Below are 143,273 nucleotides of genomic sequence, written 5' to 3' on the forward strand. Positions count from 1 at the left end.
TTTAGATATTTTTCTGAAAAAAATAGCTGATTATCACATCTTTTACATAAGTTTTATTAATAACATTTTTCATAATAAGTATGAGGCTGGTAGTTATTGAGAGTATTATTTTAAACTTTCTATCAAATTATTCAGAAAACCAGACGATAATGTGATGCCGTGATTGAAGTTAAGTTGCATTTAGCTGATAAAAGCAATACTTTTCAATGTTAGTTTGCAGAGCACTTGAGCCGTGGGGAAGTTCCTAATTTTAATCAGGTGAATACAAAAAAAAAGGTTTTTATTATAAATAAACATAGTTATTGTACAAATACTGTTAATTTACCATTTTTGTTCCTAATAAATCATATGACACCAGGAGCCTCTGATTACACTAAAAAATTACATACTTAATAATATGTAAGAAAAGAAACACTGAACCATAGTGTTTTCTGTAGTTTTAGTCAATTGGCTTATTACCATTGTTTTTCTTGTATCTTTATTAGATTATTATTCTTTATTAGATTATTATTACTATTATTCTTTATTATATTATTATTTTTGTATCTTTATTAGATTATTATTAGATTATTATTAGAATGATATGCCACTCCTGAGAAGAACACTTGAGGAGCAATTGCTGCAAACTGTTCTGTGATGGGTTTCATAACAGACAAGCAATTTAAACTATTTACTGTTGGAAATGAACTTGAAATAAACCCAAACAATTTCCAATCTTCAGCATTATGTAGTGCAAATACAAAAAAATTTAAATACAGTATTTCACCCTTTCACTCCCAAGATCTGAAAGTTAATTCTCCGAACCAGAACCATACATTTGTGCTGATTGGTCCTGAGAAATTTGGAGTTATATCAAGCCCACCATATTGATAATTTTCCTTATTCTTGTTACCCGTCTGCCTTCGAAATTGTAAGGCTAATTTACATACTGATCACTCCCAGGACTCAAAAATCTAAAGATTTGTCTCCAATTTATATGATGCATTGTCTGTAAACATAATATTGTTACTAACGCTTTTCCCTACGATGAAAAGTTTGAATGATAACTTTAGGATAAGTATCAGCCCCCCGCCCCCGCCGCCCCCCCTCATGGAATGTCATCATGTATCGCGTTTTCCAAATTTTTTTTATGATAAAACACGCAGTGAAGAACGTCTTATGCTAGGGCTTGACAAAGAAACGGAACTAACTACAGCCAACGTTTAGCTCAGGTCGGCAACGGTTACTTGACACTAAAAAATAACAAACACCGATTGCGGTATCTTACCTCCTTTACTTAGATGTTAATTCCCAGCGTGTCCTCCGTTCGGTAGGTGTTACAATAATACTTTCATGGATACAACGCCGAACACAATAAATATGCGATTACTTTTTCCGAAATCGCACGATTAATGAAATTTACCCTTGTAAATGAGTAAGTTGGACCCCATCGGATTACACAAAGTACGTGAATATAATCCAGACCGTGTAAGAACGAAATTGTTTTGCCAAATGTATTCCTCAACTTCCGTTACAATCTCCCCGTACAGGAGACGTCTTCGTAGATGTGACCTCCTGTTGGTCGATGTTACTTTGACGCGACTGAGCTGAATACCTGGCGTGACCTACAATCGGCTGTTCTTTTTGCGTGACCTGCAATTGACCGTTCTTTTTGCGTGACCTACGATCTGCTGTTCTTTTTGCGTGACCTGCAACTGGCTGTTCTTTTTACAGGGAGCACCTAACTTTGCAGTACGGAGCAAACCAGTTGGACTAAACCAGCCTGCTTTTTCTATTACCCTGTTTAGTGCACCACCAAAAATAACAACCTTATGTTCGCAGCCTTGATAGCTTATAACAAAGAAATAACAAGCGTTTACTTTTCAAGAATGAGTATGTACTGCAAGGTGGTTGCAGCCTACATCTTGTATGACCTCAACTGATGGCGAGTTACACAAGGAATTGGGTTCCCGTGCCGTTTCGCAACCGCCGTGGCCAGATTTCCGGCAAAAGGAAATCGTCTCCAAGGCCGAGTAAAAACACGAAGTCCTAAAAAAGAGGAAAGAGAAGCGCGAAGGAGTGCCGACAGAACCTATCTTCTTGAACAGCGCTCTAAAACAAAGATTACCGTCAAGTAATCATTCGAGGTAGCCAGTAGTTTTATGACGAGATATTTTTTTAATTGGTTTACGAAAAATGTGGTTACACTGATCGGGCTTTCTTTGAGAGAGGATCGCCTGGAGAGAATACGAAGCATCTTAAGACCTTCGGTTAGGACGATGTTGATGAGCGCTATTTTTTAAATAAAATATTAATGAAAATTAGATCATGAGTTCGGGATTTCTGGCTCAGGATAGTTGATGAGTAAGAAATCTAAGTCAACTATCGTGCGTAGAATTCGAAAGAGAATCATCTAAACGTTTTAGTATCGATCTGCCAATAATAAAAAAAAAAAAAAAGAAAAAAAAGACAGGCTCATTTTTTTTCATTTTATTTTCTATAGGCCACAAAATTATGGGCTGCTCACTTAACTCTATCTATTAATGAATAGACAGCGAAGACCGCAGCCAATCAGATTGCGGTATATGTGATAGAACGCTAGTAAATCAGTTTTAATACTGAGTACGAAACTGACTTTCTATAGGAAACTGACCATATAATAAGCGAACCGAACGACACATTCAGTTCGTAAGGAATCATTCTGTAGCCTCACTATTGAAATGAAGAGGATCGCTGGTATTATTGCGAGGCGATTTATCTTTACTCGGTTCTCCAACATACTGTCTACAGTGTTTTCTGCTTTCCATCTCTTTAACCCTTTACACCCTAACATCAGTATGTATATTCTCTATACTGTTCTCTATACATTTCCTAAGGTGCTGACAAGGAGAATTTATTTAACAATCAAGAGCTCCATGATCATTTCCTTTATTCTCGTGACCTTAATGTTTGATTAAGGGGTTGATATTGTAGGGAGAAATTAGATGCTAATCAGTCTTGGGGGTTTTAAAGGGTTAAAGAAACAGCAAACTACATTAAGCGTGACCAACCTGAGCATTATCCGTAGCAAGTGACAATTTTCGTGTTCACGAGGCAAGTTGTTAAGTTACGCTGCAAACGTTCCCCCTTCGAGTCACGAAGAGAGTCGAGGGACTCCATTGAAAACAAAGAAAAAAAACTGTGTTCTTAGCCTTTTTGAATCTTAAATAACTAACACATACATGTTTCTCTTCTAACCAACTGAGCCCAAATGTAGAACAAAATCCACAGAAAACCAAGAAATCTCAGAGTATGAACATGTATGTTCCTAAGCTGGGTCCCAACGGGATTTCTTGACGGCCGGTTTTTGTGGTTTTGACGATTGTGGCCTGTCAGGGGGTTTAGCCGTACTGTGATGACTTGTAGCGTCCCATGTGTTAGACGCAGAGGAAGATGCAGCGCAAAAGTGAGACTTGTACTGGGCCTAAGGACCAAAACGTGAAAGACTTGAATATATCAACACCGAATAAGTCTCCAAGAGAATGATTCGTTCGGTTGGAGCAACATAACAAAAGTAACATCAAGTCAAAAAGAACTAAGCTGTCCACAGGAAGCAGGTGGGATATTTTATCCGCTGAAGAAAGGGGAACGAAAGGAAAGAATGGGTTAAGATTGTAACAACGTACGCTCCAAAGTGACAACGTTTTCGTGAGTAGATAATTGTGTGACTGGATATTACAAATTTCGAGACGGACATATTTAAAAAAAAAAGTGATCGGTAAAAGAAGAAAAAATTCATAACAAAAACCTGAAAAGCAGCCTTGAGAGCCGAGGTCCGATCATTTCTTGCCGAAGAGCCGAACACTCCTCCCGAGGCCGAAGATGACGACGGACGAAAAGATGTTTTTGAGGACGTCGACGATACGAAAGACGATTGTGGATACGACGATTCTGCATACGAATACTGCGCTCCTCTGCCATCACCGGCTTGGTTTCCCTGTGAAAAGATAAGACAGATTACCTTTTGTGAATATCAACTAAGCCGCAAGTTTAAACTGAAAACTGAATTTGTTAAAAATTTGTGGTATCGGGGCACAAAACATTTCTGGAGTACAAAAATAAAGACATTTTCTTCCAGATATTTTGCGAGTCATTTGGGTCCACAAATCTGGCAAGAGCAAACTTAAGTTTCCCGACGATGTTCCCTTAACCCTTTAACTCCCATGAGTGACCAAGACAGAATTTCTCCTTACAATATTAACACAATATCAACCAGATAAGTGATGAGAATAAAGAAAAATATCAATCAGAGGTAAATAAGTTGATCCAATACCAAATTCTCCAAACTAACATAATGAGAATAGTTTGGCAGACAGTAAGGAGAATTACTAATGAGATCTTGGGAATTAAAGGATTAAACCTGAAAAAATCTCAGTTCTCCTTACTAAGACATTTTGGTTGAGGAAATTTGCGAAAAAAGAGGATCTCTCCCAAGATTAAAGCTAAAAAAACATTTCACTCCTTCTCATATTTCAAAGGTGTATCACCATTTATCTTCAACTCTGTACTCTAATTTTGAACATTAGAGAAATTGCCTTTTTGGTCAATCCAGGGAGAGAGAGGGTTGAGGTTTTGACAATCATGAGGCATCCTACATGAAGAATTAAAGGCACATTGCCATGACAAACATAACAAAAGAATGAGGAAATGCTTATTGCAGTCAAGGCGATAGTTTGTAAAGTGCGAATTTTTTAAATTTTATGCTAGTTTTAATCGTGCTCGTCTCAGTAAAGTACCTTTCGTTCCCAAAAATGTAAATTGGTCGAAAAGGCAACATCAGCAAAAAACTGTGAAGTACAACAATAGCCAGATAAATGAATACTAATCTGTTATCTGGTTACATAGCGTTATTTACCGACGATCCCTGCATTCCTAATCCAGGTCTCTCACGCATGCGCGGTCTTCCTTCCCTTCCACTGGCTTTTCCCTTGCCTTGTCGAAAACGAGACTTCCTAAACCAAGCATTCTATGGACCCAAGCGAGAAAAATTTACTTACAGAGGAAAGCAAGGCAAACATCAAAAGAACGTCAAAACTAAATCGTGTTTGCATCGATTTTACTTAATCTCGCGCTGTGATTGGTCCACACAACTATAGCTACCCTCTAAACCAATCAGATGCAGACTAAAAACCTGACGTGACTTCGTTACTGTGTTTTTCGTCTTGGGTAGTTCCGTAGCAGGCTCCTTCTTACTCTTATATCTTAGTCCAAGTACATAGAGCTAGAGCCAATGAGAACTTAAAGTAAAAAAATAAGCAGACTGCCTAAAGCGCGTGAAAACGCGAGCGACAAAGTCGTGATTGGTGTATTAGAGGTAGTTTTGCATCTGATTGGTTGAGAAAGTGGTGCGAATTTTTGGGCCAATTACAACGCAAACTGAAACAAAACCAATGAAAATCACGATAATTTTTGAAACTCAAATGAACATTGTTCCATACTGAAATCGCGATTGAAAACTCGAGTAACCGTCACTCCTAATCCTTTGCGATTTTCTTGATAAATGTCTGTATCAAGTCGTCTACCCTTAGAGTTTTTGCCGCTGGCAAGTTTTTCCAACAGAAGTCTGCCTGTTTAGAACCTGAAATAACAGGTAATGGACAAGGTGATCTGTCGCCAAAAACTTGTTATAACTGGCAATCTACACCACCAAGGAAACTATATAAGGGGATAACACAGAATATAAATGGGTCTACAACTTGCAAACGTTATGTTTTCACGAGTCAAGAAGGAAGTAGTAAGTTTAAAAATTAAAAAAAAAGGAAGGAAAAGAATGGAAGACCAATGCATAAACTTAGATCTCATATTCTTCCTTGTTTATTAGTTTATTGTAGTTTATTTTTGTTAGAGAATTAACTGGGCGTCGCCATCGCCGGTATGTGTCACTGTGCAATGTTAAAAGAAAATAGTACTTTTTGTATGTAATGGCATAATTAGTAGACTGTGTTGTTAATAGGGCTGGATACTGTAAGTAGTGTAATTATTAGTGACTGTAAGTAGTGTAAGTATTAGTGACTGTAAGTAGAGTAATGTAAATAAGCATTGTAATTAGTGTAAGTGGTGTTTCATATTGTATTGTAAGCATTGTTTGTAATTTAAAAATTAAAATTAAAATTTAAAAAAAAAAAAAAAAGTTTAAAAATTAAGAACCTTTAGTGCCATCTCCATCAGAGCCTCAGGAACCACTTGATTAGCTCCTTCCTAATAAAAACAAGAATTATGCGTTAGAGTAAGTGAAAATTTATATTTATTTGTAGTAAACCACTAGATCAGCTCCGCCCTGACATAAACAAGTATTATGCACTAAAGCAAAAGGATATTTATATAAGTCTGAAAATTGCATAGAAGTGATATTTTGACCAAAAGAATTGGTACTCGTTTTCCAAGTCTCCTTTACTTTCTAAAGTCTACCAAAGATACACTACCAGGGAAAATTTTGGTCAACCCTTGGATGGGTTAGAACGTTGACAGGTTTAAACGAAAGCTTAACCCTACATCCAATTCATTATCAAATAAGTTAACGTCCTCCATGGGCAAGGTCTGCTGAAATGCAGTTCTTTTTCCTTTTTTTTTCCTTTTAATATTGAGCTTTCCAGCTTGTTAAATAAGACATGCTTTGGAATTATCTGAACTGAAGCGGGTTCCTCGAAATAAATAATGAAAGTAGCAGAAACTCACCAAATTTCGTACAAGATCCCCTGAAAAATTTTGATCTGCAGACGTAAGAAGGGTGTAAGCCACACCCTTTTCCCCTGTACCAAAAAATAAAAAATTGAATCAACATATACAACCTAGGCCTTATTAGAAAAATGACCATGGCAACAGAACTCCCACCACACCAAACGTTTGTAAACATATTTTGCTCCACTCAAATGATTCTCAACTCTCCTTTTTAAGTGTTCAACATTTCCCTGTATATTGGTTACTATAACTTGGAGCTAGATCAAGATAACACCATCCAGCTAGCGAGTCTTTCATATCTCTATCACTCTTTTTTGGTTGGATAATGCCTCGATATAGCAAGAAGAACTCCTCCAGTTCATTACTTTCGGGGGTTACTCACTTCCTGTAGCCCGCAAAAGGGACTCAGAAAGGCGTTACTTTGAATTCCGGCTATATCTTTTGGAGTGAACGACAGAGAAAGTACTTACTCGTATTTGCTAGAATTAGGACCTGTAACAAACTTACCTGCTCTGCCAGTCCGACCAATCCGGTGTGTGTGCGTGTGGATGTCACGTGCCACATCGTAATTAATTACAGTTTTAATTGACGGAATGTCCAAACCACGGGCTAAAATGAAAACCAATTCATCAACGCCAATACACCGATCAATTCGAAGCTGCAACACCCCCGCCCGGGCAACCCACCGGCATTTGACTGTCGTCCGTGCCGGGGGGGTTGGGGAATTTGAACAGTCGGAGTCAAGTATTTTAAAAGAAATACACGTTTTATCTTTCAATGTGGAGGTGTTTTAAAGGTCCAGAGTTCACTTCCGCGAGCGAATGGCTACGTCTTCAAGGTCTAGGATTAAACCTGCTTGGTAGACCCATCAGCTTCCTCTCAGCCAAACGGCAAAAGCGTGAGCCGAGCTGGAGTCGCACATGCCTTCAATTCCTCCAAAATTGCGTAAAGAAGCGTCAAACGTTCGCAGCAATCTCTTTTCTCTCTGTGTGCGCAGCTTGCGCGCTGAGTGAAATTTGTACATAAATATTAAACTTTGCTTCATACCTGCTACGTCAGTCGCTACTAGAATAGGAATCTCTTGTTTCTTGAATGAGTTGATGACTTTGTCTCTCTCGAATTGATCCATATCTCCGTGCAATAACACCACTGAGAAAAGAGAGGCCAAAATCAATATAAACTATATCAGTTATTTGTAATTAGTGACACGGATCAAGGTAACAAAATATTTTCGATTATTTAAATGCAGAAAGAAGAAAATTCGTTTCCCCCCCCCCCACCCCCCCGTCAAGAAGGGCAACCTTTTTCAAGAGATATTCTCCAGGCTGGTCTTAAAAGAGAAAAAACAAGTGCAAAAATAGCTTCTTCCCTAAGAAGACACGGTGGCCTGGTGACGGGGGCGCTGAACTCAGATCGAGAGGCAATAGGCACTATTCCCTCACAGGTTGATTCAGTGATAATTTGTTAGGTGCTGTAACGATTCGCTGTTGCTCATCGTTGGACAGCAATCTAGGTTGCATTTGAAAGATCGCCTTCCCACGAATTTGAAAGACAGGCAAATAACCGTGGGCATTAAAACCGACGGCATTAAAACCGACATGTACACAACAATCTAAGACCTACCTTCAAAATCTTTGGTTTTCAGTTTTGATGCAAGTTCTTCACTGTTGGCCTTTTTGGTCACAAAGATGAGTACACTTCCAGCTTAGAAAGCAAAATACATGAAAGTGAGAGAAATACAAACTAATGTCACTTACGACAAATTCCTGTGGAACAAAAATTAAAATCACGTCGAATCCTCTTCAAGAAACCAAACCTTCCTTAAAATGAAAAACAAAATGCGTAAATTGAGAATTAGAATTATTGGGATCATTTCATTCGTACAGCAAATAACGAAATTATATGGGTCCAAGTATTTTCCTAGGGGAGCAATAAAGAACACGTAATACTTAAACTCGTAGGGTGCTTTTCCCAATTTTTCGTTGTATTACCTGATGTGAAAGAGACTAAATGTCTTGTTAGCCATGTCCATTTATCACTGATACTTGGTAAGATCTCCACGATCTGTGTTACATCTTCATTTGCCTGGATTAAGAGAAAAAAATTAGGAAATTAAAGACGGAACAAGTAAAATTCTTTTGTTTCCCGGTATATTTTCCATTGCGTGAGTGAAAATTATAATGTTTCCTCAAACTTTCAGCCCTATATTGGACATGAAAGTGAGCTTCCTTTCTCTTTTTGACAAACTGTTTTTTTTTTTAACTTTTACGAGAGCAAATTTTGCGCCTCGAGTTGACTGAAATTTCCTATGTATTGTTGGAATTCAAAATAACCAACAAAACGAGTAATACTTAATGATTTCGGAATATAGTGCATCTTTCAGCCACTGTTCAATTCAATTATGGTAAAATAATTTTTTTAAATTATTGTTACGCAGTGCATTATGTACTACAAGGGCTACAACTCCGAACCGAACCATTTGCCTGCTCCCACAATGACCAGACAGGTTTCCATTTATAAGTTTGTTTACACCATCTGATAAGAGATTACGTCTTGTTTTCATCAATAACTGATAACTGGTTAAAAACATCTTCTAAGTACAGCATATATGTCTTTCCTTCCTCAAACGATTATTTCTTACCTCACCAAGTTCACCCACTACAACTCTAATAGGATCTGTCAAGATATCCCGACACAGCATCTCGACTTTTTTCTTAAATGTTGCACTGAAGAGCAAGGCTAGACACAATGAAACAAAATAAACAAACGAACAAACAATTTAAAACAATGATGATATTTTCAACTCAGATAACTGGATTAGAGATGAAAATTGCATAAACGAAGAAAGCGCAAATTGCAACTAACCGCCAATTAATTGTGGTCTGTAAGGTTACATATCAGAGCAAGAATCATCTATTTATTTATTGAGAAAAAAATAGCGAGGTGAAATAAAGAGGTAATACTCACTCTGCCTATCGGGACGAACGTTATTTGCGATCGACCTCACTTGCGGCTCTAGAGAAAAACATTCATTAACATTAACCCTTCTACTCCCATGAGCTACCGAGATAGAATTTCTCCTCTCAATATCAATACAATATCAAAAAGACAAGTGATGAGAATAAAGAAAAATATCAGTTGGGAGATTATAAGTTGATCCAGTACCAAATTCTCCTCACTAACATTGCAAGAACTGTATGTCAGACAATAAGGAGAATTACTAATGAGGTCTTGGGAGTTAAAGGGTTAAAAGATAAGTATCAGGTTTTAATTCCCACAACAGAAATAGGCAAGACGTCCTTATGTATTCATTTACACCCCATTAAAACACTTGGAATCCCTGAAGCACTCTTAAGAAATAGGAAGAACTAAGCAACACTATTCTTTCGTAAATTAAAGATATTGTAAACCTCATAGTTGTTGTTGTCGGTGCGCTTTTGCGACTGAGTGACGTAAAGCCAAAACAAAAGTAATCTTAACAGCCAATCAGAACAAAGGCTAAAATCACCAGGAGCCAATGAGAACTCAAAGTAAAAACAAGAAAAAGGCTTGAGGCGCGGGAAACGCAGGCGACCGAGGAGCGATTGGTTTCAGGCTTAAATTTGATTGGTTGAGAAAGAGGCGCGAATTTAATGGGCCAATCACAGAGCAAAGTGAAGCAAAACTAACGAAATCCCGGATTACTTCGACACACAATTGAAAATTGCGCTATTCGAGCGATGCCTGCTCACGATGCTTTTAGCCGTGTAGTTTACATACCAAATCCCATGTCAAACATCCTGTCAGCTTCATCAAAGACCAGATATGTTACTCTTTTTAGGTTTGTGCCCTTTGCCTTCACATGGTCAATCAGACGACCCTAGAGTTGGATGACAATAAAGTTATAAAACTAATAAAGAGAAGCGCTAATGTTGTACATGAGATTTGTTTGACCACTTGAGACTGCAGTCATTTAAGGTACCGGTAGTTGTAAAGAATGGTTAACAACGTATGTCCCTATTTAAGTTGGAGTCTCAGAAGTAACCTGTTACCAGGAAAGAAAATGAGCAATTTGGTGTCTCTATGGTCTACCCATGACCTTCCGATTACTACTTCAAACGTTCTACCACTGCGCTTTAGGAGACTTGTGACAGGCTAGGTCGTTTAACTGGGTCCATGCTGACAAACATCCTGCTAACTGCTAGGATAGGAATATCGAATGAAATGCTTTTGCACAGTGATGATGTAAATAAAGATGGTCAATTTGAAGCGTGGTTATTTAGGTGAAAGATGATGTAAACTTCCACATCTACACCATACAAAGTTTCCTTACTGGAGTAGCAACAACAATTTCTGCTCCTTCCTGAAGAGCTTTTGACTGCTCATATTTGTTGCCTCCACCAAACACAGCCACAGCATGGATGTTGTAAACTTTTCCAAACCGTCGAGCTTCAGCAAAGATCTGCTGGCAAAGTTCTCTGGTAGGTGCACATATGAGGGCAACGGGTCCATCACCAGGCTCCAACTCAGGTTGGTCCATGATATGAACCAGTGCTGGCCACAGGAAGGCAGCAGTCTTACCAGAACCTGTTTTAGCAATGCCTATGATGTCTCGGCCACTAAGTGCCACAGGGATTGCCTGAAAAAAAAAAAAAAAAAAAAAAAAGGCACAGAGGAACCATTTATGAATCTCAATTCATTCAGGCTTCATTGAAAATAACCCTTGTCAGTCACAGTAGTATAGAAGAAATAGCTTTTTCCATCAAACATTCCTTCCTTGTCCCTTTCCCACTTTGCTAACTGCCCTGAAAGTCACAGTTCAAAGCAGAACCAAGGAGAAACACTGAATTCACATTTTTTTTTCTCTCTCCTGTGTTTATTGCAATTGAAGAACTGATGAATGACAGTTTAGTCACAGTGATACCATACTAACATAATGCTACACAGATGTTCACCAGAACTGATATTCTGACTTTTAAATTTAGAACAAAGTGCAAAAAGATATCTTGGAGAAAATAATACACTTGTGAGAAATTATTTTTAAGGAGTAAGCCAAAACCTCTATTTAAGTCCACCTAAGATCAAGCTCATTAATTTTTATTAATTTAACATTTTTTGGGAGTTGCCATCAGTTGGTTTAAGGTGACCTTCTCTCAATCTTTCTACCCAAGGAGTGGTAAGCTTAGGGTAGCAGCCAGCAACCAGAAGCTATGCCAGCTTGCAACCCACATACAATGTACCATGGGTTTCCATTGGGTGAGCAGGGATGAGTTATACAACTGCATGTGATGTTAAAGGGGGTAAGTTTTTAGCGAAACTTTGGTGCTGCATCATGGGTGAGTATATGAGAGTAATTTAGTATTATCAACTGAGTTCAATTGATAATGTAGAGTGGCCACTGTAAAGAGTTTTAAAACTGACGTTTCAAGCACTAGCCCTTCATTAGAGCAACTCAGTTGACAATATTAAATTACCCTGCATGTGATGTCAGTTCTTGATTTCCATCATACCTGGCACTGGATCGGTGTTGGCTGTGTGTATTCAGACTTCCTGATTGCACCCATGAGCTGTTCATCAAAGCTAAAATGTGCAAAACTGATGGATGGCTTTGTAGGCTGAGCACCTGACACCTGCCAATCAATGACAATGATGAAATGCATATCCTGAACTTGATAGGAATTAATGGCTAAAACAAGTTTGTTTTAATTTAATGCCCAATCTCTTCAGTTGAGGATTTTTGGCAATAATGAGTATCAATCCATATAAAGGCATCAAAACTGCCAATCAATGACCATGATAAATGGTACATTCTGAAATAACACAAATTTCTGCCTAAAAATTTGAATTGCAGTTTCTTTTCTGGTGGATTTTGGCAATATCTGAATCAAACATTGTGCAAAGCTGAGGAAAAAATGTTCAGAACAAGATAAAGCTACCTTAGGGTCTTTTTACCTTCAGGAGCAGTTTAACTCCCAAGATCACAAGAGTAATTCTCCTCACTGTCTCCTATACAATTCTTTAATGTTAGTTTGGAGAATTTGGTATTGGATCAATTGATAATCCACAAATTGATATTTTTTAATTCTTATCACTTGTGTGCTTGATATTGTATGAATATTGTGAGGAGAAATTCTCTCTTGGTCACTCATGGGAGTTAAAGGGTTAATTCCTGTTTTCTATAGTTTTTTCATAAACAAAAAAACACATGAACACTGGTAGAAGGTGCCATAAAAGGAAACTCAAGGCTTAGAATAAGCTATAAATTCTGATCGTTGATAGTTTTCATTCTTTTCCTAACCAGCCCACCCCCCCCCCCCCTCTCACAAAAACAAAATTTAAAAGTGCTTCACACACATTCAATCTAAAGAATTTTCTAAAATATTGTTTAATAACCCACCTTCATTCCTAACTTTCTCCTTAAATCCTGAACATCTTGGTTGGTTAGTTTAGCAATTTCCGTATGCTCAATGTAGAAGTTCTTTTCGAAAGGTGGGTAGTCAATCTACAACAAGACAAAAGAATGCCAAAAAAATGGTGAGGAATGCACCAAAGAAGGAAGTCACCCCAAAATAATTGAAGATATAATAAAAATAAGACCAGTGTTCTCCAGAGATTATTTAGAAGCCAGCCATGAAGAAGGAGTAGTGTGTAGCATGTGCATATTATCCCTAAGTAAAATGCAGGCAGTGCAGCCTAGTGTTCAGGGCACTGAACTTGAAATCTGGTGGTTCCAAGTTCAAGCCCACTACCAAGCTACCCACTGGTTTTGTTCTCAGTTGCCCTGAGTTCAACTTTTTGGCTACACTTTGTATACAGCCAACTAATTTGCCATCTGCCAGTTGGGATTTTTAAACTCAATGGGTTGGTCAAGTCTACAAGGTCTAACCCAAACCATGGTTTTGTGCAAGCAATAGGCCTTAGGGATTCTCTCTTAAAGGGTTGGTTTAATGAAATTTCCTTCCACTGCTAACTTTTGGCCTACTTGACATTGTTCACAAAAATAAACACTCAGATAAAAGATTCAGCTAAATTTACGATAGTTTAGAATGCAGTTTTGTTGAACATTGGCTAAACTTTGGTTAAATTTTAACCAGTTTTATTTTTTACTTAACAATGTTTATTTACAGTTTGTTTCAGTGACCAAGAAGAGCCACCATGTGGAATGTCTACAGCTAAATCCAATTATTTTTATATTAATCCCCATTATTTAGTATCTACTACCCCTGCAGTTAACTACTATAGGTTTCTTTCCAGTATAATGAAAAAAAGGCTAAGGTTGAAATTTATTTCAGATCAAAACAGGTATTTCTCAGGTTTGTCTTATAAAAGAAGCTGCCCCTTCAGTAACAAGAAGCCATTCAGCATGCGGACCACGGGTGCTTCTGGGCCAGGTTGTTCAAAGCTGGGTCAAGATAACCCAGGATTAGTGTGAAATTTGATTTCAGATGTAAATGCTTTAACCCTTTACACCCTATCATCAGTATATGCATATTCTCCATACTGTTCTCTATACATTTCCCAAGGAGCTGACAAGGAGAATTTGTTTACTAAGGGCTTCATTGGTCGGTGATTATTTTCCCTCTTCTTGTGACCTGAATGTGTGAATTGGGGGTGATATTGTAAGGAGAAATTAGATGCTTGTCCCTCTTAGGGTTCACAGGGTTACAAGAGAATCCAGCATAATTTTCTTTGTCCATGATGCTGTGATTGGATGCTCAAAAGAGAAAAGAGAAAATCATCCCAAACAGGCCTTAAACCCTTTATATCCTAACATCAGAATGTACATTCTCCAAACTAGTCTCTTTAAATTTCCTAACGTGCTTGCAAGGAGAATTCATTTAACAATCAAGAGGTTCTTCAGTTAATTATCATTTCCTTTATTCTCATGACCTTGATGTTTGATTCATGGGTGATATTGAAAGGAGAAATTAGAAGCTGGTCACTCTCAACAATTAAAGGGTTAACAAAGAAATCAAAGAGGCCCAGATTAAAATTTAACCTTGCATTTTGGGTTAGCACTAATCAGCCTTCAAACAACTGGGCTCTGTAGAACAATGGTAAAAGAAAGAAATAAGAACAATAAATTCATAAATAAATGGTATCAAGGCTACCTCAAAGTGGTCCACAGCTGGAAGTGGTACAATAATCTGCAAAACACAACAAAACAGAAAGAAATAGCAAATTAATTGATATGTCACAATGGGGATCAGTAAGTCTCTTTAACAGACAAACCACTGATAAATCAGAATTACCTTGGACTTCTCTGGAGCAATAGGATTTCCATCACTATCGTACTCTATTTCTTCCTCATCATCAGGATACGCAATAACAGGAGCGTTCTTGATGTAATTGAAGTATGACTCCTGATCATCTTCCTCCTCAATGTCATCTCTTCTGATCCTGGTTACATCAAAAGTTTTCATAAGTAATTAGTATTGCTTGTATCATGACAACAATGCAAGCTAAAATTGTCAAATGCTAAATGAAATTTATAAGCTGTGTTTAGGGGCCATGCAGCAACCTGTAAAGTTCTAATTGATCAGAGCTCTCTTCAAAAGACAAATGGTATAGGCAGCTGTACCGTAATATCATGAAATAGAGCACCATTTCCACTTTCCCATTTGGTTTCCGGCAATTAAAAAATTACTTCTGGGGACCATTTTAGGATTTTAGCAGGGATTTCAAATCAAGCTGGTGACAACTAGAGGTCCACTGACTACTTGATGACATGTTGCCAGTTGCTTGCGTCAAAATAATTACCTTTTTACCTTTAACCCTTTAACTCCCAGATCAAATTTTTAATTCTCCTTACTGTCAACCATACAATTCTTACAGTATTAGTTCAGAGTATTTAATATTGGATAAACTAATCATCCCAAACTGGTATTTTTCTTTAATCTCATCATGAATCTGGTTGATATTGTATTGATATTGTAAGGAGAAATTCTGTCTTGGTCACCAGTAGGACTTAAAGGGTGGGACTTAATGAACTTTTCACAGTCACCTACTTTTGCCAAGTCTGATGCCAACTTCAAAACATTTTGAAATCCTTGTTTTAGGTCACAAAATGGTGACTTTTACAAAAAAACTTGTACCTGAAACTACTTTTATCAACAGCAAAAATACAAGAAGCTATATTTCACAGAAATGTCTCAATTGACTCCTAACCAGCTATAGCAGGCCATGCTGTAGCCATCCCTTGCTTGAAAAATGCTTTGCTTTCACAAAAACTTCAACATTTCTGTCTTGCTTGTAACAAATTGTGTTTGAGTAGGAAAGAATGTCTGTGTGATCCTTGCCTGAACCTTGTCGTAAGAACAAACCAGAATGAAACTAAAACATACTTTTTCTTGTCTTTGTCGCTCTTTTCCTTTGCAGACAAGTTTGCTTCCTTCTGCACTTCATTCTGACCGGATATCAAACACAAAGAATGTTAATCTCTCTACTAGAATGTTAATCCTCCCTACTCTTCTCTATAAATTTCTTAACTCTTTAACTCCCAAGATTTCATAAGTAATTCTCCTTACTGTCTGCCATACAATTTACGTGATGTCAGTTTTGAGAATTTATAATTGGATCAACCAATAATCCCCTAATTAATATTTTTCTTTATTCTTGCTACTTGTCTACTTGATATCGTACTGACAATGCAAGGAGAGATTCTGTCTAAGTCTAGGTCTGTCTGGTGGGACTTAAATGGATAAGGTCCTGACAAGGAAAATTTGGCTTCTTTGGCTGACCACCATTTCCTTTAATCTTCAAGTGTTATTGCAGGGTTTTATTAAAGGTAGAAATTAAATACTGGTCACTTTTAACCCTTTAACTCCTAAGATCTGATTATCAATTCTCCCATCTAGCTGTTACACATTTCTTTGTAACTTGGTTATAAGAATTTGGTGTTATATCACAACAACAACCTCTAACTGATAAGTTTGAGTAATCTCATTAACTGTTTGTGGGATGGTGTATGGATATTGTAGGGAGAAGTTACATGTAAATCACTTCTGGGAGTTAAAAGGTTAAGGGTCACTGTGTACACAAGAATATGGCAATGACATGATTGGGCACTTAGAACTAGCGTAGTTTTTTACTAACTAAATATATCCGTGTGAAGCATGATACAACCTCAACAGACCAGCTAGAGTTCATAGTTTTTTGAAGGTAGCTGTGCTAACTAAACAAGATATCTTACCTGTATTCCCGCCATGAATTTGTCCAACTCATCCTCCTCCTCGTCATCATCATCATCCAATTTGCGACTGGATGGTATGTCTTCACTTTCATCATCATCATCAACAAATTTTGTCTCATCATCCTCATTATCACTATCGACAAAGATTCTAAAAGTAAAATAATAAGTATAAATCTACTAGCATCTATCAAAAATGCTAAAGTCCAATTGGCTATGTGACTTCTTATCTATTCCATAATAGTGGGTACATTGAGCAGGATGACAGAGTGCAGTTGTTATTAAACTAAGCTGAAAACATGAACATGTCTCAATGTTAAATTTTAAACAAGAAGATTTGAACTGAAACAATTTGATTACTCACTCTTAATTTCTATGCCTGAAAGCTAATGGGGCAAATACTATCACCCGATAGAAACTTCACGAGCATGAAATGTTAAATAGTTTTGTTTAATTAATTGGGAAGTTTTCCAGCAGGGATAATCTTGTTGGTTTGCATTGATCAGTTCACAAGGACAGCAAAATATTGTAAGGAAACAAATACTCCCTTCAACCAAGGATGGCCATTTTGTCATTTGGGCAAAAAAATAATTTAAAAAAATTACCACTGACATTGACAAACACAGATGTGCTGTTCTGCTGAATGATAACTATAATCCTAATCAGAATTGTTGAAACATTGCATTGTTCCCCCTCGTCAATGTTGGTAACAAGAAATTTTAAAAAACCAAGAGAGAAATAGAGTGTCTCACCATAAAAGAGTTATTCAATATTATCAACTGAGTTGATATTGTAAATTGGCCACTGTAGAGAGTTTTAAAGCTGACATTTCAAGCATTAGCCCTTCATCAGAGCGATTGACAAAGAGCTAATGCTTGAAACGTTGGCTTTTAAACACTTTACGGTGGCCAATTTACATTATCATATCACTTGATAATACTTAATTACCCTGTTATACCCTCCCACCCATGCAGCACCACAGTTTCTTTAAAAACTAACCCCCTCTAATATGTTTTACAAAAACTTGACTAGTGTGGTACATATAAAAGAGGAATTTGGTGAGCTGGCCAGCATGGAATATTAGAGTACTTAGACAAAGAAACATCGGATTTCACCAAAAAGATATTGAGCGACCAAAATCTCGAATGTTTTATTACCAAGCCTTAGCTATGACTCGAAGTAACTAAAGCGGTAAACTTCCTCCAGTGTACATAGAACTTAAGACGAAGCAAAATTTCACTGTTGACTTAATTTTGATGACGATCTTATTCTAATACAATCTTTTATCAAAATAATGTAAAAAATAGTGGATCATTAAGCATAAATACTCACGGTTTCCTGGCTCCTGGCAAAGGAAACGATGAAGTACCGTGGAATCCCTGGCCATGGGATGAATGATTTTTCTTTGCACTTCCACCTGATCTACTGACGGGCATACCGCTCCCTATATTAGCTGGGAGGGGATCTTCTTTCTTTGTTGCTAGAGAAAATCCTCCAAAACCAAAACCTCTTTGTTTTCCAGGTCCTCCCTTGTGAAACATCTCGATACAAAGAAGTGGTAGCTATGAATGTTCTTGATCGAAGCAAACGATAGTAGAAAACCGAAAAAATTTGCGTGTATAAAATCTTCGCTTAGTTCATGTTCAGTAGTGAAAATTCCTTTAATCCAAAGCCCACAAAATTGTCTACAGATCTCTGGATGAGTAGGAAACTTATGTGTTTATTTTCTCGCTAGCAATTAGACAGGGAGTCCTCCATTACCACTTATTGCGCAGATGAATTCAGAACTAATAAATCTGGCGCACGAATCGCAAAAGATACCGCTGATAAAGACATGTTGATCAAGAGAAAATTGGACTGCAATGTGTTTGAACGATGATTTTACTACGAAAGAAACCCAATGACAGATCGAGCCATGAGCTTGAATCCTGCTCCTGAACTATCCCGTGATTACGATCGGAAATGGCTTTTATTTCTCTTTCAGTTTTATTTGTTTACCACTGAATGAGTAGACATAAACGGACATAAGTCTTAACGTGTAATTTAGTGTTAACAACTGAATAAAAAACGTAAATTAGCCACCGTAAGACATAAGTCTTAGTCCGAGTAAAATTGCTTTTCCAAGGGTCAAACCTACAAATTCACAACAGCCATATCAGAATAAGGGTTCGCGTCAGGAGGAACCAATCAGAACTTGACGAGTATGCACATGTGCTGTAACCATGTGGTGATCGGTTTCAGTTTCGCCTATGATGCTTTGCGAACACAAAGGTCAATATTCTGTGCATGAGCAAACATTGTAATGGATAGGAGGCTTGTTATCATACTTTTACAACCAAGTTTTCCCACAGGAGTATAAATAAACAACCACATGACCCAGGAAATCACAGTGCTTCAAAGACAACTTATTTTCTCTAGATCTCAAACGAAATGACGAATCTACAGGATACATTTAGTTTATAGTTTAAGCGTTATTTTCGAAAAGTCTTGCAATTTCTTTTTCCCTACTTCGAAATTTTGCACGAGAAATTGGCTTGCGACTAGCAAAGTTTTACTACTTGCGCATGCCTGACGTTAAAGCGCTATGTCTGAGTCGTAGTTAAGAGGGTGGTCCAAATTTGTGAGGGAAATGTTAAGGCGAAGTGAAGCAAAACCTGTGTAGCCCTAGATTCCTCTCAACAATTAATTGAACATTGCTCTAATCTATCAACCTATTAAAGAGCGAAGTAAACCAGATAAGTGGAGTTTCGAATAATTTTCAACTTTTAACATCGTAGAATACTAGCGTAGCCTTTTCCTATTCCCAAGTTTACAGATAGCCCCAGTTGGTTGCTCCACGATCCAATTTGACGGCACCAAGATCGAAAACAAAAAATAGATTATTGCCGGACAAATAGATAAATACATGAGTCAGGAAAAGGAATCCCTTGCAGTCCACATGCATAGCTTAGATAGTATAGTTTGTTTAACATCCTATAAACAGTATATTCAACATGTTAATTAAGTAAATGGATTGATTTGTATAACGATAATAACGCGTGGTCAGTCAACTAAAGATACTTAGTTCACCGAGAGTCCAATCTTTCCTAATTGCATCTTGCTTTACATTGAAAGTTAAGAGTAGGTGAAATTGTTTGTCAAACTTGTATGCAGATCTTTAATCATTTCCTTCCTCTTTTAAAATAGCAATGGAGGAAGGAAATTGCAATGTTACATCCGATGGAATTAGGCAGCCTTTCCTGCGCTCATTTATCCCCTTTCTTTTTTGAAGAAATTAAAGGATGTTTGACATCCTCTGCAGCATGGGCTTTACTGCCGAATGCTCCGGGAAGGAAGTTTTAGATATTTTAACCCTGAGTGCTTTCATCAAAAAGTTTTGACGTAAGTGAGATATATACTTCGCGGTTTCTGATTGCTCAAAATCCGTTGTTTATTGTATCCGCAAATTCATACAAACATCTTTATAACGAATACAACATATTGCAGACTCTTCCGGTTGAGAGAAAATAATATATAGAGCATTGGGGGTGTTGGGATGGAACGAGTTAAGCTTGTGAATCATGAGATCTGTTTCGTCACAGGCCTATGCGTGTATTCATCAAAGAAGCGGTTCCACTATTTAGTTACAAGTCATTGAACAGAAAGAGAGTCTGTATTTGGCCTTGACTGCGTAATTTACATGCACTTTTTCCGCATTGGTCTATCGAAACAGGAAATTCGGCAGAATGAACTAGCCCAGTCATTGACCTATCGTCGCAAGATGAATGTGAATATGTCAGTGTTCAGGGAAAGTTTTAATAATTGACTTCAGGAACATCAAAACATGTCAAGTTTCTTGATTCAAATAAAAGAGTTTCGCTAATCTCCAAGCTGGTCCTGAGAAATTGACTTGATTACAATTACGATGATGTAAATATTAGTCACTGTTTACACTACAGCTGTGCATGGCGATGGAGGAAACTGTTTTCGAACAGAACGAATATCTGTGCGAATCTATCCTAAGGAGCACTTCTCGTTCTTCCTATTTCTATTCATGTAAAAAATTGCGATGAAAGTTTGGGAACGGCTTTGAAAGAAAAGTTTAAGACTAGAGTAAGCTTAGACGACAGAACCTTTGAGGACTCTTGAAATGCAAACGCGGTAAAGTGAATTGCAAAACTAGGACATTAATGATATGCATGATATGAAAACAGAAAACTGAAGGCCTTTAAAACCGTGACAACTATAGCGCTCTGGAGTAATCGTCCGACGATAAACAAAGGAAACGAACCAAAGAAGTAATTGTTTCGTGTGTCGGCTCGCGTTTCGAAATTTCTCAGCAATATCAGATGGCAACACGAAATATATGAATATGATCAAAATAAGTCAAGCGTTTCACAGACGACAGCCGCATACATTGTCGTAGAGTTGACCATAGGGGTTTTTAACCGGACGTAGAACGTAGAAAAGAATGACACGATATACATTACGTCAAATAACGATATAGGTTTATTGCCGGCGATTTTCTTGTTGTAAATTACAAAGAGTTTCTGGAAAAGGTAGTCTTGTATGTAGTGGTTTGTATGGTTGGTTCAAGAGAAGACTTAGATGTTGGTTGCTTGACTTCAGAACAGTTTATGACTGCTTTCGTGACAGTTTTAAATAAAGTGAGTTTATTGTGTGATTTACGCCTGACTTGCTGAAGAACAATATGTTTGATGAGTCCTAACAACTTCAATTACTAGCGATGCAACTCGAAGATATATAAGTCGTGTTGTTTAAAGTGTAATCCATATCAAGAGGTATTGGCGCTGACGGTAACAACAGCTTGTTACAGCGAATTTGTTATTCAAACAAACCTTGGTAATTGGATCGACGATTTACACATGGCAAACCTAAGGGTAAGTAAAATTCGAACGATTTTCGCCGGTACTGAGGTTTGTAGGCAACTGGAACACTAATTTGCGCGCACCGGCATCGGCGACAAGATGGCTGTTTACAAATATACTTCGTTTTTTCTCGGGTCGTAGTGACGTTGCAAAACATATTCGAATCTTCAAAAATAAGCCAACAAGGTTGTTGAAGTTTCTTTCGGTGGTTACTCTTAGCGATAAGGCTCTCGATGATCTGTATTTGTGATTTAAACTAGTCACACGATGGAATTCTGATAAGGAAAACTTACTGAACTTTCGACAAATTCTCTGGTTGCAAAAGGAGATGATCCGTCTTGATCATGGCGCCCGGTATAAGCTTCACATGAAACACAGCTTATACCAAAACAAATGTGGTTTCAACAAACAACAGAGAAATTAAAAATAAAAGCGAATGAAATGAGAGGAGGCAGGTTTCCTGGCAATTGAAGAGTATAAGCGTTATTATCCTGAGCAGGACAAATGTGTACAACATTTTTTTTTAATTTAACATTCACTATTAGATTTTGTTTTTGTCGCCGATAGATTTTCCTGGTTCTCACGCTGTCGCTGGGTGTTTCCCTGGCTCTTGACGGAATTGAAAATTCCCGTGACAAAACTGCCCCTAACAAGTGGAGCTTCTTAAAGCGAATCGGGAGCAGGAAATCAGAGGATTCAACCAAAAGGTTTGTGTGTGTTGAATTGCAGTCCGCAGACTTTCTACCACGTGTAAAATTTTACCACATAACAACTAGCTCTCAAATGCTTGAAAGAGTGTGTTGAATGTTTATTTTAAAGATCAGGCTATTTGAAAAGAAAACTAAAGGCTTCCTCGACTCCAGAATAATGTCCTGTCAACTGGGCAAAGACTGTTGTGAATATAATAAAAACTTGCTCCGACACGAGAAGACATTTTGCTTAAGGGAGATTAAGTATTTCGATTATATTCCACACTTAATCTAGAACGGGCGGGTTAGAATAATATCTATACAATGCGGAAAACAGAACACAGTGAACCTTAACGAATCATTTGTCACCATCTGCCTTTTTTGATATTAATCTGACGAGGGAAGAGCGGGATTGGGGCTAGTGTAAAAAATTGGAAACATTGAGTTTTCTTGTATTCTGAACATAATGCTTCTTGCACACGTGGGATATTTTAAAAGGAATGCTGATATTCTTTTAATTTGACATAGTATCGGCAGAATAATTTCTGCAGAACAGTTAACACCTGGCCACAATTTCCTTATCTCTACTTGGACATGTTGTTCCGCATGTCGTCTTGATTTGATAATCACGTGCTGTACACGCGGCGTTGACTAATCCACATACAGTTGGATTTGCATTTAATCTGAGGTCATTAACAAGTGTATTTAAAAGACAACTTACCCTTGTAGTGGTTGTGTGGTTTTTTTCCCCCTCGCTACAACGCATGTGGTAACCGGTGGTTAATTATCGCCGGGGTGGGGGGTGGGGCAGAAGATTTGATTGTGTTACGATAATTTACCTGATATGCCATAAGGCTCTGTACTATTCGTATGACCTTTCCTCGTTTGTAATAAATTGGCATTCGACTTTTCTATAGTCTCCCTTTACACTCGTTTGGCGACGATTACCCTTTCATTCCCCTTTAAAACCATGTGACCCTCCCATCTTGGCTTTCAGTTTGGACTCGATCATGTCGTAGTCCCGCCAGGTCATGCTTAGTTTGTTTAATTTGCTTAATATTTAAGCCTCACTTCTATATCCTCTACAAGAGTTCTTTAGCTGTAGATTATGACCGAGGGTCTTAGTCAACGGGGCGTAGTCCTTGTGTGCTTGTAAACACCCGTCATTGTCGTGAGAGAGTGATCATTTTTGATACCACAGAGTAACTAACCAAAGACACACGCTCCCTTCCCTTTTGAAAAATCCTGCGTTCGCCCTTTTTAGAGGGGGTAAGTTTCTGAAAAAGCTGTGGTGCTGCGAATCCGGACTCCATCTGACTAAGGGCTAACGCTCGAAACATTAGTTTTGGAATCTATTTTACGGTGGCTAAATCAAATTACCAACTCTATTGAGATAACCAAATTAACTTGTACGCCCTTGCAAAGGTCGATTCAGAAGCTAAGTCGTTGGAATCTGGATCCAAATATTCCGACCCCAAATATCGTGAAACAACCACGAATTAATCTTTCTCATATCCCTCCTCTCTGCACACCGGCCATGCAAGCAGATTTATACCAGACTCCCAGAGAGTCTTCAGCCGCTCGGCTAAAATCTTTCCTCCCGTCTGAGAATGATGACCAGGCTATAACATTATCGCCGTTGGCATCAGCGCCGTTGTTGCCTGGTCTTCTGGGAAGACTGGGTTTTTCGGCTGAGTGAATAGGGGCTGTAGTTGTGACGCAAATCATATGTCACTTTGAGTCAGTATTTACACACCTTGTTGGCTTTAATTTGTGGTTTCTTTAATTGTGTTTTGCTTAGTTTGCCACAAAATAAACTTGGTCATGAGAGCATATTAGGATTATCATGAACAATAAAGTTTACTTTTATTTCAGAAACCAGCTTCCCAACACAGTTACTACCGTTAAATCCGATGACTACGGAGACCACTTTCATAGTTTGTGTCATGAACACCATTCCCACAAACCCCTAGAAAACATTTGGATCGGCAACAAAATGTTTCGGCCAGCGCAGCGATATGTTCCTGAAACGCGGTGCTCTACGAACGTGGATGACTCTGACGTTTATATGTTTGAAGACAAACCCCATCAGATCTGTACTGTAAAGGAATCTGTGACTTATTTTTGCCATACACTAACTGAGGAAAGAACTGTCGTATACTGGGGATTCTCACCCCCTTTTGTCCAAAGGCGAAAAGAAACTTTTGACAGCGGATGTGGATGTGTTTTTGCTAGTGATCTCTAGTCGATAAGCTCTTGAGGTACTCTTGAACCCAGATCACACCCGTGACTATAGCTGATCGTGGGAGATCTGGTTACCAAGGGAATCCCTGAGCTTAATATTTTTTTCTAAATAACCCCCCCCCCCCCCCCCACGGATTATACTGATTTAGGGCTTAGACGTTTTACCATTCGTAGTTACTTCCTATCTGTAAAGTGAATAAAATTAGTCATGTAACTCAAGTAAGCAAAATAATATACAGTACATTATGTTCCGTTCGATCATTATTACAATATATGAATTATCTAAATTATCATTTGACCAAAGTTAATCTGGTCAGTGATAGAGTTCATCCTTAGTAAATTAGAAATATTTCATAGTTCAGCTTGTGAACTTTCTCAGACACATCACCTAATTTTCAATAGCGGATTGTAGGTGACGTCGCCCCCTTCCACAGTCGCCTTAGGTTCCGACGCCCTCTAGTTTATAAAGTTCCATCGCCCCAACTTTTGACATAAGTTAAATTAACATTTTGAACGTATTTTCACACAAGTTTAAAGGCGGGAGGTTCGTCAGCTCGAGTTTCAAAATCTTTAACCAATATTACGCAACATTGCGATCATTGGTTGAGGGTTTCGAACCTCCAAGCTTAAAAACTGATATCAAGACACGTTTGAAACATTTAGTGAATTTGAGTCAATAATTGGATGGGGGAGGGGACGCAACGGAACTCGGGGACGACCGTGCAGAGTGGCGACGCTACCTATGACCTCGACAGTGCATAGGCACTGTTACTGATTTAGTAAGGAAGGTGTGAATTATCAATAAAACTATACTGTGACAAGACATGAATCGAAAATCATTCAGTTCTATCGACGATAGGGAAATCATACAGGGACCTTGATTCCCTACAACAGCAAGTAGCTTGAATAACTTCGTGTGGGTGCATTATTAAAAATTCTTGTCATTTAAAACGTTCCCAAGTGAGCCTATCATGGACAATTGTCGGATCAGGGTTTTTTTATGATATCCAGAATAATCAAGGTCAAGGTAGGGGTTATTGGCCGAAGTCGAAGTCGAAGGCTGAAGCTGGTAACCCTTACCGATATCACAAAAACCGCATCTAATAATTGTTTTATTATACAGTGAACGGAAAAAAATAGTCACGACAGTAAGTGGAACTGGTAATTTCTAAACGTGTAAAAATATACAAATCAGCAAGCAACACAAAGCGCGCGAACTTGACATGATTACCCATAGAAATCATGCGCCGCCGTCATACATGACATTATTATTTGTAACCTTGAGTGTCCTTGACATGATTAATGTATAATCTGAAGCTATATGACGTCCCAGGCGCTGATTTCGAAGATTCATTGTACGCTTTCAGCTGATCAGAAGAGAGATAGTGAGTTGAATGTACAATAATTTGGTTTATTATGTGGTAAGGGCGAACTTGTTACATTTTATAGGGCGAGTTCGCCGTGAACTAGTAAACTTGCAATAGGGTGAACCTTAAAAAAGCCATTTCGATAAAGGGAACCATCAATTAAGTTTCAAACTGTTTCTGAAGAGCAAAGCTTTGTGTCAGGGCATTTCTTCCCCCATTCTCAAAGAATTTTTGAATGACTCATCGTCTCTTGCTGCCTCTTGATGGGCATCATCAGCTCGCTGGAAATACCCACGTCAGATAAAGTCAATTGTAACTTCTTCATTAACAATGAAGAGAATCTTTCATAATTTAGAATGCTACGAAAAATAACAATGGCGACGGCACTACCCTCAACAATATCAAAACAGGAGTATTAGCAGTACTTATAATATTTACAGTGCTTGGATAAACAACAACAACAACAACACTAAAAATTTTACATCGCAACGGAACAACCAAATTTCTTATGCCCCTACCACACTAAAGTGTTTTTGTTTGGATTTTGGTTTTTTCACGAACACAATTACCTGTTCCCTCATAAGGGTTTTTTATATTTTCATGATCCTCCTCACTGGTAATTAATTAGCGGTCAATTTCTATAGAAATAAGTGCCCCTCTGTACTGCGTTGGCGACGACTGTGCCTCCACCTCCCCCCCCCCCAAAAAAAAAATCGTCCAACCCTCCCCTTCCTCTGGCGATAAATATTGACTAGCTCTCTTCGTTTGCCAGTTACGCTTCACATTAAGTGAAAATACAATAAAATTGCATTCCACCTGAAATTCTAAGATCGAGAAAGGAATAATGGCCACCATTTGCTAGTAGGGAAAAATAAATTACCCAACTGCCTTTTTCGTAGAATAAAAAGTAAATTTCGTTTTCCATTCGAGTTAAATCTCATCAAGTTATTTGTACGTCTTGTTTGTCACTCTTAACACGTTTCTTGAATTACCGTTCCCTTCCTTCGCACACGAAGAGAGAACATCAGTGGGCCATTCTACCTCAAGATCTGCGTCATCGAGTTCCTCTGTCGTAAAAATATTGCAGTTCTCTTTCTGAGGGGCTCCGCTGCTATTTCGCGTAACAGTTGTCGTAGCTTCAATAACCGGTTTCTTTGAAAACATTTGAATTATGTTTTTGCTTTTTTCCAACGAGAACGAGGATATACGTGAACCGTTAGCACTACTTGCAAAATTGACATTTTCATTGCTGTTTAAAACTGTTCTCAAAGTTGAAGGGTTTCTTAAGGAGGTCTTCTCGTTTGAATTGTTTATGTTGGTTGTCTCTTCGCTTCGTACGGATTTTTCACAAACAGACACTTTATCTAAAACACTGTCCGTGAGAGTATCCGTTCCAACATTCGAAGATGCGATTGGAAAGACTCCTGTTAATTGGTCGAGAGAATATAACTCGGTGAAATCTTTAGAGACATTGCTGTCATTGGTGAGTTTATAGTTTTCTTCATCACTGGAGGAACTGTTCTTTTTATCCTTGTCATTGGCGCGCGTATCGACATGCGCATCCTGATTATTATTTTCAACGTCGCTTCCGCTAACGTAAGAATCGTTCCCGGCTCCAGTTGTCTGTGCTTCATCAATAGCTGCCACCATATCATCAAGCTGCAATCGCTTTAGGACGAGCTTGGCCTGGCGCGAGTACTCTTCTTGAGGGTCATCCGGGAATTTAGTATGTAAAGCGTTCATACTGCCTAATAAGGCACTATTTTGCATAGAGCACTCTACGCAAGTGACAGCAGTGATGGCGTCCTGAACAGTAACGAATTCACGGCACATCAAGCGCGCATGCGCCTGTGCTAGCCTTATAAGGCTTTCCAGTAACCTGATGGTGGTCCGTGCTGCATTGCGAAGGTCTGCCTGCCGCTGACAGTGATAATAACGGCTCAAGATTCTGCAAGCAAATTGAATACACATTCAATAATCCAATCTATTCGAGAGCCTATGTACAGAAAAGGGACGATTCTTAAATAAGAAGCATCCAGTTACCAGGTAAAAACTTTAGTCTGACGAGTTTGTCTCGGTAAAAAACTTGCTGATAAGCATTACCAGTATCACCACAGCACTTTCCAGTTCGAGTTCATAAAAAAAAAGAGATTAAGAACCCCATCTTGAACTTGGATTAGAAATAAATCAAACTTTTGCTAACTGCCTTTCAGCCTATTTCTGGGACGGTTGAAATATTTCAATTTGCGGTGAAGGATAATTCGTTTGTTTCTCTCTCGATTTGGAGTATTGTTACCTCCCCCTCTCCCCGCGAGGTTTGTCGCCCTGGACGCCTCCTGGTATCTATTTGTACGCCTGGGTGGATAGTGGCGATGGTAGCACCGTAAGGATGAAGTTTCTTGCCGAAAAACACCAAATGATCGGCCATTTACGACTTCAGGCGCAAAATCGCAAAAACTTTAGCAAGGCTGTGCTCTAGCAGCGTCCGGTCGCCTCAGGCGACTAACATTTGGTCTCGGGCAACTGAAAAAGAAAAGCGGTCGCCCGTCTGGGCACATAGATTTCGGCTTGTGTGAAAACCCGAAACGAAATCAGCACACGTATAGAAACGGAACGGAACGAAACAAAAAGAAACTCCATCGTGCTCCCCGGCTCCCGAAAAGCAAAAGCGCTGAAAGCGCAGTGCAATCAATAGCCTGTGTGATCTGTATATTTAGGTTAAATATTAAGTTAGGTCATGGGTCTTGTTTTGCTTTGGTGGTTTCTCTTCTGGTTTATTAATATAGTACATGGCCCAGGTTTCTTCTCCATTGAACGACGCAATAAAGCGAGCAACTAACATTTTATAATTTTACTTGCTAATTTGATGACATTTGCAGAACTAAAAAATATTTGGCAGGACAACAACAAGAATTATTCACACTCAAAGTTGTCGCGTGTGTTATGTAATATTGTTTCAAATGATTTAGAAATTATTTTTTCCTTGCCCGTGAGAAACTGCACGATTTTTGCACAAGCATGTGTTGAAGATTTAATTTTTCTATTGAAGTGGTTGATGCTTATATTTAATTTTTGTGTTTCAACAGTTTCAATAGTGGAGTGCGTGATTAATAAAACGAAACCGTCCTTTATGCAATTTGTGTTTATTTAATTAGCTTCCTCCGTGGCATGCAAGATGTTTATCAGCACCATATTTGGCGACTTGCTCGCAATTGTAATCATTCGATCAAAAATTTATTAATTAATTAATCAATTCGGGCGACCAACCTGGAAGGCTGGGCGACCTACTTGTCATGGTTAGGCGCCCAAAAGGCACCCTGAAAATTTTCCTAGAGCACAGCCTTGTTTAGGCTCAAAACCTTGTGATCATGAGTTGTCCTTGCAAAACAAAAGCTTTGCACTTACCTTCGTTTTCGAAAAAGGCTTTGCGCATACCGGAAAATGCTTAGTACCCGGCCAGGGTTCGACCCTAAACCTCTAAATGCGGAATCCTTTCCCGGTAACAACAGCCCATCGCGTCTCAACGACTTCTATAATTTTGGTTTTATCAGCTGAGTTGATAATGTAAATTGGTCCCTGTAAAGAGTTTCGAAGCTGATATTTCGGGCGTTAGCCCCTCCGCTCGAAATGTCAGCTTTCTTGTTATACTCTCCACCGACGCAGCACCACAGTTTTTCTGAAACTCACTCCCTTTCAACACGACTTAGCCCGGTAAGTAAAGAGTGAAGTTTACACAAGTGCACTTATAACACAGACCTGTTGCTTTCCGGTGTGAGTTGAGGCTTCAGCGTTTTAACGTAACAGAAATAAGCTTGCATCTTTTCCATGCTCCAAAGTGGTTCTGATGAAGAGGCTGTTGTAGAGAGGCCCTTGCCCTCCAAAATGAACGATGATACAATTCTGAAACAAAACAAGAAGTCCTGGTGTAAACTCATTTCCATAGCAAAAGTTAATTATGCAAAGGGAAACCCTCAAATAAAGGGTTACCCCCAGTTTACTTACTAGGTTTATGCCGCACTACCGACATAGAAATTTTAAACTCCGGCATAATGTATTTCAGAGCGCAATTAAAACGAATGCAAAATAGTACAAAATCAACTGCCGGGACAGCATCTATTTTTCGCATGAAGTTAACCTGGGGATGGTTTAAGTTAAGATAACCCTTGAAAATTTGGACTTTTGGTCTGATTCGCTGATTTGAACTCGAGGCCCAACTCCTTTAGGACACATGTTCAACCCGAATTTGAATCCTCTTTCAATTCCCTTTGTGAGCATTGCAACAAAGGTTTCTATCGTTATGTGACTGTACATTTGAGATTGGAAAACCTTGTGAAAAATGCCCGATGTGAGTGCCGCGTTTTCTTAAGTCTTACGCTCGATTTGGAAATTAGTAGTGCCGTTTATTGGTTAAATTAGAGGCTCGATGCTGTGAAATGGAGGATACGATTTCCTTTTTTCTTCACGGGGAAAATGAAATTTTGTTCACTGAAATTGGAAATCACAAACGAAAAAATGGCAATGTGACTAACATAAACTCACCAAATAGGTTAGAAATGAGGTTTGGGGAAAATCTGGGCTGGGAAATGGGATTTACAACTCTGATCGCTTCCCTGCCTTTCCGAACCCTCTCAATTACCAGTCCTACTCACAACAGCAACAACAAATCTAAATGCCTCTTTACCTATCCCACTCTTCGTTTCTTGCATCATGTAAGACCAACAAGAGATCAAATCTGCTCAACAATGGACTGGCCACAGCGATGTTGACACTGAGGGATTCTGACGGATCGTAAGGCCCTTTTGGGTTGGTGGCAGCCAACACTGTTGTTCTTGTGCTTAGTTTGCACACCATTCCGGCTTTTGCCACGCTTATTGTTTGCTGTTCCATGGCTTCATGAATACCTGGAAGACAATCAGTTTATCGCTTGTAATGGGATCAAACAAGACCTTCCAGAGAGAGGGGTGGGAGGGGGGAAGAAACAGTGTGCGGGGTGTTATGAAATCTAAAGACTTAATTTCGCGTTTTTGGCATGAAGGTATTTCGCAGGAATTTATTTTCGCGATTTTACAAGGCAAATATGAAAAAAGGGTGTTCAATTTCGCGATTCAAGCTTTCTCAACTTCATCTTATTCTTCAAAATGTCTTAACCTTTGACGACTGTCCGTAAGATATTCTAAGGAATTTGTTCAAATGAAGGTGAAGATTATAGCTTGATTCTCTACTACATATGTGAAATCTTTGCAAACTATTGATGTTTCACAACAGAAGATACCAAAAAGGAAAGAACTTACAAGTAAGACCAGTTCATAATTTGTGTATTTGTCGATATATATCCTATATATGTTGCTGTTGTTGAACATGTTGATCATATTTCTCTGTGATTTGAATTTTCACCGGGGGATCAAATTTCGCGAGGATTTTTCATTTGCTGGTCTCTAATTTCGCGATGTTTTTACAACTGCGGGAAACGCGACATTAACGACCCGCAAAATTAACTACCAAGTTAATATCACAACTTAAATAATTTAATCTGACTGTGGGAGCATAACAATTTCATTATTTTGAATGTTTCACAGGTATGAATTTGGAATCTCAAGACCAATGAATTTGGTATTGTAACAGGCATATATAAATTACCGGTAAGTTTTAATTTCAGGTAACTAAAAAGGCTATGCCAAATATTCTAACAGCCCACAATGCTTTTCCATGAACAGAACCGGGCCATGTTTATGAAAAATGTAGCCAAACCTCCCCTGTCAGACACCTAAAAAAACTCACTAACAGGGCATAGTTCAAAACTGGACCTCTTGAGCTGGAAAAACCAACTCATTAAGGCAAACACCTATTTTGGTCTTAATAGTATGTGCTCCCAGGAAACTTGACAAGAACACTTTTAATAAAGAAAATTATTCCTCACATGTTCTATCATGCTCCTGGATACTGTTAAACTCATCAATACAGCAGAGACCACCATCTGCAAGAACCAGTGCCCCTGCCTCCAGCTGCCATTCTCCTGAGTCCCTTACAGCAGCCACAGTCAGCCCAGCACTTGTTGAGCCGATTCCTGTTGTCAGCACTGAACGAGGCATGATCTTTGCAGCATACTTTAGAAACTGGGACTTCCCTGTACCTTAAAGAAATATGTTAACCATGACAAGTTTTAATGATTTAAAGATGAAACAGTAAATGCCTGAAAAATATATTTGCTCCCAAAAACCAAAATGTGGAAAGCGCTAGGCCCAATTTCTCATGGCACCATACACTGATAAATTTTTCAAATGACTAGGGCATTCCATGTTAAGCAAAGAGAACTGTCAATTACCTGGGTCTCCCACCAACAGAAGATGCGACTCCCCTCTAACTCGTGTTCCAGAAGCATCCACTCTCTGTACCCCACCAATCAAAATCAAAGCAACGGCAAGCTTGACGGCATACAAGCCATATACTTGTGGGCAGAAACTTGAGAGGATGTGGTTTCTTCCTTGAAGAGACTGTTTAAATCTTTCCCAAAACTCTGCAAACTCTCGCTTTAGTTCTTCAGTAACTAAAACTGTTGCTTTCTGCTCATTGTTCACAGACACATGATTTGCCTTAAAAACCACCTCAAGATCACATCGGCTCTGAAAGAGTGAATCAAAAAACTCAGTATACAATTAGAATGCTGTAAAGGAAAAGCCTCACCTAAGCCAATGAGCCATTTACAAGTTACCAAAACCTTCTTCTCTCCCCAAGAATGGTGGGTACAAAGCCTTTGATATGAAGATAAGTTTTGCTTCAATGTCTTCAATGAAAAGATTTTGTACTTGGCATACAATAATGTACTTTTACTTATTTTTTATAACACTTGAGAGGAAATGACTGGCTTCACACAGTTTTTCCATGAATAATCATTCTAAATTGCTTGATTCTTGTTTAATGACTCAATAGATCTTTTTTTCTATAATTCTGCATTGAAAAAGTCAGAACTGCTAACAGCAGAGGAAGAAAAATACTAATCCTCAAAGGAAATTTTGAAATAATGATAACTTTTCATTACGTCAGGAAAAACAGGTTTCCATCTTCTCATTACAACGCCACACACAGTGATGTCGTCCCCGGCTTTACAGCAATCTACCAAGTCATCTTCTAGAATGACCCACATTGAACGTGGAATGGTACCAACTGCAAGCTTCTGAACTTGTTCTTGTATTTTGATTTCTTGATAATCCTGGCAACTCTTTGGCTCTGATGCTTTGAATGCAAGGAAACTCAGGTTAAAAAATATGGCTGTACAATCAATGATTAGGGGAAAAAAAGCTACTGTTATTGCAAACACCTCTCAGGCTTTAGTATCATCAGCTTCAATAAAAATCAAACAGATGATTAAGACAGCCAATTCCTCATTTGATTGCATTGTGAATTCAGTGATCAATAAATCATGGTTGGCTGGTCACTGAACCTTCTTACCAAGCCTGATCTTAACACATCAACAGGGAAAGGACAAAACACTCTGTCCAAATCAAAGACACACATTTTAGACTGAAAATTGGAATGGTTTCTGAGAGGAGCTTGAAAGGCAATTTACATCAGAGACCACAAACTGACCTCAATGTAGTGAGGAGAGACACAATACTAAGATTTCACTGGTTATGTCACATGCCAGGTGACCTAATTGGTTCACTATCAGCAAAACTCTAACAAGGACAAGAGCTAGGAGCTTTCTTTCAATACTGTGCAGCCTGGATAATTTATAAATTTTATCAAAATTGTCCATCCCTGCAAAATTGATCTATCTTGCAAAATAAATTATTTTCCACATGGACAGCATATCTTTTGTTTTGGTGGTTATTTTGGAAAAAAAAAGGTCTTTTAAGTGGTCAGTTCTCTAACAGCTTGTCAGTCAGTTGATCTGTGACCAAGCAACAATTACTAATCAGCCGCATGTTATTTGGTCAAATATCAGTTGGTCAAAGCCTAAATTGCTCACTCAGTCCATTGGTCAGTTAACTTACCTATACACTCTCTTATTCACTTAATCACCCACCCACCCAACCACCCACCCCCCCACTTCTCACTTTGTCACTCATTCAAGTGCACACTCAATTGGAAAGTCTCTCAACAACCACTTACCACCTTCTGACAGGCAAGAAAATTTGTTTGAATTACATTCCTTGGATGAAGGGCACTTGCTTGGTTTGGGAATTGAGTAAAACTGTTCAAAGTCAGCTTGTACTCCAAAGATGTGTTTACAACGAGCGCAGATGTAGTCTCTCTCGTATTCTAGTAGTTTTACAGTTGATACTCTAATGACAGTTCCTGAAATTAAATAATATAAATTGTTACAATTAAAATGGTTAATCCAAGGATTTATGGGCTAAAAGAGTTAAGATTTCTTCTAATCCTTTACACCCTAAGACCAGTGTGCATATTCTCCATATTATTCTCTATACATTTCCTAAGGTGCTGATATGGAGAAGTTGTTTAACAATCATCACTTCTTTGGTTGATGATCATTTACTTTATTCTCCTTACTTTAATGTGTGATTCAGGGTTGAAAATGAGTGGAGAAATAAGAAGCCAATCACCCTTAGGGGTTAAAGGGCTAATACACAAATTGGTATGAACTCAAGTGTAAAATTTGATTGTTGTGTAGTCTAATAATTTACTGGAGGTTGAAGGTGTGAGTAGCTCTGAGAAGGTCTGTTGTCATTTGCTATCACTGAGAACAGTTCTTCTCAAGATTTCTCTCACCTGCAGGATCAGAGATCCTTTTTCACCCCCTCTCTCTATCTGAGAAGATCTTTACCCTTGGACCATAAAGGACACCCCTTGGAGGGTGGGGTGAGAAAAAAATGCTTACACCTCCAATCAATAAGTCGAAAGTACACCTAGATTGCAGTGGCTTTGACTTCCGTCAACATTTCCGAGGGATTTCAGAGATGTATCCTAGCCATATACGAAGTAAGAGTTGTAAAAGTTCTAGAAGTTCTCTCTGCAAAAGAACCATCCGTGAGATCACGGGCGGCGAGGCAGTGATATAAGCATCTTCCTTTGTCAACGTTTCTATTTTCAACTCACCTGAAATAGCTAGAAAACGACCGATGTCTGACGTCTTAGGTATCTTATCTCTTCGAAGTTCCGGACAGATGGGAAGATTGGAAAGCCTCACGTGCAAATGCGCTTTAAACGACATGGAAATTTGAGTTGTACTTTCCTGCATAATCGAAACAGCTGCCTGAGCCAGTGCACCATCAAACAAGGGCAGCATTTTGTTCGGATCTGCCAGAAGCTTTTGACTGACCTCAATGTTAGAATCAAACAGTTCTAATACGTTGACAACAACGCAGTACTGGCTTGACGGGTCGTCAGCCATGAGAACGTTCAGGATATCTTCTTTGTGATGTTCCTCGAGAAAAGCTTGGAATATTGCAATATATTCATTTTCCTCGCGGCGAACAGCTTGAGACATTTCGCTCCTCTTGTTGGAAAGAGATCACAACGATTTACTCATCAGATCAATGACGATCGATATTACTTCCTCTCATTTTCACGCATCTCCCAAAAGTAACAAGTTCCCCGCCAAAACACTCAGAATGCCAATCAACCAGCCCAGTCTCTCGCGTGCGTTTGGAACGCCTGGCAATAAAACAAGACCTTCCCGCCATCTTTGAATTGCGGAACTGTGATTGACATCCAAACATGGCTTCATTGTCCGTTTTTCCAGCTCCTCCCTCTATGGGCGAAGTAACGTTATGTGAAATGAATGCCAGATTGATAGCTGAGGATTACAGCACTGCAAAGTTGTCAAAATATGTGCCCGCAACTCAGGTACAGTCCGTTTCAAATGACTTATTACCAAGACGAAACTACTATTACTAGCATGACCTTTTTTGAGACCGTAAACCATATCATTATGAAATAGCTGTACATCCAGTGGGGTCAGATTGTACTGATGATATAATAATAGCGCTGATTAGACCACTTTTGTTGCATTTGCTCAGAGACGAATTTAAAATTACCCTAGACACAATAGACAAAGGCTTGTTTGGGACCAGATAGTTTATTAAATGCATATATCTTACCTACATAAAACACAAGACTATTAAATCAAAGGTATTCGACTGATACCCGAAAACAACGGTCTAGTAATCGGGAATAAGTTTCAAAAACTAATAAAATATAGAAATAATCCAAATTGTCTATGGTGTGGGAGGGGGGAGGGGGGAACAAAACTTTCTTAGAAGCTACAAATAAACTTTTTGATTGCATGCTTGATTGCTAATAAGAAGTGCACAGACACATATAAAAACGGTAATATATTAAAGTAATTTTGCAATTAAATGGGCCAGCGTGGTGCATAGCCATTGACTCTTTCCACTTTTTTTTATTTTCATGCTGAAAAAATTGCTCAATCCTAAGGAAAGGACTAATATGTAACCTGCCTGTGCCCAGTCTTAACCTCTCAGTTGTCAATGTCTAGATTCTTATTAATAGACACTAGCATTCACCACAGCATGTATCAGTTTTGATCAAAGTATAAAGTATTTTTGTAACTGTACATTATTTTTAGAATAAAAGAGATTTTGTACAGCTGATCTTTGCAAACATCATTTTAGAGGGCATTTAAGTTGGGAATTCTCTTTAAAATTGAGCACCCCAAAGGCACACAGGTTTAAAGCCTGGTCAAGGTGTAGAAAGCAAAGGTGGCTGATTTTTCTTTTCACAGGAAAAATTGAGCCATCAAATCTAGCACTTGGGTAGGACATTTGAACACAATTTTGGCCCCAGGGGATGGGGAATTTGAACAACTTCAAATGCATGAGATGGGTAGGTTGCCTGGAGGGGAATCAATGTTGAAGATTTGATTTGATTAATGCAATAGTTCTATACTAATCTAATCATTTAGGATCTTAAGGTTAAAATTCTTGAAATTTTTGAAACCCTTATGATTCCAATGGAAAGATAGGAATAATAGTTTTTGTGTTTCATCAGGGGATCAAGTATCCTTCAATTGATGTAAGCATTGAGAGAGCAAAGACAGGAAATAACTTGTCCAGCTCTATAGATCCAGATTGGGGGTCATTAGTGAAGAAAGAAAAAAGTATTTATAACAAGCTTCTTAAGGTTTGGTAAGTACAAGCAAGATATTTGTATAAATTTTTTCCAGCACATCACCAAATAAAACATTTACATATGGCAAAAACATCCTGATATATATGTCCTTTAGCATTAACTTTTCCATGAAGGCGAAAGTTTTCCTCAAGTTTCATTTTCAGAAAAATGTTTGTTTCCAGATGGCCATTGCTAGGCATCCCTTACTACTGTGGCAGGGTTTTGTGATTCTGTTTTGTTGTTTATATCAAATTGTTTCAAAGATCATGGATTGCAATCTGTTTTAATCTATTAACAGTAATCATTACACTTCGTATGCACATTCTCCATGATGGTGCATTCATGCTGAATACGATCCCATGTTGTGTAATGTGCATAAATGAAGAAATGTAAAATGGTTTCTGTGTTTACATAGCCTGATGTAAACACGTGGGAGGTTGGGAGAACACGAGATAAGCGTAGGAAACCATGACACGAAGTGGAGTGGTTTCCAGCTTATTGAGTGTTCTCCCAACCTCCCAAGTGTTTACATCAGGCTATGTAAACATGGAAACCATTTTACATTTCTTTTATAAAATAACTAATGAAAGAGGAACAAAAACCGTGTTTACATACGCTCATGTAAAATGGTTTAATGGCCAATCAGAGCATGCGTACTATTTGAATTATTTTATAAATGATAATGATCAATGATTAATCCCCTAACAGTCCACAGACATACATCTAAGCATATTTTTGTGCCATTATGATAGTAAGACAGTTACCTAATATGTTTCAATTGCTACTTATTTGACGATGAAGCTATGAATATATACTATACTTTGATTTGGGCTCAGTAGGCACATGAAATTGAAACCTAAAGAACTATTTCCCTTCCAAGTGTTGTAGGGATTGGTATTAATACATGGAATTTTATGTAATTTTATTATCTAGGCATTCCAAAGGAATATCTGAAATGCTACAAGAGGTCAAGAAAAGCAAGGATGAAGGTACAATGTACAATTAATGAATGTTCAGAATGAAAAAGGGGAGGTTTTTTATAATTATAAGTGTTTCAGTCCTCAAAGTGAGTTAGTTTGGCAAAGAAGACAGTAAATTGTGCCAGTTACCTGCTTACATTGACAGCCTTATTAAGTAACTAATTAATCTTCAAAATTTATGATGAAAATTTACTTGGCAATGAATATTTTTCCTTGACAAAGTTCCATCATGGTTTTGGCATATGAGCAATGGAACAGACACTGTGGTAAGATGGTTCTTATCACTGTATGGCTACATTTTCCCTCATTTAAAGGTAAGTTTTCAAGAAACCTTTAAAAAATGTTTTTAGGAAGAGCATGGTTGGTATTAGAAAATGTAATAGATGTATGATCTGAACTGAGTCAGTGGCTGAGTTGTAACAAGCATGGCATTTTGAAAAGCAACATGTTCTTCTTGGGAGGTCTGGGGCATGCTCCTTTGGAAAAATTTGAGGTTTGCTGAGAGGAGATTTCCAGGATTCTGGGACATATTTGAGTATCTTTTTTTTTCAGCCAGTCATTTATGTTAGAATCAGTTGAAATATACTTTAGCTAATATTTTCTACATTTGATCACATTTCATAAAGCAGTTGGCACTAACATTTTGTAAGAGCTGACTAGTTTGTGCCACCTATTGTCTTTTGATGACAACCCTGGGAGAGTGTCTATTTGTGAAACCTATTATTTATTAAAAATTTAGCTTATATAAATACTACAAATTTGAACTTTTTTTGTTCAAGTTTAAGGCCTGCAGTGCTGTAGATGTATATGTTTTCACAGTTAAATACTATGTAATTTACAGAGAAACATGTTTTCTGTATTGTCATGAGTGTGCCATGAGGAATTGAACCTTAGACCTTTGGACACTCTGATGCTCTACCAGTGAGCCACAGCGACTCTATTGTGAGCAAGGTCTATTATTAACTTCATATTTGACATGCATCCTTCATACTGCTAGGATTAGCAATGTCGATATCATTGTTTTTTAAATAGAATGAGGAAGATGGTAAGTTCTACGCTTAGTAAAGAGATAAAGAAAGATGTTTTTTGTCTTACCATGGTCTTTCTCTATTTCTGTAATGTAAGTCTATTTATAAAATTTACTTTTTTTAATCTTCTCTTTTTGCTTTCAGTTATCCAGAGAGGAAATGATCGATGCCTTTTCATGCGTGTCTTCTTGGTAATACTTTAGATTCACAGAAATTTAGACCTACTAGTGAATTATTTTATATGCAACTCACTTACTTTTTGCTTCATCATAGTTTTTATTACATTCATTTTGAAATCGCAGGAGATCCTTGCACTCTGATTGGCTCCCATGAGTGCAATTTAATAGCTTTCCCATGAGTCACACAATTTTTGCTCGAAATTGCATCTTTTCTCCAGCCAATGGGAAAGCTTTACTTTAACACAACAACCAATCATATTTCAAGGCTTGTTTTAAGGAATCAATCAAAATGCAGGAAAATAACAGACAGCTTTAAATTTTCAACTATTTACAAACCAGCTTGATACTGGGTCAGTTAAATATTTGTACAGACTAAAAAATCTGTATTTGAGCAAGTGAATGTTGCAATTTCATAATGGATGTAATAAAGTGATAATTGAACTTTGTGTTGTGTAATTTTGGGCTGAAATCAGACTTATGATTTCAAATCAAACTTGTGCTGCATATTCATTCAGTTTTGAAATTGTGAGTATGATTTCAAATTGCACTCCACTCAGTTCAATCATCATTGTGCAATATGTGCTGTTCAGGTGTAGAGTTAAATTATTTCATTGAAATCTATTTATTTACATTATGAATGGTTTTAATGAAAGAAGATCTCGCTTCAGTTGATTAATAAATGTAACTGATAAATTTAAAAGCAGATGAAATATTGTAGATTCTGATATGAGTTACACTCTTACCTATCACTCAGAGGGAGCCATTAGCTACCAAAAGAGTACTGCAGTCAAGTAGATGAGTAAGCTATCTCCATCTATTAGTCTCTTAATCTCTTGATTTTACAGGAAAAACTCTCACATCAGGGCATTTGCGTGGCACCCTCATGTTGCTAAATTTGTGGTGGCATGGCAGGTTTGTTTGAAATGATATAAAAGTGTATAAATTTTTGAAATAAAGTTTAGTGGGAGTGATTGAACAATCAACAGGGCAGGGGTGGGGGGAGGGGGAGAGGTGAGAGAAGGGTACGTGTCAGTACAGGAAGCATCTACATGGGTCTTGGAGCACGTTGCAGTTTCCCACAATTTTCATGGGGGATGTGTCTTACGACGTCTACCACTGTAGCCCCCTTCCCATCCCCACTACAACTCATTAAATTTATTATTAATCACTTGTCGAGCTCCACTCTTGCTGTTATTGAAAAACTATAGCCTGCCAAAGGAAGGCTGCCACGATCACTTTATTGTCAATTGCATCAGAGTCCTATATCTTTGTAAAGCATGACATATAAATTGGTGTTCTTTTTCACTTTTTTTTAAACTAGTTTTTCCTAAAGGTGTCAGTGTATGTTAAACACCTTTATTGCTCATCAGTCTCCTGTTCCTTTTAATCTGCTTGGTTTCGGCATTGAACTTATTAAGTGCTTTTTGATACTTTTTCAGGATGATTCAGTTAGGGTCTATACATTATCAAGGTGGGATATTTTATGTTACTGAATAATAAGTAGTGGAAGTAGAGGTAGGGCTGAATCAGAAGTAATCCACTCAGACCAACATATTAATTAATTCAAAGAAAACCTTCTGCTTCATATGTGTGAAGACATTAACATTGCCTTGATATTTTATATATGATGGTAGTACAGATTGAATGAGATGGCACAGTGGTGTGAGTGCTCATTACCCACGGGTGTGGCCTGGGTTCGTTTTCTGGACCTGGTTTTGCACGTGGGCTAAGCTATGTAATTTATGAAGAGTCTTCATTTGCAAGAATATCCAAGCTAAAATAATTAGCTTATCTCCTTACCTAAAAGGTGATGTTTGAATTAAATGCAGTGTGTGCTCCTGCAAGAGAACATGGTAGCTTGTGAATGTACATGTTTGGTTTTTAATAATTTTATTGTTGGTGAGATAAAAATTGTTTTTTTTGTCTCTTTTTTTTAGTGACTTGGTTCCTATACTAGAGCACAAACAACAGAAAGCTGTTAGTTGCCTGGCTTGGAGGTAGGGCTGATGATTTTGAAATTCTCTTGTAATTAACATGTTGAAGTTTTCTTTAACCTTTTAACTACTGAAGAATTTAACATCTATGCACAATACCACCCCAAATCACACATTAAGGTCATGAGCATAAAGGAAATGATCACCAACTAAAGAAGCTTTTGATTGTAAAACAAATTCTCCTTGTCAGCACCTTAGGAATTGTATGGAGAACAATATGGAGAAAATTCATGATGGTGTTAGGGTTTAATGGGTTAGGTTTTGAAGTGCAATACAGATACACCATATGTGTGGTGATTTCTGATTATTGTTTCTATGTATTTTACTCTTAAATTATTATGTTTTTAAACTGTAGACCTCTGTCAGGATCTGTATTAGTGGTTGGCTGTGACAGTGGTTTGTTTGTCTGGACTGTTAATCCATCATCACCCATTCTAAGGTGTGGATTACTTTTTTTCTTCTTTTTTCTTTTCATGATAGTGACCTAGACATAATTTCTCCTTACAATATTAATACAATATCAAGTAGGCAAGCTATGAGAATATAGAAAATTATCATTTGGGAGATTATTAGTTGCCCCAATACCAAATTCTCAGCACTAACATCATAAGTATTGTGTAGCAGATAGTAAGAAGAATTATAAATGAGATCTTAGGAGTGGGGGGGGGGGGGTTAATTGCACCCCTTCCACTTGGAGGGGGCACATTTATTGTGTCTTTCTTGATTTGTTTGTGAGCATAGTTGGTAATGAATTGTAAGAAAAATGTTTCACCTGGCAAAGTAATAAATCTGATGTCTTTTTCTCTATGCAGACTTGGAGGTAGCTCTGTGCGTCATCTGTCCTATCCAGGTCATAGCCCAGTAACAACTGTCTCATGGAGTCCCAGTGGACAGTTGTTGGTGTCTGGTTCACCAGCAGACAGCAATTTAATGGTACCTAATGGCTGAAATGTCTTCTTAGGAACATTTTAAATTAGGAAGAGGGCAACATGGTAGATGATGGTTGCCATGTTGTGTTCCTTAATTAGATTGTCGATTGGAGAAGTCTGATGATAATTTTTTTCAAGAGTTGCCAAATTTATAACTTACAGAAAACAGTTGATCCCTGTAGAACACAACTGTAGAGGGTAATATTAGAAGGGTTTCAATTTATGGATTGTTTCTGCATCTTGCAAAAGTCAACTCTTCAAGTTGGTCAAAACTTCATGACATTAATGTTTCTGTAATTTATCTCTCTTGTAAAAATTTCTAGGTGTGGGATGTGGCTCTGGAGACAGCCACACCCTTATATAGAGCAGGAGGTGGTGTAACACTCACATCCTGGTCACCAGATGAGAGGAATGTATTAAGTGCCACACCCTCTAGCTTGTTCAGGTTGGGCTCATTTCCAAAATATTACAAATAAAAGTTGACATGTCTGGTCATCTTGGGCAAATTGTTATAGCTGTCAAAGCAACTAACTAATTCGATACAGTTATTCACAGATTAACGTCCCTGCTTGAGTGTGGTAACTGTATTTTCTGGCAGCTGTAGTCAACAATATGATGGCTCATTTATGTAGAACAATCCCTAGGAAAAGGGAATTACAGATAGAGTTGTATGTCAATAATACAAAGGGCATCATCAGTCAAAACCTCTGATCCCAAAACATGTTTGGGAGACCTTATGAGACTGATTCTTCAAGAAAACTCTTTCAAATTCAATGACAAACACTATCTACAAACACTCCGAATAGCTATGGGAAAAAAATAGCGTTCTGTGTGATCATTTAGCTTCGAAGTATGAAATTGACTGCTTTTGATTAGCACAAGTTTCTGGGAGTTGTGAGAACTGATGTTCAATCAAGACGTGTAAGTGTTGATGGCAGTTTTCCTACCTACAGAGTATGGGAGACTCAGACTTGGACATGTGAAAAGTGGTCCAATTTGGCAGGGGCCTGTCAGGTAAATATATTAAACCTGTAGGCTTGCTCTTCCTTTTTTTAGGGTAAAATAAATTTTCAAACCAGTAGAGCACTTCTTTGATCTGCTGCATATTCAAGAATTCCAAGCAATTTTAGGCAGTTTTAAGAGGTACTACTGTCAGTAAAGTTTACTGGCTACTGCCTGAAAAGGATAACACTGTGTAGGAAAATGGAATTTTTTTACATTTAATTCCAGCTTTTTTTTAATCAAGGATCTCTTAGGGATTAGGGATAAGGAATAGCATCTTTGAAAATTGAGATACATGCAAGACATTAAAATAGTTTTTTGTTTTGCACCTAGTTTATTGAGAGTGTTGGCTAGTTCTTTGAACTAATCATGAGGAAAAGTGAATAAGAACCAAATGAATGCAATTTAAATTATTTCTGACCATAAATTGGAAATTTATCCAGCCTTAGTGGACACCATTGTGAGGCAAATCCCTCTCATTTGTCTAATAGAATTTGCTTTTCTCTGGGTTGTAATTTAGAAATTGGTAGAACAATTGCTGTTGTGGAATGCTTATGGAAGTAAACATGATGATTGTGTGGATGAACTTTACTTTATATTAGGCAGCTTGTTGGAGTCCTGATGGAAAGATTCTTGTGTTTGCTGTGGCAGATGAACCTGCTCTTTATTCACTTCAGTTTCAGAATGTTGGTAAGTGAATGGCCTTACCTCGTGAAAAAATTTGGATGCTCTACATGTTGCCACTGTAATTGTAAGTTAGGAAATATGAATTCTGAAGAAATTATTTGTCCTTGCGCTTAGGAGTACTCCTTTACCGTTTTTCTTTTGTTAACCTGGTCAAAATATTAATTATTGCGAATTAACGTGCCAAAATTTTCTTCACTTGCCATTGGAAGCTTGGAGGGTTAGTTATTAGCTAGTGGTTTGCTTGTATGGTATGATCTCAGTTCAATGCAATTGGTCTTTGATCTTCTTATTTCGAAAGTAAAAGTCTGTAAATTAAAGATTGTGCTAGACATTTTGCTTGATCAATACCTTTGTTAACCCTTAAAATCTCAGAAGTGATTTACATGTAATTCTCAATATAATATCCCTACATTAACCAGCAAACAGGTAATGAGAATACTTAAATTTATCAGATGAAAGTCGTCATCTTGATCTAACACCAAATTCTTGTAACTCATTATTAAGGTAATGTGCAGCAGCTAGAAGAGAATTAATTATCAGATCTTGGGAGTGATAGAGTTAAAAAAAAATTACAATTACTTATGACAAAACTTAAAAAGAAATTTTCGATATCTGTTTTAGACGACGGGCGCCGTAATGCAACGGTGGCAAAAGGTGCGCGTCTGGCTGTGAGGTGTGCTGATTTAATACCGCATACCTGGGAGGAGACTGATGGGTCAGTAACTTTGGGTGGATGTGTGCGCTCCATGGCTTGGGACCCATTTGGTGAAAGACTGGCTGTTATATTTAAAGGTATACATGTGTCTCAAGAAAGATTGTCGCAAACAGCTGTATTTGCAAAGTTAGATTTTCAGATGAGAGTCATTTTGGTAAACAATCAACCTCTGAACGGACATTCCTTTCTCTTCCCAAGGCGTCCTCATGTGAAAGCTTTCACTTAATGTATGGTGTATTCATAGCAAAATAAAAAATATTCTCACAGCCAAAGACGGCACACAGCTACACAGACCATACATTTTATGAATCTGTAGACAAGTTTTGTTTGAATGCTGATTTGCTTTTTAGGACACCTGTAACTTAGCTACGTCACCTCATGTTTCAATGGGTAATTGTTATCGGTGGAAATTTTTTGTTCCTTGACAGATGAGAAAAAACATGCTCAAGAACTAGTTGCTGTGTTCAAAACCAGATTGAAACCATCATTTGAAATCATGCCATGGTAAGTAATAATCTCGGAAACTTGTATCTGTGTACATGTAGGCGTGTCCATTCATCTGCTCTTACAGGTGAAACGTGGTCAAGCCTCTTTTGTAAAAAAATAATTGAACCGAATTATTCCAATACTTGTGTTGATAACGTAAATTAGCCACCGTAAACAGTTTCTAACCCGACGTTTCATGCGTTAGCATTTCGTCAGAGCAGATGAACGAAGAAACACTTCACGGTGGCCAATTTACATTTTCAACTCAGGTTATAAAACCAAATTGTTTTGTTATACTCCTTCACCGACGCAGCATCACAGTTTCTTTAGAAACTTACCACCTTTATTCCAATACTTACCTTATTGAAAAAAAAGATTTTATGAATATAGAAACCAACATCTGAACCTTTGAGATTGGAAATAACTGAATTTTGCGGTGAGGAATTCTGTTGAATTGAAATATCAAAGGATGTAGTTATTTGTGGATGTCTTTGTAGCCATGTGAGTTAGTCAGGAAATTTTCAGTAAGTTAGTACATTCAATATTCTTTAGAACTGTTTGAAAATAACTTTCCACAGTTTCAACTGACTTTGTCTTCCCTAATCAATTCTCTGTGTGTTCCTGTTTCGACTCTGATGGTGACTTCTGCCAAGGTTTTCAAAATATCAGTACCGATCATAGTGCTTCTGCGGGCTACTCTCGCTAGGACGATTAGACTTTAACTTTTTCCTGTTTTTATTGCAGTGGCTTTGTAAGGGGACCTCCTGAAACAGTTCCACAAATTGTTACTTTTCAACAAGACTTCAAGAAAGGAGCACTTCTGACTGTTGTAAGTCGAGATTGTGGATGAAAATTTTGCAAGTTTAAAAAGTGTTTAGGGTATGAGACTGGCTCAAACATTTATCTGAATTCATGTTAGGGAGCATTCCCTAGTTTTGTTGGCATGAAGGAACCAGAGATGTTGCTACTTCAGTAAGACAGGAAACTGGTCCATTGCGCTGGCTACTAGAATCAGATTCAATTCATTGGTGGAGAGAACCTCTTTGAGATTAAGTTTAAGTCTATGAATGGCTTCAAACCGAACTAAATATAAAGGTTCTGAATTCAGAGTTTTCCGGCGTGCGAAAACTGTGTAACGATTGACGGACATCGGGAACGGCTTAACCACCAGTTTTTGCTGCAAATGCTTTGCCCATTGAAAAAAAAATGATCATTCCAAAACAGGAAAAACAATCGGCTAACTCGTACCTACCAATTACACAAACGCGTCTTAGAATAGACGCGTAGGCTCGTTTGTCTAATTAGTATGCGTATGGCCTTATACGCGTACTATGCGCGTAAAACGCGCAAAGTACCCTACATCTCTGAGCTACGCTGTAGTCGGAAAGACATGATCATAACGCTTGAAAGGTTCACTGTAGTGCCATTGGACATTTGCGAAATTTACGAAATTGTATTTTGTAGACTGAGACGTTATGTGTATCAATAATTTTTGGTCTGTTTGTTTTTGCAGTGTTGGTCAGATGGAAGTGTATCATTTATTCCTTTACTGTTTTCTCCATCTTCTTCCGTTGGGTCCTTCCAAAATGGAGCGTTGAAGTCACAGTGATCGATCAAATGAGCTTGTAAATAAGACTGTATTTTTGTCATTATAGTATTGATAACGGACTCTGTAGGAGGAACACTTTCTAGTCTCAATGTTATAACAATTGGAATTAAATTAAAATACCAAATGATTATTTCTTAAAAAAAGAACTTGTGATGATTCTTTGGTTTCTTGACCAACATTTAATTTCTCGTTACAGTAATACTGCTAAATCACTCATTAAGATCAAGTGGTTATAGGAAATGATCGCCAATCCCAATGAGGTTTACCTTTAGCTGTAAAACGGCCAACCTATTTAGCCGTTAGGCTCAAAAATTGACAAAATTTAACCGCCAGTCGTAAAAAAAGTCAACTGCAAACTTTATTCTCTTAACCAAAAAACCGATAGCCGTAAAATGGCCAAAATTTTAATCGTCAATAGTACAAGCTATCACCCCATTAAGACCCCCTACCAAAGGAAATGCTCGGAGGGAGTATAGATACTGGTCAGCGGTTAGGGTGTAAAGGATTAAGCCCCTACCACAGAAAGCAACAGGATCAATGGGGAGATTAAATTGTCTAGCTACTGGTTAGACACTTTAATCTCCCCAATCATTCTAAGCAGCATATTGCAGTTTGCGGCCTTTCCTTACATTTAGGCGGTTTGGAAAGCCGCAAAACTCTAGAACAAAAATTTCTCTCTCTAATCGGCACTGCTAATCCTCACTGTATCAACGAACGCTTTTCATTCACCTAATGTATTCGTGTTTTTCTCGTTGCCGTCTTCCCACCCATTCTGCAAATAAACACACACAACCCATAATTCTTCAATTCTCTCTGACAAGGGGCTAACGCCCAAAACATCAGCTTTAAAAACTCTTTGCAGAGGCCAATTTACATCATCAACTCAGTTGAAAAAACCAAATTATTTTGTTATACTCCTCGCAGCACCAGTTTCTTTAGAAACTTACCCCCTTTATTCATTTGTTTTCGGATGGCTCCTTTTGCGTAAGCGTTTTAATGCGTTTGGCTGGCAGAAACACCTGGCGTGGACTGGGTTTGTTTCGTCGTAATGCCCTTAGAGAGGGTGGGGAGGATCAGATATCCAGCAAGACTATTCCGAGGGCCGATATCCCCTCCGTATATCCCGTATCCCGCTTATAAATTCTCTGAAATACCCCGTATCTCGTAAACCGTGAAGCAGATGGACATAGACTACCCAAGTTATCTTAATCTCGTTTTATTTAGTGGTGTAACAAGGATTTATGCCGCACTATTCAGAGATCACAAATAAATGAATGGATTACCGACATAATTCAACTATGTCCTTAGGAAAGAACAGTACGTGCCAATTTCCGAGAGCCGATATTAGCAATTAGCAATAACAAGTGTCGTTTTCGCACCATCGTGAAATTTTCCTGATTCTTGTTCCGTCGCAGTATCTCCCATGATGTCTGGGAAAGACTGTCTTAGCATCACGCGGAGCTCAGAGGATTTCTTTAAAAAATATTGTGATGTAATTTAGACTGATAATGTAATTTTTATCTAGCATGAAAACACAAATGTAACGGACACTTAGATACAACACACTGATCTGACAGTGAGATGAGTCATGCCGAAATATGGTTTATAAAATATGTTATTTTGAATTCAATATTTATTTAAAATCATAAAAAAGAAAGTGACAGCTTTTGTGCTTTTCACACAATATTTTTCCATTTTACATTGCACCCAAGCGAATATTTAATTAATGTGTCCGGTTCACCCATACGAGCCTCGTAAATACATTTGGACAAATAACATGTAAATACCACAAGATGTCTTCACTCCATTTGATACCAGTTTTCATGAACTTCGTTTGTTATTCTTCGAAAACGAACATATGTTAATCGTGCGCCACAGGGCAAACGGCAAAGGAAATATTGTTATACTAATGATTTGTCACGAAATCGCATGGGAAACACACGTTCATCAGTGCTTGTAATCTTCCTTTGCCCAAGGTAAAAATTGTTTCTGGCATTCCACGAGAATTTTTCAGAAATCGAGAAAATCCCAAAATAAAATCGAGAATGACTCGATAAAAAATTGACCTCAACCCGGTGAATAGGCCTCAAGATCTAGTTACTGTGTTTGGTATTTTCATTCATAATTTTATAGTAAATAATGTTACGCGTTTTTTGCAAGTCTTTCCTTTTGTTCGCTGTTAGAATTCACTGCTCTATTCCGATGATTCTTAGCTGAAGATTGCTTGATCTTCTTTGCTAAGCTATTCTTTGTTCTTTGGGTATTCACTGAAGGCTTCAGAAATAAAGTGTTCATTTCGATAGCCGCGAGTGTTCCGATGATCGGTCCGAGCCAAAACACGAACAGATGCTCGGTAATAACCTCTTTTCTCGAACAATAAACGAACGTTTGGGCCGTAGCCAGCGCAGGATTCATCCACGTTCCAGTAGTTTCGGAAAGAAAAAAGCTGAGAAGGACACAGACCACCGATCGAATCACTGGGTTGAACCTTCTTAGTGTGCCACGTGACAAGAAGTCGCTCGTGGTGGACACGAAAGTGGCCAAGATTTCGATCGAAAATCCATACAACAGGGAAACGTCGAGCGTAGATCGAAGGCCTTTCTTGACTTGCTGATAATGTAGTTCACTCCATGTCGACAGCCACAGCATCTGAATGAACGGAAAACTCAAAAGCGCGCCTAAAACTTGGAAGACGATTTTCGCTAGATTATCCGTGAGCCATCCCTGATCGTAAACTAGATCCTCTAAAAGCCCGCAAGGATTCGCCAAGGCTCCTTCAAAAACAAACCCCAAATTTTTTACAGTAAGCAGAACAAAAGAACACCACAGCGCAATCCAAGGATTGTAGAATCTTCCGATGACGGAAATCTCGAAGACGCAAACTGACAACTGGAAGGTAGAGATCAGTTCATTGGCGTATGGGTAGTACACTTCAGGAAGGACTCGTTGGAGGGCATGGCGAACGATTTCACCGATAAAATACCCGGCAAAAATAGCTGCTAATGACCACAGAAATCCCATGACTTCGTTAAAACGGTAGCGGCAGGTAACAAACAGTGTTCAAACACAAGTCTCACAAGGGCTCGTAAATAATTAGTTACGGTTAATTAAATATTTATCACAAGTGGCCTGATCTCGCCTTTGTTTGTGGTGAACTCAATGATTGAGTGCAAAACCGGAACTAAAACAACCACCAGATTACGTTCCCTCCCCTCCCCACTAGGTAATGTTCATGAATGACGGAAGAGGCTAACGAATATTAAAAAAATAGACTTCTCACACTTATAACCTTTCTCGTCTCTAAGGCAAATCTATTTTCAAGAACGACCTAAAGAAAAAAAAAATTAACATTTTATCAAACTGGAGTCAGTGTCAACAAAGAGCAAACAAGCTTGGAAATTTTACATCTATGTGTAAATTAATGTTCTTTTAATTGACCAGCCTGTGGTGTCTTTGACGTATTGACTGTACAACTCCGCTTTTGTAACAACAACGTAATCTTTATTGTGTTTTATATCGTCTTACCACATGCTCGCTCTCCCCGCTACTCTATCCCATAATAATAATGAACATACGGGACACTACATCTCCCCCTAAGTTATTAAAAAAAAAACAACCAAGTAATAAAGTACTCGAAAAGAAAGTTCAGAGTCTCTTATTTTCTTCTGAATAATTTTAAACTAGGCGCGTACATAATCTTGCATCCAGGAGGGCGCTCGCTTGGCACGCACAGGGCGCGAAGCAACTGAAGGTAAGGGGCTAGATACGGCTTCAGATGTATCTGTTGCTGATTGACTAGAACTGAGATTTGGCTGATCCTGTCGGGGTTGCGCTGGTTGCTCGGCTAGGCATGGCTGTGGATCTATTTCTGCTTTTTTAACAGTCCCAGGATCCATAAACTTTTTCGTATGAGCAATGTTGCGCATCTTATTGTTCCCGTTTGTGTCTTGTAAGATGACGGCATTTCCATCTTTACGAGTGACAATGTAAGGTTCTGGCTCATAGTTTGGTGAGAGCTTGTTTTCACGTGTCTGCTTTAACAGTACCTTGTCACCCTCCTCAATATTGCTGTGTTTGGCTCCTCGTGTTTTGTCTGCATACTCTTTCTGGCTGAGTTTTGCACGAGTGTCTCTCTCTCTCAACAACTGTTGCCAATATGCTTCAGTTGCACGGTCTTTGGAGAATTCGACTCGTGGAAGTTTGTCACGCAGTTTCCTCCCCATCAGTAGTTCTGCAGGTGATAATCCAGTAACAGTGTGTGGGGTAACTCTATATTGGAAGAGGAAGTTCTCAAGAGCCTTTTTCCAATCTTTTCCTTCGACGCGTGCAATTCGCACTATCTTCAAAATTGTTTCATTTGCGCGTTCCACCTCTCCGTTGCTCTGTGGCCAATAAGGTATGCCCTTCTTGTGGTCTATTCCCAGGTATTCTAGGAAGCCCTCAAATTCCTTTGACGCAAATGGTGGTCCGTTGTCACTGCGCAGAGTTTCTGGTAGTCCATGTGTTCTGAAAATAGCTTCCATGCTTTTTATCACATGTCGGGCATCTGTCTTCTTTAGGAGAATAGCCTCCAGCCAACGAGAATAATAGTCGACAGCAACTAAAAGGTGTTCACCGTTTGAGATTTCAAGAAGGTCCACTGAGATCTCCTGCCAGGGTCCATCAGGTAGACTGCTTGACCTCACAGGTTCTGGTTTTGATCTCGGTCCCACAAGTTGACAGGGGTGGCATGAACGTATGGCATCCTCCACCTGTTTGTCCATTTGTGGCCACCACACTTTTTCCCGCAACCTGGCTTTAGTACGGACCATGCCCTGATGACCTTCGTGTGCCAACATGATGGTTTGTTTCCACAGGCTCTGAGGCATTACAATGCGAGTCCCTCTCATCACTACTTGTCCTACTACCCACAGTTCTTCCTTAACTGCTTTGTAGGTGGTGCCTGACAATTGGGTCCAGTCACCAGTCATCACAGCTTTGTGCACTATCCGTAAAGTTGGATCATTTGCTGTGGCAGTCTCAACTTGCTTCGGCAACAAAGCGGCTGGTACTGCTGCACTTGCCACGCTGTATGCAAAATCTTCCGTCTTTCTGGTGTCGTCATCTTGAGTTGAGCCAATAGGCAGGCGGCTGAGGACGTCTGCCGGATTATCTTTGCCTGGTATGTGCGTCAGCGTGTATTGAAATTGCTGCAAGTATAGGAGCCACCTTTCTATCCGGGCGGATGGAGGCTTCGACTTTGTACTGAGTACTGTGACTAGCGGCTTGTGGTCAGTGCGGACTTCGAATTTAATTCCATACAGGTACAGGTAAAACTTCTCGCAAGCCCATCTGACAGCTAGAGCTTCTCTTTCGAACTGGGAGTACCTTGTTTCAACGTTGCTAAGCTTTCGGCTAGCGTAATATATTGGCCTGTAGGTCCCGTCTCGTTGTTTTTGCTCCAGAACTGCTCCAACTCCAACAGGAGAAGCATCAGTTGTGAGCCGTGTCGTGGCACCTTGCCTGTGGTAGGCCATCACTGGTGCTCTGGTTAGCAGGCCCTTGATTTCTTGAAAGGCTTTTTTTTCTTTTGGACCCCAGTGCCACTTAACATCTTTGCCGGTTAGGTCCCACAATGGACTTGATATGGTTGCAAAGTTTGGGATGAACTTCGCACAAAACTGAACTGAACCGAGAAAGCTTCTTACTTCAGACTGGTTTTGGGGCGTTGGTGCTTTAACGATAGCTTCCACTCGTTCACTGGAGACTTTTAATCCCTCGCCAGAGAGTACATCACCCATGTAAACCATGCTGCTAACACCAATTTCACATTTGTCATAATTCAAGGTGAGGTTTGATTCTTCCAGTTTACGCATGACTCTGTCTAAATTCTCATCATGTTCTTTGTCGTCTGCCCCTACGACTCGCAGGTCATCATGGAGATTGTAGGCACCCGGGCAGCATTTAATTACTTGCCACACGATCTGCTGGAATTTTTCTGTGGCCATGTTCACGCCAAAAAGCAGGCGTTTGTACCTGTATAAACCATCAGGCGCAGCAAATGTTGTGATATCCCGAGAGTCTGGATGTAGCTCAATTTGGTGGAAGGCCATATTTAGATCTAGCTTTGAGAAAACTTTGGCATAGGAGACTTCTTGGAGTGTCTCTTCAACTGTTGGTACTGGGTGCTTCTCCCGTATGATGGCCTGATTTGCTTGCCTCATATCAAGACATATCCTGATGTCACCATTAGGCTTCTCCACCACAACCAAGGGGTTCACCCAGCTGGTTGGTCCCTCCACCTTTTCAATGACATCAAGTTTGAGTAGTTCCTCTAGCTTTTCGGTGACCTTAGCTCTTCTACTAAAAGGGATTCTGCGTAGTGGCTGAGCGACTGGTTGAACACTCTCATCAATGTGGAGTTTTAGCTGATATCCTTTGAGCTTGCCGAGGCCTTGAAATACTTTTGGAAATTTGGACTTCAGAAGGGCTTTTCGGTCAAGACTGTTTGTGAGGCTTTCCATGCTATCAGATTTGACATCACAGCTATTAATGGACACGCCTACCCTTAACACGCCCAGCAATTCGGAGGCTTCGCGACCAAGTAGCGTCGCTGCCTTACCGCACATTACATAAAATTCAGTATACAGGGATTTGTGGGTCTGTGGTACTTGTACGTTAAAAAAGTATTTCCCTTTAAGCTGGAGAGGCTGTACAGAAGCATAAGCATAAACTCTCTTATTGCAGTCCAACAATCTAGCCTTGCCCCCCGATACAAAATTAAACATTTCCTCTGACATTAAATTACAGCTAGCACCAGAGTCTATAACAATGTTTACAAGCTTATCTTCAATCATGAGTTCCATGGTGTTCTCTCCATCCGTGCTCCCGGTGCTGAACACGTAGAAGTCATCACTGTTTACGCGCTCGTCTGCACGCGCGTCTTCGCACACGTTGTGTACATCACGTTGCTCCTTTGAATTTCCTCCTCTTCGTCCACGGCTAGGTTTTGTTCGTGGGTTTCCACGGCCACGACTTGAACTTTGGCTGGGGTGTCGTCCTTTATTCTGCTTGGAGTGGCAGCACACTTCAAAATGACCGATGTGCCCGCACTTTCCGCATTTGTGGTCACGTGAGCGACGGCATTCTTTCGCGAAATGACCCACTTTATCGCACCGCCAACATTTTCCCCCTTGTTTTGGATCACGGGACAAGCTGTTTACGTGGCTTTCGGGGATGAGTATAAGCGCTTCTTTGTCATGATACTGGCTAACGATTTCCATGAGTTTGCTGAGAGGCAGTGTTTCCTCACGGTACAATTTTGACTTGAGATTTTTGTCCTTCAGAAAAGAAATGGCGCGATCTCTCACCTGGTTGTCCCTTTCGCCCTCGTAGTCACAATGTTCTGCTAGTTTCTGCAGGCGAGTAATAAAATTGTTGACGGTTTCACCAGGTAATGGAGTAGCCGCTAAAAATATTTGTCTGGCCATTGGGGCGTTCTTTTTGAGCTTGAAGTGTTCTGAAAGGCAGTCCATAGCTTTTTTGTAATCTTTCGCTTCGCCTCGTGTTGTAGCAGGAATGGAATTATTGAAAACATCTCGGACTTTGGGGCCGGCTAGGTGAAGTAGTAGTGCTCTTTTTTGTGTGGGGTCGCTGATTCCAGAGGCAGTAACATAAAGCTCGAATTCTTCTTTCCAAGTTAACCATCTTTGGGCGAGTGTAGCTGGTTCGCCGACGGCGTCGAACGCAGGTAATCCAGGTAATCCGCTTAAGCATACGGCCATCTGTGCGAGTTTTGTCCACTGTTTGAACTCGTTTCCACTTCAGCAGCCGTACGGCAAGTTGAATATCGTTTATCCTCGTCGCCAAATGTGGTGTCTTTGACGTATTGACTGTACAACTCCGCTTTTGTAACAACAACGTAATCTTTATTGTGTTTTATATCGTCTTACCACATGCTCGCTCTCCCCGCTACTCTATCCCATAATAATAATGAACATACGGGACACTACACAGCCATGCGATGTTCGATACTCTGATTAATGAATCGTATGAGAAATCAAGTCATTCCTTAGCACAAGCATAACAAAGAATGGATTTGTGACCTATCACAGAATTGTGCAACAATCAAAAGGATGTGTCACACAATCTTTGGGGTTGTGTGACATGACAGTCAACAGACCTGTCACATAATCTCAAAGGTAGAAGAATCATCCAAACATTTGACATGTCACCATAGGCATAACAAGGTGTTGCCTAAAATATTTTCTAAATAAAAAATTACACACAAAGAATGCAATACAATTAAAATAATAGACTTCTAATGTATATCTTTAATTTAACTAACTTTAAAGTTAGGAAAAAAGTTTACATTTTAATCAGAAAGCAAAATTAAAAGAACCCAGCAAAAAAGAAAGACTCATTGGAGTGGGCAGACTATCCAAAAAGTCACACTTTCTCAGGGAAACCTAGTCTACAATGACAAAGCCACCCAGGCTCCTTACTTCTGTAAAATTCACACCCTACCTTTACTGTGGCTTAGAATATTCACTTTGGAAAGTTTTAGGTAACAACTCAGTGTTACCATGATACCACTTGTGATCATTAGTGAAAATTAATAAAATTTTTATAACTGAAATTAATTCCTGCACAACATCAGAATATTGCTTTTAAATATTTATAGATGTTCCCAATAAAAACAAAACAAAACAAAATAAAACAAAACAAAACAGAAAACTGAACAATACCAGAATGTGCCTTAGGTCGTAAAAAGAAGTACTTGATTAATTGCATTGATCTAGACACTTTTTCTTTTTCTAGAGTCCATAGGTCCTATGTTTATTCATCCATGGATGTCATGAAATTTATCTTTAAGCTTTTCCCTTGCAATTTGCATATCCAGTAATCACTCATTGTGTGCTAGAGTCTTCTTCATCTGTAGGAGAACAAAAATGCAACTGAATAAAATTTGTTGAGTGGTAACTATAACCTGCATTACACCTTAGTCAACAATGTTTCAACAATCTGGATTAAGGCAAAAAAAAGAATGACTAAATTTTAAGCTTATCTAATGACCAACCATTTTAATTTCTGGTCCAAAAACAACTTTTGAGAACAATGTGAACCGCTTGAAAAACTTGCTCATGCAAGCATTCTTGAACAAACCTGTCACTATAGGTTCCTTCAAATTAAAGTTATGCCTACCAAAAATATGAAAGACATTTCTTTTTTTCAAATTAGTATAAAATAAAAAAAAGACGTGGTAGTTTGCAAATAATTCAAATCACTTCTTTGTTTAACACCTCTTCAGTTCTAATTTGACTGTAGATAAAGCATCAAATTTTTGAAGACTTTGTATGCATTAGAGTTCCCTTGATAATAATTTCAGACATTAGCGGTTCTTTGTAGCTCCATATTCTAACCTGGATTTGGATCTTGCCCATCTCTTGGTGGATTTGGTCCTCTGTGTTCATTGACGGCAGCCTGAGCCTGCCCCCTTAACTGCTCAAACAACTCTGGGTCAGATTCTTGCATCCGTTCTCCAAACTGTTGGGCACTGTTGTGTAAACAAAACACTATTTACCCTTAGTACTTTCACTCCTAAGATCTCCTTAGTGATTCTCCTTACTGTCTACCACACAATTCTTATGATATTAGTTCTAAGAATTTGGTATTGGATCAACAACAGTGTCATAATTCCATAATTTATACTTTTCTTTATTCTCATCACTTGCCTGCTTAATATTGTATTGAAATAATTGATAATTATTCATAATGTTAGTAAGCAAATTATCATCCTGCTAGATCCTTCAGATAGACATAAAAACTTACGCCTGAAAAATTCCTGCTGCACCACCAGCACTGCCTGCACCACCTTGCATCATATTTGTCATCCTAATAAAATACAAAAGAACAATTCTTAAAAAAAACTTGAATCTTTGTTATTACTATTAAATAAATAGGATATTACATGGCCACGCGGGGATACGAATTTTATATTCAAGTGCTGAAAGTATCTCTCACGAGTGAGTGAAGTGAACAAGAGGGGGAGAAATACTTTCAGCATGAGAAGATAAAATTTGTATCCCCTAGTGGCCATGTAATGTTCTGTTTATTTAATAGATACTGGTGAAATTCCTACATAAAAGACAACTTTATTTAAATTCATTTTCGAAACAGCTAAATAGTGCAATTAAAGTGGTTACCTATCGCAAAATGCCTGTCACAAAAATGTTATGAAGCTCAGAAAAAGTATTGATGTGAAAATTTGGCAGCTCATTGGGAAAGTCACCAGTAACTGTACCATCTTCGCACCTCAAAGCCATTTTGTGAATGAAATTTCAAAAGAACTGGCTGTGCACTTGAGCAGGAAGCTCTCTTGTAATTGGCTAATCATGTTAGTAATCATGGTGACACCAATATCCTCACACGTAAAAGATAAAAATAGTATCTTCACCACGTGTGATGAAGATATGATTTTTTAGTAAAAGGAAAAAACCTGGTATTTCATCAGCATCTATATAATAAGTAATACAAATAACTACAACGTGACATGTCTAAAGTGAAAGTACACTGAGTCTGATATTTCATTCTCTACTTACATTTGCTGAACTCCTGGATTGCTCATAAAAGTTTGGGCCTAAAAATAACAGTTGTAATCGTCACCATTATTACCCTCATCATCATTTCTACCATCAGTCAGACTCACTGTAGCAGTTATTATTAACCCATTCACTCCCAAGATCTGATTGTTAATTCTCCCCTCTAACTGGTACACAATTCCTTGTGAATTAGTTGTGAGAATTTGGTGTTAGATCTAAATGAAAAATTCTGATAAGTCTAAGTATTCTTATCACCTGTTGGCTGGATAATGTTAAAAGATATTATAGGGAGAAGTTACAAGTTTATCACTTTTGGGAGTTACATGTTGTGGATCTGTTCAGTACTAGATCACAAATGACATCAAAATGTGGTAGGAAAAAAAAGTAGCAAACAACCTGGAGCCACATTTTTGTGGTGTTCTGTGATCTATTACTGTACAGACTTGTGGGAACATGGAATCTATTTCTTTTATATCAGCAAAGAGCAAAATGTTAGTAATGGTGATATCTCTCTGCATCTGGTCTTTAACTCATCGTAAGTAAGAACCAATCAAAATGGTGTATTTAATGGATTTGTACAAGTACAAGTACAGGTGCATAACAATAGGACATAAGTACCCTACCTGGTTAATACACCCACACCCAGCCCAATAAAAAATATCCCGGAAAGAAATATCCCGAAAAAAGATCCCTTCCCTAATCCGACTAAACTACAATTCAAATAATCTAAATCACACAGAACATTCTAAAGTATACAAATTAACAACTTAACTTAACTTAGCTTATCATATAGACAATCACATTTAACCATAGAACAGTTTTACAACAACAAAAATATCTGGTATTAACCTTTTTGTAAGGCTTAAAATTTATCAAAATCATTGATAAATTGATAACAGAATAATGAAATGGACAAGAGGGGTTTGCTTGATCTAAGGAAGCTAACATACCATATCCATAATTGCAGGATTTGTTAACAGGGAACCCAAATCAAGTCCTCCTAAACCAGGTAAACCTGACAAAGATGCAATCAAAAGAATGTCCAATCTTTAGAACAACAGTGATTCTCCTTGTTAGTGCAGAACTATGTTAGCAATGATTCAGCAAATTATAAAGTAATGAGTTTGGGTCAGGGGTGTAGACAATGGGTACAACAGTGTACAATGCAGGTTCATGATAATTTGGGTGAGAGACTTCTATTTTTCCCCCAAAATCCTCTTTGAATTTTGGACATCACCTGGGGTTTATGATTTACAACAAACAATGGAAACATTCCTAAACCCTTTCACTCCCCAGATCTCATCCGGAAATTCTCCTTGCTGTCTGTCATAAATCCTTATAATTATATGTAAGTTTGGAGAATTTGGTAATGGATCAACTAGCAACCCCCTCGTTTAGATTTTCTTTATTCCCATCACTTGTCTACTTGATATTAATTCACATTATAAGAAGAAACTATTTCATGGTGATTCATAGGAGGTTAACAGTAAAATGTCATTGTCTCACCAGGCCAGCAGTACAGTAATAAATCACTTTTCTCTAAAGTGTATCCCAGTCCCACTCTTACCTCCAGCAGCAGGCCTTGCATTACCAGTTCCTCTTTGGGATTCGTTTAGTTTTTCCTCCACCTGTGCTAAACTGGTTTGGTAAAATGTACTGCCAGGTTCTAACTCTAACGCCTGTAACAAAAAGCTTTTGTATTACTCAACTAACTTTGTAGAAAACACAATTTTAAACTTATCCACAACTGATTAGGAATTGAAACGTTATCAACTTTGAAGATTTATAATCAAACTTCACAACAAAATTAAAAAAAATTTAAAACAATGGTCCCATCAGTTTTGTTTATACATGTACATGAAAATATAAAGAAATGGTTTAAAAGTTTTAAATCATAGTACAGTAAAGAATTATATGTTTTACAAACTAAATGTAAGTGTTCTCAACCCTTTAACTTCCAAGATCTCATTAGTAATTCTCCTTACTGTCTGCCAAATGATTCTTATAATGTTAGTTTGGAGAATTTGGTAGCTGATCAGTTAGTAATCCCATTATTGATATTTTTTCTTTATTCTTATCAATTGTCTGCATGATATTGTACAGATATAGTAAGGAGAAATTCTGTCTTGGTCACTCACAGGAGTTAAAGAGTTAAAAGCCAAATGATTATGATGGAGACAAATATTTCATATTTTACCTTAGAATAACTTTCCTTTGCTTTTTGGAAATTGTTCTGATTGTGGTATGATAACCTGAAACATTTTACATAATAAGAATCAGCAGTCAAGCAACTTCAAATAGAAGTTCCAAGCTAACCAAAATCAATAATTTGGTAATCTTTGCAGTAGTGGTGACCAATCCAAACCAGAGATTATAGGTTTCCCAGTTTCTCTGATAACAACCATGGGTACAAACAAAATCACCAAGCTGTGGATTAGTCTCAGATATTTTGTATAATTACAATCATTCTCTATCTCTTTCATAAATTTAATATTAAATATCTTAGATCCAACAAACATTTTGTGTAATTATCAGTTTTTTCCTGCATGATGAAAATAATGCCTAACATTTTTGCCTTGATCCAATTCAACCCTTTTACGCCAAAGATCTAATTTAGTAATTTTCCTTACAGTCTTCTAGGTAATTCTTATTTTTGGAGAATTTGGTATTAGAACAACTAATAATCCCCTTCTCTATGTTTTTCTTTATTCTCATCACTTTTCTGGTTGATATTGTATTGATATTGTAGGGAGAATCCCTGTCTTGGTCACTCATTGGAGGTAAAAGGTTAACTTACCCCATTCGTCCATATGCCTTTCCATAGTTTGGGTCCAAACTTAGAGCTTTCTGACAGTCTTCTATTGCTTTTTGGTGTTCACCGATCTTGCCATAAGCTGCAGCTCTGTAAGGAAAAAAGTTGCCATAATTAACTTTGAACTGGAAAATGTTTCTGATATAAAAACAAATTTTAGGTTTGAATGATTTCAAACTAAATTGATTGGTATCTATTGTTATTTTACGATGAGATTTTTCTGTCTGAAGCAGAGAAAATATATGTAGTTGAATGTAACCTAAACCAGAAATTGTTGTAAGGGTCTTTTGCAATTGCCTAAGCATGGAATTGAGTGTACGAGATCATTTTAAAAGCTTGACTTTACATGAAATTTACCCTCGCCTTCAAGGATTACCCGTCAACTTGTTGTTAACTTCATTAAATTGCACTTAACTGCATCATAGTAATTGGAATGTATACCTGTTACATGGAAACACAGCATTAGAACTATCCAATTCAATAGCTTTGGTGTAACAGCGGATAGCTTCTTGGTACTTTTCTTCTTTCATCAACTGATTTCCTGGTATTAAGATTTTAACAAATTATATCATTATTTTGACAGGTGAGAGTGTTACAGGTTTTGTTTTATTTATAAGATTTATTGGTTCAAAGAGCCATTTACTTAAAAAGTCATTTAACAACTTATTTGACCACTCTTTGAATTCCTGCGAGCTTGCAAAATTTGGGAAGAGAATGGTATAAATGGAAATTGAGAATGGAATGGAAAAAGAAAAGTTTTAAATAGGAGTAAAAAAAATAGAACTCCTACAGATTATACCTTCTGTTTTCAGTTGTTCTGCTTTTTCTCTGTCTTCTCTTGTAGGCTGAGCAGCTGTTGTTCCACCCTTGGTCTGAAATTAAATGCTTTTTTTTTAACTGAGATGCGTCCAGAAATGATTGCAGTAATGAAAATGGTGAAAATTTGCCAAATTGTCAAATCTGCCCAGCTAATTTTGCTTTCACCATTTTGAATATAACTAAACTACATAATCAAGCAGATTTTGCTTTAAAAAAATTTGACTAAAATTTGACAAAATCATCAAATCCATGAACATTCATTTGGTTTGACAAAATGCTGTCAAATCTGCCATTTTCATTACTGCATGCATTTCTAGACATAAAGGTTTTTTTTCCCTGTTTACAATGTAATACTGTAGCATATTTTGCATATCCTCATCACCTTATTTGGTAAAATGACAGTAGTAAAATACTGAAAACAAATCTTACATAGCCATCAGAATAAATATATATTATTAGGCTCATTCCTAGGTTTCTGCATAATATAAAGACATATAGGATATTCTTTAGATAGCTTTTTTTCTTCACTAGTGCTGAGGCATAAGGAAACCAAACCATGTAGGTCCATTAAATTACGAATTGTTTTTGATTATTTATCAGGAGATCCACTGAAGCAATTGAGTACAGACCTGAGTCGCATTTTTGAATATTTCCGCTAGAGGTTTGTCACTCTTCAATGCTGCTGTTTGTGATGGATCATTTCTGTTTATACCATAGACTGCTTCTAAACACTGGATTGAAACTACAAGAAAAAAAACATTAAAACACACAAACTGTGATAAAATTTACAAGAAAAGCTACACCACATATGCATTTTGATTGGTTCTTAACCCTTTCCACCCTCACATCCACATGTATATTCTCCAGGAGGAGAATTTGTTTCATAGTCCAGAGCATCTCTAGTTGGGGACCATTTCCTTCATTCTAATGACCTTAAGGTGTGATTTTGGGTTGATAAAGCAAGGAGAAATTGGATGCTAGTGACTCTTAAGGGTTGAAGGGTTAATTATGATCTATTGGAGGACAAGTGCATAGATGATATCCCCATAGACAACTTTCTGTTTCTTTATTACATTCAACAAATAGATTCCATCTTGCCGAGGGTCTCTACAGCTTACCGTAATAGAATACAAAAGATGTCAAAATGTGAATTCTAAAATCAGAGAATGTTTTCAAATGCTGTGCATCTATACACTCATCCATTCTCCAGCATCCTCCAACTAAGTCACCTACCACATCCCACCCCTCTCCCCTTCTCATCACCTGCCTGGAAGGAGGCATGATGGTAGATGTAAATATTGAGACGAGAAAAGATATCAGAAAGGAAACGTTAGATATGAAAATTAGCCAGAAAGGCAGTGCTATTAGCAGGAAGCAATAAAATACATTTGATCATGTTTACGCCGAAATTAACAGAAACTGGAATTGATTGTGAGAAAGTGAAATTAAATTTTAAATCACATGCAAACTTATAATTATCTTTCGGATATCATTTCACTTACATGGTTCAAAAAGTGTAAAAAATAATCATATTTAAAAAATCATAGAAGGAAAAGGAAATTTTTTTCTTGAATCTCTGTAAGCTGTTACATTTTAGGTCTAACCTTCTAAACTCTCCGCTGAGTCGCCTGTTATGGCACCAGACTTCAACTCCGACGAAAGGTGCTCAATAATAGCGAATGCTAGCTTTTGTAAATTTGACATGTCTTCCGTTAAGTTGATCGATTGATTAAAATCCTTAAAACGTAGTGAATTAGTCAGAAAGGTGTTTAGATTCTGCCTTGAAATTAACTCACGTTTACCACTTTGGTTCCTGTTGAAAATGGCGGAACTTATTCGAACCCGCAATGTATGTGTACTGCGGCCAAAGGTTCTCATTCCAGTCTTTCTCGAAGATTTAACCTGGTTTATTCACACGTGAAACCAGTTTCGTCAGATGATTAGAATCTTCTCTGGGTTCAATTCTGTCGCTCTCCTTCGATCTGTGGTACTTACACGACGTTTACATTGTCGTAGTTTCCTATCATCTCAAATTAGTGAAATTATGAAGCTTTACACCGACCGAGGAAATCCATATCTGCTCAGCATTTTGGCAGCAAAAAATCTAGCAGGCGTTCCCCTTACTGTTCAATACATCAATTATGAAGGTCAGATAATTTTTTCCTCTAAAAATAGGAAAGCGAAACCGGAACTGGTGTAGTTTTCTAGCGTTCACCCAATTCTGTTTTTTCTTAGCACTAGATATGTCTTCTGAAACGACTACAAGTTCAGATCTAAATATGTCATGGTCCATGACTGGGAATTACGCCTCTCTTTCCATCACCTACATATATTTCCTCGTAGTAAATTCCTTTCTGATGCAATCAGAAGTTCGTTAGACTTTGGAATTGAAAGTGTGAAATTGGGATTTGGATAGAATGTTGTAAAACTGGATTGGCAACAAGATAAACGAGCTGTAGATTTTAAATAAAGAGAAGCTAATGTCCCCCTAAGTACTCTCTCCAACTATAGCAACAGGTATTTGTTGTTCAAATTTAAAACCTACATGTATTCAGTTTTATAAAATATATTCCTCACTCTCATAATTAATGCAGCAAAAGAAGTATAACAAATTAATTGATAATAGTTTAATTGGTTATGGGTATAATAACAACACTGTGTTACCTTTCTTTATCAGATGGAAGCAAATTTAATTGTCCTGGAAATAGGAAGGTTTGTTCAAAATATTTTATTTCACATGAAATAGCTTTGTCAAGAGTGAACCCATTGCTCTTGAAACTTGTTCCACTTTCTCTATCATGAACTAATCAGGAATATTTGATATATTAAGAAGGAAATATATATATATATATATATGTAAATCTTGATTGTAGTCTCTCCTTGCCATATAGTGCTCAATGTGTTTGTAGAGCATGGTATATCTGAAGGTTAGACAAATCAATAAGACATAACTTTTTTCATTAAAGCTGACAAAGCAAGCAACCTTAACAAAAGAACTGAATTAATTTCCAAATGCCACCATGAGAACAAATACTCCCTAGTGAACATCGACATCGGATTAAAATAGACATACTAATTCACTCACTGCTTTATATGTTTAAACTTAGTGAGGTGTACTCCTCATTAAAATCTGTCTGATGATCACATAAGTGTGAAACTCAGTCACAGAAAAGTTATATCGAATTGATTTGTCCAACCTTCAGAGATATATATATATATATATATATATATATATATATATATAATTTGCACAATGGAGAATGTGCTTCCGTTTTCAACGCTTTATTAAAGACCCGACGCGTTTCGGCATTTACATATATATATATATATATATATATATAATATATATAAATCTATATATATAATTAGCAGCATTGCACTGATGAAGCTCAGAGGGCTGAATCAGTACTGTCTACAGTTATATATAGAACTATATATATATATATTCAATAACTTTAGAGAGAACCAAAAGCTTATTCAGTAAATTTTCTTATAGCTTCCAGTCCTTGAAGCTGAACATGGAATTTTATTATACAGTACAAACAGTATATGCAGGTATACAGGTTTGGAAATATCATAAAAATATAGCATTTGTGTGTAATGATCAATATTTTATCACGACATAAATTTCTGATTTTATTTTCTATCACTCTAAAACCTAAATACATCAACTGACAAATTAATTGATTATTAAAATGATTCATTAATTAGTTAATTAATTGATTGCATAGAGGATATGGGCAGACCTTGGGGAAATGGTAGAATATAAGTTGTGATCAAATTAAAGATAAATTCAAAGTGGCAACATTGTTTATGTGTTGAATGTTCACTGACTCCCTGAATCATGCAGAAACTTCTTGCAATTGGAAGCTCTTATCAGAGCTCATTGGCTCCCCAATCAAGCAAGAGACTACTTGTGATCAGGAGTTCTTATCAGAGCTCATTGTCTCCCTGATTCACACACAAACTTCTTGCAATTGGGAGCACTTATTAGAGCTTATTGATTCCCCAATCAACCAAGGAACTACTTGTGATCAAGAGCTCTTATCAGAGCTCATTCACTCCCTTATTGACACACAAACTTCTTGCAATTGGAAGTTCTTATCAGAGCTCATTGTCTCCCTGATTCACACACAAACTTCTTGTGATTGGAAGCTCTTATCAGAGCTCATTGATTCCCCAATAGACCAAGAAACTACTTGTGATCAGGAACTCTTATTAAAGCTCATTGATTCCCCAATAGACCAAGAACCCGCTTGTGATAAGGAGTTCTTATCAGAGCTCATTGACTCCCTGATTCACACACAAACTTCTTGTGATTGATGATTGATTCCCCCATCAAGCAAGTAACTACTTGTAATCAGGAGCTCTTATCAGAGTTCATTGACTTACTGATTCACAGACAAACCTTTTTTGCAACTGGAGGCTCTTATCAGAGCTTAATGACTTCCTGATTCACAGACAAATGTTTTTGCAATTGGGAGCTCTTATCAGAGCTTATTGACTCCTCAGTCAACCAAGAAACTACTTGTGATGAGGAGCTTTTATCTGAGCTCATTGACTCCCTGAATCATGCAGAAACTTCCTGCTATTGGGAGCTCTTATCAGAGCTCATTGACTCCCCAATCAAGCAAGAGACTACTTGTGATCAGGAGCTCTTTGATGCCCTGATTGACTCACAAACTTCTTGCAATTGGAAGCTCTTATCAGAGCTCATTGAATCCCTGATTGACACACAAACTTCTTGCAATTGGAAGCTCTTATCAGAGCTCATTGAATCCCCAATCAACCAAGAAACTACTTGTGATCAGGAGCCCTTATCAAAACTCATTGACTACCTTATTGACACACAAACTTCTTGCAATCTGGAGCTTTTATTAGAGCTCATTGACTCCCTGATTCTCAACAAACTACTTGTGATCAGGAGCTCTTATTAGAGCTCATTGACTCCCTGATTGACACACAAACATCTTGTGATTGGGAGCTCTTATCAGAGCACGTTGATTCCCCAATCAACCAAGAAAGTTCTTTTAATCAGGAGTTCTTATCAGAGCTCACTGACTACTGGATCGACGCACAAACTTCTTGCAATTGGGAGCTCTTATCAGAGCTCATTGACTCCCCAATCAACCAAGAAAATACTTGTGATCAGGAGCTCTTATCAGAGCTCGTTGACCATCTGATTGACACACAAACTTCTTGCAATTGGGAGCTCTTATCAGAGCTCATTGACTCCCCAATCAACCAAGAAACTACTTGTAATCAGGAGCTCTTATCAGAGCTCATTGACTACCTGATTGGCACTCAAACTTCTTGCAATCTAGAGCTTTTATCAGGGCTCATTAACTCCCTGATTTACACAGAAACTTACTGTGATTGGGAGCTTTTGTCAAAGCTCACTGACTTCGCAAATCAAGCAAGAAACTACATAAGATTAGGAGCTCTTATCAGAGCTCATTGAGTCCCCAATTAACCAACAAATTACTTGTGATCAAGAACTCTATCAGAGCTCATTGGCTTCCCTATCAACCAACAAAGGACATGTGATCTGGAGCTCTTATCAGAGCTCATTGACTCTCTGATGACACACAAACTTTCAGGTTTTCTTGGTTTTTCAAAAAGCACTTCACTGCTCCTAATGGCAAGTCACTGACCCCACAATCTGTGACTACAAATACTTAGCAACGATCTCTGGGTATCAGGCCGCCATAATCTGATGTAAAACCTTTTGAATAGAGGGTGTGTTACGAGGTTGACATTCTGACTACATTCATATGAAACATTCAATGTGAAAAGTTTATTTAGGATGAGTTAGTCAGTCAATAATCTAGTGTACACATCTTGATACAATCTTAACAAAAAGAACCTGTGCTATGCCAGATACAAAAGCCACTCAAAAACACTCTTTAGATGTGACCAAACAACAACCCTTCACTTGATTCTGATGATGTCTAAGGTTGTAGAAACACCACTGTACCCTCCAAAGACTATTCTTTCCTGGACAGTCTAAAGATGCAATCACATATTTTGATTTTTGTGAGCTCTGGTATGTATCACAGTAACCTTTCATATATAGGTATCTGTTGGACCTCAAGAGAAACTCAGAAGAAACACCTGACCCCAGCAAGGAAGCAGTTGTTGATCAGTGGGTGGAGTGGGAGAGTATAACCTTGCAGGTTAGTTTATTTTGTTGGAATCAAAGAATCCTTGGCTTTTATGACAATTATTATAAATTACTATCACCGGTATATTCTACACAGTAGATCTATAAGTTCACCATAACTGTTTTGTTTTAAGGTGACTAAAAGTCTTGTTTCTGATGACCATTTTATAATTTTAGGTTTCCAAATGGCAAATTTTAAAAAGAGTTGAGTTTAAGGGTCTGAACAGTGAAAGTTAAGAGTATAAAGGTTAAGGAAATTTCCAAATCAGCACAGGAGAATGAAGGATGGAGAAGATGAACATGAACTGCATATGATCAACTTAAAGAATTTCAGATATTTTTTTTTAATTGGGCACCAAGGTGCACATCTTTTGAAAAAGATATTTTAATTCATATGGATTGGGAGAAACCATGCATTACCTTCCATTAGGCTTTGCTAAGTGATGAAAGTGACAATAATTGTCACTTTCATCATATGATAAATTTCAATAAGCAACTTTGATTCATCCCCTTTGATTTTTAATGTTAATATTTTGTTGACTATTAATTGTTCATTGGCAATCTGTCATTGTTCTTGCAGCCTGTACTCTTCAAACATCTTGTATCATCTATTGGCCTGGGTAGGCAAACAAGCGGTCACTTTGATGATCTGATGAAATTACTGACACATGCTGATCAAGCCTTATCTGCTCACAAATTTTTCTCTGGGGTGGGTTCTTTTATAAATAATGTCACATTAAAAAAGTTTTGTATTGATGTCCTAAGAAATTCTTACACCATGCAAAGCTACTTTACCAGCAAAGGCTACAAAAAAAATACCAATGTAGAAATTGGCAAAAGATGACCTGGTAATAACCCTTCTTTAATTTCTGGAAGCCCTTTGTCAAGAGAGGGGATACCCTAAAAGGTGTTTAAACTTGTTTTTACAGGTTATTCAGTGGGAATAAAAATATGGTTTAATGTAGGGAGAGTATTTTACATAGCAGCTGACACATCAATCTTTTTAGTATCTATGTTTTTGAATAGTAAATGGAAAAGGAGAACAGGGCTCAAAAAGGGAAGCCTGTAACACAATAGGCCATTTTTGATATGTTAAAATTCAAACTTGGCTCTGAGGCTTGTGGGAATAAAACAAAGGAAATCACATCAAGGTTGAGGGATAAACAATTGATTATTTTTTTTCATTTTATTCCCCCCTAGCCTCTGAGCCATGTTGGAATTTTAATTTATTGAAAATGGCCTATTTTTGGGCCCCCATTTGACGCTTGAACACGAATTTTATGCAGCATTTTTATCAAATTGTGGAAATCCTGCAAAGCCACACTATTGAATAAACTGCACACTATTTGGTTTAGATAAAATTAAATAATGATAGTAGAGGCAATGATTTACGAGGATTGAAAAAGCTTGCAAAGGATCAACTTAGTTGACTTTGGATCAATTGTTCATTTACTTCTCAGGATCAACTTGGTTTAGCAGATGTCATTCTTTGGGGTTCACTTCATCCTTTGTTTATCTCTGATTCAAGCTTCTCTGGTAATAGTCATTTTTATTGTGTATTCTAGTAGTCTAGTTGCAATTTTACATTAAGTATCAAATATAGGTAACAGTACTTGTTTTATTTATTTATTTGAAGCTGCAGATTCTCAGATGAACAACGTTAAAAGATGGTACGGCCACCTCATGTCTCAGGATGTTTTCCATAAAAGTTCTTCTGAGGTGACAGGAGGCAAAGGAGTATCTACTTTTAAGGTAACAAAAAGACAAAAGTTAGACATTTGTATAAGGGTAAATTTCAACAACAACATAATTTTCATGGGTCAAAATTCTCAGAGCAACATGGAAACGTTCCAGAATTTACCTTCTCCCCCTTAAACAGGTGAGACACAACGTAGCTTGATGGTCTATGTGGCACACATAAGACCAAAGGTCCAGTTTCAGGAAATGGCCTTCAATCATTTTGATATATTTTTGGGCAGTACACTTTATTTACCTCCCTACCCAAGAGTATTGGGTACCATCCGATTGTTAGAAAACCTGACAAAATACGGTGGGTAACCCAAAATCTCGCTAGTATCTCTCCTCACTGTCTGACATACGATTCTTACGATGTTAGTTTGGACATTTTGGAAAACCTGGAGAATTTGGTACTGCATAAACCAATAATCCTCTAATTGATAATTTTCATTATTCTCATAACTTGTAAGGAGAAATTCTGTCTTGGTCTCTGATGGGCTTTAAAGGGTGAAGTCTCCTAAAGGTAGGTGGGGAGGGAATGGATTCGCTACGTTGATGTTGGTCATGATCACTTGGCTTCTACAAAAGAGTTTTCCCTTCACAAACGGGGCCATTGCTAATTTGTGTTAGAGATTATCGTTCTTCTTGTTGTAGGATTCTTTGCTGGCCATGTCTGGAACACAGGTTCCACCAAGTTCAAAACCGCAGGAAGTAACGAAGTCAAAACAGAGTATAAAAGGTATCAGCCTCAATACAGTGTAGGGTAATCGTTCACCAAATATTAAACAAAACTTACAGCAGCAATACAGAACAAAAAACTGCTTACCTCAAATCCTGCCATTTTTTTCAAGTGGAGGTCACATCACGCTTGGGGTTTGTGGAAACATTTGGCCCAGAGTTCATCATGCATCATTCATTTTGATCTTTTTTCTTTTCTTTTTTAGCATACTATTTCATTTTGATATTTGGTCTCTTTAGCGTCAGTAGAATGTTGCAAAACGTGATTTCAAATATCGTGACTCAGCTACTTAAAATTAGGGTTGTCCCTTCGCGTGAGTTGGTTAATAGACTTCTTGTAGTTTACTTTGCCTTTATGTGTGTTAGGGTGATAAACTGAAGATATTGCAATTTTAGTGATTAACTTAATTCAATATTCTTTATGCTTCTCGTGTAAGGTAATTCTCAGTTTACTGAGAATGCTTTATAGTCCGTGCTAAATTTCTGTTTGATAAGAAAATATCAATAGTTTTTTACTCAAACCTTGTTTATAAAGGTAAAAGTCGCCTGAAAGAAATCTAAAAGATCTCCAGGTGTTTGAGGTCTCACTTCAGCTTCCGAAAAGTCACAGAAAGATCCAGAATGGTGTTAATACAGAAATCTCTGTGTGTGCTTTTGTTTTTTTAGGATCACAGCCACCTCGTCAAGAAAAAGGGAATGGTGTTCCACAAGACGAGGTATGTTGCTGGTACTTAATTTAACGGGACTTTCAATTTGCAATTTTGGAGAATTTTCAAAAGGAAAAAAAAAAACCCAAGTATAAATTCCCACATAATTGGTTAAAGAAACCCCTGAGGTTTTTTGTGTCTTGCTTTAACCTCAATGTTCTATGTATTGTTACTGAGCTATGCGGCATGAGACTCTAATCCTTCCCACCCCACCCTCTCTTCCACTGCTCTGTTTGATCTAACGAAACATGATATCATGGAACTTAAACAGTCGTCTAAATTTGTTTCAGGCAGTTCAAGCCAGAGTTGCTTCAAGTGAGGAAATCGCTGAAGCTGTCAAAAACTGGAATCATGGAAGCAAAAATCGGCCGAAAAGTCGCCGGCTTGTGGACCCAATGTAAGAACAATTTTAATAAATGAGCATAACTTTCCTAGCCTTACCATGGAATGTCACGCGACGCTCCCCATCCTAAAAATCAATGTCACGCGACGCTCCCCATCCTAAAGAGCAGTGTCACGCGACGCTTCCCATCCTAAAAAGCGATGTTAAGGAGACTTCATATCGCGTTGTCCACATTTTTTCCAACCTTCGCCAACTGACTTCCGACTGACTTTCTTTCACAGTCTACCCATTGAAGGAGAAAAGAATATTCTTATCACGAGCGCCTTGCCCTATGTGAATAATGTGCCTCATTTGGGGAACATCATTGGCTGTGTCCTTAGTGCTGACGTGTTTGCCAGGTACGTTAACTAGTAACGCTAGCCATGTTCTGGTGGAGGTTGTCATTGAAATCCAGTGCCTTATGTTTACTCAGTTTGCAATGTGTCCTACCAATTTTTACCCCTAAACAAAGCTTTGTTATCCTCAAAGTTTATTTCGTGGCTGATAGCTTTTGAAACACAGTGTACACGCATGTGATCGTCTTTTTTTTTGTTAGAAATCAGAACTAAATTTTTGTTAGAAATAACCTTCTATTGGTATGAAACCTTTAAAGCGTGACTTCTTCCAGATGATGAATACTATAAATGATTATACATTAAACTAATTTTGTCGACCAATTTTATTTCCTGACGAATCTCGAAACTGTCAAAGTCAAGACTTTGACACAGGTCAGTGAACTGGTTAGGAATGGTAATCACTCAGATGAGCAATTCTGTGAATCACATTGAAAGGATCCGATTAGTAATTTCAAAACGGACGAAGTGAAAAGGAATATTATGTGGAGGGCTTTCGTATTTATGGGTTACATATTTTATGCAAGCATGTTAGTCCCTCAATAAAGATAAGCTTGACTGATGAAGAAATCTTTTTACCACAGTTTTTTGTCGTCTCTGCGTTGCTTCCTAGGTATTGTCGCCTTCGTCAGTACAACACGCTGTACATCTGTGGAACGGATGAATATGGTACAGCCACTGAAACTAAGGTAAAAGGTCGCTCTTAGGGGGGACTAACGCTGGAAACCTCAGCTTTAGAAACTCTTTACGGTGGTTAATTTACACTATCGACTCAGTTTATAAATCGAATTATCTTATAGGCTGTTTAGATTTTCATAACAGCTCCTTTGGATTGAGTATCGTAAAACCAAAACAAATCAGAGCGGAGGTAAATATGAAAAGCCAATTTTGGATTAACGGAAAATCGAGCAAACTGCTTGAAGCGCAAGAAACACGAGCAAACAAATAGCACTTTGTTATTGTTTTATAGCTGTTCAGTGGTTGAGAGAATGACGCGAGTTTTGTTCATTCTTAAAGAAAACTAAGCAAAACTATCGCATTCTCGGATTTCTTTGTACGGTCAAACGAATTTGAATCACGCTGAATCAGTTCTTATTACTGAAAAGGGAGGCGAGAAATTTAAATTCTGAAAATGCTTTCGGACGCTTTTAATAGTCACCTCCGACTTAATTGATTCGTAGTTGATTACGAAAACAAATGTGTCTAAAAAGGACAAGCCACTGTTTACTTTTCAACAGCAAACAGGTTGTACACCCGAATAATTTTAAAAAACCCTGAAAAACTTAAGAATGATTTTGTACCTCCTTTGTTGGCCATCTTGTTTCTTTTGTCGTCAGACCACAATCTCTACAATAGGGCTGTGCTCTATCTAAGGCAACCAAACTTTTGTCCTTGTATAACTTTGCTTTATGAAAGTCTTAAAAATTAAGGCATCTGAGGCACGTCTTTATAATGTCTTCTGTAGCACTGCGGTTGTTGATGTGAAGTGTCAATTTGACTTTCTTGTTGTTAATTCCAGGCGTTAGAAGAAGGTCTTACACCTCAGCAGATCTGTGACAAATACTTCAAGATTCACAAAGAAGTCTATGAGTGGTTTAAAATCAAGTTTGATTTCTTTGGAAGGACAACTACACAACAACAGACTGAGTAAGTTTTTAATGCAACATTTTAGCTGTTTGCCTCTCACGTTCTCAGAATTTCGAAACCTTTGTGAGTCTTTTCCTTGCTCTCTATAATCCCTCAAGCTATGGAAGCTTTTCCCAATTTCTGTTTCATAAAGCGACTAAAAACGATCCCCTTTCTCACAGATGGGATGCTTGCTCATCGCTGGTCACCCCCTCAACGAAATTCTTCGAGTTTCCCTGACATTTTCAAAATGTCTGATACTCGTTAAAATCTAAGGTAGAGCGAGAGGCACCATTCGATTTGATCCTTTAATTCTCTGATAAAAGTGTAAATTCTTTCTGAAATTTGAACACTTTATCCAGTAAATATGTGATGGAGAATAGACAAACTGATCAGGTTAAAGTTGTTGTCTTGATTTGGCCTCAAACCCTTTTGCTTCTTGACAAGGAAATGTAAAGAAGTTAAAAGGAAAAATTACGAATGTGATTTGCGGAGGGAAAGGTTAACCCTTAACTCCCAGAAGTGATGAACATTTAACTTCTCCCCATAATTTCTAAACATTTTCTAGCAAAACAAGTGATGAGGATATTCAAACCTATCGGGTAGAAGTTGTCATTTGTCGATTGAACACCAAACTCTTGTAACTAGTTTACAGGGAAATCTGTAGCTGCCAGAGGGGAGAATTAACAACTAGATCTCGAGAGCTAAAGGGTTGAATGTCTTGCGTAAAAACACATCACAGTCGCCCTGACGGAGGCTGAATACCGAACCTTTGATACCGGTGTCCAACTTGAAACTATTAGGGTTTTGCGTTTCTCCCATCATGCTAATGGTAATAAACTTGTTCTGTTGTCACCAGAATCGCTCAGGATATTTTCTGGCGTCTTCACAAGCAAGATCACTTAGTGGAGGATACACTAGAACAGCTGCAATGTGTTGACTGTAAAAGGTTTGCCTAGCTCTTACTTTTTTGACCGCCAAAAAGTTTTTGTGTAATTCTTCGGGTGGAGGTCGTCAGAGCGAGAGCAAACGACCTCCGATTATTTTTTCATATCAATTACAGATTTAGAGAACCTCTTAACTCCTTTTTGGTGATACCAATTGATGACAATTTGTTTCTTTCAAGTTTCTGCAATGCTACATTTTTTTTTTGCCAAAGTTGTCGTTAGTGATAATTCGTGTCTTATTTTGTTATTCCAGATTTCTGGCTGATCGTTTCGTTGAAGGTACCTGTCCTTTCTGTAACTTTGAGGTGAGCTTTATCTGAAGATTTTAAAAACATTTGTGTGTACGAGAGATGATTACTGTTATTTAAAGCTGACTGGCCAGACTGCTCCATTCTTAGAGAGAATTCTGTTATTAATTAGACCTGTCAGCCACGTGGGTCAATCAATTCCCAAACTAAATCAACCACTCTTGGAGCATTTTCTGGAACAAAACTCAAAATTATAGAGATCTCTCCACACAATTCAAATTAGTTTCTAAATTAGACCGTCTGGCCGGCAGTTCCTGCTAATGTCAAGCACCCAGTTTTTCTCTCTTTTTGTACTTTTGACCTTAAAACCCCCCGGGGACTATTACTCGTTTTTCATCCTTATTGTTGCCAAACAGTTCACAAGATCGTTAGGGCGACTTAGCATTATTCTGTCGGTTTTTACAGGATGCCAGAGGGGATCAGTGTGATTCTTGTGGAAAGCTTATAAACGCCATCGAACTTAAGGTAAGACAAACCAAACCCTAGTGCTAGATAAGAATTAAATTGTTTTGATTTGATGTTTAGGTTCCTAATGTAGATATGCTTGACAATTCTTACTCTTTGACTTTGGTTGGGACATCCATGAAGGTTCCAATCACATTTTCGTGGTAAATTGGAATTAGATCTCTCAAGTTTGTGTTTTCTTGTCATGCAAGATCCTGGATGTAACCCTGTGTTATAGCCTGTCTTGTAGTCAACAGCTATCAATGTTAGCAAACACACTTAAGTAGTGGCCGTCGTCTAAGTACGAAAGCATGAAGATTTTAAGTTATAGCAGAGTGCTAAATAGTAGCCATAACAGTAGTTGGAGACAGGTGGTATCAGTTGCGGAAATAGCTGTGCAGTTAAGAGCTTTGTCGTCGGGTAGTGTTTTCGTTGTTTGAGCTGTTTTTCAGCTGCGGTTGCGAAAGAAAACCTACTTAAGACGCCGGCCATTGTTTCGCTGGCAAATTTTCAAATTTTGTTGCGACATCCAAGGCTCGCATTTGATGGCTATCTGTGAGTTTCTTTGATTATTGACCAATCAGAATGTCTGATTTGTTACTTTCTTTGCACTGAATTAACCCACTTCTGCACTGAATTAACTCTCTTCTGCACTGAATTACCTGAAAACTGCAATTATTTTAACCAATCAGAACTGAGTAATTTTTCCATGTATATTATTAGGTGTAAAATAAAACGGGGGACTTGTAACAATCTAAATGACATTACCTTTAAGAAACCTAGGTGTAAAGTTTGTGGAGGAACGCCAAAAGTGAGAAGTAGCAAGCATTTGTTCCTGAACTTGACTAAGGTATTGACAGAATGAATTATTTTTCATATACATGTCGGTCTTTATTTTGGGCTGTTAGATTGTACGAGTCTTCAAAAGTTTCTGGTAAATATCTCATCTAGTAATTCCTTTCCCTTTCAATTTTTAGCTTGAATCATCGTTAAAAAGTTGGGTGGACAAATCGTCTACGGAAGGTAAGATAGATTTTTCAGTCCCGTACACAAGCAAATATTTCACTTTGTTATCCAACAGCACAAAGTAGAGTACAAGTAACGCACGAATAGAGTATTTGGACAATTGTTTATTTTGTACTGTTAAAAAAACTTGTTTAACTATTATTTTGTACTGTTAAAAAAACCTGTTTAACTATTCGGCTGCGCGCGCTACGCTTCTCTATCCGCTTTGCTTTTCCCACCTTATGAGAAATGAACTGAAAGACTTAGCAGAAAAAAAAGCAGTTGGATCATGAATAACTTATTAGAAGTTTTGGTGAGTAGTATCGCTGAGTATTTTTATGAGCAGGCTCGTCAAAATATGGCACATCTCATTAAAATACTTAGCGATACTACTCACCAAAATGTCTAATAAGATATATGTCTCAAGATTTCTCTTCAAGCGCCTTCCCATTCACTTATACAGGAATTTTCGAGAACTTTTCACCGTATTAGTTTTCTTCAGTTCCGCATGTTTACACGATATTAATGGAAAGGGACGTCTTTGGGGATTTTTTTAGCCGGAGATGTGTTTAGACCAAACAGTCGATATGTCTCCGTTTTCAAATGAGAGCGAATAATACCGAAATAGATACGGGTCATCGTTCTTCTCAAGATGTAAGAAATATTTAAAATCTCTTGTAACCGTCTCCACACTTGTCTTGTACTCTTTTGTGCTCTTTCTAGGTACATGGACGTCAAACGCGCGCCATATTACCCGAGGATGGATCCAGGAGGGGCTCAGACCAAGGTGCATCACGCGTGACTTAAAATGGGGCACCCCGGTTCCTTTGGAGGGATACACAGATAAAGTCTTCTATGTGTGGTTTGATGCACCAATAGGGTAAGAAGATATTTCGTTTCGTACTCATATATTTGTTTTTAAAAGTCCAGATTGTCACTTTTGTGGAGGACTCCATTTTTGTGATTTTGCGCATTTCTCTTTCTCCCCCCCCCCCCCCTCAAAAAAAAAAAAACAACGAGATTTTCGGGTCCGCAAGAATAAGTAAGCATAATAAGTAAATATTTACACGAGAGACTTCGTCTGCACTTGAAAACGGATGCCACACTTTTATGTCTGCCTAGTCAAATCGTAAAATTTTTATCTCTCATTTGGGAAAAAAAATATAAAAAAGACTGTAAGGTTTTCTCACAAACTACGTACAATGCCTAGAAATGAGGTGTTTGTTACTCATGTCAGCGTCATATACCGCTATAATCTTTAAACCTGTTCAATTTTTTTTCTCACTTGTAACAAAGGTTTTCTTCGACTTGTTGCGCAGTTTTATAACTCTCTTGTTTCCGTTTCTCTTGTATCTCAGATATCTTTCAATCACAGCAAATTACACAAAAGAATGGGAAAAATGGTGGAAAAACCCTCAACAAGTGAGTTACAAGACGTCATTCGTCTCATATTCGAAGAAACACAACGGGCTGTGAATTTCGAAAGACACAGCTCTCCAAGGAAACTTTGCGTACAATTTGTTCCACAGTTTTGATACTCCAATTGTTGCAAGACAGCTCTGATGAAACTAAGCTTGGTGCAACACACCGAGATAAGTTCAAAGTAGGGGTCGCATGCAAGGCCAGTCTTTACGAATAAATATGCGACGCAACTTGCGAGAAAACTCTTCTTTGCCAGCCAAGTAATATGTTTTCTTGAAGTGAAACGTCCTTCTTAAGTGGGAATGTTCAACCAGCCCCACCCCTGCTCCCCTTCCCCTAAGAAAAACCCTACGATGACGCAGTTTGTTAAGGTCACTTTATTTCCCAATATAACTGTTCTTGGAAACAGCACGGCTAGGAAGTTCGGTTCGTTTTAGCAATTCACTGAAATATCTAAGTACCTGGTAAGTTGTAGTATTAGCGGATACGAAGGGTTCTCAAACCGCATTATTCTATCTGTGTGCCTGACAGGTCACTCTTCATCAGTTCATGGCAAAGGATAATGTCCCTTTCCACACTGTTGTGTTCCCGTGCACTCTGATTGGTGCAGACGACAACTACAGCCTACTGAATTCCATTAGCGCAACAGGTGAGCACTCTTTTGGAAAAAAATTCAAATTACCTATATTCAGCCGTTCAGTCCAAAAAGAGAGTGCGCAGGTTCAACTTTTAGTTTGACCTCACACGCTGTCTGAATCAAATCACAATTTGACATGTTACAATTTCTTGTGACTTGACGGAAGTTTATTCTCTCTTGGTGCAAGCTAGTTTTAGTCATTAAGCGACTCGACCTGAGGACCGACATTAAGAGAGTCAAACCTTTGATGCATGTTCCAAGGGACGTTGATATCATTGGCATTAATATCAGGATGACAGTCGTGGTTAGAGACCACCTTGTTATTCCCTGGCCAGAAGTGCGGGCATTATTTTGTGCAGTAACGCTCATAAACATTTGACGACGCCACTTTGCCTAGTTTTTCTCATTTTCCAAGAATTATTTTGTAGTAATGTCGATCTTCCTTTGTGATTCTCAGAATACCTTAATTACGAAGACGACAAATTCTCAAAGAGTCGTGGACTAGGGGTGTTTGGTAATGATGCAGCCGACACGGGTATCCCGGCAGACATCTGGAGATTCTACTTGCTGTATATGAGACCTGAGAACCAGGTAAGCGTACAGCACCTTGTTGCCAGCGTTCAACTCCCTTGAGTCCATCGATGCTTCATGTTATTAGGCACGAGCAACATCAAAAAGACTCAAAACTGAACACTTACCAGTCAGTAGTTTACTTTTTATCTTAATGTCATTGCTCCGAGATAGAACCTGCACTAAGATTTTCGTCAAAATCAACCTACTTTTTTTATCCTGTAGTAACGTAAATTTTGAGGTAAAAAGTGGGGTCCCGGCGTTCTTTAAGGAACAACAGTACTTTGTACATACCCATGCAATTCCCAGAATATTATGACGATTATATTTATGAGTACTTGCTAAATTCGTGTTTCCGAAAATTGTTCCTTTTCCTACACTGAGAATTGGTTTATGTTTATTTTATGGAAAGAAAGTGAGTGCTTAATTCCAAGAAAGAGAGAAAATGTTTAAGATAAAATGTCTCTCTGGTGTGCTCCTACCATAGAGAAAAAGGTGTCGATATTTAATGTACGCGCGCTTATTACCTGTGAAATTATGCACAATAAGGATGTGCAATGCAATACTGCTTAGTGACCTTACAAGATGACTGCGGTATATTGGAAACTGTGGTACTTAGAAACTCTCGATAAATGTGCTTGCTAATATAGCAGTCTCTTAGTTCTCTTTCTGCCATTAACAGGATAGTGCTTTTAGCTGGACGGACTTTGTGTCACGGAATAATAGTGAACTACTTAACAACTTTGGTAACTTCATCAATCGGTACGTTGTTATTGTTTGGAGAGCGTTTAGCGATTGACTGTCGTGGAACGGAACCTCAAGTTATCACGGAGGCCGTTAACAACAAAGACTCACTGGGTTTTAAGTTGCATCTTAACATCAGTATGCATATTTATTTTACGGTTCTCTCTTCATTTCTTATGGTACTGCCACGGTTTTTTTAAACAACACTCTTGAGCTTTTTAGATTGCGAGAACCTGCTGCATTTTCTTGACCTTATTATTTGATTTAGCGGTAATACTGTGGCGGGAGTTGAAATTTTCTGTCACTCTTCAGTGCATGCTTTTTAGCCAATCAGGAGCAAAACCAAAAACCAATTGCGAGTTGGTCGCCCGCAATTTCCCGCGCTTTAGGCTTTTTGCTTTTGGTTACTTTGAGCTCCCATTGGCGCCTTATGATATATTTATTTGTTCTGATTGGACGTCGTGATTACTTTGGTTTTAGTCTCACGACATGCAATCGAAAAGCGGTCTAATGCAACATATTTCCTAACTAACTTTCTCATTTCTTCGTGAGTAACGATTACCTACTTTGTTTTCTTCAGAGCCCTCATGTTTGTACAGAACTTCTTTGGTGGTGCCATACCCACCATAGATTTGACTGATGAGGACAAGAATTTCATAGCTCTTATCAATAAAGAATTGAAGACGTACATCGATGATCTGGAGAAGATGAGGTGATTCGGGGACTACAACGTGAAAAAACAACAACAACAAAAATGGCCTTAAACGATAACCAGTATATAAAATAGTATACGTATCCCACTGTATTTTGTGGCGAGCGGTTGTTCAATATTCTGATCAAGTTTTGAAGTCGACATATTGGATTGGTGTCTTTAAGAAAAGCTGGCGCGAATAAAAAATCTTACTAGGGACGTGGTGGTGAGAGTGACAGACCCCTCATACTCCTGCCCTCCCAAAAGTTTGTGCGCCTCAGGCCTCTGAGGGAGAATAGAGCGTAGTTGAGACAACGAACCTTTTTTTTATGTTATTTCTGTTCAATCCATTGTATTGTTGATTTATGTTTCGCAAACTTAGCCTAAATTCTTAAAAATTTTCGTGGCAGGCTCCGAGAAGGATTAAGAGGCGTGCTGAATATATCCAAACTTGGTAATCAGTATTTTCAATCCAACCAGCCATGGGTTCTCGTCAAGGGTAGCGAATCAGACAGGTAAACGTGCAAACTTCGAATAAATGAATTGAGTACACTTGGAAAACTACTTAACTAATAGCCTGATAGGAGTTTCTGTGGCTCAGTTGTGATGAAATTCTACTGTGACGTAACTGTGTCTTCTACACCAAGTAAGAGCCGAAGGTCTGATGTTCGATTCCTCATGGGGACTCTGAAATTTTTCTTTGTACCATGTTCGTGACAAGACGGGAAAACGTCTATTTTTAGTAGATGCGCTAACTGCAAAATTGCGCTGATAGTTAGTATGTCATTTGTTTTTGTCAATCCGCGGGTTTTCTTATTCCGCGGATCTTCTCGTCCCGCGGGTCTCCTCATCCTACGGGTCTTCTTTTCCCGCGGATCTTCTCATTCTGCAAGTCTTCTCATCCCGCGGGTCTTCTTATTCAGCGGGTCTTCTCACCCCACGGGTCTTCTCATCCTACGGGTATTCCTATCCTCAGGGTCTCCTCATCCTACGGGTCTTCTCATCCCATGAATCTTCTCATTCAACGGGTCTTTTTATCCCGCGGATCTTCTCATCCAACGGGTCTTCACATCGAAGGGGTCTTCTCATCCTACGGGTATTCTCATCCAAAGGATCTTCTCATCCTACGGGTCTCTCGTCCCACAGATCTTCTCATCCACGGATCTTCTCATTCTACGGGTCTTCTTATCCCACGGATCTTCACTTCCAACGGGTCTTCTCATCCTATGGGTATTCTTATCTAAGGGGTCTTCTCATCCTACGGGTCTTCTCAACTTGCGGGTCTTATTTAATAATGCAAGAAACCTTGTGATATTTCAGCGAGCTATGATCACCGCTGAAAAGGCTAAAAGGAACTTCCTCAGTTACTTCTAGGAACACTTCGCGCTACCCTCACCTTATCGAATGCAAATTTTAAACGTACCGTGACTCTGCCACTTACCTTTTCTGCGCGCTTCAGGCGGTTTGCTTGCCTTAACCTTTAGTTCAAACCTCTAGTTCGTTATGATAATATCATTTTCACTTTTCGGCAGTTGTGATAACTTTGGTTTTAATTTTGTGATTTTCATTGGAATAGCATTCCTCAGAAGCAGTTGATCATTGTGTTTATATTTATTCCCAGGTCACGTGCCGGCACAGTTATTAGCCTCGCGGCAAATCTCTCCTGGCAGCTCTCTGTTCTTATCCATCCGTATATGCCAGGTGTAAGTGAAGAGATTCAACGCCAGCTACAGGTAGGTCCGTTTAGCGTGCAAAGATATTTCATAATATTTTAGAAACTCTTTTATCACCAGTGGCGATTGACATCTAGAACTTTGTTGCTGCACACCAAATCGTAAAAAATAAGAGGTCAGGGCGGTAAGAACTGAGAGTTTTAATTGGGAATACTGTTCTAATAGACACCTAACTCTCCAATGATTACGCCAGTGTGTGTCATAGGAAGCTATTGTTGGCAGTCAATTCTTAGGCCTGCAAGGCTTCTGTAATTTATGTTTTGTTTGAGAATTAAAGATTAAAACTTACCGACGCTAATCTTGGTGTTGTAGGTCTCCGACGATGGAAATGTTGTCTTGGATAACTTCATTCCTTATTTACAGCCTGGTCACAAAATTGGAACGGTATGGACAAATTGTCATCATTTGTGGAATTAGATGACAAACAAAGCAAACATGCAACCTTCAGCCACATTTTTATGTTGTTTGAACACAGTGGTGGACTCTTTTCAGGTCTAAGCAAATGACAGCAAAGTAGAGGACAAATTAGCATGAAAAAGTGATCCATGAAGACCAGTAGTGTCACAGTCGAAAGGTCGATATAAACTTAATTGATGCCCTTACTCTGTATCGGGAGACAAACGATGGAACGTTCATTTATCTACAAAATCATGTTTTAAAAAGTAAACGTTTTCTATAGAAAAAATATTGGAAACTAAAGGTCACTTTAGTTGCTGTGGTAATGGAAGAAGTCTCTGAAAGATGCATGTACTCACAGCATCTGTTGTGGAGAAAAATACACTCAACCTCGTTCACGTAGATAAGGAGAAAATCCTGATCTTCGGGCAAAGTTCATAACAAAGTTTCGTCGGTTCTTTTGCAAATTTTTCATGGAAACCGCCTAAATTGACTTATTTTTGACATTAATTTGGTGTATTGAATGATACTAAGTTTTTTTTGTTTAATTTATGATTAAGCCTAAACCGCTGTTCCAAAAGATTGATGCGTCCGTTGCTGATCAATTTCGCGCAAAGTATGGCGGAAACAAACAAAAAAAACAAACTGCAGGCGAGAAAGCAGCTGACACTTCTGACGGGAATACCGTTGACATGGACGTGGCAACATTGCAAGCAGAGATTACCAAGCAGGTAAGAAGCACAATGTGTTAGCCAACATGAAACAGCAGAGTGGAAAATTGTGTCTTGTTTTGATATCCATCGTCTATGATGAGCGACTAGTACGTGTTATTACCAATAACAGAGCTAGACAAGAAGGAGGGTTATCTCTCGAGTTTCACAAACACAATACTACGTGAAATATGCCTCATTCGGACGATAACACCACACAATCGACCATGTCACCACGTCAGATAAATTACTGCTCTGTTAGATTCCTACCCCTAATGAAAATATGAGAGAAAATAATTCATTTAAATTCTAGAATAGCTGAGGTATTAGAACAAGCTCTTTAGTCAATAAAATAGAAATTAAGAGTTCATTAATGTTATTATTATTTGTTTTTTTAAGTGATTGTCTTTTTAAGAACATCATTCAGTTAGTAACTCAGAAAATTACAAGTCAAACAATGAACATTATTGGAGAAGTGGAAGGCAAATCCATATTTGCAGGCGTTGATATGATTGTGGATAATTAAAGAGCGTCAACCACACAATGTTCACAATTGTTTTAAACTTTGAACAGCATTTCCGCGTCTTCAGGTTAAGCGAAACATTGTGAAATACCCAAATAAAAATTCAATTTATGGGTCCTGATATAAAAACGCTTGATTCATTATTACTTGGCTTTACAATCCTCATACGACATTTCGGATTCAGGTGCATCCTACGCTGACAAGAACTACGCTCCAATTTGGATTCTGTTTCATGACACTAACAAAAGTGAATATATGTTTTAGGGCGACAAGGTTCGTAAACTGAAAACAGAAAAAGCTGAGAAGGATAAAGTAGACGCTGAAGTGGCTATTCTTTTGGCGCTTAAGAAAAAACTGGCCGTCGCCGAGGGAAAAGATCCAAACGAACAAGAAAACAATTCAAAAGGGAAAAAGAAAGGAAAAAAGAAGTAAATTATTGATACTGTTTGTGTATTAAATACATGGCTTACAGTTTTAAATCTTTCAACGTAGACCACATTTTTATTCAGGTGTAATGATTAAAAAAATAAATGAATCGAATTGTTCTGACCCAGCCACCGGGAGAGGAGCTTGGAGTATAGACTACAAAACATTCTTCAAAACCCGAGGTTGATCACAGATCTTGCGTCTGCGTCTGCGTCGTCCAAATTTTTCAAAATGGCGAAATCAAATAAAAGTCTCCGTCTTCTATACTGTGTAGTTTTTGTAACTTTGCATATACTCCTTGAAACGAGAGTAACTGGTTCGCAAAACAATCTTGATGGAATAGTTAAGAAGTATTTAAAACCAAGAAACTTTTCATGACATAAAATTTTCACTGTAGTACAAAAGTGTCATAATTTATTTTCATCATTATGTCCTTTCGTATGCGTGAATAAATGAAATTAACTGAAAGAATTACATCCTGGAGCGTAAAGTGCTATCCGTGGCTGTAACAGTTTAGAAGTCCAGTGCTATTCTTTGGATACATGATATCTCTATCAAGTGCTTGAGTAACATTGTGGGCTGAATTATTTATGCTTGTCTGCGAACGTGACTTACAGGCTTACTCTAAGGTATTCCTTGTTGGAAAAATTTCAATTTCACTTTTGTGGTTGTTGTCATTGTTGTTGTTTTTTTAATTTTATTACTTGTCTTTTGTTTTTTGAATATGTTTTACTGCTCATCATTTAGAACAATTTTTAATTGGGTGCGGACAGTAATTTAGGATTGTTTTGGTTGTAATTTATTACGCCCTGAGATTGAAAAGTCGTGCTTAGTTTTAACCAATGAGATGCAAAGCTAAAACTAGTCTAGACTTGTTAACTCATCTTGGAGGGTTCAGCAGCTTTTTGTGATATTCCACTTTTCACTGATTGGCCGTTGGGATTAACCTCGTTTTGATTTTACCACTCTCAATAGGCCATTTTACAGTAATGTACTTAGGTGCCAAGCCTTTGATTTGGAGTGAGGCTGAAGGTTACCTTGTTGACCGGTATCTAGTTAGCATAATAACAAAGTAATTTGCATTTGAAAAGCAGCAAGGTTAGTATCATAACAAAGTCAACCTTGGCCTCACTTCTGTCCAAAGGCTTGGCAACCAAGTACACGACTGTACAATGGACTATTGGAATGCACCCTTTAGAACCATTTGGTAGAGTGTGCTGTGATCCGTGACGAATCGGAGGTGATCGATTGGGCCCTCTCGCAGCTCTCTCTTTACCGATTCTCGTTCGAACTGAAATTACAACAGTGTCTTACTGGATTTTAAACTATTTCACTCGCGTCTAACTAATCTTCGCACCGCACGTTATATAGGACTAGCATTTGTTCGTTGACTGTTTTCTTGTGTCTGAGTAGAATTAGGTCTCTGCTGTTGTTGTTGAACTGGCTGTAACTGTTGCCTTTCGTCTATTTGCCCCCGCACTGTTTGACGATTCAGTGCCGGTACAAAGCGAGGTCTGTTTTTCCCCAGAGGATCTGCTCTAACGGTTGATATCTATCAAGAAAAGAAAAACGTGCTGAATAGCCTGTTCTATGTATTCAGCTAATTAAAATGAGCAAGACAGCAAACGGCGCTAAAGCAGCAGCTGAGCGAAATAACGAAGGAGATTTAATCACGCTATAATCAAATCTAGCGGTTCTCTAAACTGTCACTGGTTTGCAACGTTAAAGGAAATTTGCTTTCGGGGAGGCAAGTTTTTTCAGTGGGGAGAGGGACGATTTTCCTGAAAACGGGTGCAGGTAAGCGTAAAGGGTGTCTAAGAAAGAAAACCGATACTCAAATAAGTTAGATTGCAGCCATCATTACCTTTGGAACAAACACAATACACAGTGTAATGGTGGTACAGAAAACAACCAACACGGAAAGAACCACGTAAAACACATTCGGGTTATAGTCCACCACGTTGACAATTGTCATTCCAAGGGCGCACGGGAATACCACGTTGTACACTGAAATACCGATGTGTTTGGAGTCGTTCAACGCTGGGAAAGTGACATTCCTTGTCTCCCAGGCCATCAGGGCACCGAACGCCAACATAAGTCCTTTGTAGGCATAGATAACCCCAAGCCAGATGTTCGGGTGATTCGAGGTGCACTCAATGTAATAAGCCTTGTAGTTGGTGTCCGTGGATGAGCGGTATTCCTGAAATGTAGAAAGGTAAAGGTAAGGTCTGCTTATAATATAGCAGAATCATCTTCCTGGATCTCTCCTCGTCTGTAACAAAAAGAAGCGACAAAGATTATTACTACTCCGCCCTGGATGGGCGGCGAGTCTATTCCATTTTTTCATGTTTCTAGTTCTACAGTATCCATTTAGACTCCTGGGTGGAGAGAGAGGCACTATAGGAGTGAAGTGTCACACTATGATCCAGCTAGTGTCTCGAACCCGCACATTTCGATTTGGACCTAAGCGCGCCTACCACCCACACAGTTCTTGGAACACTGAGTTACAGAGGTAATTAATATCCTTGAGACAGCTGGCAAGTTTAAAGTCCAATCGCGGCAGAAGGTAAAGCGTTTATACCAAACTTTTTTTACGACATACGTTATACTACAGTAGTTTCGTCAAAAGTCCTTATGAAAGTGAAGTGACTTATAGGTACGTGAAAGATGCTAACTGTTTCCAAACCTCTCGTCCTGTGTAGTGTTTACTAGCGTACAAGGGGTCAACAATCTCCCAAACCATAAGAATTAGGAGATCGATAGAAAGAAACAGACCCAGCACTGCGAACAATTGGAAGTCAGTTATGATCTGTTGGTAGTAAAAGAGACGCTCTTGATTACTTGATTGTTACGGTCAAAATATGCCGTGGTCATAAAATAAAGGTTTTTATTACAAATATGAAGACGGTTTGGCTTCAAAAGGTGACACAGGGGTGAATAACAACCCCCTCTGCGCAAATGGCAACAAAATGATTTCGCGCATTGCCTCACAGCCATTTGTGCAAGCCGCTTGTTGAGAGTCACAGGAATTTTGAAGTTGTCTGTTGGATCTAATGAGGAAAAAAATGGAGGGGGCCAAGGAAAGATTTTGTAATTTCCTTTTGTAGAAATGTATCGAACTCTACCGTGCGCACGGCAAGTCTTTAGTCTCCTGACAAGGTCAAGAAATTTCTCTATCTTTTTCCATTTTTTCGCAACCAAAATAAAAAAAATCTCCTGAGAACACATCTATTGGGACAGACTACTTTCAGTCTAAACGCTTGAACCGGATGGTAACTACTTCGTTCGAAGACACTTACCATTTTCTTTGTTCTATTAAGAAAAATTTTGTGCACTCTCCAAGTCTTTAAGAACATGCCACCAAAACCGAGTGTGAATCCAAGACAAGCTACCCAGGTCGAAAGCTAAACGTAAACAGAAAGAAAAGGAAGAACTTTTGTCATAGGCGTTTGAGGGAATGAGCTATCTCTTGCGCGATTTCTTTTGGTCCGGTAGTCTTCGTAAACCATTTACAGCAACAAGAAGGGAATCGGTGTATCTAAATCCTTTAATTCCTTTTTTTTTTCTCGAGACATGCTAACCTGTGATCTTTTGCATCGGTAAACAAATTGCCGCGAGTCTGGTGTAATTTATGAATCGTTAGCATCTTCCGAAAAATCCAGTGATTGATGAATTGTGGTCGTTAATTGTCTCAAGTGTTAGGTCTTCAAATCTCCTGGAACATATTCGGGAACCTTGGGCCTCTACGTGGTTTTAATCATAACAACAAAATGTGGTTGAAGGTACTTACTCTGCATCGCAAAATTGCCTCAATGTCGATACTCGCGAAGTTGCCATCGATGCTCAACAGAATACCAGCGATGTAAATAACAATGGCACCAACCACAATGACATTATTTAGACGTGGACTTGACATCTTTATAAATCTGAAATTCCAAATAAGGCTCTTATCAGCTTTGATTGAGTCTTAACGCACTTTTTTCAGTGATTGCTATTCCACCAGGTATTCTTTCATGTTTTATTGCATATATTATAAAAAAAAACTAACAATATGTAAAAGCCAAGAAATCGTAGTTTTTGCGATGTTCGTGCCCGATAAGTAAAGTCAATGACAAATTGTTCGGATGTTTTATGTAGTAAGATTAATGGTGTATCGTAAGTAAGGAAAACTTATAAGTAAGTTAAGCTATTAAATGATTAAAATGCAGGGAAATATGGGTCTGCCTTATTTCAGCCCTTGTCTTAAATTAAAATCTTCCTCTTGTTTTTCCAAAACTTCATCCTAACCTACTTTTATACGTTCACTCCTTTTCCATCTATTGATATGTTTGTCAATTTGTCTGTCTGTTAATAGTCTTTTACCCAGACCTTTCACGACCAATCGGTTATACATTTCAGTTACAGTTGCACGGTAGGGATCTGGGTACGAGATCAGTTTTTAAATTACAATCTTTCTTGGGTTGATTCCTGCCTCTTTTCTTCATTTATTCATGCGTTCGTTCGCTAACAATTTCATATTTTCGATATTTTAGTGTTCCTTGTGTTTCTTTTCTGTAGATTTATCATCTCGTCAAGTTCCTTGGATAAGTAGTTTTACAATAGCTCTAATAACATTGCCACTTGCAGTAACAGTTAATCTTGTATCCAGATCCTACCGTGTAAGTGAGATGTAAGACAACCGCTTGACCGTGGAAGGTCTGGGTACAAGACTCGTTAACAGTTTACGTTAAATGCACGTGCGGACCTATTCAGTATACCTGTGACTACTGTAAGAAATGTTGAACGCCAGGAAAGCCACAGCAATGATAATCCCCAGGACCTCAACCGCACAAAAAAATCCGAACGATCCGATCGAAATCGTCTGCAGCTTGTCCACCGTAGTCATTTGGTCAGCGGGAACACTACCACCTGTGATGGGTAAACGAAACAAAGTTCAAAAGGTCAGTTGCTTTTATACTAAACTAGATTCGTTGAAAAAAATCCATCCCTTAAAAGTCTCTTGCGTAAAGCAAACGCAAATTTATTTGTAGAAATAAGATGTACTTATTGACTGAGTGGTAGGGCCAGAAGGGAAAGTATTTGGGTTGAGATCATGACGTACGGACCGACTGCAGCGAGGTCTTTACTTCGCGACCGAGAGCCAAATATTTTCCCGTCCGGCCCGACCTAACTCAATTAATGAGCATTTTATCATATGACCACAGAGTGATGAAAATTTCAACCTAAATAGGACGAGATAGATGGGCACACGCAGCCACACGAGCACAAAAAAAAATTCTGAAATCAAAACTTTTCCTTTTTTTCGGAGTCAGAACGAGAAACTCCCATTTCATTGAAAGACGTGACTTTTTAGTCTCATTTCTGTTCTCCTTTGAATTTTTGCAACAAAGCAGCGTGAGCGCAGCAGGGTCAGACGGCTTTTTTCCGGACTGGCTCACGTCAACCCGTTCGGCCCTGCACATGTCAGCTTTTATTGTGGTTTTCTACGAGATGCGCACGCGGGGCTGGACGGGTCATATGATAATATTTGTTGTTCTAGAAGAGAGTTTCAACAATTTACAAACCAGCTACACTGGCTTCTTACTCTCAACTTACCTTTCCAAACGAACTTTGACGACTCGATGACCAGCCTTTCGTCTGAAACCGTGTAGTTACCAAGCATTTTTATCTCTTGATCTGAATGTAAACAATAACAACAACGGCGAACTACAGAAACTATTCCATTGTCTGCATCATTCATAGAAAAACGTAGCATTTTAAATGTAATTAACATTATTAAGCGTAACAAAACTAAAAAAATTAATCCACGCTTACGATGCAGTAAGAACAGAAACAACAACAACAACAATGATGAAGCAATTTTCGATTGAGTGATGGAAAACCAAATCCAAAGTAATCACAAATACCGATTAGATCAAAGGCTAACATCATCGTTAGCCAAGGAGAACTCATGGTAAAAACAGCCAGCCAGCTTGAAGCGCGGGAAAACGCGAGTGACCGAGTTGGAATTGGTTTTGGTTTTGTATTTGATTGGTTGAGCAAGCGGTGCGATTTTTCTAGACCAATCACAGAGCAGAGTTAAAGCAAAACCAAAGCAATCCAGAATCACTTGCGCTAGTCAATTGAAAACTGCTCTGGATGCATGATTGAAGATGGACTATTTTCAGCGTTATTCATATCTGAGTAATGATGCCAACCAAATTCACCCTTTAATTCCCATTAGTGACCAAGACAGAATTTCTCCTTACAATATCAATACAATATCAACCAGATAAGTGATGAGAATAAAGAAAAGATCAATTTGGCGATGATTAGTTGATTCAATACTAAATTCTCTGAACTAACATCATAAGAATAGTATGGTAAATGGTAAGAAGAATTACAAATTTGATTTGGGAGTTAAAGGGTTACGTTCTTACCTTGCATTTGACCGACTGTTATAATTCCTTCCCTTTCTCCTTTATCGTTAAAGTATACTTGTCCCTACCAACAAAACACTCATTAGAATGCTTTCCGATTGGTTGTTATAAAGTCAACACCTCGTCAATTATAACGTCCAATCAAAGGAAAGCCTAACATCTCAAGGAACCAATGAGATCTTAGAGTGACGCAAAGTAGGTTCTCTCACCGAAAATCCACGAAATGAGACATTGGATAAAGACTTCTTAAACACTCCTGCCATTTCCGAGTCACTGTAAGTAAAATCTGCCAAGCTTTTATTTTTCGCTGCGAGAACCTCGGCTGAACGGTTTAGAGCCAAAACCATAGCAACCAAGGCGTCGTGCGCAAAACCAGAATATAAACCAAGCTCGTCAAATTTAATTTTCCATGCATGGTACGCACCCTGAAATAAAAATTCAAATAATAGTTATCAGAAAAAAAAATACTGCAAACAATTGTCCGCATTCGTTGGTAACCCATATCCTCAGAATTCGGTCATTCGCACCCTCTTTTTCTTAAGCTCTTTTGACTGTCGTGTGACTCCTTCCTAGTCCTTACTCTATCTTAGATCAGTTTTTGTCCTACAATGGAAAGAAAGCCTGTTACTTGAAAGCCTTACTCAAAGGCCTAAGCCCCAAAGCCGCGAGATCTGTCTTGTCTTTTGATCAACATTGCACCATACCTCGCCTCCTATCATGCGTGGGGAACTGGGTCCAAATTTCAGAAACTCCGTTGTGACGTAATTACCAAAAGCCTTCATCACGTGCCTAGCCTCGCAATTTTGTTTGGACAGGACTGCTGGATGTGCGTTCCACCAACGCGACTGATACCATCCTATCAACATCCAGACATACCTCTCACCATAAAGCTCTTGCTTGTACGCCTGAGGCAATCGAGGTAGAAAGACAGACAACAAAACATGGTTAATTCCTTTCTCGTGATGGAGAGAGCGGGAGACAAGTAAAACAGGTTAAACCACAGACCTCTGTGTTATGAGCCTGGTACATTGCCATGCTTATCAATAGATTCTCCAGTTCGAAACAAGAATTGCAGTTCTAAAATATGGGCCAGTTACCGAGAGGGGGGCCTTTCAAACAAGAATTGCAGCTCTAAAATATGGGGCCAGTTACCGAGGGGGGGGGGGGGGGGCATTGGGATCTATAAGAAACCGCAAAACCGTAGACAAAATCATTCAAAACCGCAAAAAAATTGGATCCAAACCGAAAACCGCATGCAAACCCGTCTAAAGCGATAAATTTCACATCCCAGTTATTCAAAACTCTGGTGGAGTGGAGCATAAAGAGGTTTCGCGGCTATTTAAAATCAGTGGTATAATTGCTGCTCAGATCGAAGAGCAACTAGAACCCAAATAGGAAAAACCGAAAATCAAATCGGACACCAAATTCGTAAATCGGTTTTTTTTTTTTTTTTTTTTTTTTTTTTTTACATATGCCGAACACCAAATGCTTTAAAACGGAAAATCCGCAAACCACAGTGACTACCCTACAAAACCTAAAAACCGCAGTTTTCTGGCACAAAGCCCGAAAAAACCGATCTGAAAAATAGCCAAAACCACAAAACCGAAAATCCCATTCCCCCACAGTTACCTGACAGAAGACTTCGACAGCTTTTTCTTCAGAGAAAAGTCCAACAATAATTCGAGCATCTCTCGCCTGGGTAAAGAGCGAGAGAAAATGTGAAATCAGACAGGATAATATTCTTTGTATCTCGAGCGTGACCTTCTTGGTGGGTGTACTGCGTATGAAATACGGTGTGTACACAAAATATAGATATTTCGTTACTTACTTTACGCAACCGCGGGCTGCTTTTCACGCGGCAGGTGCATTCTAAAGAATTTAGAATCTAGTACTCAGAAAACCTCTACCTTGAATATTAATCGGATTTTCATATTTTCGCAAACCTGAACCATTAGGTTTGTACTTGCTACCTTCAGAGATAAAAAAAAATCGATTTTTCGGTAAAATTTCCGCACGGCCCCATACTATTGTAAAAGAAATCTGTTTTCCCAATGGCAATGTATTGTTTTTGTCACTATTTTCTCTGTCCAAGAACTGAATGCATAATGTAGTATGGGGCTGTGCGGAAATTTTACCGATTTTTCTTTTATATGACAAAACTGAATTCAAACACACTCAACCTAACGTTTCTATTAAAAAAAATCTGAAATATTGAAAAGCACCCAAGTTACTTAGAAAAACGTATTTCAAACGAAAGTTTAGAAATCAGGAAGGTGTCATAATCTCGGACCTAGGCGAATCCTCTAGGGGAATTTTAGCAGCAACTGCTCATGTTGAGGCTCGATTTTCGTGTTATTGCCATATTTTGGTTACATCGCGAAATTTACAAAATTCACTAGTGTAAGTTGTTTGCCGTCCTTAGAAAAATCAAAAGCGGAGGAAAGTCCTTGTAAAAAAAAAAGAAAGAAAGAAACAGCAGGCCCAAAGAAGAAAGAAAGAGTACCATTTTGTCAAGAAAAGAAAAAAAATCCTGTGTAAAAGTGACTGGTACAAGCTAGCGGAGCTCCACGCTGGCGTCCAGATTTCGAACAAAAAAATCGCCGTCAAACCAAAATTTGCCATACATGATGTTAAAAACAAGGTTTCCTTTTCTTCATGCAAGCACCAGCCTTGATACAAAAACATTAACAATTGCCTTGAATTTTAATTTTGAAAGCTATACGACGATTCGTTGTCTTGCTCCTCAGCACGTTTTGCGGTTTTTCCATTTTTGGCGCGGGTTTTTCCTTTCCCTTTGAAACTTTGCTCATTATTGTGTCTTCCTCCTCAACGCTCCACTGAGCGATCGAGATGAGAAAAAAAAAACATCTCTGCAGCGGGTTACTTTTACCGGGAAATCTTGATCCATCGTCATTGAGTCCAGGAGGTCCATTGTCCTATTGGTTTGCGGTTTTAGGAGGCGAGATAATCTCCTGGCGTGGCGCGAGTTGTTTGCGAACCTTTGTGAGCTAACATCTCGTATTTGATATTTGCGGGAGTACAACCACTTTGAACGATTTTTTATGGTATATTAATTTGACCGATTTTCGTCAAATTTTGCCTAAACATCCTCTGAATGATGGCAAACGAAAGTTTGTGGGGAAATTTTGATATTTGGAAAATTTGTCCCGTGGAGTCAATGCAACACGCCTCGCATATTTTTACTCCAACTTTAAATGCCGATATTTAGACAACCAATCAGAACATCGAAAAAGCCTGACACCTTTCGTTGATTGAATAAGATTGTGATAAATTCAATAGAAGAACTTTCGGTCGTTTCGCACTTCACCGGCTCCTGACACTTCCTTAAAAGAGGGGTCGCTTGAATTATATTTTTGTCGTAAACTGCATTTATTAAGCTTTCTTCTGATATATAGTTTGCTAAGATTTTAGTGAAACTTGCGTGCGTACGAATTTTTTCCCGAAGGACACCCGAAGGACACCCGAAGGACACCCTAAGCAAATCTCACAAAGGCGAGGGGATCACGGATACCCCAAGGGTTTCTCTAGCAACGCCCCTGGTATCTCTACACAATGAGATCCGCAAACCTGAATTATATGGTGTGTACGTTATTAACTTAAAACGAAAAAAGGTAGGAGGACCACGGATACCCCAGGGGTTTCCTAAACCTCGCCCGTGATATCTCTATTCAATGAAATCCAAGAACAGAGAGCAACTGAGTTTGGTTTTGTGTTTTTGTGGTCCCCTGCATTCAATTGTCTCTGGTGGGTTCCCGCTCCAACCCTTTGATACAGACACACCTTCAATAACTTGATTAGAGATTTGCGGTCTTCTTCCATTCCATCTCCAAGAAATTCTTGAGCCACTACTGACATATCGTTTTTCTCAAGCAGCTTTGTCAGACTTGCCAAAGCCTTTTAAACAGTAAAAAAAAAATTAAATGTTTTTATGGTAATGACACGTTACAACACATTAATTCATGGCAAACTCAGTACGTCACACCACCGAAAGGAAAACTGTTTTTACTTACAGCTTCATAATAAGGCTCTCTCTCTGTTAATATAGCAATTCTCATCCATTTGAAATACTTAAGTACAGCCACGCGCCCAGAATTATGCCCCTTCTCTGGGGGAACCGTTCTGAAGAAAAGTGGGTACTTTTGCTTGTTAGACAAATAAATAGACGACGCCCCATAGCCGACCTGCAGGAGACGAACGTCATTAGTCTTCATCTACAGAGAAATCTTTGAACCATTTTGTACAGGGAACTACAGTTTGTAAATGTCGGCAGCCGCATATATGAAAGTGTGGCCTGGTGCGCAATATGAGAGACACAGCAAACATGAACAAAGTGTCGAGTTATATGAGACAAATATAGCTAGAACACTCAACTTGTGCGCTTAGCTCGGGTGCGCAGCGCATGAGCTCATCTCGGGTCATACACTGTGCTCTCCCCTCGCAAATAGATTGAGCACACACGACCATTTCGCGCGCCAGTCTTTTTTCGAATGTTTTTTCGTTTTTTTTTTTGCGCACACATCATGACTAATAATTTCGCGGCCTAATCGCCCATAATCAACTCGTTCAGTTATTATCGTCAAGCCAACTTCAATTACTGCCCATGGAAAAATGTTACTTGAGATTGACTGCTTTCAAACCCTCTTAATACAATTAAATCACCTGTATCAGGTTTAAAAGGTGAGAGCATTCGGCAATTGGTCCAGTTGCAGCACTACACATTCCTCCAAGGAGCATTATCTTCGTAGGAGACTCGTTAACACTTTGAAACAGAGCCTGGACTCCATGACCCAGCTGACACTGAAAAGCGAACAAAATAAATGACAAGTGAAATATTGTCGAGGACGAATCACAGAAAAACTCGCTGAGAAATACAAAACGAGATACCTAAAAGGCTCGCTACAGACGGAATGGGTACAAACGTCTCATGATTAAAAATTGTAATGCAACGAAGTTCAGAAGCAAACGAAGACTCTGTTCACAACTTGAAAGATAAATTTGAAAAAGCGTTTCCACTCTGAAAAAAAAACAAAACAAAAAAAAAAAGTTTCCCCCCCTACTGAAAAAAAACTAGTAAGACATTTTCAGCATCCCTGGGCATGCGCATTATCAGGGACACAAAGATGCAAAAAGCGGTGACGTCAGCGTTCATGAGAAGCCCGCTTTTCAAATGGTTTCTAGTCGAAAACGCTAAGCCGGCGTTTTAAAATTTACCCCCTTTGAGAGCGATTTCGAAGGCTGTTTTAAAATTTTTCCTTTATCGCTAAGACGTGGGTCCGGCGTTCTCGATTATCCACTTTAGGAGCGTTATTGGCCCAATCTTTAAAATTTAGTTCACGTCTTGAGTTATTTAATTAAGGGCGAAGAAGACATCTTCGCCTTGAAAAAGAAAAAACTCTGACGAGTCAACTTTTAGCGAATGTTGTGCGTTATCAGTTTAAAAATTTATCCTCAAGGGTAAAAACAAGGCCATGCAGGATAAAAACAATGATTATTGGACGAGTGTCGTTACTCCCATAACATTTCTTGGAAATCAAGAGCACCTTTTTATTTACGAAAAATTTGCATTGGTGTCTGGAATGGTTAATGGCGGATTTCCTGCTATTTTCTCCTACTTATCTCTCTATCTCGCCGTCTTTCTGTTTTTCCTCCCTATTATCCGAGATTGATAATAACACGTGACGAACAACCATCGCGGAAACTTTAGAAAATAATCGTTTGTGTTCTGTCGCAGCGCACTTTCAGTTTGTTGCCAGTATAACGGAACACTGTGTCTCTCAGTGGTATTCATAATGCATGCAATTTTCACAGAGCTCAAGTAAAGATTTTATACGGGCATATACAAAGGTGTGAACAAGAGAAGAACGAAGTCGACCAAACAGAAAATTAAACGAAATAAATGTGTATATGAAAACATGTCATGTCGAGCGTGATTATAACAACAAAAATAAAGAGAGACTGCTGTTATGAAAAATCATCAAACTACCCCGGCTAATTAAGGTATAGAATTTAAGTGTGTCTCAATCGACTTTGAAGTCTACATAATCAAACACTGTCGTTTTCGTCCTTGTTACATGCCAATTTACGACTGTTGATTATGAAACCGTGTTCTATCATAACAGAATATCTGTTGCTATATATTTCTGTTAGCGAGAAGATTGAAATCGTTTTAGAAGCTAGTTTAATTGGAATTGATATTCTGAATACAGACATATTTTCTACAGACCTTGGTATCCCTCCATTCGATCTCCAATTTATAGCCGGGAAGAAGCTGCGAGCGCTCGTTTATGGTTCGAACTGCTTCATTTACGGTCTGGATGATTCCCGACGCGTTCTGAAAAGTGGTCATTTTTCCTGAAGCATAGAACCCTCCAATGGTCAGAACTTGTCTGTGGTTACTTTCCAAACCTTGACTTGTTTTTATTGCGAACAAATACGGGAATAATTGAAAGTACAACCAGAAAGTCATCTTTGATCTAGGCAGGACTTCCTTCGGATTCAATCCGCGCGCATAGTCCAAAGTAGTGAAATATAATCTTCTCTCGATCAATCTGCGAAGAAAAGTACAGAAGCATCTGTATTACTGCTTGTAGTCTTCTTAGCAAGGGAACTGAATTTGAATAAGATCATGAGCGAGATATTCGAAGCGAGCAATTGACTGTTTGAATCCGAGTCCATAATCGGAAGGACAGGTGCAGTTTGATTTTTTCATTAACTGGCCACATACGCAGAATTCATCATGAAACACCGGTAATGAGGACTAATGAAACTTCTTCCTGAAAAGAGAGAGATGAATGCAACCAAAGTTAGCATCGCAATCGAATAATATTTAGAAAATTTTTTCGCATGACATTTGATAATGTAAAGTATGTCCGGAGACTCATAAAATAGAAACTGAAAACTCTAAAACGTTGCATTAATTTGTTTAAGTGTTTACTCAGATGGCTTGTTACTTGACGTTAATGAAGACTGCTATTCATGATAGCTTCTTTATTCAACAAAAGTCAAAACGTCATTGTGAGCCCAGTAGAAATATTTCATCATCTCTCTGCTGCTATCCTTTAATTTCTAGAATAAAAATGAAACTAATCAAAACATACCGCAAAAAGAATTGATGATATTAAAAAAGCGATTTAATCTCACTCGTTTGTTTTGCTGAGTCACTTCACGTATTTGACTTTTTAGAAGCATTAGTTATTAAGGCCACTTCTAGACGTATAATTTACACTTGTAAACTCGTTCATACGCACGCAAACAACTAGGGGAGATTTTTAACTTTAGAATTTCCAAACGCGCGAGTTTTCCGTCTCTCTCTAGTTCTCTCTGCTACCTTCTTTTGTTATCGAGAACAAGTTTCTCGTTTTTAATGTTTTGCAGCTGCCTTAACGATCCTGAATAAATTGTACTTCTGGTCAGTAGTTGATCTCTTTTCACTGGACTCGCGTTCATGCAAAAACTTCGCTGACCTAGTTGCAAGGGCGCCTCTTCTAGATAGAAATCATTAGGCCGTTCATCAACACGAAGACTTACTGGAGCCGAAGTCTGAGACAGTCAATGGACCTCGATATATCTTTGTAAGTGGTTTGTTTGAAGGAAATAAATGTTTTTCCTATATGAGTTTCAAGCCTCTGTTAAACGCTTCGTAAAAGTCAACGTTTTTATGTGATAAAAGTCTGGCTAAATTGGCATATGGTCTAGAACAAGGCGGTTAACGGCGATAAGTTTATTTAAATAACATCTCTTTGCTTTTGTAGTATTATCGCCACTCAAAAGCAGAATGTGTTTTAGTAAAGAGTATCAAGTTAAGTTTTCTTCACCTAGCCAAACTTGAATGTATCTGTACTTGCGCGCACCACCATTCTTAGTTCATCAATGTTTCTTTTTCTTGCATTCATTTTGCATTCGTCGGTATCGCGCGAGACAAAAACATTTTTCCGCGTTCTCTCAAGTTCGACTCGCGCATGGCCAATGATTCGCTTGCCGAGTAACTCTTTCTTTCTTGATTTCTTTACCCTCTTAACGCTACGTTCGCTTCACGAATTCTTCTGATTATACATATTTTCTGCCTCGGTGGTTGTCATTGTAACAAATGGTCACAATTAAATGATCGGACCGCCCTTTCTGTAAGGGAAACGGGTTTCTTCTGACAAACGAAACTGGGTCAATTTTTTTCTGGAGCTGAATAGACGCGAAATAGAGCAAATTACGGGCGCGGGTCTGTGAAGAGAAAACCGTTTACTCAATTTATTGACATTTAATTTAGCCTGATAAAAGCAAAGCGCCCTCAATTCGTAGATTCGCAACAAGTTAGCACGGGTGCAGTGTTTGCATTTGTCGGATCTAGGAAAGCACACGGGAAGGAAGCGCAAAAATAAAGATATTGCCGTTGTCAATGTCTTTGTTTCCGTGTTCAGTGCTTAACATTTGCCCCTCGCTTGTCTCCACTCGTCTGGCGGCCTGTGCTAGGCTCTCAATTAGAGGAAACGAGCAAAATGATGGACACGAAACACGGTGGAGGTCATGAAAAGAAAAGGAACAGAAGTCGTTTGTCGTTTGCAAGCTTCACAGCTCATTTTGTATGACTAAAAGCCTCGAACACGCGTCTGAAAACCTCCTCCTCCTCCCCCAACCCCAAAAAGAGGTGACAACTGTTCCAACGTTGTTACCCAAGTGTCAAGGTAACCGGATAAAACACTTACTTTATCGTGCCGCCCGACAGAGAAACAAGAACCAGTACTTAACACGAATTCGAGCCAAGCACCGCAAGAAGTAGAAGTGTATTTAGGGCAATTCAAATGCGGATATAGAATCAAGGTGCGCCAGTACCGTAAATTCTCTTTGGGTCACAAACGGAAACTGTGTAATAAATGCAGTTATCGAAAAGACGTCGAGCCAGCTTTACCGCGAAAACTTACGCAACTTAGGTTTGCTTCTAATCCTTTAACCCCATGAGTGATTAACATATAATTTCTCCTTGCAATTCCAATACTCTATCTCGTAGACAGGTTATGAGAACAGGCAAGCTCATCAGCTAGTGGCTTTTATGTGCGAATAAGACCAAATTCTCCCGTCCAATTTACGCAGAAAAGTATGATAGTAAGCTGGGAGAATTAATCATTGGATCTTGCGAGTTAAAGAATTAACCTGTCGGCAGCTGATAATATTTAGCATGATTCGGTGAGTATTGTCTCCTCATATTTCCTTCTTTTAAAATTCAATCAGACTTCAACCTCATTGTCACATGTCTGCAAATTGGATTGCGCCGAAACGTGTTAAATTTCCCCATCTCCTGGTGACAGCAATTAACATTTGTATTCACAGTTATTTTTGTTCTTTTCGCGGTAGTCGTATCTTGTCGAGAAAAAAGACTTCTTGCCTACTATAAACGTTAACCGTCTGTATGGAACAGTAGTCAAAATGGCGACCGAAAACAAGTTATCTTACACGATGAAAGAAAAAAAATTGTAAAATGCGAAACGACATTATTTTTCAGCCTAAACAAACATCTGGTTAAGTGAATCCTCAAAAGATCACTACAAAACCGGTCCGTTACTTGAAGTTGGTATAAATTTCCTTTGAGTTAACAAAAAAATTTAAGATCTGAAAATACATTTATCTTTTTCAACAACACGTGGTTAAGCGTAACCAAGAGAACACGTGTTTGATGAAACTATAGAAGGTGTGACTCTGATCCCAGTAAACTCTTTCGAAAGAAGTGATCCCAAACTGGACGTAGTACGAAGCATTTTGACCGAAGTACGCGAAAGCAACTTCGAGAATGTAGATATTCTTTCAGGGAAGATTCCTGGAATTATTTCCAGTAGGCATAATACTCGTTTATAAAAACGGTGCCAGCAAGGGAGAATTTGGCGTCTCGTCCAAGCACAAGACACAATGACGCCGGCTAGGTATTTCAGATATCTCTAAACCACCCTGCTTACTCTGCTGAAACGCTGCGTCTCCAACCGTAATCTCTCCGAAAAAAGCTTGCTTTCTCAAAAAATTAACCATTAAAGTGTACCTTTGAGGATTTGCGTCGGTCGACAAAATTTCTGGTCTCTAATTATTCACCTGTGTAAGTAAATAATTATAGCACGACTGTTTAAAGGAAGTTGGTTTTAATCTTAGAAGACTATATAGTCTAACTGATCGACCGCTATGGCAGTTTTCAAAGCTGAAAAATCTCCACAATATACGTGGAAATAAGATACTGATGGGAAAAGAGAAACGAGCATTATTGCTACATGAAGAGCTTATCCGTCCTCGACGTATCACCGAAGGGTGAAATAATTCAACTTACAATCGATGCCGAGTAAATTTTCTTAATTTTTAAAAATTTTCCTTCATACCGATTTCACCTTTAAAGTATGTATAACAATAATGGTAAAGTAAGAGTAAAATTATCGAAATAAGACTGGTTCTAACCTTCAAAGACTCCTCCTATGTCAATTTTACAAATAATTTTGTACTAGGTACCTAAATTTGTAAAACAACTTGGAATAATGCTGCACTTTATCAGCAGACGTTTTCTCAACTTTACAATTTTTGGGGGTATTGCACCTTCTCTTATCCTGCTGGGAAATTTTAATCTATGGACCATAGAATGATAAATAAAAGCAACTGAGAAAAACTTACCTGCTATGTCACTTTGCATAAAAATTACCAGAGGTCGAACCTGTGTTATCTGGTTCAGCTCCACTTTCGCGTTCGTCACAACAATGTTTTCACTTCCAAGCCAGCGAGGACAGGTTTGTCGACGGTGAATTGTTTTTTTCACCTCAGTTTTTGAATTGATTCCCAGATGCCAGCAGAAAATTGCAATACCTCAGTACGATACGAAAACAAATTAAACTGTGTGTGGTTTAGTGTGAACTCATCAATTATTCAACTTGTGTTTGTGTCAATTTCCCAAAAAAAAAAGACAATTCTTTTTCAGTTTAAAAATAATTTTTCGTTTGAATTTGCACACTTTGTTCAGTGATTTTATGATTTATTAGCACAAGGAAAGGACATATCTAAATTTTTTTAGTTTTAGGGGTAATCGTCACTTATTGTGATGATAAAGCTAAAGTTGAGATCGGCAGTGAAATTCAGTTAATAATAATGATAAAGAGACAAAATATAACGCATGAAACAGTCCTGCCTTTTCTGAAGAACCAAATCATCAAACCATTATCGTCTTAACGAAGAAAGTTCAGTATTAATGAAAGTAAATGAAGACTTGATTCTCAACAAAAGTTGATTTCAATGGACAATCTTCAGCAACTTTCAAATAATTCACATTTCATCATCAAAACATGACAGACTCAACCCATATCTGCCAAAGCTATTTCAACTGCGGGTCCTTGCCTGTCAAAACAAGAGTTTTGTCTTTCGTCTTTTTAATTTCCGTTCCAGCTTTTAAGCCTTGTAACTGGAGATGAATGCAGCTGCATAAATTATGATAATGTCTTCTGTCAATTGATTTGGAATACTTGGCAAGCGAGACATAATTGTCGATACGTTTTAGTTGTTCGAAACTGCCAAAATGCTAATCTAGAAGGTTCAGAGCTAGGTGGTTAACTAAGCAAAACGTTAATGCTGTCCCGTGTTATTTTCGCACATAAATATTGTCCAAAAATTCCCTTTTCTTCAGACTTGTCAACTAATAATAGCAGTGCTGAATTACAAACCCAAATGAGTTCAAAATTGTCGCTCCGCTTTATACCTTATATTAAAAGAAAATTACAAACTGGAAAATTAGTCGGTCATAACCACTTCCAGATGATATCTTATACCTGTAATACAACTAACATGTCAAATTATGTGAAATTTTGAAAGTTAGTGAAGAAAAGATGTAATTTTTTTTACCCAAAATCGCTTCGAACATTTTCCAATAGTTTAAATAACCTTCAACCCGAGGAAAAGCTCATGGAAATAGTTAAAATCTACTCAATTTGAAAAATTATATGAATGGTTTGGAAATGTTCCACTAATTCTAATGGGAAATTTTTTGCCAAAAGATTAGGCGTATGAACTGAGTGGTCGACTTTTCTCGCACGAGTCACTCGAGTGTGTTATTGGTGTTTTCACGAAGGTGAAATCTCCCGCAAAAAACTTAGCGGGCCGAAGCCAGATAAGAAAAGAAATCTGACTGAAGACAGATTGGTCGAAATTAAGCCGTTAAGGGATAATATTACCCCAGAGGGCGGCAAATGGATATCAGATAAAGCCTTCCCGAACAATGGTACAAAAGTAATAATAAACCGCCGATTAAAATTAAGCTAAAATTGATAAATTTCCGGCATCTGGTATTCGATCACCTTTTTCTTTAAGATTTTGAACAAAGTTTCTATCTTATGGTCAAAAAGCTATTCATTTTTGGTCGACGTTCAAATTAATATAAATTTGGAAAATTATAATTACCGAATGTCGCGAATTGACAAATTACTCTAACCAGAGCGCATGTCATTTATTTCATAATTTTGCAATTTCAAATGTTTACATAGTCTGTGAACTTCCAGAGACATTAACGGCAGATTCATGTTTACTTAAATCCTTTCCGTTCAAGAAAATGAATAAAAAAGTAAACAGTCACGAAATAGTTTTTCCGATGAATAGTAGAGTTCTCTCAAAAAGGCGGAGTCAGTTCAAAATTTTATTCATCAATGAAGATAATCGATATTTCCCGCACGCCATAATCCAATCTTGTCGCCTGCATGTAGCAAGCCAAAAATAATGGTACTAGTACGAGTTATTCATCAGACAAAACCAACGCAATTATTTTTTTACTTATAAATTACCTGAAAACAACTAGCACTCTAACTAACTGAGTATAGTAGTAGCAGAGAAAACCACTATTACCTGAGTATATCAGTCTATTTTCCTTCCGAGTTCCCCTTGTTGTGGGAAAAAAATATTTTTTTGCGCATTTGAATCTCACAAATAGGTCGAAATGGTTACATATCAAACAAAAATACCAAATGTGTTCCTTTACCGATGAATTACCAAACAATAATGCACTTTTTACCTTAAGAGTAAGCGGATTCCTCGTCGAGGTAGCAAATTGTTATTCCCTCCGAGGTGAGTCACTGACGTTTTCTGCACTTCTAATGTGCTTAGGAGTCTATTAAACAAGAAAATAGTCGTGCTTAGAGTCACGTAACTCGAGAGTTAAATTGACAACCTCACCTCCTTGTTTTATTTCTTTTTTCTTTCCATTTAGCTGAACAAACATTGTTCGGAAATAGAATTTGAGTGTTCACTTCCCGCTGTAAAACTTAGCGTGCTTTCTTTCCTCCAAATACATAAATGCTTCCAGATTCATCGATCATCTGGCGGACGGTTCAATCCAATTTACGAACCCTTGAACATCCCTTGAGAGACCAAAACAGAATTTCTCCTTACAACATCAATATAATATGAAACAGACAAGTGATGAGAATAAAGAAGAAAATCAAGGAGGGAATTATCAGTGAATCCAACACCAAATTCTCCTAACTAACTTCGTATGAATTGTATGGTAGACACCAAGGAGAATTTACAATGAGATCTTGGGAGTGAAAGGATTAATTAGTCCGCGCGAAGTGAATGAAGTAAAACTAAACGATTACCAGGCGGCTGTTTGCAAATTGACCGATATACAATTTAACCAATTTTTGTCCAAAAAAAGAGCTAATAAAACGCTCTTGCTGCGTACGCTAACAAAGATTATTTAAGACTAAGAATCTAAACAAAATCCACTGCTTTCAATAATCAATTTGAATAAAATATTCCACGCCCTTAGCCCTTTAGAAGGCGGTGGTGGGGGGGGGGGGGGTTGGGTTGGAGATTACTTCAAATGCTGCTAACAGGTAGATTCTATTACCTTGCGACTTGGACCGAGGGTCTGTCTTGTTATGAAGTTGTGAATAGTGTCGTGGAAGTGAGTGGTGTACGATCCGCGCTTTAAAACGCATCCTACTGAACTACCCCATCTGATGTGGCCAAAGTGGTTGCATTCGATCGGTATACCACAATCTATAACTTAGTCTTTTATTCCCCGAACAACGCAACCAAATGAAGAAATTTTACCTCGAACAGGATAACTATGTGGCCCTCACAAAACTTTCCTTGATTTTTAAAACCCCAAATGAGTGGCTAGCATCTACTTTTTCCTTATATTTTAAACACTGAATTTAACTTCCAGCCCAAGAGGTCTAAGGAAATGATCGCCAACTTCAGAAGTTCTTGATTGCTAAAGAAATTCTCCTCTTCAATACCATGAGAAGTCAACACAGAACAGTGTGGAAAATATGCATTCTGCTTTTAGGAAAATTTAAGTAGAATGACTCTTCCGCCGGACCTGGCTTTGTCCGTTTGTTTGAGAAGAAAACTTATTACTGTTTGCTATAAACCAGGTGCTACTGAACCATATTTGCTTTGTGTTTTCTCCACAAAATTCGTCATTAGTAAAGATATTTAAGCTTTGTGACAGCTTTAACAAATAACTGCCAAAGGTCAGGAAAAACATCAAGCGTTAATCACGCTCTCTGTAGAAACGCCAAACTGACGGTCTAAAAGCTTTTCATGTGTAGCTAATATTGCAAGCAGTGGACACTTAACGGGGTGGAATTGCGGCCGTAAAACGTGTTAAAGTTTCATCACTCATAAACAACCCAGTCATCAGTGCTTTTCAAACAGGCATTTTGAGCCGTTTGACGAGCAAAATAATTTCAACGAGAGGAAAATCAACCAGACATGTTAGTGTAGTGAGATGTGAAAAAAGGAAAATGAAGCAATTAAAGGTGAGAGATTGGCTAGGAATGGTGAGGATAAAAACAGATTGCCATCAACCAAACAGCAATAGAAAAAGTTGATTTAAGCAATAGACCAACGAGAAATTAAGGTACCTCCTGTTACGAGAAAACGGCGGAGTATTTTTCAAATTCATTATCTTTTCCTCGAAAGCCTTATTGAAACAATTACACCTCTAAAGGCGCTATACTGCTCTATTTTTTATTTGAATTTTCGTTGGCTTAGCATTAATACATGATGAAAGTCACAAAGACGTCGCAGTTTAACGTGACTGAAGGCGAGGTTACGAAGTGATACACGTTTACTCAAAATAGTGCGAATGGTAGACTATTCTAATCTTTTTGTGGGGCTCATTAGGGAGTACGGTAGCTGGCAGTGCCAGTAGGCAATATGTAGCCTACTTGTAACTGTATCCCCCCCCCCCCCAAGGAGAAACCCTCCCGTCCTTTGTTTCTTGGGGGGGTGGGGGTGGAAAGGGTAGGCAATATGAAGCGAATCCTGTTCTGATTGGCTACGTGAAAGGAAAAAATTGCTTGGTGCGTGTTGTGTATTAGGGTTCGTTATTTACTACTATAGAGTAAAGCGTGCACAGACCAAGTGCTCTACACAACTGCTTTATTAGAATGCCATGAAGTTACAATGATATGAGAGCATAATCACGTGACTGCGGTCAAAGGTGTGCTAACCAATAGAATAAAGATTATATAATAGCTAAGGTATTTATCCAAATAGGAACAAACACTACAGTGCGGACTTACCAAGTTTATAATTTTTGGACAATGTCGGCAACGGAGTCGCAAAATGCGGCAGAAGACAGTCAAAACAAAGAAAACATACTACTCGCATGGGTTAATGTGCTACAAAAAGATTTGATTTCTTTCCCGCCGGATCTCGAAATAAAAAAGTCATTCTTGGTTCTTACTAAAGCACAACCTGTGAGCTATACAAGAAATCAATTTGATCAAGCTTGTTCGGTCAAGATGTCTGGATAGTGGCCTCGTTCCTTTTTTTGTTTTTGTTTTTCTATTAAAGCGCAAAAAGGAGCTCGGCCAATATCTAGTCATCTCGATCTCGACCGAACAAGCTTGGCCAGTAACACACATGTTACATCTATCAACGGGAAATATCGATAGACTGCATGGCTCATCTTTTCTGTATTTTTTTGGTAAGATTTCTGTATAACCTACAACAAAGCTGTAGTCCCAGAGGAAATCTATTAGCTATTGTTACGTCACTGCCTTCTTTCATCCATTACTGTAAGCATGATGAATTATGGGGCTGTGCGGAAATCTTGCTGGATTTGACTTCATCGAAGTTTAGAGTTGATGGTGATGTTACTTTTTTCTTTGGGACACGTGATTCCGATCTCATTAAGATGAGTTTCGCTGCCGATAAAGCATGGATTGTACATTTTCCAGAAATACTGTCACGTGTGTTATTGCTTTACAATCTGTGGGAGCACGGAGATCGTGAAGAGATGCTCAGTTGGTATATATATTGGCCTAGAGGAATGGTTGCTGATTCGGTAGGGTGCAGATGAGGGGTAAATGACATGAACGTCTCTTTGTCTGTCTTTCGTGTAGTATGCTAAATGATAAAAGGTGACATTAAAACGTCTCCTCTATTTTAAATGAGGAGGAGTTAACTGAACGATTAAAGCCTAGGGAAGCAAACAGGCTCTGGGTCTGAGACTTAGTGAAAGTTTTTGCGATGAAATGATCTTATTTCAGCCGTTCTAATTTTGAAAATCTCTCGCCAAACTTAATGAGCAAATTTTAGCCAGTATAAAGGGGAGCGTTGGACAAAAACAGGCTGCGTGCCAACAGGTAGAATTGCGACAGGTGGAAATGTAGAAGAGAAACAGTGTGGCCGCTGTCTTGTTTTCGCTCTTATGATGAGAGCGAAAACAAGACAGTGGCCACAGTTGCAAAGTAGAGAAGCTCTTTTTAGGAACGAAGTCTAGCGAGAACGTAGGTTGTTTCATACAGGTTTTTGAGAAAAAGCTAAGCTTAAATAACATTACCGCACGTTTAATTCAAGATGGAGTCCCGGTTGTTTCGAAGTGCGCCTCCCACATAATCAATCTTTTAACTGCATCTGAAGTGGCGCCAAACAAGGCATGACTCTGGTGATGGTCCCTTCGAAAAAACTGAAAATATGCTGACTATGCTTGCAGTGATACTTTTATAAAAAGAGTAACTGGCTTCTCAGAAAACTACGTGAGGTGATCGCCGATTAAACGACGGATAACTCCAGATAACATGGCAAATACTTTCTTTATAATCTAGATGTAAACACGCCATGATACAAAAGCCGAATGTTAATGTCTCCTAATCTCTCAACTTCCAGAAGTGATTAACAGGTAAATTCTCCCTACAATATCCATACACCATCCAACAAACAAGTAATGAGATTACTCAAACTTATCAGTTAGAGGTTGTTGACATGATGTAACGCCTAATTCTTGTAACTAATTCACAAGTAAATTTGTAACAGCTAGATGGGAGAATTAACAATCAAATCTTGGGAGTTAAAGGGTTAAAGGAAAACAGTACACTGCAGACATGTTTTCCGTATTTTTAATAAAACTTGACTCGTTCTCCTCACAAAATCGTGAAAGAATTATCGGAATGTGGTAATCCATCCACAATCTCGATTCCAGCCGATTAGAGGAATACCTAGACTTAAATTTCAAAGCTCGTCTATTTTTGTATACTAAGATCACACTTATTCAAGAAATCTTAATACAGCTGAAAAGAAAAAGCGATTATGAGTTTAAATGACAATTAAATAAAATTTTCAACTAGAACTGCAAGGGAATTAGTTTCAAGCAATGAATTTGTTGAGATATGTTTTGTTTCGAACAAAGCAGGAGAGGTGAAACAAGAGAAAGACGTTCTAGGTCAACAGTTGTTTTAGTACTCATTATATCCTGTTTATTTGATACAAGCAGAGACATCTTGCTTTTCTGTCAATCATGCTGGCAAGGATTTCGTTAGGTATAACCCTTAAGGTGAAAGGAAGAAAATTTGGAACGGACGGGACTAACGTCAGACGTATGGACTCGTTACTACAGCAAAAATTAAGAAGACAAAAGAAAACAAGACACGGCCGGCAAAGTTTGGACGTAATCCTGTGGTGCAGATGGTCCAAACCTTATTTTCTGATAGCCTTCTGCGGTAAATAATTAAAAACTTTTGAGACAAATAAAGCAACAACTCCAACAACAAAGGAAAACACCAAAATCCGACTTGAATTGTCTGTGTTTTTTACCCCACTCGACGTCTGTCCAACATGTCTAATATCTAGATTGGGTTTAGAATTGAACTGTTTCCCTACTGGCACAAAGTAGAATTAAGTCAACTGACAACACAAGTAGCTTAGGTTCACAGAGTCTCTATGATCCGATCTGGAGACTAAAAGCGAGCTAAACGGCTGAAAAGCAGTCTACAAACCCACCCAATTATTGTAAGGAGTTTGTTTCTATTCAACGCTCAGATATTTGGGTAAAGAATGCGATTGCTTATCACCGTATTTTCGTCCGTTTGAAAGTTATGCTCTTTTTCTGTTCGAAAAATTAAGACATTAGGCTCACAAAGTGTCCCATCTCAACCCGCTCAGCTGAAAAAATAACTCTTGCATGTAACGCATGCTTAATTTTAGGCAGCTACATTGAAGATCTGAAATGGGATATGTTATCTTAACACTATACCCCCAGGGGAAATTTGATCAGAGCGCTGGAGTCTGAAAAACCATCTCTATTACCGTAAAATATTTTCCAAAGTTATCCTCTACTTTGCTTATTCGCTATGTCCTCGATAGTAACAACCTTGTTCGAAGCCACTATCGGTTTGCTAGTCAACAAAGGCAGAGATAAGGCCGCGGAGATTCTGAAAAATGGCGATGTAACAGATCAAAAATTCCGCTCCTTGATCGTCCGTGAAATAGACGACATCAAGTCAAAGTTGGACGCGTTATCGAGGAAAGATTTAGAAGCCAGTATCAGTTTCTTTGAGGAAGGAATCGCGTTGTTGTATGAAGTGTTTGACATAGTAAAGTCTAGAAACGAGCGTGGCGCGGCAACAGCACAAGCAGCTTGCGATGAAGCATTTTCTCTCGTTGAAGGAATCACAAGGTTAGAGCTTACTGGCCTGGACGAGTCTGCTACAAGAAAGCTTTCCACTGCAAAGGAAAGATTCAAAGATGCTCGAAGGGAAGCAACGAGGGCCTTTAAAAACGAAGGCCTCAAAACATCTGACCGCATTCTTGCCATGAAGTATCGAGTAATGGCAACGATTTTGGAAACAGTAGACAATCCCGCTGATGCAGTGGCACCATGTGGAGTGTGTGTAAAGGAACTTAACAGTCTGTCAGCAGTACAGAATAGCCTTGACGTTCAGCTCAAGACAGGCATTCAGAAAGTGAGGGGTTTATTTGGTAAAGAGGAAAGAAGGGAAATAATTTTCAATGTTTGTCATGCGAATCGCGTGATCTTTGATATTGCGCTCGCATTGGGGAGACATGACTTCTGCCCAAGTGTTGATATTGGAGAAAATAGAGTTATTCCATTGTGTGACGTGAGGGTAAAAGACGTGTTACTCAAACATGGTAAAGAGTATTGTTGTGTTCCATTACGGTTATTAGGTCAGGAGGGTGAGGAGGAACACAAGCTGAAGGAACCGATGGGTGTCGCTACAAACTCCAGCGGAGAATTTATTGTAACAGACTTGCATTACGTGAAGGTGTTTGACAACAGCGGCAAGTTTGTGAAACAATCGAGTCTCTCTACCGATGAAGTAAATACATATGCTCATGAAGTTGCCACAGACATGAGCGACAACATCTTCGTGCTAACCAGACTGGAGAAGCCTGGGAGAGAGTTATCTTATTGGGATTATAAACTTACTAAAATCGCTGACCTGCATCACAAGTTTCGTCTGAGGGGAGAGGACGAGTACAACGGACTGTCAGTAAGTGATAAAGGGAATGTGGTGACCTTGCGGAACTGTATGGTAGTGGAGGAATATAACACTGATGGAGAGTTTGTTCGCAGTTTTGGAAAAGGAATGATAAGGGCAGCGTTAGCTGTCACAGTTACTAATGATGGCCGTGCTATGGTAGTAGATCCAGTTGACCGCTGTGTTCACATATTCGGTGAATCCGGCGACTATTTTGACAAGTTCAAACCGCAACTAATTGACTATTTTAACACAAGCATTACATTTCACCGAGCTAGTGAACAAGTCGTCGTCGCCAGTATTCGAGAGGGTAAACCCCTTCAGGTTGAAATATACAGTAAAGATGGTGAGTTTGTGTACTGTGCAGAAATTGCAATTGATAATGAGATCCTTTTTGTGACAGGTATAACGATGACAACCAAGGGACGCATTGCTTGTGTTGTGAATGACAAGGTATTAATTTTTTGAAGAGGGTTGTAAAGGGGAGGTCCAAAAAGAAGAAAAATTTGATAAACAACGTTAAGATTCACATTTCTCGGAAAGGAAAAATTCACATTTCACATGGTCTTAATTTCATATTGTTACAAGTCATGAAAAGTAAAAAGTCACTTGTTTAATCCTGCATCATCCAAAAGCCTCTCTTTGAACTGCTGGTTTTGATGGTTTCTTGTTTTTCTTAATTGTTCAGTTATCTTTTTCGGCTGAACTCATTCCTAAGAAGTAGTTTATTTCCATATTTCCTTTTTGACATTGAATTTCCAAAGTGTACGTAGCTTTTATCAAGATTTTTGAAAGATTATATGAAGTGTTAGTTTTGATTGTGATGACTTTAATGACAGAACGTTTAGTTTCCTTCTTAGTATGTAAACGAACAGTCACATGTATTTGAAACATTTTATTTACATGTCAATATTGCGTAGTAAGGTTTCTTTTTGGAGGGAGGGGTGGGAAGGATTTGCAGAACCTTGGGATGACATTAATTTTATTTCCTGATTTAACTCTTGGCTAGGTTGGTTGGTTTTGACTTTGCCTCTCGATGCATTACAAGTTTGTTATTTTTTCATGTTTTATTATAGGCTGTTTATCCTATTTCTTTATACATTGAAATGATTTTATTTTCAAATAGTGAAAGTTTTAGTCAAAATTTAATGCATTTTATTGCAAATTGTAGTCAGAAATTTCTATAAAAATTATTGTGTTGTTACATAAAAATTGTTTGATTTGTAAAATACCAAAACTTGAGAGAGTTAGTGGTTGGGTATCAAATTGAACATAATCAACTAGACCAATACCTCCTGAGTAAGGCTCGTTACGCCGTAAAGTCGAGAAGTGGTATGCGATCCGAGAGAAAGGAGGGGTTTTTGCTACGTCATCCCTTCGTCGGCGTGAAAACGAGGTTTTAAAGTGCATGACATTTGTTTACTCCCTTTTTCAACACCCTTATCAACATTGGCCGTCCAAATAGCCAGGTAGCTCAAAACACTTGCTTCATTGGTTTAATTTTACTACAAGGTGACGTCACGTGACTTATCATGTGACAAGAAAAATCCTAAAGAAACCCTTGAAAATATAAAAAAAATCTTAGTCTATTAAATTTGATTCTTGGCCTCTGTTGTCAAACCTTTTTATTATTTGGCTGTCCAAAACGTTCACTTCACCATTAACAAGTATTTTGCTCTTTGTATAATGATCGAAGATCAATGCTTGGTCGATTAAATGACAAAACATGCAAGCGAGGCTGATGCTCTAAGCTGTCAATCCTCTACCTCTAGTTCAAGATGATAGTTTTAAAGTTTTCAGGCTGTCATTACAGTGAATCCTTGAAGAACTAACATCAAGTCATTAGTATTGCGCGGAACATTATTCATTGCTCAAGTAATAGTCGTACCAAGCTTCCAAAGCACATAGGCCTCGCACCGTGTGTGCACCACCTCACCTCATCGCGTCTCCTTATAACGCTCCTCAACAAAATGGGACACTGTTGCAGTTGTGACAAACTGCGTGCGACAGACACTAGTATCGCAGCGGAAGTACTTGCTGAAGCGGACGAGTATGGCACTGTCGTACCGAAAACAAAGCACCTGGTTCCGATTACTCGAAAGTTGGATAACGCTATCCACTGGATAAAACTCTATACGGTGGATACACTTATCCACGGGATAGCAATTTATCCTTGGATAGCGTTATCCGACCTTTACTAGTACAACTGGGCCCTGGTCTGTTTCTTTACTAGCGGCAGACAACACAAATGTCAATGAAGAAACCCTCGATGGAAAAAACAATTCATGTGACATCCATGCTTGTATTTCAGAGACGGCCGAATATATGAACCAGAACCACCCCCGGTCTAACTGGCAAACCACAATGACGGGAAACTATCCCTACAGGCAGGGGGAAGGATTTACGAGCTAAAAGAGTGCTCTGCATTTGGGAGACGACCTCAAGTCACTTTTTATACTGGTCAGGTTAAACAAGAGTGGTTTAAAGAAGAAAATGAGCTGTTTGAGTCAGCATGTTGCGCTGATGAAGTATGAAAAGTCATTCGAATGCATCCCTCAGGTCTAATGGAATCACTATCTCGGGAAGTAATTGCGAGTCAGTCGGTTCCTGGGTGGAGTGCATTCAACGCATTGCTTTATCCAGAGTCACCAGAAATTGGCGTGGTTGGTTACTAGCTGCCCCCTAACAGATAGCTCTTCAACGGAGTTCAGTACAATATATACCGTTCTCAAGGACGCTCAAGCCACCAGTAATACCATGGGTCAGGAAGATACACTGAGTAATAGCATTTGATCTTGCTATGTGTGTGAAGGGCAAGCAAATACAGTGCAGGCTTGCAAACAAGTTTTCCGATGTTGTGATTCGAATGGGTACGTTTCATATCGCATTGACCTTCTTGGTGATTATTGGCAAAAAGTACCTAAACTCGGCGTTGAAGATCTGCTGATCGAGAACCGTACTCATAGTCCTCTGCCAGCCTGTATAAATCTTGAATGAAGGCATCCACCGACTCACCAAGTAACTGGTGTCGTTTGTCAAACGAGATCTTTGTATTATCAAATTGCGGCGAACATCGAAATAACTATTGAAAGCAGTGCGAACTTCTTCATATGTAGCTTTTTTTTCGTCGATTCAGAGTGGCTAGAATGTCATACTGTCGTACTCGCAGGGAATGGAAGCTGACTTGGCTGTTGCGGATTAATTTCGTTTTCTTGTGCTTCAGAAGGCAATCCTGAGGTTTTTTTGTGTGTGATACTGCTGCAGTGTCGAGCATTTTAAGGGTTAAGGACCGCTGCCACCATGTATGATTTAAGACTAGTTGAACAACAACACCTTTATTGAAGATGGCGACCCGTGTAAGCACACGGTTCTAGCGTGCAACGCGCAAGGTTAATGTGATTGACAACGGTAGAGATTGGCATAACCCTACAACCACCACCACAAGGTAACGGTTGGCACCTAGAAGGTAAAATGTTGAAACTTGTCCTGATGACCAGAGACCCAACACCAAGAAGTCTGCTTGAGCTAACCACAAGCCAATGTAGAAGATCTATGTGCCATGCAAGTTGTTCCTGTTCTGGTATTGGCCTTCGCTGTACAGAGTCCTGTTTGTGCACAGCAGATGAAGAAGCCTGCCAGAACCCTCATCGCACGCCGCTTCATTTTAATAGTGACTCTGAAGATAGTGACAAGGACTAGTTATATAGCTAGGCACCTCTTTAGCCACATAAATAGTTAATTACTCTGGAAAACCCTAACGTACAATTTTTAACAGTATGATGTACACAATTTGAGATGCACTGTTTCTTACAAATTGGGCAAAAAATCGATCAACGTTCTAACGCAGTTGCTTTTTAGTAGTAGTTTTGCAAAATTGAAACTGTCGATTGTAAACATAGGGAACATCTTGGTCAAGACTGCTTTATATTACTACATGTAAATCATTTACCGGAAAAAAATGAATGTCAGCTCTTCAAGGATTCACGGTAGTGATAGTCTGAAACTTTAAAACTATCATCTTTAACTAGAGGCAGAGGATAAACAATTCAGAGCATAAGCCTCGTGTTCATGTTTTGTCATTTAATCGACAAAGCATTAATCTTCGATCATTAAAAAAAGAAAAAAATACCTGTAAATGGTGACAGCCAAATGATAAAAGGTTTGTGATAAGAAAGGCCAAGCATCAAATTTCATACTTGTTCATAAAAAGACAAGGATTTTTTTATATTTTCAAGGGTTTCTCTAAGATTCTCTTTGTCACGTGATAAGTCACGTGACGTTGCCATAGGGTGAAATTAAACTACGAAGGTAGTATTTTGAACTAACTGAGTATTTGGACCGCTTACGCTGATAAGGGTGTTAAAAAAAATAGGTCCGCAATGCGTACTTGTGTGGGATTTCATTGACAAAGTGTTTGCAAGGGATTTTTGAGCGGAAGCATGCATAAGCAAACCTGTCGCTCACCGTGAGTCAACTGTACTACAGGGGTGATATTAGGCCTAGAATCAACAGCCTGAATAGTAATTTTTGTGCAGGAATTATTTGAACAAATACAGATTCACAGGAGAGATCTGGGGTATTAACTTATACTTTTATCAAGCAATATGCCTTTCCCTCCCTCCCTGGAAGCTTTTTGGCGTGTTTTTGAACGTTTGGTAATGGTAATCGTCTTCAACAAATAAATTACCTCCTGGTGGCTTAGACTATTTATTTGTTTATATGGCAATACTGGAAATACTTGAAGCAGTAAATATTTTCGTAACAGTCATTGAAAAAAAATTGAAAACATTTCTGCTACTACTGTTTAACTCGTGGATACACGATAGCGTAGAAACGAGTTCTTGTGGGCGCTCTGCGATATGCAAATTAGCAAAGTTACTATAACCACGAGTTACCACCTTCTTCGGGACTTCTCCATCGGTCTCAAGCCATGTCTCGATAAAAGAGGCGTCAAAAAACGGAACATTGCGGAGAGATTTCGACCACGCAGCAGAAAATCCACCTTCAGCCATATTGGCTAAACAAGCATGTCGTCCAGGATGCCCGTCCAGCCTCGTTTTGGTGCAGCCCTCGATCCAAGATGGCGGTGCGTGATATTGGAGTATTAGTCTGCTTCGAACTCGAGATCTATCCTTCCGAAGAAGTAAGTCCAAAGTCCTGGCGCTATTATGATTGCACTGATCGTTGCGATATTTATTGTCTTTACACGCCTGTTTCGACATTTACTATATTGAAATGGACTTCAAATGTTTCAGATTGGTGCTATGATCAACTTAAAAACCAAATTTGAAGGGTCTTCGAATCGTCCATGCGCTAAACATAACGAGGACCAGCGAGAATTACGAAGACTTTGTGAGTGACAGCAGGCTGTTGACACAGAAATTCCCACGGAAACATGTACCCATGACATAAAAAAAATGGTAATTTGCAGCATTATTTCTTTCTACGCCAATTTGGGTCTTTCCGTTGTAATCGTTTCGTTTTGTTATTCTTCTATGCAAACGTGACTGTTTTGATGGTAAGAATGAAAGATGATCGCTTTCAAGAAGTCGTTGCCGAGCACGTGACTATAATCTGGCCGGTGTTGTTTTGATCACTTGAGATCTTTTTCGCTGAAAATACAGGACGACTTCCTATTTCAAGGAATGCTTTTCCAATTAATTTGTAAAAAAGTACAGGTATATGGGTGTTCTGAAAAACAAAAGGGAAATTCAAAACTACGAGAAATTGCGAGTAATCGGCCTCTTCTGCTACACGCGGGTTTTTTTGGTGTAACATGCGTGTGTTTCCCATAAGTTACAAGCACTTTACGCACGTGGGAATGCTGCAATCACGAATTTTAGATTACGTGAAAGTCACGCATGTGGTTGTTTGTTCACTTCACTAATATGTTTGTTTGCTTGTTGTTGTTTTTTTTGGTATCCTGGAGTATTTCAGGAGGGGTTGCAGACTTAACTGTGGAATAATTGTTTAATGCAGGGTTGTCAATTAAGGTTGCAGTTCGAAATTAGCCAAGATGCTAAAGGAGCTGCCTTGAAATTTCAAGACTATGTGTTATGTAGTTTATTTTTGTCTTTTGTAAATGGTTGTTAAACTGGACAACTCTTAGATAGATGACTTCAAACTTAATTTTAAAAGGCCTGTTCTGGTACCAAATGAATAAGCAGCATTTCCTTATTAATAGTTTTGCGAGTTTCTCATTACAAATTCCTCTGAAAAAAGGGAAACAACTCTTTTCATAACTATTTACTGCTTTCTTTTGTTGCTCTCTTAACTTAAAAACAATGTACATCATGATAAAGTAATTTGTTAGAGGACACTGTGAAATGAGGCCCAAACAGCTTTATGATCTGTGAAATATGTTGCTAAAACATCTGCTTGTATATCAATGTTAGATATATTTGTATATATATGATCAATTACTGTGTTGTTGTCAGTTGTATAAGTTGATATGAACTGTCTGTAATGGTTATCCCTCACTAGTAAATTATACAAAGGTCTTCTGTCTGTTTCAACAAGCCAATTTATATTAAAGTCTCCAGTAATGTTATTGTTGTCTGGTGAAATGTTATTTAATACCTCAGTTACTGCTTCATGAAGTTGCCTTACAGGCACGTTTGGGGAGTGATATATCCCTATGATTATTCAATCCTAAAGACTTGCTAACTTAATTACTGTTATTTCAACACCATGTATATTGTGACAATAGGGGTATCCAGGTAAGTATGGGATTTTACTGTACACAGCTGTACCACCATAAGACCTTGATCCATTGCTGGAATTAAGGTTGTCATTACGGAAGAGAACATAACCAGCAATGTCATACATGTCATTATTATCTTGAGAATTAAATCTTGTTTCTGTGAAAATATTGATATCAGCACTTAGATAAATTAAGTCTTTGCGTATATCTTCTATGTGTTTGTGAAGAGACCTTACATTAAGATAACACAGTTTAAGAAGGGAAAATGTTATGTCATGGAGAGGGGAGATACAAAGCTTAAGTTTTGCAGTTGTTCTTAATCTCTCCATCTGGATTAACAGCAATCTTGCTTTCACACAAATCAGAAATATATAGACCTTCTATAACAGTCACTCTACTGAGTCCCACATAATGTATGTGTGGAATAGTATTTCTGGTACTAAAATCCACAACAATTCCACTGTCAGTATCACCTTGTGACCTGTGAATTGTTTTTGCTGCTGCGGAATGCAGTGGAAATTGTTTTCTAACAACTTGTGCTGTTCTGTTTCTACCGCAAACTGTGTAGTCACAGGGTTTACTGGGGTCCATGTGTGTTCAATTCCTTGTACATACAAATGTCTTTTTTCATTCCTTGTTTTCTGACCTACATCTGAGTGGTCAAATTGTACCCATACAATACCAGATGGTTTGGTTTGTTGATGTAACTGAACTAGTTTAACAACATTTCCAGCACCATTTGTCATGCCATCTTCGGTTTGTACATTCATGACAAAGTGTGTTCTTTCACCCTCGGCAAGACAAAGGGTTGAGGCTAACTGTTTTGTTTTTCTTGGATCATTGGGTATTTGTCTTAGTATTTTGTTTCTTAGCTCTGGAGAGATAGCTCCCATAACACTATCTAGAGCATTTATTGTGAATTTGTTTCCTGTGGCTGCATTATGGGCCCTTTGATTAAATTCATCTACTTTAGCATTCTGTATAAATAAGTGAGATGCATCTATTGGGTTGTTGATGTCTTCTTGTATAGCTCTCTTTAAGTTTTGCAATGTCAGCTACTGTGTGTTTACCTTTACGCAACCTATTAAGTAATTCCACAAACAATTTGCTGTCTCTTTGACCCATGATTTCATTAAGTTCAAACATTTTAAAGTGTTTATGCCATAAACTGGGAGAAAGAACAGCATAAATCTACATTTTTGAGGTCTTTGAAAATATAAGCATCCATAACAGATTCTAATTGGAATAAGTCACCAATAGCAATTATGCTCACACCTCCAAAATCCTCTCTACAGCCTTTTATATCTTTAAGCCTATTGTTTAGCTGTATTGCAAATTACCATTACCATTTCCTACCATTGAGATTTCATCAAAAAAAATCAATTGACTTCTCAAAGTGTTTAGTCTACTTGAATCAAGCTGTTTGTAATGTCTCAGTGATTGATTGGCAGGAATGGCCAGAGTGCTATGAAGAGTGTTACCCTTAAGCTTTACCAGTTGGAGCTAATAGTATAACTTTGATCTGATGAAAATCATCACCAGCTCTAGTGTTATAATACTTAAGCACTGCCTGATACAAATCTTTTGTCAAATGCGATTTGCCAACACCAGCCCCTCCACTGAGGAAGCAGTAGAAAGGGGTTTCTGAGGTTTTAATCTGATGTAAAATGTGATAAAAAATTCTCTTTGCTCTTTATCGGATGTCTGGACCATTTGACGAAAATCGAAATCAGGTAATTCATTCAATATCAGTGGTTCATTATTCAGCAATGTTGATGGAATGTTGAGATCATCAGAGAGGTCATAGTTTTCACTTAAATCAGGATGTAAATCTTCATGAGATCCAATCCTTGAACGGAATTGGTCAATGGAGATCCCCATATTTACTTGTGTGCTTGAGCGAGCAACAACAACAATCCAACTAACTAGAAACTCAGTTTATTAAAATAGATAACACTCTTGAGAGTTCAAGGCAAACAATAGTTTCTTTCAGTTTGTGACACATTAAGACACTCGTGAGACATTTTGAGACACTCGTGAGACACTTTGAGACACCCTGAGACTCTTTGAAGCGCAACCCGCACAAATACATTCAAGCCGACAAATGTTAGCTTGCGACACAGGCGGCCCAAGCTCCAGCTGTGAGATGATCATCTTGCGCAATAACAGTCATGGCGGAATTATAAGAGTTTGTATGGGAATATTTACGACCGCTCTAAGGAATAAAAAAATACGTCAAATTCTCAATAAAAATACTTCACCTTACTTCCATAGTGTATCACTTGTTATCTGATCGCTTACTTTGATGAAAAGAACCCATTTGAGCGAGTTGTTCATTTCGAGGTTTTCAATGTACGTTGAAAACCTCGAAATGAACAACTCGCTCAAATGGGCTCTTTTCATCAAAGTAAGCGGTCAGATAACAAGCAATACGCTGTGGAAGTAAGGTGAGGTATTTTTTTTTGAGAATTTGACGTATTTTTTTATTCCTTACAGCGGTCGTAAATATTCCCATACAAACTCTTATAATTCCGCCATGACTGTTATTGCGCAAGATGATCATCTCACAGCTGGAGCTTGGGCCGCCTGTGCTTGCGAGAGTACAATGACTCCTTTCAATCTGGCACAACCCGCACCGAAGGTCCAAGCCGATAAATGTTGGCTTGTGAAAACGTAAAAGCTCCTGTGCAACCTGCACTGAACACAAGCCGCGTTTCAGCGTGTTGGCTTACGTGAAAAAATCTTCTATAATAGACACCTGAAGAAATAACGAAACAAACGCCTCAGATTATGAAAGAAAGATCAAAAACCAGGTGTACAAACGTAATCGCCTTTCGTGAGAGCTTAATCGTGAAGCTCCCACAACAAAATTGAAAAGTTAAAGCACGCAAAGAACCCGTGAAAATATGAAATGACTTATCCTTACCTTGGAAACGAAAATCCCCAAGAAACAAATATGAAATTCCGAATAAGTTCTCCAAAACCCAACGACTGAGAAGAGAAATTGCCGCCGTACAATACACTATGAAAAAACGCTGACTGGAATCCAGTCTTCACGGCTCACTGAACGCAAAGGGAGTTACTACATCACGGGCGACGAGCGGGGATAGAAAAAACGACCCAAATATAAGCGGTCAGCGGTGAAACAGCTTTTATACTTCATATAGAGACATATAATTTGTTGTTCCAGAGACAATCGTGTTGTAAAGCCGAAATGTTAACAGTTTACTTCACAGTTTAAGCAATTTTTCAAAAGTGTTGATTGAACTCATATCTATTACTGCTTTAATAAACAACGGAGGCTTCGGAGAGGGAGTCAGTGGCATTTGGAAAGGCACCAAGAATAATTATATATATGGTTTGTAGCTAGCTGCGTGACGAAAAAAAAGTATCATGATTTCCGGTTGTCAAAAGTGTCAATCAAATTTGGCAGGAACTTGGTTTTCGCACTGAAGTTTGCTTTTCCTGGAAGATTTTGCCATGGATGAAGACCAAAAGCCAACAATGTTAAGAGATTTAGAGATCGACTTTTTGAAAGAACATCTCAATGGCTTTTCTGTTGAAGGCAATTATTGTTTTGGATATTTCGAGGGAAAGATAGATTTTCACGAGCGTCAATGGTGCAGAATCGTAACTTGATGGAGCCAACAGTGGACAACATCCCAGAATTCAAACTTTGTGATTTTTTTCTCGGCTTAAACGCTGTTTCAAGATCCGTTTTTATTAACCATTCAGTAGCATACAGCGTTGTAAGACAATACAGATGTAACTCGATCTCAGTCTAGTTAGACATTGATGGCGCATGTAATCACGTACATATTGTAACATCCTCCCTTTTTTTTTGTTTTGTTTTTTTTTTTTGTGAAGAATAGCTTGGAAAAAGAGAAAAAGAAAGAAAGAAAAAAAAAGAAAATTAACCAATAAAAAAGTCAATGTCAGTTCAGTTCAGAATCAATGCCATAGGACAAAAACTATCAGCTGGTGAGTTCGACATGAGAGGATCGGTAAACGAGAACACTGAACCCTATGATAACCGCGAAGAAGGATTTAAAGTCACGAGTCTAGTCACGGATATAGTCCTTGAGGTATGCTGGGCTCCTCCTGACACGCTCTGACCTCCGACATTGTTCCGGGACAGTCACCTCTTCAGGGTGTGGCTCGTGAGGAGCATTGCTCTGGTCAGGGGTAGACGCTGCGGTTGTGGTCGCCTGTTCATCTGCGCTGGCCATATCCGGTTCTGGCACTGTGATGATGGGTTCAACTGGTGGTTCAGACGTTTTCCGCAGGTGCTGTCGGTTTCTGCGGTAGACTGCTCCGTTGTCCGTCTCAACGGTGTATGATCGCTCGTCGAGTCTTGCAGTGACTTTGGCCATGCGCCAAGACTTATCTCCAAGTTTGAATGGCTTCATTCTAACAACATCGCCTTCAGACAAACTGGGTAAATCCTTTGCGGACCGGTTGTAGTACTTGGCTTGGGCCTGCTGGCGCTGTCGCAGCTCTTTCTGTTCCACTTCCAGGTTTATGGTCCTGGGTAGTAGTAGGCTTTGAGTGGTAGGAAGGAGTGTTTTGGTCCTTCGGCTCATCAGGCGTTGTGCTGGGCTGGTCGTCGTCCCTTGTGTCGGCGTGTTTCTATAGTCGAGTACGGCGAGGTATGGGTCGGTTCCAGCCCTGATTGATTTCTTCAGAATGCGCTTGACTGTCTTCACCCCAGACTCAGCCTTGCCATTGGCTTTGCTATTTCCAGGGCTACTGGTAAGGTGCTCAAAATCCCATTTTGTGGAGAATTCAGCGAATTCGTCACTTGTAAACTGTGGCCCATTGTCACTGATCACTTGATCAGGTATACCGTAGCGAGCAAAGTGACTCTTTAGCTTCAGAATGGTGGTGCTGGCTTTAGTGTTCGGCAACATGTCCACCTCCCAGAAATTGCTATAGTAGTCGATGGTGACCAGGTAGTCTTTGCCATCAAGAGTAAAGATGTCTGTGGCGATCTTCTCCCAAGGACGGGATGGGACCTCGTGGGACATTAGTGTCTCCTTTGGGTGCGTGGTGCTGTCGAGTTCTCTACATATTTCACAGGCGGAGATGTGGTGCTTCATTTCCGCAGACATGCCTGGCCAGTAGATACATTCACGGGCACGCCTCAGACACGCCTCTATTCCAAGGTGGGACGAGTGAATCTTCAGCTTCATATCTGCGCGAAGGCTCTTTGGTATCACAACGGAATTTCCTTTGAAAATCAGCCCATCTTGTACGGTCAATTCGTCACGCATACTGAAGTAAGGGTGTATCAGTGCTGGAGCATGCTCCTTCTTCTCAGGCCATCCTACGAGAATAGTATCTGACAGCTCTCGCAGACACTGGTCCTTCCGAGTCTCTGCTCTTATTTCGTCTAAACGTTGGTCAGATATGGGTAGATAACGGACCATGTTGACTGATTCGAAGTCATCTACTTCTTTTCCGTTGTAGGGCAGGTAAGCCCTTGACAGCATGTCAGCCAAATGCATGTTCTCGCCACGCTCATAGTGCACGGTGAAATCGTATTTCTGTAACCTCATCATCATTATCTGGAGGCGTCGAGGCGCTCGAGCGAGTGGTTTCTGTAGAATCATCTCCAGTGGCTTGTGATCACTTTCGATGTGTACATGTCGACCAAATGTATACTGGTTGAAACGCTCAAGAGAGAAGACAATCGCCAGCATCTCTTTCTCTATTTGAGCATACCGGGTTTCGGTGTCGGTAAGGGAGCGACTCGCGTACTCTATAGGCTTGCCGTTCTGAAGTAATGCTGCACCAAGGCCACTCTGGCTCGCATCACACTGTATGGTGAGGTCTAGGGAAGGGTCGTAGTAACGTAGAACAGGCGCTTCTGTTACTAGCCTCTGCACGTTTTCAAACGCCTGGTCTTGTTCCGAAGACCAGTTCCATGGAGCGTCCTTCCGAGTCAGGCGACGAATCGGTTCCATGACTTCAGACAGTTTCGGAAGGAACTTGGCTAGATAATTGACAAATCCGTTGAGGCGCTGAACGCCCTCCACATCTTGTGGCTTCGGCAATTTTGTGATCGCCTCTACTTTGGCAGGATCAGGCTTCAGGCCCTTGTTCGTCAGGAGATGCCCCATGAAATTTACCTCGCTCATCCTCAGCTTCATCTTGTCTGGGTTAAGGACAATGCCGCGGTTCTTGCACCTTTGTAGGAGATCTCGGAGACTCCTGTCGTGGCTTGCAGTGGCTTCTTCGTCGGTCTCTCCAGTGCCATAAATGAGGATGTCGTCCGCGATGCACAGAATACCAGGTAAGCTTTCCAGTGCGTGAGTTAAGTGCTTCTGGAAAATCTCGGACGAGGCGGAGAGACCGAAGGGCAAACGAATCCATCTGTACCTTCCGTAGGGTGTTGCGAAGGTCGTGAGTACGCTGGACTCAGGGGCAAGGACACAGTGCCAGTATCCCGACTTGAGGTCAACTGTCGAGAATACTTTTGCTTTTGAGAGCTCCGGGAGTATGTCCTCAAGTACAGGAAGTTGATATCTTTCTCTCTTCAGGGCGGTGTTAAGTGGCCTGGGGTCGATACAGATTCTCAGCGCTCCAGATTTCTTCACAGCTACGGCAAGACTGCTAACCCATGGAGTGGGTTCATCGATTGGAGCTATGACCTCCAATTGCTGTAGTCGATCCAGTTCTTTCCTCAGTTTCTCTTTGAGTGACGTTGGGACACGGCGTGGAGGTGCGACGACGGGAGTTGCGCCTTGTTCGACTTCAAGGTGAACTGTTCCTGGTAGTGCTCCCAGCTCTCTTTGGAACACCTCTGGGTAGGCCGCTACTATTTCGTCAGCCGTCTGCACGCTCTTAACCTTTGCCCTTGATCGTTCAGGTGGTTTTGCGATCGTGAAGTTTTGAGTGTTGACAGTAATTAGGCCCATCTGTTGAGCTGCCTTTGCTCCAATGAGTGGGGTCAGTTGTCTATCAACAACAAAGAATTCCACCGAGAATTTCTTCTTATTCTTTGGATTGTGGAGAATTAATCGACAGGAACCCAGTGGCTTTAGTGTTGTGTCGTTCCACATTTGTAGTGTCTTTGTGGTGGGCTCAAGCTTCTTATCAGCCACAAGATCGGCGGAAATGACATTCACCGAGGCGCCGCTGTCTACTTGAAATTTCACTTCTGCCTTGCCCACAAGCATCTCAGTGTAGATTACTCTTGGGTAATCATGTTCTTGTGTAACAGCGTGTATCATGTCCGGTCGTGCAACAATGCTTGTAATGTACTCCATGTCGCTGTCATCGGAGGATTCATCTCTCAAGTTGTACACTTTTCTGGTCGGAGTAGTGCAGGTTGTTGCGAAGTGATTTCTGCCACCGCACTTCGTACATTTCGCGCCCCACGCTGGACACTTTCCTTTTTCGAAAGGATGTGCTTTGCCACAAAATTTACAGGTCTTCGTCTTCCCCGCGCGGCTTTTCCTAGACTTGTCATCACGGCGGCTGGAAGGCGGGTGTTTATCTTGCACAGCGTGAACATCTTCGTTCTGGGCGCCCGAGATCGTCTTCAATTGCAAATTTGTTGCCTCAGAACTCTTGCAAAGATCGATACACTTCGCCAGGGTGAGACTCCGTTCTTGTAGAAGCCGTTTGCGAGTGCGGTGATCTTGAATGCCCAGGACGATCCTGTCGCGAATGATCGAATCACGCATGCAGTCACAAAAATTGCATGTTTTCGCTAGTGTGCGAAGGGCGGTGACATAAGCATCAATGCTTTCGTTTTCCTGTTGAGTTCTGGAGTTGAAAGTGTACCTTTCAAAGGTTTCGTTCAGTTCGCCGATGGTGAATTCGTCGAACTTTTGTATTATCTTTGCCAGATCATGTCTATCGTCTGGAGTGTCGAATTGGAAGCCGTTAAAAATCTTTAACGCATCAATACCGATACAGTGGAGAAACAATGCGACTTTGTACGCCGGCGGTTTCAGCTCGAGTTGAGCAATGACCATGTAGTTGCCCCACATTTGTTTCCATACTTTCCAGTTGTCCGCCACATTCCCAGTCGTAACTAGTTTTCCAGGAGGCATTATCCCGGCCATCGCGCCAAAAGGCGAGTGTTGCACAACTCCCAGTTGTGTTAGGGTCTGTTGCGAAGAGCCAGCTGGTGGCGCTTCAGGCGCCGTTTCTGAGTCGGACATTACTACACCAAGATGATTTCAACTGTTTTCGACTCCGTAAGTGGTAGGCGGAGGATTCGTTATCCCACCGCTGTCACCATGTTTCAAGATCCGTTTTTATTAACCATTCAGTAGCATACAGCGTTGTAAGACAATACAGATGTAACTCGATCTCAGTCTAGTTAGACATTGATGGCGCATGTAATCACGTACATATTGTAACAAACGCTAAGTCAGTTGTTCAATTAAATAGGAAGAAAAACATTTCGAATGGAAAACAGCATTATTTGCGCGTGCGGATCTTTTGAGAAAAGGTCTCCTAAACGAGTGGTCTTGATTGTAAATATTTAAGGAATGGTAAATACATTAGCCTTAACATGGCTGTTTCTCGAAGCTCAGTGTTTTCCTACTTGCCTTTTTTCCACGTGAATTGGGGGCGATTGAATAGATATAATATGCAGTAAAAGAACTTCAGCTGATAGAAATTTTAAATTTCTCATCTTAGGCTGTGGACACAAAATTCAAGTGAAAAGGAACCCAACTGTGATTAATGCTTTGAACAAGTCAAGATACGTTTTTTTCGTCACACAACAAGTTACATAACGTGAATATCATTCTTCTTGATGCCTTTCCCGGTGTCACCAATGCCTTTCCCGATGCCTCCGTTGGTTAATAAAGCATTAAAAGTATTGTTCCAGTTAAAGCTTGAGGAAAATTGCTTAACTTTTTAAGTAGCGAAGTGTAACTTGGTAACATTTCGGCTTTACAACACGATTGTTTTCTGCAACTACAAAACGTACATTTAATTCCTCTTGGTACCTTTCGGATGCCACCGATGCCTTCATTGTTTATTAAAGCAGTAAAAGATATATGTACAATCAACACTTTTGAATTGCTTAACATTTTATTTAGCGAAGTAAGCTGTTTACACTTCGGCTTTACAACACGATTGTTTCCTGATACTACAAATGATCTGTCTATATATGACGTATGAAAGTTGTTTCACCGCTGACCACTCGTATTTGGGTCGTTTTTTCTATCCCCGCTCGTCGCCCGTGATGTAGTAACTCCCGAACGCAAATAGAAACCACGTGACAAGCACTTCTCTCTCGTGGACAAATAAATAAAGAAATAAAGAAATAAAGAAATAAATTTCGCGGGCCTTGACTAAGTGTGGGAAATCCCACACAAAAATTAGTAAACAAACGTCATGCACTCTACAACCTCGTTTTCACGCCGGCGAAGGGATGACGTAGCAAAAACCTCTTTTTTCTCTCGGATCGTACACCACTTTTTGACTTTACGACGTAGTGAGCCTTACTCAGGAGGTACTGGTCTGAAAAAATCCACTGTCAAACCTTTCCTAGCTCGTGGGTTGAACGAAACCCCGATTTTCCGGTCTCTGCTACCTGACTATTACAAACAAAGTAAGAGTTCAACCAGCCTATCAAATAAATGACGTCACGCGGCCTCAAACCCTTCGTTGTCTTCTGCGTCATTACTGTAAAAATAGTTTCCGGGTGCTACCTGTACTTCGCTTATTCGCAATGTCCTCTATAGCAACAGCCTTGTTCAAAGTCACTATCGGTTTGCTAGTCAACAAAGGCAGAGATAAGGCCGCAGAGATTCTGAAAGATGGCGATGTAACAGATCAAAGATTCCACTCCTTGATCGTCCGTGAAATAGACGACATCAAGTCAAAGTTGGACGCGTTATCGAGAAAAGATTTAGAAGCGAGTATCAGTTTCTTTGAGGAAGGAATCGCGTTGTTGTATGAAGTGTTTGGCATAGTAAAGTCTAGAAACGAGTGTGGTGCGGCAACAGCACAAGCAGCTTGCGATAAAGCACTTTCTCTCGTTGAAGGAATCAGAAGGTTAGAGCTTACTGGCCTGGACGAGTCTGCTACAAGAAAGCTTTCCACTGCAAAGAAAAGATTCAAAGAAGCTCGAAGGGAAGCAACGAGGGCCTTTAAAAACGAAGGCCTCAAAACATCTGACCGCATTCTGGCCATGAAGTATCGAGTAATGGCAACGATTTTGGAAACAGTAGACAATCCCGCTGATGCAGTGGCACCATGTGGAGTGTGCGTAAAGGAACTTAACAGTCTGTCAGCAGTACAGAATAGCCTTGACGTTCAGCTCAAGACAGGCATTCAGAAAGTGAGGGGTTTATTTGGTAAAGAGGAAAGAGGGGAAATAATTTGGAATGTTTGTCATGTGAATCGCGTGATCTTTGATATTGCGCTCGCATTGGGGAGACTTGACTTCTGCCCAAGTGTTGATATTGGAGAAAATAGAGTTATTCCATTGTGTGACGTGAGGGTAAGAGACGTGTTACTCAAACATGATAAAGAGTATTGTTGTCTTCCATTACGGTCATTTGGTCAGGAGGGTGAGGAGGAACACAAACTGATGAACCCGATGGGTATCGCTACAAACTCCAGCGGACAATTTATTGTAACAGACTTTCATTACGTGAAGGTGTTTGACAACAGCAGCAAGTTTGTGAAACAATCGAGTCTCGCTACCTATGCAGTAAGTACAACATATGCTCGTGAAGTTGCCACAGACATGAACGACAACATCTTCGTGCTGACCAAACTGAAGAAGCCTGGGAGAGAGTTATCTTTTTGGGTTTATAAACTTACTAAAACCGCTGACCTACATTACAGGTTTCGTCTGAGAGGAGAGGGCGGGTACAAAGCGTACAGAGGACTGTCAGTCAGTGATAAAGGGAAAGTGGTGACCTTGCGGGACTGGCATGCAGTGGAAGAATATAACACTGATGGAAAGTTTGTTCGCATTTTTGGACAAGGAATAATAAGCTCAGCGTTTTCTGTCATAGTTACTAATGGTGGCCGTGTTATGGTAGCAGATCAAGTTGACCACTGTGTTCACATATTCGGTGAATCCGGCGACTATCTTGACAAGTTCAAACTGCAACGAATTGACTATGATTACAGAAGCATTACATTTCACCGAGCAGGGGAACAAGTCGTCGTTGCTGGTATTCGAGAGGAAAAACTCCTGCAGTTTGAAATATACAGTAAAGATGGTGAGTTTGTGTACTGTGCAGAAATCGCAATTGATGGTGAGATCATTTTTGTGGGAGGGATAACGATGACAACCAAGGGACGCATTGCTTGTGTTGTGGATGACATGGTATTTATTTTTTGAAGAGGGTTGTAAAGGGGAGGTTCAAAAAGAAGAAAAATTTGATAAACAACGTTAAGATTCACGTTTCTCTAAAAGAAAAATTTACAGTCCACGTGGTCTTAATTTCATATTGTTACAAGTCATGAAAAGTAAAAAGTCACTTGTTTAATCCTGCATCATCCAAAAGGCACTCTTTGAACCGCTGGTTTTGATGGTTTCTTGTTTTTCTAAATTGTTCAGTTATCTTTTTCGGCTGGACTCATTATTAAGAAGTAGGTTATTTCCATATTTATTTTTTGGCATTAAATTTCCAAAGTGTACCTAGCTTTTATCAAGATTTTTGAAAAATTACAGTATACGAAGTGTTATCACAGAACATTTAGTTTCCTTCTTAATGTATGTAAAGAACAGTCACATGTATTTGAAACATTTTATTTACATGTTAATATTGTGTATTAGGGTTTCTTTTTGGAGGGAGGGGTGGGAAGGATTTGCAGAACCAAGGGATGACTTTGATTTTATTTCCTGATTTAACTCTTGGCTTGGTTGGTTGGTTCTGACTTTGCCTCTCGATGCATTACAAGTTTGTTATTGTTTCATGTTTTATTATGAGCTGTTTAGCCTATTTCTTTACATTGAAATTATTTTAATTTTAAATACTGAAAGCCTAAATTTAATGCGTTTTATTGCAAATTGTAATTAGAAATTTCTTTAAAAATTCTCGTGTAGTTACATAAAAATTGTTTGATTTGTAAAATACCAAAACTTGGGAGAAGTTAATTCACTTAATTCATAGGGAAACCTTTTCATAGTTTCATTTCATGCAATGGATTTATTGAAAGGAATGATAGAAAATCGAAGAAGTATGGTTTTAGCAGAAAAAATTTAAAAAACCAGTTCAGTTAATGTGGCCTGTCATTCCTGTTTATTCCTTTGGTAATGTATTAAAACAATTTTTACTTAAATCCTAAGATTTTATCCCTGCCATTTTCAGGATGTTTATTAGTCATTGCACAATAGAAAATTATCTAGTTACTGTACATGTGCAAAATTTCCAAGTCAAATTTCAATTTTCTGAGCTATTTTTTCCTGTTCCAGAACACATTTCAAGAAGACTCTTCACTTTGCCTTTAGCAGCACGTATTTTGAGCTCTGTGTGATACTGTAAGATTGTGATTATCATTCACTTACCTGGCAATCAATGTCACAAGTAAACAAGTTACTTTGTTAGTATTATTAGTAGTCTGATTAGTATACTTATTTTATGGAAAATGCTGAACAACTTTTAACCCTTTAAATCCCACAATTTGATAGTAAATTCTCCTCTCTTGCCACCACACATTTCCTTGTAAGTAAGTTAGGAGAATTTGGTGTTAGATCAAGATAACTTCTTCTTGATAAGTTTGAGTATTCTGATGACCTGTTTGCTGTCAGATAATGTTTAGATATTGTAGGGAGAAGTTACATGTTAATCACTTTGGGAGTTAAAGGGTTAACAGAAATTTTTGGATTTCAGTGCAGCTTAATATGCCCACTTCAATTATTGAACAGTCTCATTCCTAAGCAATATCACTTTCAATTGATTAATAGAGTCTTTTAAACCTACATTGTGGCAACTTAATACTCACTGAGGTTTAGTTAAATTGAAATTCCTAAAGATTGGATTTGTTTATCATGATGTCTTTAGTATTCCTTACAAAGCATAATTTTTGTATACAGTATAGCAATAGCGTTGTTGTGCATTACAATTTTCCTAATGTGTTTTTTGTATCTACAGCTCTAAGCTGATTCAGTAGGTTTAATTAGAAGAGTTATTGAGTTACTTTTTTTTACTACTAACAATGCTTTAAAACTGTAAAGTAACTTAGAGGGGGTGAATTGGTTTGCAGATATTTGGATTTAGGTTTTATAACTCACTCATTGCCAATTTTATGCAATATTTTGTAGATTTGAAACACTTGCTTTGAATTCTAGACTCAATGCATTTGATAATGTGGAGTGTGGATAGGAGATAAGTCAGTAAGGTAAATTATCAAAAGGATTCACGAATAATCTGTTTTACTTTTTATTTGTTTTACTATTATTCAGTATAACAATGCTTGAAAACTACAGACTATAATGTAGAGGGGGTGGATAGGTTTGGAGATATTTGGGTGTAAGAACTTACATGCAGCAGAATTTTTCAGAACACTGTGTTGGTGGTCATTCCAACAGATTTTTTAAAGATAACGTTGGTCATGGATCACCTGTTTGTCAGCATGGATTCCAGATCCAATTTGTTTTTTAATGTAGATTGATCAATGACACACTGTTGGTCTCTAGTACTCTTAAGTCTGTTTATTGATCTAATATTTGTTGACTTAATTTTTTCAGTTTTCAGTATTCAGGGGAACTTGAAAAAAACATTGTCAATTTATAGACCCTGACAGCAGAGTAGTGTCATAATAAGCCATAAGGCTACTTTTTCAAATACCAAAATGGAAAGAAAACTTGAGATAAAATCTTATTACTATAGGAGAAAAAAAGAGACACAACCACATTGCACACTTCTGGAAGTTTCACAGATCTGACTTTCATTTTTACTAACAACAAGATAAACAGTTTAGGTCAAAAATATGACAGAATTTTGGGGCTGCATAGCTCTATTTACCCCCTTTTTCTCCCTCTTAATGAAGTTTAACCCTTTAACTCCCATGAGTGACCAAGACAGAATTTCTCCTTACAGTATCAATACCATATCAACCAGATAAGTGATGAGAATAAAGAAATATATCAATTTGGGGATAATTTGTTGGTCCAATACTTAGTTCTCTGAATTAATATTATAAGAACTGTATGGTTGACAGTAAGGAGAATTACAACTTTGGTCTGGGAGTTTAAGGGTTAAGTTTGTTTTGTATTAAAGTGTTAAAATGTATAACCACATTTTGAAATAAATATTGCACACGTGTGATTTTGATTAAGTTCTGGTTGTGCTTTTTTTTTGTTGTCCTGATTGTGTTTTACTTTCTTCATGCATTTGTGGACAATTTTATCTTCAGTGATGGATGATAATAGTAAGGAATATACAATAGAACTGCACAAAAAGTAGGTGTGCAAAAACTTATGGGTCAGGCTTTCCCCCTAACAACTGTCACTGTTTTTTTTTTATTTTACCAACTCAGTAAAAATGTTTGCAACAACCAAATAGGCCTGAAAATACACCGGTTTCATTTGGAGATTAACTATGATACTGGAATCAAGCACCCTGCTTGAGAAAACATTGGCCTATGGTGCTGTATCATGGACAAATATATCAATCTCACAATGGGATTTTTTTTGTCTCTTGAATAATATTTGACTACATTTTTGACCATGGCTGGTATGATTTGCTATTGGATGTGCTAATAAATTAAACACACTCCAAACTTTTGTTTTATAGTGCACTATAAGATCTGCAAAAGGCCAAGTTTAATATTAAGGTAACATCCTTTGTGTTTGGACATCAATAACCAGAATGTTTTGAAAGACTTACTTAACATAAAGGAAAGCTTAGCTTTCAATGTTGAAGGTCATCATTTTCAGCTGTGTTAATCTTTGCCACCCTTAACTTTCTAACTCCCATGATCTGATTGTTAATTCTACCCTCTAGCTGCTACACATTTCGTTGCAAATTAGTTTTTGAGAACTTGGTGCTGAATCAAGATAGCAGCTTCTACCTGATAAGTTTCAATATTCTTGTTACTTGTTTGCTGAATAATATATGGATATTAAAGGGAAAGTTTCATGTTAATCACATCTGGGAGTTAAAGGGTTAACTTTTCACACTTTGCAGCACCTCACTCCCACAGCTACCTGCAGCATGCCAACATCAATTTTTTTTCACTATTTTTTTTTACTGGTGCAGTGTACCTTGCCAAACAGAAGGGTGGCCCACAGTCTACCTAAAAATAGCATGCATATTCTCCCAACTGTAGTCTATACATTCCTGATGGTGCTGATAAGGAGAATATGCGTAATGATCAACAGCTTCATTAATTAGATATCATTTCTTACATTCTTATGACCTTACTGTTTAATTTTATCATGATTCTGTTGAGAAAAATTAGATTGATACTCTCAAGGGTTAATCTTTTTGGCTATATTGATATATTTACCTCTTTTATAGTGTTTTTCTCATCAAGCAAACAATTTTTTCATGCTCTTACTCTATGATGAGGAAAAACAAAATGGTACTAAAAATGACAAAATTATCACCATGCATAACTGTATGGTAATGCGCCTTTCATCTTGAAAGCTTTAACTTTCACCCCTTAGAAAATCCATAGACGTTTCACAGTTTTTTGTTCCCCAGGGGTGGGAAACTTAAACCAGAAGTGTCAAGTCTTTCCAGCGGAACTCCTTATACAAGAATTATATCTCTAACCCTTTACACGCAAACATCAGTACCCATATTCTCCATACTGGTCTCAATACTTTTCCTAATGTGCTGGCAAGGAGAATTTGTTTAACAATCAATTGGTTCTTCTGTTAATTATCATTTCCTCTATTCTTATGACCTTGACGTTTGATTCATGGGTGAAATTGAAAGGAGAAATTAGATGCTGGTCACTCAGGCATTAAAGGGCTAAATATGGAGGTATTTAAGATAAACAGTTCACTTTCATGAGTGAATGGCTCAGCAAAAGGACTACAAGGTCTATGTTATGCAGAAAGTCCAAGGTCCCTGATTTTGCCTTCTACAAAAACATTGGCTAGGGCATTTTTGACCACAATTTTTTCCTTGGTGTGTGTGGGAATTTCAACAAACTAATTTACAAAAGTTCAAATGCCCAGAGTGGAGGGTTGTCCAGTCCAGGAAGGGGGTGGGGGGGGGGGGAATAAGCTGGAAGGAGGGTGTTGAAGCTTTGAATTGTTTGAAGCATAAGTACAGGCATACATTGGCCACAACATGAAAAAAATCTCATTGTCTATGCAAGTGAAGCTTGACCTACATTTTCAACAGTTATGCAGGCTGATATGGAAAAAGAAAAGACTTCAAAGTAACCTGGTCAAATTAATGTAGAGTCCTTTAGAAAAAAAACTTGTCTTTGTAGTCATATTCCAAATTAAGTGAGTTTATTGACCTGGTGCACATCAGTTCTGATTCTCTCGTTAGCTTTGTCAACCGAGTCAGACAGTAGGTCCAGTTGTTGGAGTTGTCTGTCTTGTTCCTCTTGTATGCCTAGAGCTAGAGACCTCATGTCTTGTAAGACTCAGCCCATTTCTGCAGTGTCAGTATCAGTAACTGTCTTAGAGTTTTTTTCCCTGGTTAGAACTCCAATGGAGTCTTCCTCATTCTTTTCACCTACTGAGAAACAAATTAGTTTGTTTATAAAACTTGTAATAAAAAAAGGGATTTGACAATTCACTGTTTCACATTTATCTTTCTGATCAAGTTTGTAAACACACTAATTGGTCCTGATCTGACCTTGGGTTATAGGATAAAGGGGACATAACTGGAAAAATAATTTCTCCAGATGAGAGATGAATTCCTCTAATTAGGAGCAACTTTTTTTCCATTATACAGTAGCTGGGCTTGTGAAGTGAAATCCAAGATAAAGGACTAGCAGAAACCTTATCAAGAGTGACTTAAGGGTGAAAGAATTATTAAACTACTTCAGGCTGAAATTTGAACAACAGATTTGAATCACACACAAGATGAGGGGATCTACAAGTACATGTAGATCAAATGTTCAATGTGCTGGAGAAAGTGGCCCAAGCTGTTGCAAAAGAGAAATATGCTGAGCCCTTTGTTATCATCAACAGTTTGAATCATTCTAAGACTGTGGATGTATTTTCTTCTATTAATAAAAATTTTGGAAAAAAAAATTGTAGAGTAAATTGCTGTATAATTGCCATGGTCTTCTTTGCAGTTGGTGGAAAATATAACAATTTCATGTCGGCTGTGTCTCTTTCTACATTGCCGAAATGATTCATTCTTACATCTAACATTAAAAAACGATCAGGTCTTTTAAGGCAGAACTTCATATTTCTTTGACGAGTCTAATCGCCTCCAAAGTAAAAATCAGGGACTCCAATTGCTCCTTTGAGTAACACACACCTATTAAGTTTGTTGACCAGTAATTTTCCCGACAAGAGAGTCCAGAACACAGCAAAGTTACATGTAATACTCCCTTGAAGCCAAGAGCTTTATCGATTTGGTTTCAACCTGGCTGATGGGGAGCCTAGCAAGTCATACCCACTTTTTAAGTTAACATATCTACCGACACTGTTGACAGGAGAAGTAAGGGTTTGAGAGAAATTTTACACTGTTTAATGACTGTACATACCTTGCAGAGAAAACTTCTCTGAATCTGGATCATGACTATCTGGATCACCAGCATCACCAGGAGGTTCATCATAATTAATTTTTCTCGGCAAAAGAACCTCAAGAGTTTGTAGAATATGAACCAAGAGAGCTGCTTATTGTCATCTTCACAGCAAAGGAAATATCAAGACTTCTTCCGGCATCAAAAATCTTCAGTGATTTCTTTGACAGCACTAAAGTGCCAGGAAAATGTTTCTCCTTAGAGGTCCTTGCATACACCACAGAATATTCAGCCTTTTCTATAAGTATGCTGTCCCCTGGGACATCTATATGTACTTGATGATTTTCCAAATTCCACTTGCTAAGCCATGCATTCAGATTGTAAATTAAAGTTCATTATGAATCTTGTTCATGTCTGCACAGGCAGAGTCGATTTGTTGTCCCTGTTTCTGCATAGTCCTAGCAGTTGATGACAAAGTGCTTCGAGCATCATGTAAGATATTGAGGAGTTTTGAATCGCAAGGTGCATCATTGGTAGAACTACAGCAAGGAAGGACATATATAACAAACATATGTTGCTTGCAATATATAAACATGATTGAGTAATTTATTTTTGCAGAGATGCCAACCTCTGGAGATCACAAATCTGGAGGCATTTTTTTGGACCAGCACCCTGACCCACCCGACCGAATTTGCCGATGCAACTCCCTCCCGAAAAATTTCTTTTTTGATTTGGACCCCCTATCCACCTCCCCCCACCCCACCGAGTAGTCTGTCAGTGACTTCAATTGGTTTTAATACTCATCCAATCAAACTCTTGCTTAAATAGGAATAACAAAGAAGCAACTCTCTTCTTTTTGTTTACAACAACGTGCATCACGCGAGAAAATGAAGCTAGAAACCATTATACAAGCATAAGAAGCCAGATGATTTTGGAATTTTGGAATATATGGAGCTTAAATCTTAGTTATTTGTGGGCAACTGATCAAAACTTCCTCTTATCCAGGGGTTTTGGTCACCCGCACCGGAGAGCAGGAGATTGGCTCTGTATCCGGGAGACTTCCGGATAATCCTGGAGAGTGACATATACGTTATTGATATTTACATTTATCCTTAACTCCTTATTCCCTAAGTATGACCAGCTTCAAATTTCTGCTTACAGTTATAACGCTGAATCACTGGTTATTAAAGTTCATGAGAAGAGAAGAAATGATCGCCAACCGAGGAAGCTTTGATTGTTCAGTCAATTCTCCTTGTCAATTCCAGAGGTAAAGTATAGAGAAGAGTAAGGAGAATAAGAATACTGATGTTAGGATGTAAAGAGGTTAAAAGACAACTGTCCATCAATAACAACCATGGCCATACAACAACCATTTTATGGGAGCTAATTATTCTTTAGTTGTACCTTTTGTTGGAGATTGCGTGACTAATACAAACATTTCAAGAAAATTATTTCGAGCGAGACCCTTAAAAACATGCGATGATAGGATATTTAGATTACATGTCAATGACAGTCAGAAATCAAAGATGGACACGCGCCAAGTATCTCGTATTTATTGACAGCTTGATCGAGTAACTTAGATACAGGAGACCTTTGTTGACAGATCGTTAGTTTTTACATTGTATTGTATGATGTAGTTTAGTTGCCTGGAGAGAGTGAGAGAGTACTGTACCTGAGAACCGTGAACCGTGAATTAAATCATCTAAAACCAAGTTTATACTGTGATATCGTGAAGTTCGGCCCTAGGGCATTCGCTACACTTTTTTTCCGTTTGTTTTGCCATTAAAACGCAAAAAGAACTCGGTCAACATCTAGCCATCTCGACCGAACAAGCTTGGCTAATAACACATTTATTCCATCTATCAACGAGAAATGTCGATGGAATTCATGGCGCATCTTTTCTGTAGTTTCTTCAGTAAGATTTCCGTATAACCTCATACTATTCTACATAAAAGCCGTAGTCACAGAAACAATCTATTAGCTATTGTTACGCCACTGCCTTTTTTCATCCAACACTGTAAGCATAATGAATTATGGAGCTATGCGGAATTAATCTCGCCGGATTTGACTTCATCGAAGTTAGAGTTGATGGTGATGTCTCTTTTTTCTTTGGGACACGTGATTCATTAAGATATCATTAAGAAGAGTTTTGCGGCCCCCGCGATAAAGCTAGGAATGTGCATTTCTCGGAATTACTGTGACGTGTGTTATTGTTTTACGTCATCTGTTGGAGCACGGGGAATCCCCGAGTGAAGAGTAACGGAAGGAAAGTTCTGACGGTAGGCAGAGGATGACAGAAAATACCTTCGAGTCCCTCTTGAGTGGCTGAGTAGACAAACAGTGTCTCCATCAGCGTTTAGCAGAGTTCCAAAATGCCTCTTTCTTCTGAATTAGCTAAACTGGATTGTATTTAGCCGAGTTAGATGAGAAGGCAGTTTTTCTCAACCACAGTGAGTTTCAGTTGTGTTTGCCCTCATGTAAATGCCTTTGATAATTTTACCGCTGTCACCAATGAAGATCTCTGCCTATGGGATATACAGTTTCACGGATATAATTGATTACACTTTTTATCAATCATGAAATGGGTAATTTTAAGATCTTTCATGTTAGTAAAATTTGGAAAGAAGAGCCATTTCAAATTCCAAGCTACGGGCTTTGAAGGACTTTGAATTTCTCTTACAGTCCTGTGAGTGTTCAAAAAGCCCTGTTGTCTGCCAAAGGTCATGAGCGATCGTGTTGCTTTGCTTGCACTCTTCAGTTCTCCATTTCTCTGTTATGTTATCTTCGTTTCCTGAGGAAAGTTTAGTGTCTTTAGTTAGATGGTGTTCCTGTCTTCTTTCCTCTTGTAAATGTAATCCAAATGGGCTGGTATCGTGTTCGTTTGTGTAAGAAGAGGAAAGTTTAAGCAGGACAAATATCAATCTAATCCTTAACGACCACCTTTCTATGAGTTTTCTCATACAGCCGGTGTGGATGAATCTTTAGGGAACATTAAAACGAACTTGAAATGACAATAGAATCAAGAATTCCTTGTACACTTACTCCTCAAGAAAGTGACCAGGGAAAGAAGGGAAGTCCATATTCGTGAAGAGATGCTCAATCGGTATATTGGTCAAGGGTGTGGCAGCTGATTCGGAGAGTGTGCAGATGAGGGGTAAATGACATGAACGTCTCTCTGTCTGTCTTTCGCGTAGAATGCAAAATGGTAGAAAGTGGCATTAAAACCCTCTCGCTATTTTAAATAAGGAGGAGTTAACTGAACGATTAAAGCCAAGGGAAGCAAACAGGCTCTGGGTGAAAGTTTTTGCGATGAAATGATTTTATTTCAGCTGTTCCAATTTTTGGAAATCTCTCGCCGAATCTTGTTTCATACGAGCGAAAACAATTAAGACAGCGGTCAAAATTGCAAAGAAGAGACGCTCTTTTCATAAAAGAAGTTTAGCAAGAACTTAGGTTGTTTTATAAAAGTTTTTGAGAAAAAGCTAAGCTTAAATAACATTACCGCACGTTTAATTTAAGATGGAGTCCCCGTTGTTTTGCAGTGCACCTCTCACATAATCAATATTTTAACTGCATCTGAAGTGGTGCCAAACAAGTCATGACTCTGGTAATGGTCCCTTCGAAAAAACTGAAAATATGTTGATTATGCAAGCAGTGATACTTTCATAAAAAAAAAGAAGAAGAAGAAAAATTAAGCTCGTTCTTCCAAGTTATGCCAAAAAATACGCAAGTACAATCTATTTGTTTTATATAATAAAGAATTAAAATATACGGGAAAAAAGTTTTAATGATGACGTCATCTATACTCTGTCCTCCAATAGATCATAAGTGAGAACCAATCAGAACGCGTGCATAACTAGCTTATTATATAATTAACAAATAGATTCCAAGTTGCCGTGCGTCTGTTCTGTAATAGATCACAGAGGACGTCAAAATGTGGTAAGAACAAAAAGGTGGCGCAGCCGAGTGTGTCACTGATGTTCTTACCACATTTTGAAGTCCTCTGTGATCTATTACTGAACAGACGCATGGCAACTTGGAATCTATTTGTTTTATATAATAAAGAATTTTCGTCATCTATATGTCTGTCCTCCAATAGACCATAAGTGAGAACCAATCAGAATGCGTGCATAACTGAGCTTATTATATAAAAAGGCCTAGCTAACGGTATGGCACTGATTATTAGTTCCAGATCCCCTGCACTCTCCCGAGGGTGGGGGTGACGCTCACTAAAGAGAACCTTGCAGGTCATTGACCAATGTGATATGGCTTGGTATGGGTGACGAGAATTCAACTCTGATGTCCTCAAGAGTTTACAGTTGAGTTATTTGAAATTAGTCTAGACTTAGTTTTCAAAGCTCATCTATTTTTGTTTACTAAGATCACTCTAGTTCGAGAAATCCTAATACAGCTGGAAAAAGGGATTATGAGTTTAAATGATAATTAAATAACATTTTCAACTACAACGGTAAGGTAATCAGTTTCAAGCACTGAATTTGTTGAGATATGTTTTGTTTTAAACAAAGTAGGAGAGGTGAAATAAGAGAAAGATGGTCTAGAGGTCAACAGTGTGTTTATAATCATATATCCTGTTTATTTGACACACTCAGAGACATATTGCTTTTCTGTCAATTATGCTGGCAAGGATTTCGTTAGGTATAACCTCAAGGTAAATGGAGGAAAATTTGGAATGGACGAGACTAACGTCAGAGGTATGGACTCGTTACTACAACAAAAAAATTTAGAAGTCAAAAGAAAAGAAGACACGGCCGGCAAAGTTTGGACGTAATTCTGTGGTGCAGATGTTCAAAACCTTATTTTCTGATAGCCCTCTGCGGTAAATAATTAATAAATAAAACTTTTGAGACAAAAAAAGCAACAACTCCAACAACAAAGGAAAACACCAAATCTGACTTGAACTATCTGTATTTTTAACCCCACTCGACGTCTGTCCAACATGTCTAATATCTAGATTGGGCTTAGAATTGAACTGTTTCCCTCCACAAGTAGCCTAGGTGCACACAATGAGTCTCTATAATCCGATATAGAGACTAAAAACGAGCTAAACGGCTGAAAAGCAATCTGCGAGTTTGTTTCTATTCAACACTCAGATATTTGGGTAAAGAATGCGACAGCTTATTACCACACAAATCCTTAGCAGTAGTACTCTTTCCAAGATAACAACTATTTTTGTGAAGGCCGCTCGTTGTTCGTAATTGGGTGATCTGTGTTGACGATAATGTTGGTCAGTATCACGTAAGTTTGCTACACCTCTGTCTGTCCCAACTAAGTCCAGTATAAAGGGGCAAGTTTTTATAGAAAGTGTAGTGCTGCGTCGGTGGGAGAGTAACTCCAGTATAGTTGCTAAGTATTACACGTGACAAAGTGAAGTACCGAAGGTGCCAAAGCTCATTCCAGTTATTAAATTAATCATTTTGAGATTATTCTTTTGGGAAAAAATAGAAATAACTCTACGTTAGCGCGCAGAGTGATATATTGCTCGCACCGATCAGATCGCCGCATTTGGGTATGTCTCTCGCACGAATTAGATTTCCACATAAGGGTAGGTATCTCGCACCAGTCATATCATAGCATTTGGATATCTTGCACCAATCACAGCGTTTAGTAATTGTTTTCTTGCAAATGGTGTCATAAAAGCAGGGGGCTGTGCACAAAGAATGACACCAAACAGAAATTTTGGGCGCATTTGATAAGTGTAAAGATATTTATTTTTGCCTAGAAGTCTATGGACAATAGAGACAATAGACCCCAAAATACCTGTGTGAGTTCAAATGAATTAAGTTCTTTTTTCCTTTTTCCGTAGTTTTGTCCGTTTGAAAGTTATGTTTTTTTCTGTTATAAAGTGAAAACATTAGGTACACAAAGTGTCCCATCTCAACCCGCTTAGCCGAAAAAACAACTCTTGCATGCTACGCATGCATGCCTATTTTTAAGCTGCTACAGTAAAGACCTGATATGTGATATGTAAGAAATTTGATCAGGGCGCTACAGTCTGAAAAACCATCTCTATTACCGTAAAAATATTTTCCAAGGCTATCCTCTACTTTGCATGGTAAAGAGTATTGTTGTGTTCCACCAAGGTCATTTGATCAGGAGGGTAAAGAGGAACACAAGCTGAAGGACCCGATGGGTATCGCTACAAACTCCAGCGGACAATTTATTGTAACAGACTTGCGTTACGTGAAGGTGTTTGACAATAGCGGCAATTCTGTGAAACAATCGAGTATCTCTACCGATGAAGTAAAGACAACATTTGCTTTTGAAGTCGCCAGAGACATGAGCGACAACATCTTCGTGCTGACCAGACTGCGGAAGCTAACAGAGCTCTCTTATTTATAGGTTTATAAACCTACTAAAACCGCTGACCTGCATCACAGGTTTCGTCTGAGAGGAGAGGGCTGGTACAGCGGACTGTCAGTCAGTGATAAAAGGAAAGTGATGACCTTGCGGGACTGTATAGTAGTAGAGGAATATGACACTGATGGAGAGTTTGTTCGCATTTTTGGACAAGAAAGAATGAAGTCAGCGGTTGATGTCACTGTTGTTAATGATGGCCGTGTTATGGTATTGGGCAAGCTGACCCCTGTGTTCACATATTCAGTGAATCCGGCGACTATCTTGACATGTTTAAACTGCAACAAATTGACTGTGATTGCATGAGCATTACATTTCACCGAGCAGGTGAATAAGTCGTCGTCTCCGGTACTCGAGTGGGTAAACTCCTGCAGGTTGAAATATACAGTAAAGATGGTGAGTTTGTGCACTGTGCAGAGATCGCAATTGATGGTGGGATCCGTTTTATGACAAGGATTACGGTGACAACTAAGGGACGCATTTCTTATGTTGCAAATGGCAAGGTATTTATTTTTTGAAGAGGGTAGTAAAGGGGAGGTCCAAAAAGTAGAAAAATTTGTTAAACAACTTCAAAATTCACGGTTCTCTAAACCAAAAAATATACATTTCATAGTCTTAATTTCATATTGTTACAAGTCATGAAAAGTAAAAAGTCACTTGTTTAATTCTGCATCATCCAAAAGCCTCTCTTTGAACTGCTAGTTTTGATGGTTTCTTGTTTTTCTAAATTGTTCAGTTATCTTTTTTGGCTGAACTCATTCTTAAGAAGTAGTTCATTTCCATATTTCTTTTTTGACATTAAATTTCCAAAGTGTATCTAGCTTTTATCAAGATTTGTGAAAAATTACAGTATATGAAGTGAACATTTAGTTTCCTTCTTAGTATGTAAACGAACAGTCACATTTATTTGAAACATTTTATTTACATGTCAATATTGCGTAGTAAGGTTTCTTTTTGGAGGGAGGGGTGGGAAGGATTTGCAGAACCTTGGGATGACATTGATTTTATTTCCTGATTTAACTCTTGGTCAGTTTCGAAAGAGTCAGAAATTTCTTTTAAAATTCTCGCGTAGTTACATAAAAATTGTTTGATTTGTAAAATACCAAAACTTGAGAGAGTTAGTGGTTGGGTATCAAGTTGAACATAATCAACTAGCCAATACAAGCTTGTTCACTTAATTCATAGGGAAACCCTTTCATAGTTTCATTTCATGCAATGGATTTATTGAAAGGAATGATGGAAAATTGAAGAAGTATGGTTTTAGCAGAAAAAATTGACAAAACAAGTTCAGTAAATGTGGCCTGTCATTCCTGTTTATTCCTTTGGTAAGGTATTAAAACAATTTTTACTCAAATCCTAAGATTTTTTATTAAGATTTTTAGTTTTATCAATTGAGTTGAAAACGTAAATTGGCTACCGTAAAGAGTTTAAACAGTCCGGTAACAGAGACTGGAAAAATCGGGGTTTCGTTCAATCCACGAGCTAGAAAAGGTTTGACAATGGATTTTATCAGACCAATACCTCCTGAGTAAGGCTCGTTACGCCGTAAAGTCGAGAAGTGGTATACGATTCGAGAGAAAGGAGAGGTTTTTGCTACGTCATCCATTCGCCGGCGTGAAAACGAGGTTGTAGAGTGCATGACGTTTGTTTACTCCTTTTTTAACACCCTTATCAACATTTGCCGTCCAAATACCTAGTTAGTTCAAAACACTTGCTTCATTGGTATAATTTTACTATAAAGCGACGTCACGTGATTTATCATGTGACAAGAAAAATCCTTGAGAAACCCTTGAAAATATAAAAAAAATCTTTGTCTTTTCATAAAAAAGTATTAAATTGGTTTATTGTACTCTCTTGTCAAACCTTTTTATCATTTGGCTGTCCAAAACGTTAACTTCACCATTCACAAGTATTTTGCTCTTTGTTTAATGATCGAAGATCAATGCTTTGTCGATTAAATGACGAAACATGCAAACGAGGCTCATGCTCTAAGTTGTTAATCCTCTACCTCTAGTTCAAGATGATAGTTTTAAAGTTTTTTGACTGTCCTTACAGTGAATCCTTGAAGAACAAACATCAAGTTATTAGTATTGCGCGGAACATTATTCATTGCTCAAGTAATAGTCGTACCAAGCTTCCAAAGCACATAGGCCTTGCACCGTGTATGCACCATCTCACCTCATCGCGTCTCCTTATAACACTCCTCAACAAAATGGGACACTGTTGCAGTTGTAACGAACTGCGTGCGACAGACACTAGTATCGCAGCGGAAGTACTTGCTGAAGCGGACGAGTATGGCACTGTCGTACCGAAAACAAAGCACCTGGCCTAGATTGCTCGAAAGTTAGATAACGCTATCCACTGGATAAAACTCTATACGGTGGATACACTTATCCACCGGATAGTAATTTATCCTTTGGATAGCGTTATCCGACCTTTACTAGTACAACTGGGCCCTAGTCTGTTTCTTTACTAGCGGCAGACAACTCAAATGTCAATGAAGAAACCCTCGATGGAAAAAAAATTCATGTGACATCCATGCTTGTATTTCAGAGACGGCCGAATATATGAACCAGAACCACCCCCGGTCTAACTGGCAAACCACAATGACGGGAAACTATCCCTACAGGCAGGGGGAAGGATTTACGAGCTAAAAGAGTGCTCTGCATTTGGGAGACGATCTCAAGTCACTTTTTATACTGGTCAGGTTAAACAAGAGTGGTTTTAAAGAAGAAAATGAGCTGTTTGAGTCAGCACGTTGCGCTGATGAAGTATGAAAAGTCATTCGAATGCACCCCTCTGGTCTAATGGAATCACTATCTCGGGAAGTAATTGCGAGTCAGTCAGTTCCTGGGTGGAGTGCATTCAACGCATTGCTTTATCCAGAGTCATCAGAAATTGGCGTGGTTGGTTACTAGCTGCCCCCTAACAGATGGCTCTTCAACGGAGTTCAGTACAATATATACCGTTCTCAAGGACGGTCAAGCCATCAGTAATACAATGGGTCAGGAAGATAGACTGAGTAATAGCATTTGATCTTGCTATGTGTGTGAAGGCCAAGCAAATACAATGGAGGCTTGCAAACAAGTTTTCCGATGTTGTGATTCGAATGGGTACGTTTCATATCGCATTGAACTTCTTGGTGATTATTGGCAAAAAGTACCTAAACTCGGGCCTTGAAGATCTGCTGATCGAGAACCTTACTCACAGTCCTCTGCCAGC

The 143,273-nt window shown here is 38.6% G+C and overlaps 10 protein-coding genes, 1 long non-coding RNA gene and 1 pseudogene across 17 annotated transcripts; 5 read left to right on the forward strand and 7 right to left on the reverse strand.

The window, feature by feature from the left end:
* Positions 1-2,718: 2,718 nt before the first annotated feature.
* On the reverse strand, positions 2,719-18,810 carry LOC113682804 (ATP-dependent RNA helicase DDX42). The gene is made up of 20 exons (XM_089182372.1): positions 18,197-18,810; positions 16,868-17,015; positions 16,020-16,081; positions 14,928-15,075; positions 14,787-14,822; positions 13,073-13,177; positions 12,186-12,305; positions 11,009-11,314; positions 10,456-10,555; positions 9,664-9,711; positions 9,338-9,435; positions 8,688-8,781; positions 8,320-8,400; positions 7,744-7,845; positions 7,204-7,305; positions 6,694-6,767; positions 6,166-6,216; positions 4,874-4,984; positions 3,767-3,955; positions 2,719-3,442 (listed from the first exon to the last, which is right to left on the reverse strand). The coding sequence occupies exons 1-20, from the start codon at positions 18,403-18,405 to the stop codon at positions 3,287-3,289; spliced, it is 2,340 nt and encodes a 779-aa protein (XP_089038498.1). The 5' UTR covers positions 18,406-18,810; the 3' UTR covers positions 2,719-3,286.
* Positions 18,811-21,404: 2,594 nt separating this feature from the next.
* Positions 21,405-25,488, forward strand: LOC149040378 (uncharacterized). Its single transcript, XM_089182425.1, has 3 exons — positions 21,405-21,744; positions 22,300-22,439; positions 24,297-25,488. Exons 1-3 carry the CDS (start codon positions 21,730-21,732, stop codon positions 24,664-24,666), a joined length of 525 nt encoding a protein of 174 aa, XP_089038551.1. The 5' UTR covers positions 21,405-21,729; the 3' UTR covers positions 24,667-25,488.
* Positions 25,489-26,730: 1,242 nt separating this feature from the next.
* LOC113682791 (DNA helicase MCM9) lies at positions 26,731-35,656 on the reverse strand. Its single transcript, XM_027199977.2, is given in 9 exon segments — positions 26,731-26,986; positions 26,988-27,980; positions 29,789-29,932; positions 30,714-30,933; positions 31,950-32,162; positions 32,355-32,652; positions 33,069-33,262; positions 34,142-34,327; positions 35,090-35,656. Coding segments are annotated over 9 exon segments (2,811 nt in total). The 5' UTR covers positions 35,523-35,656; the 3' UTR covers positions 26,731-26,856.
* On the forward strand, positions 35,640-46,875 carry LOC113682812 (aladin). The gene is made up of 17 exons (XM_027199997.2): positions 35,640-35,839; positions 37,004-37,140; positions 38,057-38,112; positions 38,326-38,417; positions 39,276-39,322; positions 40,156-40,222; positions 40,750-40,781; positions 41,248-41,307; positions 41,660-41,743; positions 42,117-42,237; positions 42,557-42,678; positions 43,187-43,247; positions 43,838-43,925; positions 44,544-44,714; positions 45,066-45,141; positions 45,868-45,952; positions 46,637-46,875. The coding sequence occupies exons 1-17, from the start codon at positions 35,711-35,713 to the stop codon at positions 46,730-46,732; spliced, it is 1,524 nt and encodes a 507-aa protein (XP_027055798.2). The 5' UTR covers positions 35,640-35,710; the 3' UTR covers positions 46,733-46,875.
* Positions 46,876-47,932: 1,057 nt separating this feature from the next.
* LOC113682798 (aquaporin-12) lies at positions 47,933-49,891 on the reverse strand. Its single transcript, XM_027199985.2, has one exon. It carries the CDS (start codon positions 49,751-49,753, stop codon positions 48,875-48,877), a length of 879 nt encoding a protein of 292 aa, XP_027055786.2. The 5' UTR covers positions 49,754-49,891; the 3' UTR covers positions 47,933-48,874.
* Positions 49,892-50,017: 126 nt separating this feature from the next.
* LOC149040379 (uncharacterized) lies at positions 50,018-54,868 on the reverse strand. The gene is made up of 2 exons (XR_016179753.1): positions 54,729-54,868; positions 50,018-50,174 (listed from the first exon to the last, which is right to left on the reverse strand). It is a non-coding gene; the product is annotated as an uncharacterized LOC149040379 (long non-coding RNA).
* Positions 54,869-55,021: 153 nt separating this feature from the next.
* LOC113682808 (small glutamine-rich tetratricopeptide repeat-containing protein beta) lies at positions 55,022-62,819 on the reverse strand. The gene is made up of 12 exons (XM_089182424.1): positions 62,548-62,819; positions 61,573-61,685; positions 60,924-60,996; positions 60,566-60,665; positions 60,110-60,214; positions 59,510-59,564; positions 58,880-58,991; positions 58,263-58,327; positions 57,313-57,350; positions 56,543-56,605; positions 56,134-56,267; positions 55,022-55,646 (listed from the first exon to the last, which is right to left on the reverse strand). The coding sequence occupies exons 1-12, from the start codon at positions 62,645-62,647 to the stop codon at positions 55,621-55,623; spliced, it is 984 nt and encodes a 327-aa protein (XP_089038550.1). The 5' UTR covers positions 62,648-62,819; the 3' UTR covers positions 55,022-55,620.
* LOC113682807 (methionine--tRNA ligase, cytoplasmic) lies at positions 62,740-83,673 on the forward strand. The gene is made up of 29 exons (XM_027199992.2): positions 62,740-63,090; positions 63,621-63,655; positions 64,440-64,498; positions 67,020-67,119; positions 67,687-67,815; positions 68,567-68,642; positions 68,743-68,858; positions 69,498-69,582; positions 70,248-70,297; positions 70,579-70,685; positions 70,913-71,029; positions 71,637-71,712; positions 72,543-72,670; positions 73,509-73,598; positions 73,850-73,901; positions 74,310-74,369; positions 75,124-75,198; positions 75,326-75,371; positions 76,077-76,233; positions 76,712-76,775; positions 77,307-77,424; positions 77,870-78,003; positions 78,665-78,744; positions 79,307-79,438; positions 79,828-79,932; positions 81,039-81,150; positions 81,463-81,534; positions 82,107-82,277; positions 83,044-83,673. Exons 1-29 carry the CDS (start codon positions 62,880-62,882, stop codon positions 83,209-83,211), a joined length of 2,925 nt encoding a protein of 974 aa, XP_027055793.2. The 5' UTR covers positions 62,740-62,879; the 3' UTR covers positions 83,212-83,673.
* Positions 83,591-102,957, reverse strand: LOC113682797 (gamma-aminobutyric acid type B receptor subunit 2). 7 transcript variants are annotated; one of them, XM_089182422.1, is made up of 17 exons: positions 102,652-102,750; positions 100,278-100,466; positions 95,869-96,193; positions 94,305-94,442; positions 93,656-93,826; positions 93,426-93,539; positions 91,254-91,319; positions 90,329-90,529; positions 89,834-90,049; positions 89,625-89,688; positions 88,801-88,881; positions 87,963-88,113; positions 86,996-87,131; positions 86,505-86,609; positions 85,892-86,014; positions 85,070-85,405; positions 83,591-84,757 (listed from the first exon to the last, which is right to left on the reverse strand). In XM_089182422.1, exons 3-17 carry the CDS (start codon positions 96,109-96,111, stop codon positions 84,569-84,571), a joined length of 2,334 nt encoding a protein of 777 aa, XP_089038548.1. In that variant the 5' UTR covers positions 96,112-96,193; positions 100,278-100,466; positions 102,652-102,750; the 3' UTR covers positions 83,591-84,568. The 7 variants fall into 7 exon arrangements, with proteins under 7 accessions (XP_089038548.1, XP_089038547.1, XP_089038545.1 ...); XM_089182421.1 differs by having other exon boundaries at positions 100,278-100,493; positions 102,652-102,737; XM_089182419.1 differs by lacking the exon at positions 100,278-100,466 and having other exon boundaries at positions 102,652-102,957.
* A 4,995-nt stretch (positions 102,958-107,952) lies between these two features.
* Positions 107,953-110,576, forward strand: LOC149040380 (uncharacterized). Its single transcript, XM_089182426.1, has one exon. The coding sequence runs from the start codon at positions 108,227-108,229 to the stop codon at positions 109,841-109,843; it is 1,617 nt and encodes a 538-aa protein (XP_089038552.1). The 5' UTR covers positions 107,953-108,226; the 3' UTR covers positions 109,844-110,576.
* Positions 110,577-125,441: 14,865 nt separating this feature from the next.
* Positions 125,442-130,349, forward strand: LOC149040381 (uncharacterized). The gene has a single exon (XM_089182428.1). The coding sequence runs from the start codon at positions 125,779-125,781 to the stop codon at positions 127,405-127,407; it is 1,629 nt and encodes a 542-aa protein (XP_089038554.1). The 5' UTR covers positions 125,442-125,778; the 3' UTR covers positions 127,408-130,349.
* A 3,207-nt stretch (positions 130,350-133,556) lies between these two features.
* On the reverse strand, positions 133,557-134,918 carry LOC149040382 (uncharacterized; annotated as a pseudogene).
* Positions 134,919-143,273: the final 8,355 nt, after the last annotated feature.

This window comes from Pocillopora damicornis, chromosome 9 (genome assembly GCF_964200805.1).
Source record: "Pocillopora damicornis chromosome 9, jaPocDami1.2, whole genome shotgun sequence".
Classification (NCBI taxonomy): domain Eukaryota; kingdom Metazoa; phylum Cnidaria; class Anthozoa; order Scleractinia; family Pocilloporidae; genus Pocillopora; species Pocillopora damicornis.

Bases quoted from the DNA above. Each gene is read 5' to 3' on its own strand.
- LOC113682804 (XM_089182372.1), bottom strand. From the start codon at position 18,405: ATGTTTCACAAGGGAGGACCTGGAAAACAAAGAGGTTTTGGTTTTGGA. The intron at 16,082-16,867 runs GTAAGATATCTT...ATATCCGGTCAG, and splicing joins AATTCATGGCGGGAATACAG to AATGAAGTGCAGAAGGAAGC. The intron at 3,443-3,766 runs GTTTTTGTTATG...TTTGGTCCTTAG, and splicing joins CTCTCAAGGCTGCTTTTCAG to GCCCAGTACAAGTCTCACTT.
- LOC149040380 (XM_089182426.1), top strand. From the start codon at position 108,227: ATGTCCTCGATAGTAACAACCTTGTTCGAAGCCACTATCGGTTTGCTA.
- LOC113682812 (XM_027199997.2), top strand. From the start codon at position 35,711: ATGGCTTCATTGTCCGTTTTTCCAGCTCCTCCCTCTATGGGCGAAGTA. The intron at 41,308-41,659 runs GTAGGGCTGATG...TTTAAACTGTAG, and splicing joins GTTAGTTGCCTGGCTTGGAG to ACCTCTGTCAGGATCTGTAT. The intron at 43,248-43,837 runs GTAAATATATTA...ACTTTATATTAG, and splicing joins ATTTGGCAGGGGCCTGTCAG to GCAGCTTGTTGGAGTCCTGA.
- LOC149040378 (XM_089182425.1), top strand. The intron at 22,440-24,296 runs GTTTGTGTGTGT...CTTTTATTTCAG, and splicing joins TCAGAGGATTCAACCAAAAG to AAACCAGCTTCCCAACACAG.
- LOC113682797 (XM_089182423.1), bottom strand. From the start codon at position 96,455: ATGCTAACTTTGGTTGCATTCATCTCTCTCTTTTCAGGAAGAAGTTTC. The intron at 87,132-87,962 runs GTATACTGAATA...TTGGAATTTCAG, and splicing joins ATTTCTTACAGTAGTCACAG to ATTTATAAAGATGTCAAGTC. The intron at 86,015-86,504 runs GTAAGTGTCTTC...TACTACCAACAG, and splicing joins TTAATAGAACAAAGAAAATG to ATCATAACTGACTTCCAATT.
- LOC149040381 (XM_089182428.1), top strand. From the start codon at position 125,779: ATGTCCTCTATAGCAACAGCCTTGTTCAAAGTCACTATCGGTTTGCTA.
- LOC113682807 (XM_027199992.2), top strand. From the start codon at position 62,880: ATGATTAGAATCTTCTCTGGGTTCAATTCTGTCGCTCTCCTTCGATCT. The intron at 67,816-68,566 runs GTGGGTTCTTTT...TTTACTTCTCAG, and splicing joins CTCACAAATTTTTCTCTGGG to GATCAACTTGGTTTAGCAGA. The intron at 76,234-76,711 runs GTAAGAAGATAT...CTTGTATCTCAG, and splicing joins TGGTTTGATGCACCAATAGG to ATATCTTTCAATCACAGCAA.
- LOC113682808 (XM_089182424.1), bottom strand. From the start codon at position 62,647: ATGTCAAATTTACAAAAGCTAGCATTCGCTATTATTGAGCACCTTTCG. The intron at 57,351-58,262 runs GTATGTTAGCTT...TGTTATTTTTAG, and splicing joins ATCCTGCAATTATGGATATG to GCCCAAACTTTTATGAGCAA. The intron at 55,647-56,133 runs GTTAGAATATGG...GTTCTCCTACAG, and splicing joins TGGGCAAGATCCAAATCCAG to ATGAAGAAGACTCTAGCACA.
- LOC113682798 (XM_027199985.2), bottom strand. From the start codon at position 49,753: ATGGGATTTCTGTGGTCATTAGCAGCTATTTTTGCCGGGTATTTTATC.